Source organism: Solea senegalensis, linkage group LG9 (assembly GCF_019176455.1).
Source record: "Solea senegalensis isolate Sse05_10M linkage group LG9, IFAPA_SoseM_1, whole genome shotgun sequence".
NCBI lineage: Eukaryota > Metazoa > Chordata > Actinopteri > Pleuronectiformes > Soleidae > Solea > Solea senegalensis.
Genome location: NC_058029.1, coordinates 5,024,853 through 5,168,463, shown reverse-complemented (window position 1 = coordinate 5,168,463; position 143,611 = coordinate 5,024,853). Strand labels below are relative to the sequence as shown.

The following is a 143,611-nucleotide window of genomic DNA, read 5'->3' as shown; positions in this document are numbered from 1 at the left end:
AACGATGACTTTAAATCCAAAAAAGCAAAAATATTGCAATAACTCAATAGACAGAATATATCTGATCGTTACAATTCTATGGAAACAGACGACCTGGGCATTATTCCAGACCTGCTGTACGCCGACCTCTTCAACTTTCTTTTCAAACTTTCCTTCATCCCACACTGGAGAACGCTCACACATAATTTGACAGTATGTAAAATAAACAAGATATTAGCGTGAATCAGTGTTGGATTCTGTCCCTGATATGAAGTTACCACTACACAAGCAGAATTGGTCCCATCTTCTATCCTCGTTTTTGAGTTGTTTTTTATGACAGAGATCCACCTCCGCCGTCTCTCAGGATGTTTGGTGGTCTGGTAAAATGCTTGTTGTTTTTTTTCATCCAGGGACACAACAGCTATCCACTGTCGTCACTGTTTATGAAAACAGCCGGCAAGGACATTAGTTACCTGACATGCAGCAATTGACCAACATGGCTTCCTGATCCAAAGGGATTGCATGATGTCAGCTACTGGAGCTTTATAGGATCCATGTGGCTTTTTGACCAATGCAATTTATTGACCATGTACGTCTATGTATCTCTCTAGAAACTTGTGCTGTTGACCTTTTACGCCACAGAGAGACAAACAGTGAACGCTGAGGTGGATCGTGCTGTGGTTCTGTATGTTTTGGTACCTGTTGTTAATCTTGAGTGGGTCTTCTCTGCAGCGTTGGCTCAGCTGATGCCATGGTGTTGTTTGGTCTTTTCCGGCAACAGTTCAGCACTTGTTGTTATGTTGTCTCCTTCTACTTCTGGGTCAAAGAGCAGAGAGAAAATGTATCCCGTCTCCAGTCCATTTAGTAAGCGTATACATGAGTAATCTGATTTATCTAGTGTTAATCCAACTAAGAATAATTTGATTTCACTTGGACTAACGTGTTTACATAACACTCAGATCACCAAATCATTGTCTAAGTCGGACTAAAATCTGACTTTTAACATGTATGTAATGTTCCCCCGCCCTCAACATGTCCGTCCTTCACTCCACTGCATTTTAAAGCAGAGCATGATTAGTCAACTGGCTACAGCTGTGCCAGTCAACTCACCTGCTACTGACTGCTCCTGCTGACCTGCAGGCTCCACCCACCCACACACACACTTTTAATGACCTAAATAGTAGTAAATGCAGTGACTTGGATGTAAATAATAACCATGAAATAAGTGGATTGATGAATATTTTCAATTGTCTTGTGTACTTGTGTTTGCTACATCTGAAGGACCTTTTCTGGCATAAACGCTGACCTTGTCAGGACCCGTAGGAGACCTCATGGAGACCAAAACCTGGTCCTAATGAGCCGAACCTCATTACAGAAGAGCTGGTTATGTCCAGTGCTAAGATACTAATCGTGGTTAAGGTTAGGGATAAGACTCTGTTTATGCTGTCTAAATAAAAAGAAGTCAATACAGTGTCCGTGTGTGTGTGTGTGTGCATGTGTGTGTGTGTCCTGCCAGCTCCTGGAAGTCCAGCAGACTCCAGTATGGAATGTTGACAACAGCTGTGAACATAACTCAAAGAATTTAAACAGAAACCTAAGCTCATGACGCTCTCTCTCTCTCTCTCTCGCTCTCTCCCTCTCTCTCTCACACACGCACAAACATAAGATCACACACACATTTTGGCACACTGTTAAAAGTCACTGTGTGTTTTACACACACACACAGCATTTTGACAGAACAGTGCCAAAATGTGAAATACCTGTTAATTCCATAACAAGACCATTCATACGAGCGGCAACAGAAATGTCTTTCATGTTCCCTGCAGGTCATTATTAAAGCTACAGTGTGTAATATGGACCTCATTTCATTATCAGATTATAGTTAATGACCTGCAATAAAAACAATCTATTTTCAGAACTCTGCTGCACCAAAGGTCCATAGAGAAAAGGAGAGATTTTACACCACTGACATACAGGACTGCTGTCTCCATCTGTCAACGTGTTACTGTGTGACTTCAGGCTTTGAAATCCTTCGTTTAAATTGACCTCGGTGATGCAAATGTTGATTTTCTCTCTGCTCATTTTTTTGCAGTAGCATCATATCCATCAATCTTCATCCTCCAAATTGAACACCATCATCATCACCACCACCTGTGACTGAGCTCCAGATAGGATGTAATCATTTTTCATTTACTTTTTCTAATACCTAATTGGAATCTCCAAATCCGATCACATATTTGCAGAATCTGAACACACTCGGTCTGAACACACATTTGCAGATTATCGTGTGCAGTGTGTGTAAATTATGTGCACAGACGTAGCTGCAGAGTGAAATCACTCCACCGCGTCGTTCCACTTGTCCTGCTGGAGATGTGTGAGATGGTTTCTGGCAGCTGTGGATCAGGAACCAGTGTGAGAGCGAGCGAGACGGAAGCAGCTGCCTCGTTGGGAGACGATGTGATCTTCAGCCTTCACAAGTAATGAATTAACGTGTGGCAGTAACCTGACACGGCAGACTGTTGTTTGATATCTCACTTTGGCAACAAATGGTTTTGCATATTTTGGATCTTAGCTGGTTTTAATTGTTTAAGTGAGAATTGTATTGTACTATATTATCTAGCTTTAATAGTAAAACGCATAATAAATGACATCATCATTATTTATCAGGCTTTACTTTTTGTGTGTGTCTACGTAGAAATGATCCAAGTGATAAAATTCACAAGACACATTTGACAAGATAGAGAAAGAGAAGGAACATTGTTCTATACTCATACAAGAGCTGAAGCTCATGCTGTGGATGCTAGAGCGGTAAAATGGCCCAAAAGCTAACGTTCATGAAAATTCCTACCAATAGGTCAAAATATTACAACCAATAAACAGCACACAATGCAGATATAGTTAACTTTACTTGAGAAGAGACCGTTCACGTGCCAAAATAACACTAGAGAAGTTTGTAAACCTCTGCCAAGTCTCATCAGTTTCCCCACACTGTCAATTCCCCTATTTTGCAAGGTTTAAAAACAAATCCTGTATCATGATCCATGACTGGATCACCACCAATTTTGTTTTTTCCTTGGGTCATAACCCACATTCCCACAAAATATCTTGAAAATCCCTCCTGAGATTTTGAAGATATGCTGCTCCACAAATAGAGAAACAAACAAAGAGACAGAGCAATGCGGCTGGAATCCTAACTTCCTCAGTGGAAGTAAATCTCAGAATTTCTCCTCAAGATATTACGCCACATGATGAGTTTATGTGCAGCCTCTGTGTGTGAAATGATACAGTACAGTTGCCATGTACTGTAGGGCTGAAAAATAAACATAGCTCTTCTGAGACTGTGTGGGTTCAGACCCTGGACTGAGTGGCTCACTTCCAATGTTGGTAGAGAGAAGCATGTCCAGACCTGCTGCATCATATGACCAAACAGACTTGCTCGCTTTCAGTGTCTCGCTGTCACTGAGCCTCGAGTCTGCAAAAAACAAAATGCCTCCAGCCAACAGAACAATATTTAGAAGAAAGAAAAGAAAAAAAACAAACTTTAAACGCTGCCTGAATTATGCCTGCATGTGTCAAATTGATCATTATTACATACGCAATATTAGGTTTCAAAAATGCTGAGCTCCAGTCGAGTCCAACTTTATTTATGGGGTCAAACTGGGTCAAAAGCCAAAGAGTAAAAATGTGTTTTAAGGTAAGTTTTAATATTCCATGCCACTATTGTCACTTTAACTTTTTGCTTTTCTTATTTTGTGTCTTTCTTGTCATTCGAACCATCGTCCAAACAATGCTCATTAAGACTATCAGCTCTATATGACTCTGTCTGTGTTTAGATGTCGTTACACCTGGCGACAATCCCGCGCTGCACACAGGAAGTGCTTAGTTTTATGTCAAAACAGAGGGAGCAACGTTGCGCTGTATAGTAAACAGGTCGGAGGTTGACTGAAAACACTAAGAAGTGTACACTAAAAGTTTCAGAAGTGAACACTACTGCTCAAAAACCTGCCGGTTCAGCAGTTTGACGGGATAAATTCTCACAAACGCTCCCTTACTCAGGTCTGATAGTATTGCTTGACACAGAGGATGCAGTACAATGTTACTTCATTTCTGTTTACAAAGACCAAACAGAGGCAGAATAATAACAAAAGAAATACATCTGTATGCAGCTAATGTTTTTTTATTATTAATTCTATTTCCTGTGTGTGGACAAATATTGGTTCCATTATGCATTAAGGTACAGAGTGTAAACTTTATTAGTGCAGTTACATGTTGCAGCTGAATATCCTTTCTTTCCAAATCTGTTGGAGAACCTACTGTACTGTATGTAGCCTTTAGTTCATCATCAAAACTCAAAAGATGTTTCGAAACCGTCATTCTGGCCTTGAGGTGATTGTACATTTGATTTAGAGTATTTCAGAGTATTCGACCTACATTTCCACACTGGACCTTCGAAGTTTCATGATCTGCAGCACAAACTCACAGTGTTTCACCTCTCATAGTGTGGCCACTGTGAGTGGACAGGTCAGCGGAGGAGCTGTGACAACATTTCATTTCATGGCCCTGACTTTATGTAACAGACCTGTTTACTCTTCTCATTTACACTATTTGGGCAATTACACACACACACATATACAGAGAGAGAGAGAGAGAGAGAGAGAGAGAGAGAGGGAGATTCCCCCGCCCTCTCCCGGTTTCCTGTCCCAGTGTGTGTGTGCGCGTGTGTGTGCGCGCGTGTGTGCGCTTCAGCAGCAGTGAGTCTCCAGCTGCAGCGCGGTGGAGCGCACAGTCCAACAGTCCAGCAGAGCAGAGACAGCAGAAGACACAGTCCCTCCGCTGGACTCTCGGTGACTTACCACTGAAAGTGAATGACAGTGTTTGGACAGAGGGGACAGACAGAAAGATGGAGGGACAGCGCACTTTGATGTCTTTACGGGGAGCGTTATGTGTCTTCCTCGTCGCTGTGCAGCTGGAGCCCGGGACTGCCGGTGAGTTACGCACTCCTCGTGTCCTCTCTAATGTCCACTTACGTCCATTTAAGACTCATTTGACTACAACAAAACCTGAATGTGTGCGTGTTTGGGAAACTTTCTTTCCGCTTGGTTTACGCATGGCTCAGTGTGGTGCTGCTGAGAGGCGCAACAGGTGACTCAGAGCGCAGCGGACTGACGCACTGTTCAGTTATGCTCCTCACTGCTGCTGCTGCTGCTGCTGCTGGATACTGTCACAACAAACTGTGCACACAGCACATGTTTGATTACACACACACACAAACAAACACACAACATCATCATTTTCTATTCCTAATATCTCATGCTCCACTAAAGGTTTCTTTTATGAAGCACTTCTTACTGTAAAATGTGCAAACATATGAATATAATATGTATTTTTTAATCTATCTATGAATCTAAACGAGAAAAAAAGAAAAAATTCAATGTAGAAAATGAATGTCAAAATTCTCATAAAAATAAAAATGTCCATAACAGTAATAATACATTTTATTTAGAGGCACTTTTCAGAGCTCTCAGGGTCGCAGTATACGTCCAAAAATAACAACAAGCAGTAAAACATGGATAAAACAAGACATATACAAAAGATGAAAGACAGAGACGAAGATAAAAACAGATGTGATGTCATGTGGAGAAGAATCATGAGGGGAAGGTCAGTCAGAACAGGTGGGTTTTGAGTCTGGATTTGAATTTTGGGGAGAAAATGTTAATTTAAGACGTTCGTGCAAATTAAATCGCCTGTAGCATAATGTATATTTTAAGTTATCAGTCAGAGTTATATTGTCTGTATCTTTTGGTGAACGTCTGAACCTTATGTTCTGTCTGTCTGTCTGCATGTCTGTCTGTCAGCAGTATTACCCAAAAAAAAAACCTCCATGTGTCGATCATGAGGTCTTGTTGAATTGTGGAGTCCCAAGTGAAACATTTTGGAGAAAATCGGGCAGAACTTTGTTTTACATGTGGTGGGATTGGGCGTAAGCTTTTTTGGCAGAGGTCTTGATTTTCCCTGATGGTGTCAGGGAGTTTTCTTGAATTGAAATATTTAACAGGAATCCATGTGATTCTCATCAGGCAGGTCGTCCTGTAAGAGATTCCACAGAGTCATAGAGGGTCACATAGAGACTCGCAGAAAGCCAGATTAACGCTAAATGATTGGAATAGAGCTTGAATGGCGAGAAGACTCTCCATGAGTAAAGTTATTAAACTCAGAACTTTATTTGACCACATTATTCCAGTAAAGGAAGCTTTATATTGATGATGAATAATCATTAATACGGGTGTACATTTTTAAGCTGTAATGATCTTAAATCTTGATGAAACACTGTGGCACGTGTACCACCAGTGGTTCGCGAGCTTCCTCTGTTGGTACTTGGAGGAAAGGTTTTGTTTTGTGTTGCAGTTTTCCACGTGTTATTCACCTCATTTTTGATAGGATTTTACTTCTGTTTATGTTTGTTATATACTGTCTCTGCTTCTGTCAGAGATTTCTTCCTGTTAAAATGGAGGTTTTTTTCCTCACCATGTCAAGTGCCTTGAGATAATGTACTGTATGAAATAGAGATAAAAATATAATTGAAGTGAATTTATTTTGCAACATAAATATATTTGCACAGTGAGGTAAATGTCGTCTCATCTTTTACTTTGAAATTCTTTGAAATATCAACCCTAAACAGTCGTTTTTATCCAAACTTTTTTCATTGGATCAGACTAGATGCTCAGACCAGTGGAAATCACAGATTGTGGTTTTGCAAAGACTGTGGATCTTGCAGGGTCACTTACAAACAGCATTTACTGAAAATCTCTGGTTTCCTCTGTGTTTCCACATGTTTTCTCACACCGCCGTCTTGTTTCTCGGCCAAGTTGTTGTCTGTTTTTTTTCTGCTTCCTGTTTGCTGAGAGCTCATCAATTCCTCGTTGACACTGTCACGACACTGTTTGCGTGAGCCAAGACTAAAAGACATCAAACGTGTTTGTGTAACATGGAAACTCGAGAAAGACTGGAAACAGCTTGGATTACCTCCTTACACTAAATCACTGGTTCCCAAAGACTGGGTTGGGGGCCCACAGATGAGTCGCAGGAGATTTCTTTTAGGTCTTCAAAGGAATTTGCAGAATTTTCCCAACCTTTCAGTTAAGAAATATGTTTTAAAAATGTGCAAAAACTGTGAAGTTGACAGACGTGGCTGTAAATGAGTCGCTGCATGATGCAGACATTTGCTTTTGATGCAATTTATATTGTGTTTTGGGTCATAAAATGTGGGAAACGCTTGGGAAACTGTGATGAGTCACAGCTCCAGCGAAACGCTTGTGATTTTTTTTCACCTTGGGTAAATTTGTCTGTGACTGTGGAAATCATTTAATGTGGTGTCAGACCAGCATGAGCTGTGATAATTCATACATGTTGTTTATCTTCTTCATCTCCTTTGCACTTCTCCTCCTCACTGCTGTTTGTTCCTGCCCTCCACCCTCAGAGGAGCCTATTTTGAACCTGGAAATCCCACATACCAGAAAGATTGTGTGGTCGTGCAGCATTGTATGTGTCAGAAAATAGCTACACACACACACACACACACACTTGTTGTTGATTTCCCTGGAGCACTGCTCATCACTCTCCCTGCACCAGAGCAGCCTCACTCTTGTGTTATGCAAACAACAGGGCCGTGTCATTCTTTTGTTTTTACATTGCTTGTTTTTCACTTGACTGGTGTAGACTTGGCGGTGCGCTGTCATAGGAAGGGTCCTTCACCCTTCCTTTTCAGGGAGGATTTGTCATGTCGGGGCAGAGGTCGCCCACCGTGTACTCAGGCGTTCTCTCCAAGACAGTGGCAGAGTAAGAGAGAAAAGTTTAAACGGCTTTATAAAACTGCTGAACAACGACAAGTATAGTTTGAAAAAAATAGCAAGGGTTCCAAATGAAGTTCTGTTTTTAATTAGAGCTATAATAGTTTATTATTATCATGCAAAACTTATAGTGTATAAATGAAATAAGCAACAACAAAAATAATAGAGACGTGGATCATCAAAGACAACCTGAGAGAAGAGAACAACACAACTTCAGCTTGTTAAATGTGAATATTCTGCGTTTCTCGGCGTCTCTGTGACTCTAAACTGATCTGCGTATATTTAATGTGGACAGAACAAAACGTAGAGAAAAACTTCAACAGGTGAATCCATAAGTAAATTAATTGTAAGTAAATGCTGGAAACTATTTATATCCTTATGTTTTCATCCTTGTATGAAAGTATAGGAATTGTTGAGGCCTAGTATACACAAGAGAAGAGAAGAGGGTCGCTCACTTCAATCCCGCTGAAGTGTCTCCCTTTGCTTTATTACCATATTAGTCCTCTTCCCCTTTGTGACTCGCTTTGCTGCATCTCCAGGTCAAAGAGGAAGAAAGAAAGAAGGAGGGATAGATGCTGTGGTGGCAGAGAAAGCATGGTAATCTGAGAGATGAAGATAAAGATGAGAGGAATGAGAGGATTAGGGTTAAAATGGAGAGAGGGGGGGATTAAGGTAGAGTCTTTTGTAAGAGGGATAACTTTGAGTAGCAGAGGCAGAGAGCCCAGCCTCCTGCTGTGTGGCAGTTATGTGGCCCTGTGCTGCCTCTTGCCAGTTGTCTTCTCTCGTTTCAGTGACCAAAAAAGGATTTTTTTTATACCTCTACTTTATATTTTCCATGCCACACTGCTTCAGAAGAGCCTTGTCAACTTGTCAACTTGAATAAGAAAGTAACGTACAAAAGTGTATCATGATACTGAACAATGGAGTAAATAACTTTTGTTGTGGTCGCAGGGATGAGAATCACAGGTTACCTCGCGATACCAATAATATCACGATACAACGATTCTGTGATAATCAATGTATTGAGAGACAATCATGTAGCGATACATCACGATATCTGTCTAACTGAAGGAAACAAAATGTTAACGTGAAAAGCTAAAAATGCAGGATTTCTCATAAAGTCCATGTACTGAACATGGATGGAGCATCTCTTAACGTAGCTTTCTCCGCCATTATCCCGCTGTAAAATCCCTCTTCCTCATCTTCAGCCAGGTAACTTCCACCCAAGTTTCTCCCTCATTCATTTCAGCAGCGCCACCATGAGGTGACATGAAGCAGCGATGCCCGGCGAGTGAAACTGTCAGGAACTGTTTAAAGGTCTCAAACTCAAAAGGCCAGTGAGCATCTAGTCTGATCAAAAGAGGGCCAGTCAAGTGGAAAAGAAAAAAATTGTAGTGTAGAATTGCATTTGTCGGTCATAATAACAGACACTAACAGGACAGTGGCTCTTCAGGGGTCAGTTAGACTTCAGCTGGGGTCAGTGTCCCCATGGCCCCGCCTCTAGATCCGCCAACAGTCCAGTCTCACGTTTGTCGGAACAATCACTTCAAAGACACTTCCAAACACTTTAAGTCTTTGTTTCAACAGTTGAACCTTCTCAGTGACACCATGCTATAGAATGTTTACATGCTGTGAAGGCTTTTCTCTTTTTCCATTAACAGTAGAGTAGAGTTTGGAGCAGCCTTTCCTGTATATGTGATAAATCACAGTCAGGTTTCCTGTCTGTCCTTCTGCCCACTGTGAGCTCACATCCTCTGTGGTTTGGGAAGAGGAAGAAAGGAGGTGGGGCAGGACATGGAGGGGGATACTTCAGCTGGTGGAAAGGGTGGACTGAGATATGAGGTGTTTTTTAAGTTGCAAAGCTGATAATGTGAAGTTTTGTTCTGTGGCAGCTGCAGCTATGGATTGGATATAGATTAGGTTTATCAGCAAGGAAGATGAAATGTCACTACCCAAAATGTTTGTTCTAATACAGTGGCTCTTTTTATACTAAGATCCACCTGAGAAAATATTGAGCTCTTGAACCCTTTAACACCTAACCCTCAAAACATGTATACAGCTTATTACATCTTATTTTGACCATAAAAGGAAAAGAGAAAGTCCTGTAACTAAGTGCTTTTTTCCATTTTTCCAGAATACCTCTTAGTTAGTTAGTTACAATTAATGAACGCTAAAATACTCTTTTACTTAGAAAAACACTGCAATTGCACATGAACAACACTCTGGTCAAAATTCCCCAGCTCCACTCTGATCACAAACACTGGTATCGACAGTAGAACAGTATTTCTGATTTTTTTTAATTATGTGTAAAAACATCTACACTGCACTTTCTCTGATGTAAAAACATTGCACAGTAAATTTTGTCGCGCTGAAGTAACACTAAAACACTCATATTGACCGAATACACTCAAGAATAGTGTTATGTTTAAACACTACAAGACTGTGTTTGGTCTCGGTTGTAATTTATGTCCAACTGAAACTCCCATCGTTCCTATTTTGCTACTTTATCACTGCAAAATTTATCATGCATCCAGTGCAGAAGAGTTTTCACTCCTCCAAATCTCCAGTTTCAAATCCAGCCGCTTCACGAATCATCAGGAGTGCAGTTTAATGACAGCCGGCGCTTTCCTGTGACGCACTAAGCTCATTGGTGTTTTCACTCACTGTGATTCACACACACACACACACGGACTGTCAGGAAGAGGGAAAGTGCCGCAGTAATAAAAGAGAAAGTCAAAGTACTTTAGCATCTGGTGCAGTGACCCACATACCACCACAGACCTCTGTACACAGTTACCCTTTGACTTCCTGAACCGCCGCTAAACGCACGGACTTCAAAGTTAAGACTGTGAAGTTGCGGCCCAGCCCCTTTAAAGGTGTAGTGTGTAACTTTTCAACTCGTCGTTAAGCCATTATTTTTTGATGACAATCGCACACGTGTGCACAAGAAGTGATTCGTTTTACGTCAAGACTGATGAAGGCACGGAAAGCAACTTAGCGTTAGCAAAGTGAGACACCGGTAACAGGTTGGCGTGTGGCCGAAAAACCCAGGACGTGACCACGAAAAGTTTCAGAAGTGGATTCTATGGGTGTGGTATGAGGATTTGGAGAGGCGCCAGCACTGTTTGAGTAATTAACCAGAATTCCTAAAAGGAATATTATGGGTATCGTGGACCATGTATCGCGTACTGTATCGTAAGGTACCCAGTGATTCACACTTCTATGACAGATACATGATTATTGTGATTGATTTCCCACTTTTATTAACTGGAAAAGTTATTTACTCCATATAGAGTGAATGAATATGCAATATTACGTATGCCAATTGTATGAAAGAAAGAAAGAATGAAAGAAAGCTGAAGCAAGGTCAACAGTGAAACTTCACTGATACAAACTTTTTCATCAGTTGTCCTAAAATACCTACAAACATCAAAATACGTATATTGTTATTTTATTGTAATCACATTATTATTTATAATATTATTCCTTAGGGCCCTGCAAGATCTGGAGTTCACTCACTGGTCACCTGTTAAACTGCTGATTAATACAAATCAGCCAAATTGCATGGCAGCAACTCAATGCATTGCCAAGAAGACCTGCTATATTTCAAACCGAGCGTCAGGATGGAGAAGAAAGGAGAATGAAGTGACATTGAATGTGAGATGGCGTCGTCTGAGAATTTCAGGATCTGACGATTCACTGGGATTTTCACACATAACCGTCTGAAACTGAAAAAGGAGAAAACATCCAGTGAGCAGCAGCTCTCTGGGAGGAAAATGATGAGCAAAATGACCGGACTGCTTCAAAATCATATGACCACATTAAACTTGGGAAGCAGCAACAGAGAGGCACACTGCCTGCCACTTTATTAGGTACACAGGACACTTAATAAAGTGGTGCATAATCAGTGTAGCAGCTTCAAAAACATGGTAGGTGACATGGGCTCATTCCACAAAAATGTGCTATTATGTCACAGCATATAAGATGAAGGAGAAAGAATGGAGGGAGTGAGAGAGAGTGAAAGAAGGGCAGGGAGGGAGAGAGGGAGGGAGGGTGAGACAGACACAGAGAGCGGAGATGGAGAAGGTCTGTTTCATTCGTTCCCATGCAGCATTCCTTGGGTGGGTGTTTCTGGCTCCCACACAGAAAAGGTTCTCTCCAAACTTTATCACGTTCCTTCTGTAAATATTTTCTCTCCTCATGTTGCTGCTGCTTTTCTGTTGCACTGTATCGCTGAAAAGGTTCCCCTCTCGCTGTGGAAATCATGATAAAACTGATCTGAAACGACACTGTGAAATCATTAAAAACAATAAGGATTTGTTATTACTATATTGACACTAATAAGTAATTAAATCACGATTCACTCAGGCTACTGAGTGTCTAGTTTGGTCAGCAAAAAAGACCTCAAAATAATAATATATATCATGATATTTCACGTAATTTCAAAATAAAAGTATTTGTTTTGGAATATAAAACAAATATAGGAATATAAACGGATTTATGATGCAAAATAAAAAAAACACATACAGAAATAACTAATTATAACTTAATATTAAGTGGCGGGCCAAAACAAATTGATTGGGGAGCTGCATGTGGCCCACGGCCGTGAGTTTGACACCTCTGACATAGAGACTCTGTGTGCTCTAACTCAGCAGCTTTTATTTGATAATTGAGATGAGCTGATGTGATGGTCAGTATCAATATTGGTCTGATATTGGTCAAAATCACTGCATCAGGTATCATGGAAAAAAAACACTAAAAGTCCAACACTTAACTTTACTGAGCTCCCAGTTTAAAGACATGCGTCACCAACGTCATGTGACCAATACACAGAAAAAAAGCCCCAAAATAACGGGTGTATTTTGACTGTAGTGGACGTAGATCATTGTCAGCAGATTCCGAGGCTGTGAAATCAGGATGAGACAATTTTATGTTCCGAATGTGCGAGGTTTCATTTTCTCTTCTCCTGCCACAAACCAAACCTATTGTGATGGAAGTGTTCTGTGCCTCCTGTGAAATGAATAAACCAGTCCATGCAGACTGTGGTTGAATATGTTTCACACACACACAGACATTAAACCACACACACACACAGTGGATCAGGGAGGCCGTCTTTGTTGACATGTAGGGAGGGTAATGAGGATTCATGTGTGTTAAATGAGGTCCTCCTCCAGTCGGGGTTTTTTTTTTATTATTTACGGTTCAGATCTGCAGACGTGGCTGATTCAACGATAGCACAGACTGCGCCCTCGTGCAGTTGTTTTGTCTATGCCTTGGATTTTTTCAGATGTGAAGCCTGTTCGCAGGAGAGAGGCCTCTGGTGAAGTAGATATCTGTCACTCAATCTGATCTCTTCAGTCTTAAGAGAAAGACTTGATCGACTACCTGCATCTTGGATCCACGTATTTTACGCCAAACAGCAGGAGGTCATCTGCGTAGTGGCACATTTCATACAGTACAGATACTGGACAAAAGTATTTGTCCACACCTGTTAAGTATTCGAGGCAGGTGTCTCAATCAGGCTTTGGACGAGAAGGACACTTTTTTGGACAATGCTCTGCTTCCAACTTTGAGAAAAGGTCCTTTTCTATTCCAACACGACTGTGCCCCAGTGCACAAAGCAACGACCATAAAGTCATGGTTTGACTTTGAGTTTGGTGTGGAAGAACTTGACTGACCCACACAGAGCCCTGACCTTTAACCCCATCGAGCACTTTGAGATGAACTGGAGCAGAGATTGTGAGCCAGGTCTTCTCGTCCAACATCAGTGTCTGACCTCATCAATGCTCTACAGCAGAGGTGGCAAACTCAAATGAACTGGGGGCCAATGAGCCTCTAGTCTGGTCAAGAGGGGGCCGGTCTGGAAAACAACGAGTGTAGCGAGTGCGCAATATGATTTTAAAAGTACAACACAATATTCCATCATGATATTGAAATAAAGATATATGTGATGATATTTTACAAATTTCAAAGTAAAAGTCTTTGTACTGATATGGAATGATGCATACTTCACAATAAAAACATGTATATGACGCAAAATAAACCTATTCATATCAAAAACAAACGAGAATAAATGTGAAATGAAGTAAATAACAAGATGGACAGCTGTAATTAAAACACTAAATAAGCTTATGTATAGAATGTACTGCAGAATGTAATACATATTAAGTTATATATAATGTAGCAATGGTCAAGCGTCCAAATACTTTTGTCCATATAATGTAGTTAAGGCAAAGATCTCAGGGGTCTGACATGATAGCAGATGTTTTTTACTGTGCAGTCATTTTTCACATCACAGTGACACATTTAAACTAAAAAAATAAACTTTTTCAATCTGTCCAAGCACAAAAAACAGAGAATACAGTATAGTGTGAGCAGCAATGAAAGTTATAAATTGCAGTATAGTATAGTTAGTTTTAAATATATATATACTAGTTTTAAATATATCTAATTATATCTAGATTTCTTTAACATGTTACCTTTTCTTTTCTTCGCGCACTGTTACTTCGCTTATGTCTTGCGTTGAGAACATTTTCCCTGTGGGGACAATAAAGTGTATCTGAATTTTCATTAGATTTTAAACTCTTTAAACAGCACACTGACATATTCTTAGTTAAGTGTTTTTTCCAAACAGGTCTGAACAGGTCACAGACAGACGTAGATGCTATAAGGAGAATAACAGGGATAAGATTGGACTGATTGTGCCGTTGGTTCAGGCGGCACGCAATCCACTATATGTCATGCAAAACCTTGCAGCCGGTGAGAGTGATCATATCTACATGGTGACTGTGGCTCACAGTAGTGTGGTTCTGACCGGCTTAAGATGCTCATGAGTGTTTTTCTCATCCAGAGTAAAGACTTGACAACAGTGACATTAAAAGTAATATCATCATGTGTGTAACAAGAGAACTGATGGATACTCTTGTGTGTGTTTTTGCAGATTTGCCTCCGTTTTACCCTTTACGGCAGCTTTGTAAGTTCTGTGATGGGGAGCTGTCCTCGTGCAGCGGCACAGGGACCTGCATGTCCAACTGCTCCATCACATCCATCTGCATGGACACCAGCGATGTCTGTGTGGCTATCTGGTAGGTACCTGAGAACAGCACGTGGCCTTTTACTTCCTCTTGAATGTGATTTTTATCCGTTAGACGACGTCACCTCTCCTCCGTCTGTCCCTCCCTCTCTAAGGAGAAAGAACGAGAGTGGGTTCTCTGTGGAAACTCTGTGCCACAATCCTTCCAGGCGGCTGTACGGCGTCCTGCTGGACGACTACAACAGCACCACCTGTGTGATGAAGGAGAAGAACACGACAAGTGGACTGGCTCACTTCTGCTCCTGCACTAATGAGGAGGAGTGCAACGACAAGCTGATATTCCCCCCGAGTAAGTAGACTACAGCGCTGACATCGTGCAGTGAGCTGTCAGCTGGGCTTATGAATACACCACTTCAGAAAATGTTGCTCATGAAACTACGTAAATAGATTAAATTAAAAGTATTGGTGCACCTACACCAGGGGTCTCAAACCTTGGGGCCAACCATTTTGGAGTGGGGTGGGCAACGTAAGCTTAAAATTCTATCATATTCCATCATGGATAGTTCACACAACTTCAAAATAAAAGTGTATGCACTGATATGTAACGATATATAGTTCACAATAAAATGTATTTATGTACTATCTACTAAAAAAAAACATATAGTAATAGCTCTCTTATGACTTGAGATTAAGTGATTGGCCGCGAGTTTGAGACCTCTGACCTACACAGTACACAGTACACGTACAGTGTTTTTGGGACAAACACTCTAAATCTACAGGCATTAGTCTGTGGTCGTAACTCCTTTGCAGCTGTAACAGCTTCCACTCTTCCAGGAAGGCTTTCTACAAGGGTTTGGAGAGTGTTTGTGGGAATATTTGCCTCTTCATCCATTAGATCATTTGTTATGTCAGACACTGATGTTTCATGCGAGGGCCTGGCTCTCAGTCTCTGTTCTAGTTCATCTCAAAAGTGTTGGGTGTGTTGGAGTTGAGTTTAGGGCTCTGTGTGGGACACTCAACTTCTTCCTCACCATGCTTTTATGGACCTTGACTTGTGTACTGGGGCACAGTCACGCTGGAACAGAAAAGGGCTCTTCCCTAAATCGCTCACACACTCCCCAACTCTCCAAAATCTCTTGATAAGTCGAAGCATTAAGATTTTTCCTTTACTGGAACTAATGGTTCTGAGGGAAAACCCAGAAAGATGAAACACTGCATAGCTGTCACATTATCCCGTCATGCAGTAATCAAAACCGAAAGGAGGCGATTTTGGCAGGAAGTGGCGCTGTTCAAATCTATAGACGCACATATACCAGGCACCTTATATATCAGCCGAAATGTCAGTGTTCCTTCGTCAGCTGTTTTCATGAAAAAGTGGTGATTGTGGACAGTTGTTGTGTTCTGGGAAACCAAGAAGCAGAGAGAGAACATTTTACCGCATGACTCACTCTGACGCTGCCATAAAACATGCTCAACGCGAGCATAGAAGACAAAGTGATGATGGTTTCCACTTGTGTAGCGATCACTTGATATCACGTGCAGAAGCCAATACTCAATAACTTGAATATCATGTTAATTGTGCCGCCCCTTTTTTTAGGCTGCTGCACTGCAGTGTGACATTTTTAATTTTATTTCTTTTATTGCAGTTTCACAGATCTTCTTGAGTAAAACATCAAAGCCTACCTGAAGACTCGCCGCATTCTTGCAAGGGCAGAATATTTATGTAATAAGAATAAGTGACAGACTTAGATCAGGAACTGGATCTACCTGAATAAGGATCTGCTTGACAATGAGAAGACCACACCAGAGTCTCACTCCTGACACCAGTGGCAGTTGCTGGTTTGTGAAACAAGTTCTGGCGAACTTTTCATAATGAAATGTTTATTATTTTATGACATTTTAGAGGAAGCAGAGCTTTCCTTGCTGTCTGCCCGACATTTATCTGCTCTGTGTACCTAATAAAGTGCTTTGTTGCTATACTGTATGTGGAATGACTGAAATGCATCATCACAACAGGAAGTGGAAACTTGGGGTTTGCATCACACTTAAGGGGAATCCTCAAGGTGGTCGCTCGCTCAGCTGCTTCTCTGCTGTGTTTGGCTGCTGCACCTCGCCGTGCTGAGCGTGTGTGTGTGTGCGTGCGTGTGTGTGTGTGTGTGTGTGTGAGCTAGCCGCACTGCAGAGCTCAGACATATGGTTTCCTGTCTGTGTTTAACTTAAGTCAGAAACATCTCCAGCACATGGTGAACAGGCCCCGAACACGCAGCACATGCACCACTATAGTGCATAACACTGAACTAAGTCCTTTCACTTCCTGTTATATAGCATTATTAGCTCAGGTTTGACTCCTTCTCTTTCTGCCCCACTCACTGTTTTATTGACTCTCTAATCTAAACTGTTAATAATGGAGGCTGCCCTGGTTCTGACCAAAAGTCATTGAATCAGTTTTTTTTTTTGATGAAGAAATCAAAATTCAAGAAATCCATATAAGTCCATTTGTTACTAATTCAGAGACATTCGGATGAATGAGAATCTACACAGACATCCTGATGCTGAGGTTTACAGTTCACTGGGCAAACAATCCAGTAATGTAAGATACTGTCAAAGTTGCTGCTGTTGCTCCACATAATCTGTCATCCTGACCCTCAATATTCTGATCCGTGCAGCAGAAAGTGGCCGTTTGTTTCGTTGAATCACTGCCAGAACTCAATCCCTCTGTAGATGATTCAACAATAACTTGTGGCTGCTGTTTATCTGAGTCACTTTGTATTCCCTTCATTTCAGATGAGTGTTTAGCCTCTTTCTGCTTGTTATTGTCTCCGACTTTTATATTTAGAATAAAGAATTAGAATTAGTTAATTTTGCACAAACACCATTTATATTGTGTTTGACAGCTGTATTTAGCCCATCTTTTTTTACACACCAGTAATGTGTGTTCACTACAAACCGGGCGCAGGAGCAGTGGGCAGCACTTATCTGTGCCCTGGGATGTAATGCCTTGCTCAGGGGTACCTCAGCCCTTGACCTGTCCCGGGATTGGGAGCCCGATTCCTTTAATTAGTGGAAATTAAAAAATTAGTGGAATCATTTTTTTACTATATTCTCAAATCTAAATGTGTTGTGCCTTCTGTCTGTACTCTACTGTCATTTAGTTTGTACTTTTACCAGAATTTGTGCACATTTTATCAAAACTTACTGATATGGATGAAATTGATCCACTAATGCTACAAAAGTTATCACAAAACATGTTTCTTATAATACATTTTTGAAGCAAAAAACTTAAAATAAATGACTATGATACCATAATGGAAATTCACCCAAGTCAACTTACTGTGACTGCTTTGTTTTCCAAAATGTAATAATATGACCTCTCCTGACTATTCTGGCTATGTTACTGCCATTTGTGTTCCATCTAATATTATATTGAAGAGGTAAATCAAGAGATATTGCTGCATGTTTGACGGGTTAATCACAACTTACATGTGTTATATCATGAATCTTAAGTGAAAGGCTGGGACGAAAACAGTAAATCGATTGGGAGACCGTGACAAAGTTAGTGACTACCTGCTTGGTGACCACATGTTGCTGTGTTTCCACCGCAGCGACTTTCACCCGTGCCTGTGACACGGCAGATGTTCCTGCTTAACGTCGTGTAAGGATGATTTGCAGCAGATTGACTCGACTCCTCCGACAGTGTCATCGAAACATGTGTTTCAGTGGGAAAGGGAGGCACTGACAGTAAATACTGTCTTGTTGTAGTAACATGCGTTTTTGGGTGAGTGCCATACAGTGGTGCTTGGAGACGCGCCGCGTGAATAATAATCAAAACCACAGCAGGACAAAAGTCGTGATGCCTGTGATGAATCCGAATTATTTCTGCGCATCGTCTCACTTCATGGGACGCGATGAAGAAAATGTCCCTCATAATGGGACGAAAGAGGCATAAAAATACAAAGAAGGGGGAAATTAATTAGAATGACTTTATAACGCGGTGTGCAAAGAGGAAGAGGATGTGATGATGGATGTGGCAGTAAAGGGAAAAAATGGCTCTGTGAATCTTCCAGGATCTGTTTTTTATGGTTATATTTTACAGTTCCTCCTTAACTGTGGAATCTTGGCTTGGCATGAGTGAGTATATCAGTCACTTGGTAACACAGCAGACTGTTTTATAGACAGATGACTCAAGCAGGACCAGTTTAAGATGCAGGGGGGAGAAAATGGAGGGAAAAGAAGAAGGGCAGTGGAAGATAAGAAAAAACAAGAAGTGGACAGAGACTGGGACAGAGGGAGAACAATGGAGAGATGTGAGCTACTTTCATGTGGCAGACGATGTGGTTGTACAGTCATGTTACCATAACAAGCACCTATAGTTAATATTAGTGGACGCACACTCACCGTAATACGAGAGGCGTCTGGAAAAAGGCAGGTTATTTATACATTCAGGAGGATTAATCTGCTATTGTGTAAATGTTTTGAAGTTCATACGCGTCGCTGTGTGGATGAATCTACGGCTTGTTTACGTTGTCGGTGGTCGATTGTTTGTGTCAACACTTTGGTTGAGGGATGGTTTCTCCAGGTTAACATAGGCTTGCTTGCGTCCATAACAAATGAAAAACCGTGCTCCTATAAAATCAAAACCAAGGTAACTCTTGAGATTTTGCTATTGTTTTCCTTTTTCGCCACCAGTTTGTATGGAAATCGCATTTTTATCTCATAAGTATGACGTTTTATCTCAGAATTTTGACTCTTTGTAAATTGACTCTTTGTCTTTAGTACTTTTACATTTCTCAGATGTGATATTTTGTTGTACAGATGCTGACAAAAGCAGGACATGATCAGGTATAGCCGCTAACTGACCTGATGAGACTTGCTAACACACAGAAGTTCAGAGGTCACAGAGGTGCTGGTCATAAATAGCTTAATGAATTTAAAGTTGGACCAAAAAAGGTTTTGGATCCAGGTTGGGATTGATCAAATCTAATATCAGTATCCGTCCTGAGTGATCTGATCACATGTGGACGGTGTCCTGCGTCTCCTGTGCCAACTCATGTCCAGATCTCACTTCCCCAGTGCTGTGTAATACAAAGATGTTGTTAAACAGTCTGACTGTGCACATGTGTCTGTCTCTGGACTATCCACTTGTAATCAGATTACTCAGGTTTTCTTAAGTGTATCTTGTACTGTTGTCTAGTCAGCGATGACTTTGCCACGTGCAGCCGACAACAGTGCGCAGCCTGTGATGTGCTATTTTATGTATTTATTCACTCTTTTATTTGTCAGGTACAATTCAAAAAAACAGTGTAACATATCACAGTAGTATGAAACAGATGTCTTGCATAGAGAGGATTTCTTAGCCAAGGCTCATTTGCGATCCCTTGTAGTCCCTGGCTTAAGCAAAATAAAGGTGTTTTGAATAAAATAGAAAATACAGTACATTAGTTTCAAATGGTCAGCTCATGGTGAAGCTCTGCAAGAAGCCTGATAACAGCCACGATCATTTGAATCAGGTGTGTTGGAGCAGGGCAGTGGTCTCCCAGGACCTAGGATTGAGAAACTCTGCCTTTTACAGCTGGAAACTAAAGTCTGTAAATGGCTCATTTTCTCCCACCAGAGTCAGCATTTGTTGCATGTGAGGACACAATAGCTGCCTCATTTGATGAGTTGCATCACTTGGGTAAATCCAAACTAAGGATTCCAAACAGAGAATGTACAAAATAGAACATTTGGAGTGATGGAAGCAGTGATGGATCAACAACTCCTGTGTGCTGTGGTGTAAAAACGTTTGAGTTTCCACCACGCGACATCCACATCTTACCCCCATTATGAATATTGAGGAGGCAGAAGGACACAAAGTTCCAGCGTGAGTGATGAAGCTTCGCAGACATGTGGCTCACATGTATCCACCCACCACCTGTTTCAAACATGAACTCATGTCTGGCTCTGTCGTTTTCTGAGGATACTGCAGTTGCTTCAATTTCCAAATCACAACGTTTGGTGTTTAATTAATTAGCAGCTGGTTAAAGTATTAAGGATGTGAGTCAGAGATGGCACCATTTATGTCATTAAACACACACACACACACACACGCTGATGACGTGAGTAAATGATCTCCCCCTTATGTACAAATGATGTGTCAAATCTCATTGAACACAGCATGAAAACACTCTGGCATCCTGATGGGAAAAGGCAACACGAGTCTCATTACCAGTTTGTCTTGGCACCGTCTGTCTCAGCTCAACGACACCGTCCAATCATAGCAGAAAAACAGCGAGGAAACAAACCTTAAAACCCCCCCAAAAAAAACCTCCAAGCAATTTAAAAATGCTCAAAGCATACACACACACACACACACATGTACAGACGCATGGAATGTGAGAGGTAGTCTCTGACTGTCTGGAAGTCTTAGGTCTTAACCCACTTTACTACCAGACCTTTGAAATCAGTGTGTTTTTGTGATTCACTGCGTCTGCAGCTCTGCCCAGAGCTATTCCTCAAAGATTTACTTATTGATAATCACAAAATTACAACCACGAAACGATCATATTCTTCACCTCGGCGTGTGAGTGCACCTTTGACTTGCATGATCACACGGCACACTTGAGTTTAAAGCGTATAAATCAGACATACTTTGCTGTTAATGAGGTTGTATAATTATACGACAGCAGCGCAGACACAGGCTGGAACAAGTCACGGCAAAAGTGATGTATTCAATCACAGCTTCGACTCTTCTGACAACCTTTTATTCGCCTTAGCTCCCATTCTGAGACGTGTGTCTTGTGAGTGGAAAGTTTGAACGCATAATAGATGCAGGGTCGAGTTTCTGTGGTGGTCCGTTCTTGGTGTGAAGGACTCCGGCCCACCAAAGGAGCAGCTTCACCAGGTCCAGGGCACACAGGCTCTCCACTGTTCCTCGCTGCTGTCGACACACTGAGGGTTGGCCACTGTTGTGTCCAGCTGGTAGTCATAGCCAAGGAAGGCAGTTACCGCCATGGCACAGTGATTCTCCAACACGGAGCCACTCTACTGTCTCTGTGTTTCTTAGATTTATTTTAAGAACAGCATTTACAGCGCAGGGAGGAACACGTTGCTCTCATGAGTGTCCTGCTTCTGCAGTCCCTTTACTCATTCCACAGCTTCTTTAAACATCAGAGGTTTGAAGGAGCTTCAACTTCCGCAGTCCATGTCCAGAATGAAGGACAACATCATAACATATGGCCTAGTGGGAGGATATCTTTCCCTAGCTCTGTATTTGTATTGGAAAAACATAGACATAGTCTTTCAGTTTCCTCCCGAAGCCAATCAGGAAATACCATTATACTGAATATCCACTAGAGAGAGACTCAGTTTGAATGGAAGTCTATTGGAAAATGATCAGTTTCTTGAAGAGTTAATGGTCTCAATCACAAGTTTAGGGTCTTCAAAATAGCATGGTGTTGTTTTTGTGAATTATGTTCCTGTTTAGAGGAAAATAGATGATAAAACATCGTCTCATACAAGCGCACACGAATGTCACTGACAGTTGGTATTGCAGAACCTCAACATGGCGTCGCCCAAATCACAAATCTTGAGACTTCAGATTCTTTTGGGTGGTTGTGTGTGTGATAGTGTTTTGGTCTCCGAGTGCTTTCTCTAGTTCTCTATATAAATGGTAGCTGTTTCTTCTGATGCTCACATCTTATATATGCAATATTACACAGTTACATAGTATCACAGCTGTTTTATGACGCCATGGTACCACGAAAGGACTTTACATGAAATCACCCACTTGGGGTCACAGGAGCAAATAATCATGATTCTTATCAACTTTCTCCACAATCAGCATATGCTGCATTATGACTGTTGTGTGTTTTTCTATCAAATGCTGTTTAAATACCAACAAGAATCCATAATCTTCATACTTTTAATCCTAATCTTACATTTTCCAGTTGTGGATCCGGCACTGGATGACACATTACTATCTGTGATCCTGGTGAGTCTGCTGCCCCTGCTGGTGATGGTCATCATTGTTGCGGGAATGTTCTACTGGTACCGAAAGTACCGGCAGCGTATGCTCAGCCAAGAGTGGGAGAGCAACGTGAAGAAACGCAAGCCCAGAGCCGGTGGGCTGGACTGTAGCGACGCCTGTGCCATAATGATGGACGACGACAGGTCAGACAGCAGTTCAACTCACGCCAACAACCTGAACCACAACACTGAGCCACTGCCCATAGACCTGGACCTGCTGGTACATGGATCTATTATTTAAAGCCTGTTTAGTGGATCTATTCACTGCACTTTGTCATTTTAACTAACATGACTGAAAACTGTCCATCCCATCGTAGGTGGGCAAAGGTCGCTTTGCTCAGGTGTACAAGGGGAAGCTGAAGCAGACAACCTCAGATCAGTTTGAAACTGTGGCGGTGAAGATTTTCCCCTATGAGGAGTACGCTTCCTGGAAGAACGAGAAGGACGTCTTCTCGAACACTGACCTCCGACACGAGAACATCCTGCACTTCCTGACAGCAGAGGAGAGGAAGGTGGAGAAGCAGTACTGGCTCATCACTGCGTTCCATCCCAGAGGAAACCTACAGGTGAGACTGTGACTCATGTCGTCATCACAGGAAGAACGTGTGGTCATGTTCTTGAATATTGTGAAAATTCTTCTTCTTCTTCTTTTGGCTTCTCCCCAATAAAAATAAACAAATATTTAAGTACATGATATTGATGTCCTTCTGCTTTACATTTGCTGCTGTACATCGACCCAAACAAAGAGTTTGTAGAGCAGATACAACATCTTAATGCCACCCTTAAAATGTTTTCCTCAACTTTACTAAATTGATTGTTGAAATGAATAAACAAAAACATTTATTATAAATGTAAACATCATATAAATCCAACTCCCATGATCATCTCTTGCTGCAGTTGTCTCACCAATTGTCTAATTTCTCTGATAAACAAATACAATTGGTATCCATTTCATTCATGTGTTGGATAACATTCAAATACAGTTATTACCTTTCATGTGAGATAAGACCAGGCTTTCTTTTTGATGTTAGATGAAGGATATTTATGTATATGTGTGTTCGAAAAACTGAGTTTTTTTAAATATCATTTTGTGGATTCCATGTATTATATCAGTGTATATATATATAATATTTAATATTAAGTGTATTTCACTAGTTTATTCAGTGTAATAAATATGATGATCATCAATGCATCAGCCTTAAAAAAACAGGAAAAATCATCATCACAGATACTTTATCACGATATAGTAGATATAATATCGATATGCTGATATGGAGCAGCTATAATAGTTGGTGCAGTCGCTGTAGAAATCAGCTGTTTTATTCTCCGGTCAGTTTCCTCTTTTCATACTAACTGTATCGTCCCTGCTGCTCAGGAATACCTCACCCATCATGTGATCAGCTGGGAGGAGCTGCAGGTCCTGGGCAGCTCTTTGGCTCGGGGTGTTGCCCACCTCCATAGTGACCGCCTGCTGTGTGGACGCCCTAAGGTACGAATATGTGTGTGTGTGTGTGTGTGTGTGTTTCTCTGTGTATTCATAAGTCACCATGCCGAACAAGAAATCTAAGAGGTGTCCAAAACAGAGCTTTGTTCCTGAGGCCCACCGTGACCTGAAGAGCTCCAACATCCTGGTGAAGAATGACCTGACGTGCTGTTTGTGTGACTTTGGTCTGGCTCTCTGTCTGGACAGCAGTCTGTCTGTGGACGACCTCGCCAACAGTGGACAGGTCAGATTTTCTGCTGACAACCATAACAAGCCTTATACGTTTATATCAGGAGCCAGGTCAGCTCTACAGAGGCCACCATTTTGGACCGCCTTGTTTTACAGTAGCCCACAATGGACAAATGAAAGTTATTTTGAGTTCTGATGCTAACTCAAAGCTACGTAGGTTCGTCAACACTGATAAAACGGTTTATTGCAGTGATGGAAACATATGTGTTGACTGTAGTATTTGTAATTCAGGTGGGGACGGCTCGTTACATGGCTCCAGAGGTTCTGGAAGCCCGACTGGACCTGGAGAACACGGAGTCCTTCAAACAGACTGACATTTACTCCATGGCCCTGGTTCTGTGGGAGATAACTTCGAGGTGTGAAGCTATTGGAGGTCAGTGCGTCCACAGAAACGAAACACACGCACACACACACGCACACACACGCAGGAACTGATGAGTAACGTAATCCTTTAAATACATGAAGTGTGAATCAGTGGGATGCAGTGGTTTCCTGTCAGGGCTTCAGGCTACAACACAAACATCTTTAAAAAGATACAGAAGTGGAGGCGACGTCTCTGCTTTCATCCGCTCACAAAACAGCATTCTTTCCCTTTTGACTGGAGTTTGCTCTCAAGAACTCACTCATTTCAGAGTTCACATTTAGGAAACGTTACGTTACAGACATTTTGGCTGGTCCTCGTGTACTGTCACCACACTAAAAGGCTTTTTGAGGGTTAAGACTTGGTTTTCAGGTTAGGTTTTGAATTGGGTTGGGGTAAGGCATTTAGTTGTGATGGTCAAGGTTAGGCGCACTCTTGCCTTTGCAACAGAAAGACCCGGGTTCATGAGTTTGCATGATCTCTCCACATGTGAGTTGGGTTTTCTCTGGATTCTGACAAACTGAAGTGACATTTTCACCATTTTGGTCGCAGTCAACAAACACAGAGCTGGTTTTGCCATAATCAAAACTCAACAACTCCTTCTCCCTCTATCTGTATGAGTGGTACTGCAGCCCCACACACAGCTCCTCCTCTATACTTCATTTCCTAATCTTTAGGTATTTTAGTAAAGTGCTAGAGCTTTTCATCTTTGCAGTAAGAAGACCCGGGTAGGTGTGAGTGTGAGAGTGAATGGTTGTTTTTCAGCCTGTTAGCTGGGATTGACACGAGCAACCCTCGTGTGGAGGATAAAGCGGTAGAAGATGGATGGATGGTTAAGATTAGGATAAGGAACGAGGAACGAGTCCTGAAGAGAATAGCTGTGCAAATCTCTGTGTGGGTGTGATTCAGGATGCTGTTTTTTTTGCTGCGAGTGAAGGTTTGTGGGTCAGCAGCAGTGAAGCTGGTGGTCTAGTCTGTCACACTTCAGCTCGACCTCAGCTCCAGTGGAATCTAAGGAATGAGGGATACGTGAAGGAGTTGATCTGAACTGCTGCTGCAATTTTTTTGAATAGTTAGAACACAAAACACGCAAAGAAAGAATTTGTCTTCCGTCGCAGATCCAAATCATTATGTGGCAACACTCCAAAGTGAATCACAACAACGATAAGTGTCATAACTATTATAAAATGACAAGACCAGTAATATTAAATGGATAGATATTATCACAGCGATGTGAATTCACGACGCCTGAACAGAAGATCAGAAATATTTGTAGCCAACTGAATGTCATCACAGGCATCTCAAATATCAACATATCTGCTCTGTAAATCCTCTGGGTTTTAAATATGTTGGGGGGTTTTGGTTAAAATCTAATTTTGCATCAGGTTGAATTGTTGTGAAACTTGTTGGAATATAATTTAAATAGATGGAGACCATATGTTTGATACAGTAAAATAAAAAACTAGCACAGTTATATGATATTTTTCTACTCAAAGACCTGGTCTCGAGTCCCACCGACCACGTGGATCGGACAGGTGAATGTCTTCACCTTGAAAAATGTCTCCACTCTTTTAAAACAACACTCTTAGATACACAACTGTGCCTGTGAGGATCAATCGTCCTCCTCATGTGAGCTTTTCCAGACAGTCTGGGACATTCAGATCTGGACAGTCACATTCCAGTAAATATGTGTGTGTGTGAATTACCAAGGGTCGATTTACATAATCATGTACAGTCCTGTATTTATACGTCTCAATCTGGGCCTGTGTGTGTGTGTGTGTGTGTGTGTGTGGGTTTCCCCTGTCTCCCTCCAACAACAGAGGACAGAATGGAGGATAGAATTACAGGCCGCTGCTGGTCTTGTTGTTGTTGTGGTCAGTTATAGTTTTATGTACATATCCTGAATTAGCCTGCAGGGTGTGGCAGGGAGGGTTTGGGCAGAGTAACGGAGCGAAGAGAAGGCGTCACACTGAGCCAAGAAACCCTGTGGCTGACGAGGGAGGCAGACCAGCAGCTGGCCCTGCATGTGTGCGAGTGTGTGTGTGTGTGCACTTGTATTTGTGACCTGGTCAGGACCCCAGTAGTCCACATGGGGAATTAAACCTGGTCCCAGTGAGGCAGAACCTCGTTTCTGAGGAACGGGTTAGCTTTAGGGCTAAGATTTGAATAGCTGTTAGGTGTTAACTGGTTATGGTTAACGTTTTGTTTGAGTGGCATGACGGTTAGGGTTAGGGTTAGTGGAGTTATTTTGTATCCTTCACTTTGAACGCAGATTATGAAGTAAATTGAAGTGTACCGTTTAGGAAGTGAGGCTAAAAGTAGCTTTCTGTGGACAAATAAATTATTATTATGATTTCAAAAATGTAGTAGTGCCTGATATGGAGATGCACAGCCTGCGCTTCACCCTATTTATTGCCTACGATTGTATAAGGAGATACCACTCAGGTGTGGGCTACAACAATCGTTCAATTAACTAAATTAATCTCATCAACTATTTTAGTAATAGATTTTTCAATAATTAAAACAAGCATTCTGATATTTCAGCTTTTGAAATATAAATATTTCCTTGTTTCTTTGCTCCATATAACAAAGAAATCATTTGAGAAAACATATTTTCCACTTTCTGACATATTACGGACCAAACTAAAAGTACTCGATTAATCGAGAAGATTGTTTTAAGTTGGAGACCTGTGCACAATTTACTTTTTTTTACTTTCACAACTTCCCTTGCTTTGTTAATGTATAACAAATACAGACATACACGGGTTAGCATCTATAAATAACATACTTTTTGTCAGTCAAAAACGTGTGGATCAGTAAGAAAAGAAAAAGTCAAGGCCACTCAGTTTCTGGATCACCACCAAAATCTAATCATTTCTTCCTCAGGCCAGAAGAAATTATTCCTTCCTTTCTACGTCCATAGAAAATGTCATCAAAATCAGTTGTTGTGTAATAAAACTCTGATCACAGAAAACTGTGCGCGCTCAGTGTCATGTTATACGTCTGTTGTGAGGATAAAAGCTGCATTTCTCTAAAGATAGAAGATCCCAGACAGCGCAGTCAGCCACAGAGGTTTCTGGTGACCTCCAGGCCACAAAGGTTTCAGACAGATAATCTGAAAAGGAAAATGTCGTAAACCACTTTCCGCCCCTTGGACTGGATAAACCAGGGTTTTAACCGAAGGCCCCAGACGGCGAGGGAAAATTGAGACTGGGATTCTGGTTGCAGGCTCCTGTGAAATCTGTTCTCAAACCAAACCATGGATGGAATTCTTCTCATAGCATTCAAATGTCAAGTGAAGAAAAGCAGGCTGCACATGTCTTACAGACTGTACTGATAGTATTTGTCTGCCCACTTTTCTTTCATGTCCAAGATAGAATTCCTAGGAAAAGACTGGAGCAGCCAAGTTCTTAACGCAGAATGAAAGAGATCTTTTTCACCCAATCATGTCTCGATATGTTGAGGGAAAAAAAACAACACCTTTTTTTGATTCCTGTTTTCAGCTTTGCTATTATCAGTCAGTGTGCTCTCTGCTGGCCTGTGTTTCCACAATCGCAATCCAGTCCAGGAAAATGTGTGGTATTTATACCAGCTCTGCTGCAGGAGAAGCAGCACAGAGCTGAGGACAATACCAGCCCTGACATAAATGAGCTCCAGGGGAATGGGACGTCCCCGGCTGGGTCCAAGCTGTTTTAAAACTCTTAAAAAGAAAGGGAAGTTCCACATGTCAAAAACAGGAAGTGTTGGCCTGTAGGAGTCAGATTCACTACACACAGTCTCAATCCAAGCCCTCCAGCTTCCTGTCTGGTGGTTCCAGTCCAACCTTCCCACTTCCCGTGGATGAGGGCACAGTAGCGGATGCTGCATTGGCCTGATTTATATGATGATGTTGCAGCTTTTTCATAGATTCCTTCATGCATTTATAATAAATGAAGGAATGATGGAAACCTGTACATGGCTCCTAATGCCCGATAAGAGAGTCTCGCCACTCAGGCAGCCATTTTGTTGTGTATAAAATATGAACATAGCGGCCTCCTTTACACCTGGCATTGAAATGCGTGTTCTGTGATCAGATTGCAATCTGATGACGCCGGATCACTTGTATGTACAGGTGTAAATACACCTGAGACACATTGAGGACGGATTGTTGTCCAATCTGCCAAACCTCTTCTGAAGGTGGTCAGAGATGCATTGTGACCACATTGAACAGAAGTGTCAATACATGTCTCCGCTCCACCCACAACAACCACATGAGTGGGGTTATGCTAATGAGAAGCTGATGAATCTGGTCTGTGATTGGACGGTTGCTCCGCGGGAAGTCATGAGGTTCAACCGCAATGACAAGTATATGGGCGCAAAGCTCTATTTCTCTGCTTTCTGGCATCCATCCATCCATCCGTCAGTCTTCTACTGCTTTATTCTCCACATGAGGATCGTGCGAGGTGCCAATCTCAGCCGACATGGGGTGAAAAGTGGGGTCACATCCTGGAAAGATCGCCAATCCATAGTTTTTTTTATTTTCTATATAACAAAAAACGGTTTAGGTTACGGTAATTAGAAGTACGCAGGCCAAATCCTGTCAGCGACGTCAGGATTGGTAACAGAAAGGTTAATACCAAACACTATCCAAACTGCACCATAGTTCCCTGAAGGTTTCCATAGTTCCCTGCACTTGGTGAAAGGGAGGGGTGATCTCCAGCGTCTGCAGCGTCACCAGTAGATGTCAGTAACTCTCACACACGGTACCTTTGACGCTTGACAAGTTGTAATAAACGGCGTTTAAAAATAAGAGCGTGCTACGGGAAGAACGTGATGCATTCAGTGTTTGGTAAATGGAAAGACGACTGTCTGTTAGTCAACTAATGTCTCATTTTCCAGTCAGTGTGAGATCCTGAAGGCCTCGTCTTTGAGGCTGGAGACCGGCTGCAGCTGTTGTGAGTTCAGTTTCATGATGTCTGGACTCAGGCCCGGAACGTTGTTTCCCATTTTTTTATGGTTTTGACATTATTCCTCTCTTTTTTTCTCTCTGCTAGTTTTTCAACACACACACAAACACAAAGCCAGATTGTGAATTTAGTGTTCTGAACAGTTGGCTTGTGAGTGATTGCTTTTTAGCTGAATGAGATTTTTGAAATGCAAACACAAGAGAGCACATTTTTATTCCCCTCTGTCATGTGCCAGTTCACTAAGATGGCAGCTTGGTAGAAAACCAGCTCAGTGCTTTAAGGTGAAATGACCTCATACACTAAGTACAAACCACATGAACTCCACCTGTTTCACTCCAAAGACTTATTTCAGTTAGTTTTTTCCTTTAAAAATGACTAAACTTATAAACCCTGCTATTAACTGTGTACTTCTGTTTTCACGTTGGCATCACAGAAGTTGAACGTTTTATTGCATCCGTCTGTGTCAGCTGATACCGCCGACTTGAGACGGTGTTTGTTACTGCCATAGGTTGAGGCTGAGTGGAAGCAACATTTGCCTCTTCCACATATTGTTCCCACATTCACGCCTGGAAGGGAAACGCGAGGTTCTCCGACAAAATGACAGAGAAAATGAAAAGATGCTGTTGTTCTGTGGTGATGATGATTTGCATGTGGCTGTGTTTGTGTTTGCAGAGGTGAAGGACTACGAGCCCGCGTACGGATCTAAAGTGCGAGAGCACCCCTGTGTGGAGAGCATGAAAGACAACGTGCTGAGAGACAGAGGAAGGCCTGAGATCCCCGACACCTGGCTCAAACATCAGGTCTTGTCTTTATACCTTAGTGAAGACACATCACTGACATAATGCATTCCCTTACCTTAACCTTATCCATCACAACCCCGTTTACACTGCAGCCCAAATCCAGATTGTATCTAGTCTGATATTTTGTCAGTCTTAACTGCTAATTTCAGTTTTTCCAAATATGGACACACACCAATATGGACACTCACAGATCAGATGTGATCACTTACAATATATAATGTGAACAGTTGATCAGGAAGATCAGATTCCAAATGGATTGGTTTACAAATCCGATTGATGCTGCAGTCTAAACAAGGTCTAAGTGCCTAGTTTACCCTAAAAGTGCCTAGTACCCTAAAACCAAGTCTAGGACCAGAAAAAATGCCCCCTCAAAGACATGTTTGTCTTTTTGTTTGTTTTTTTTGGTCCTCACAAAGATATAAATACATCCACATACACACATGTTTGTGCATAGTGAGAATACATAATGCGTTCCCTCAAACCATAACCCTCAAAAAGCCCCTTTAAGGGGTGACAGAAAATGAGGACCAGCCAAAATGTCCTTATTTTCCTAAAATTCCTTTTTGTGGTCCTCACAAAGACATCCATACAAGAACACACACCTGTTACCAATCACAGTTACAAAGGTTCTGTGATAAAAGAGTTACACAGAAAGTGTCCCCACATGGTCGAGGTCTGCTACTCTACATGCTGGTGTTTCCCTGTGCAATTTACTCCACACATTGGATGTTTAGCTGATCAAGAACTTCATACTGATACACATATGATACTTATACTTCATACACAGATCTGATCTGAAAATCAGAATTAAGGAATGGATAATTGGATATTATGGATCACTTCAGCCTGGTAATCTGTAGCACGGCTTGTTGTCATAGTGTGTTCCCACAGACACACACACACTCAGACAGGATCATTCACAGCTAAATGGCTTTAATTTCACTGCTGCACAAACAAACAAACATGTGGTGTGTTTGTCCTGACCGCTCGACAGACATCAGCCATCAGAGCTCCAGCCTGAAACTGCATTTAAACAGAGAGAGTAACGAGCAGCAGCTGTGTCAATCAGCTCACCTGAAGCTGCTTTCATTGACCGTCTCGTTGTCATCCTGCAGCTGACTGACAACCACACCCAACTCCACAGTGTAGCAAAGAAAAGAAGCTGCACTTACTGTCGATATGCTGTGTGAATGGATGAATGATAGACAAACTGCAGGCTCAGCACTTAGTCCATATCATGAGAACATGTCATTCGGGTGTGGATCTTCCTCAACTGATTTTACAGATACGTCAGGAACCACCTTTATATAAGCAGAGTGGACACCTATAGGCTGGCCACCAGGTGTGATTAATCACCCCCTTACTGATTTTGTTTTTATTATTATTAAAAGAACAATAATTAAGTACATTTATGAAAACTATGCATAAAAATCTCAAAAGTTTAGAAAATAATTTGAACAAACAAAGATAAAGTTCAATTTGTTTTAAATGTCATTCACTTTGTGCCGGAGATAAAGGTTAAAAGGGCATTATGCTTGAAAAAGAACTCCGGAAAAAATGTTCATAAAAAAACAATGTGGTTTTATTATAAATAAAAATTATTTACCACATCCTCATGATGGGAAGCAACGTTGTCTCCCATTACACAATTCCCTAGTGCTGCCTTTAGTTAACAATAGTCGCCTGCTGATAATGTGGACTTTCAATTCAATGAATCAAGAATGGATTTTATTTATCACGGACAATGCAGTGAGACATAGTGGACATATGTCCGTGGCTGGGCTTTTCACAACACACACACACACACTTAATTCACCAACTTGTTAAAAAAAGACTCTTTTAAGAGACAAAGTGTGTGACACAAGGAGAATAAAATGTCATAAAACATGCTCTTAACAAACTATATTTTGCCTTTTTAAACTGTTACAAATGAATCATCATTTCAGTTGCTGATGGTTATTTACTCTCTGAACTTGACACACTTGACAAACAGAAGTGTTTTATTACAACATAAGTCATTTAAGTGTCAATTCTAGCAACAGATTTATTTCTCTTTTTTGCAGAATAAACGCTCTGAAGTTGTTGTTTTTGATTTTTGAAATCATCTGCCAGGCCAAATACTGTTGCTGGCCTCTGCTTTAGAAAGTATGGGCTGGGGAAAAGGTTTTCAATCTCTGGAGACACATCATGGTCATTTTCTGCGTTTCTTTCACATATCAGCTTTAAATCAAACTGTGCATATGCTGCACTGTCTCATATCGTCGTCCTCTTCTCATTCACAGGGTGTGGCCGTGATCTGTGCCACCATAAAGGAATGCTGGGACCACGACCCCGAGGCTCGACTCACGGCGCACTGCGTCGCCGAGCGCATCTCCGCCATGGAGGACGAGCTGGACAAACTGTCCTGCCGCAGCTCCTCAGAGGAGAAGATTCCCGAGGAGCTGAAGATCCCGATAGAGGTGGAGATCCCCGAGAAGGAGGTGAAAATCACAGAAATCCAGGACGTCATAGCTGTGGACTGCTCGGTGAGCGACGAGAAGTGAGGCGTGGACACCTCGTCTCCTCCGGTGGGACGTCTCTATAGTGATATTCAGGAGCTGAGCTCCTGCAGGACGAGTTTCAGTGTCATATCTCAATGTAACCCAGCTCAGATAAACTCTGGGGTTTGTTTGTTTGTTTGTATGTTTGTTGTTTTTTAACTTTGTCCATTTCTACAACAACTCACCATCATCAGCTGTGAAAGCTGAAGAGCCAAAGAAACTTAGAAACTGGAAGCTTCCAAAGATGTGCTGAGCACGGAGACAGTATTTTTTCACATGGGTGTCTCTCCCTCTCTCTCTCTCTTTCTCTCTCAGAAGTGAAAGTCCTCTTTTTTAAGTGAACAAAGCAAAAAAAAAAAAATGTTTAATGTGCAATTTACGATATGATACTTAGGCAATAAAAGACGTGTTTTGATATATATTCATGTATTCTATGTTGGAGTTTACTTTTTGCCTACAAGTGCCTGGACACTGGATGTTTGCTTCTCAAGAGCAAGAAACAACAACAAAGCCTGAAAGAAGTGAGGCTTAAAGACTTAAAGAAGAGAAGGAGGGGAATGAGAGAGTGTGCATGTGTGTGTGTGTGTGCGCGTGTGTGCGTGTGTTTTACCCAGCTTTACTTAAAAACTTGTTTGCCAGATAAACAAGCACCATGTACATAGTGACAATAACTGTACATAAGAGACAAATCAGCCAAATAAGATTAGAGTAATCCCACTGCTATATTTGAATGCAGAGGGTTAAGTGTATTTTCTAATTCCAAAACATCATGTACAGTATGTTTTCACTCCCTTACCTACACCTGTATGTTACGTGTAAAATATTGTACATCATTAAAGAATTAAAGCTATTTCTGTAAGACTGAAAAAAAAAAACTGCTGTGTGTTTCATTTGTAATGCGCTCACACCATGAAAGTGAGGTCATCATCTCATATTGAAGGATAAATCTGTTGATAACAAACATTTTGATTTCCAGAGACCAGGTGAGAGTCCTAACCCTAACTCTGGTTCCCCAGGGGAAGAGTGATGGTTATTTAAGGACTATTTCTAAAGGAAATGCAAAAAAAACACATACTGTACCAAAGCAAACTGTTGCACTCTGTGGAAACACGGCTTTGAGTGGTTGGAAAAATCCCCAAATACTGTATGAAACTGATATTAATGTCTGTAATTCAGCCACATTATTTGTAGTGTACAGTAAGAATTCAAAGAATAACACATTAATATACCTGCCACATTTATTCTCCTCCGCACAGTTTCCTTTCCCTCCTTTTTTCCTGTTTCAGCCTCTTCAGCATGCACTGTGTATGTGTGTGTTTGTACTTGTATTTGTTAACTCTTTTCGGAACTATCTCTGGTATAAACACTGACCTTGACAGGACGAAGGTCATCCTTAAGGAGAAACAAAACCTGGTCCTAATGAGGCCGAACCTATAATTTCTGAGGACCTGATTAAAATTTGAATTGTGGTTAAGTCAAGCAAGGTTAGGGTTACCTGGCATTAAGTTAAGGATAATGCCTGGTTTTGTCTGTTCAAATGAATGGAAGTCACTAGTGTCCTCAGAAGACTAGCTGCACAAACCTGTGTGTGTGTGTGACCCCTTGTCCCCTGTTCCTGTACCAGAACCACTCTGTGGCCGAGCAGCCCTGTCATTACATTTCTCTGTATAAATGCTGCTCTGAAGACCGTCTGCACCTCTCTCTCACACACGCTTCTCTCCATCTCCTCGCCTCTCATCGTCTCTGGCTCTTTCTTGTTCTTTCCAGCCTGAAAACCTTGGTTCTCGTCCAGACTTTGTTGGTTCATTCCTGGCACCACTGGCACAAACTTCCCGTGTCCAGAATTAACTCCTGGCCACTTTTCCATTCTTTTATAGGACTCCAAATTGAAGCCCGTTGAGGACTCACTCTCGGTCTGTAATCACCAGACTGGATCGGTCACCCTCCCACAATCAGCAAATCACATCCAGGTGTGATGCACCTGCTTTGCTCACGGTGGATTTGGCTTCACTGGTTAATTTCTCTCTCATGTTGAGTAAATGTCAACTTAAAATCTAATATTTAAGTTTCTCTTTAGGGTATAATCACTCGGACTTTCATTATTATAGGATTACTTCACTACAGTTTGCATGAGTCAGTCTTAAATTCCATGTTAAGAGACAGAACATGACTGCCCTCTGGTGGACATGTCGACAAAGCTAAATTACAGTTCATGAGGCAAAGATGTAATGGACAGACAGATGGACATTTTTTATTTCAAAAACATTGACAACAGACTTGCTGACTGGATTGTCTGGAACTGAGAATCATTTTAAAACACAACAACATACAGACTTGTTTAAGGACGAGCCTGGTGGAAGACGACACACTCCCACAAAGTTAAATCCTGTCTGATGGGATTTCTGCACAGCTGTACCATGTTGTGGTGTCTGGGACGTACGGCTCTATCGGTTTGAGATTTGTTGACAACAGAGCTGCAAATACGGATTATTTTCATAATGGATTAATCAGTCGATTTCTTTGGTTTTTTTTTTTAACAACTCTCCATCCATCCATTTTTTTACTGCTTTATCCGCCACATGAGGGAGGATCACGGTCAATTTAGAGTGTCCAATTTACCTAATTACCTAATCCTCATATTGCATGTTTTTGGACTGTTGGAGCTGGAGATACCCATGGAGAAAACCCACGCACACACGAGGAGAACATGCAAACTCCATGCAGGAAAGCCCTTGTTCCAACTGTGGTTTGACCCAGGTCTTCTTGCTGCACAGGCAAAGAGTGCTAACCACCGTGTGGCCCACTCTCACAACTAGATACACTTATTCGTACCACCTACAGTGGAAGTGATGTGACAGTAGCATCAGCTCTTCCATCCACAGGCTGTGTTCAGTCGCTGCAGCCATATTCCCGTCAGTACATTATAATAATGACTAAAGAAAGTCGCTCACGTTCTGCATCCCCACCAAAATCTAATAATTTCTTCATTATGTAACAGGACATTTAATTAAAAAAACATTTTGAATGATGCTGCTCGCGAGCACACACACACAAACAAACATGACACACGAAGCACATATGAATCCAAATCTCAAGGACGTTGAACCGTGAGAAACTACATGAGGCAAATTTCCTATGAGCAGAATGGACCAAAGACGGATTTAAACCTAAAATGAGATGAAGATATGTTACCTGCATGTCGGCCCATTGTCATTTGAGAATATTTATGTGGAGACAGTCAACAGCAATACAAATGCTGCATCTCCACATCAGCAGTAATCTGCGTCCATATAAACACGCCCCCTCGCTTAGTTTCAGAAAGTATTACAAATGAGAAAAAAACAATGGTAAAAAAAAAGTAAGTGCAGGTATTTGTTTTGATTAGACTGTTGAGAAACTGACTGAGCTTTCTGAAGTGCTTTCTAAACTTGTTTCAGGGGCTCTAAAATACTGGGGTAGTGTAGAAAGTATGTGTATGTGGAGCACAATAGAAGAAGAAGTAGTATGGATGTAGTCTGGGACAACTTAAATGACCTCTGACCCCTAGGGATAAATATCATATCCTGGCCGGCACGTCGAGCTCTGACTGTGACTTTGTTCCTTCACTCATGAAGCTTTTCTATCAACGGTCACACTAATCCGTTTTATGTAGCATCACTACCATAGAAATATTCAGCGTTTTCTATCTTAAATGAAAAAAAAGTCTGGCAACATCAGAGGGTGAACATAGCGTCCCAGTATTCATCAAGCGTCAATAGCCTTGTTGCTAGGTTACCCAGAGGGGAGATCCCCCGTGGAGTCACTGTCGTCAGAGCTCCTCCCAACATCCTGCAGGCCAACCAGTGACGTGTCAGGCTGAATGTCCTCTTCATCCGACTGCACCAGAGGTTCATCGCTCTCCTCGCTGGCCACTTCCTCCTCTCGCTGGTTGGATCTTTGCTCGTCTGCGGGAAGCACTTTTTCTGTTTGGCTTCTCGAGGATTCAGAGGAGAAAGACTCCAGGTCTGGACCTGCAAGAGAAGACACCGTCGTGGTTTTAGTCGCAGTGGACTTGTGTCACTCAGACGTCCTCACAGGAAAAGTATCTGCTTTAAATGAATGTAACAAATTAGTCAAAGTAAGCAGGGCGTCACTACTGTGAATGAAAACTCCCTTAAAAAACTCCCGACTCTACATGTTCTGGTTAAATCCAGGGTAACAGACCGTTTTACTCATGTATTCACCATGAACACGATCATAAATGTCTTAGTTGTTGTTTAAATGAATAAATGTTGATATTCAGGGATTAGGTCCTTTGTCTTTTTTCTTACCTGAGGTAAGTGATGATCCGGTGCTGATGTCATCGCTGCAGGAGTTAAGAAAGTCATCCAAAGCTTCCTGGTCTGACGCGTTAGTCAGTGTCATGTGATCCAGAACACTCACATCGGCTCCTGCTGATTCTATGCATACACACACGCACACACAAAGAAATAGATAAATAACTAAATAACTAAATAAATAAAATAAACAACCATCAACTTGTACACCGAGTTGGATGGATGGTGGTTGGATGGTTGACAAAAAAAAGGTCTAAAACATAAGGTCTTTAAAAAGGGATTATTACCTATAATTATCACTAAAAGAAGGAAGGAACAACTATATACCATGGGGAAACACTTTTGTTACTGTGGTGATGAAATGGCGAGTTTGACTCTGTGGTGGGGGTGAGAAGACGGTGTAATTGCAGTGCTGCCTTAACTGTGACACGTTCTACTTAACTCTGACTGGAACATTCAGGACTGCAGATTAATCAATGCCAGTGCAAATATCCCTGGAACTGTCACAACTCACAAAAATGTGCAATAACCACAACAAAAACTCATAAAAACATGTGCAATAAAACCTTGGGCAATATGGGGCAACTGTATGTGTGTATATACATCTATATGCATATATGTGTATGTACTCATGTATGTTTGTGTGTGTATGTATGTATATATATATATATATACACTGTATATGTACGTATACATATATATTATATGCGTAGTTCATATTTATCTTATATGTATATTTTATATTTTTATTTTACTTTCTTTTATTCAATATTTTATGGTGTTTGGTACCTGGGGTATTTTTTCTTTCCTGTCTCCTGTAAAGTGTGATTCTAATTTTAACAGTGCTGTGTGTGGATGTTGGAGCTTTTAATTTCCCTGAGGGAACCTCCCAAAGGGATTAATAAAGTCGCCTGTCTGTCTGTCTGTCTGGGCTAAAATAGCAAAGCTCATGTGGCAAATGAAAAATCTTACATTATATACTTTATTTGAAGGTCCCTGACATTACTCTGTTCAAAGAAACAAAGTATATCCCAACATATGATGAAATTGCCCAGAGTGTCCTTCCCTGGACGACAGTGACGTACCTCTGTGCTGCAGGTGTCCAGTGGACAGGTACTGCTTCATGTCTTGGTTAAAAGCTTCTTCATAAACTTTCTGTCGTTCTCGTAGTTTCTGTTGCACGGCCTGCTCCACCTCTGCCACTTTGTGAGCGTGTTCAGAGTTTAGTTCCACTGTGCAAAGAGAAAGTGTTGCTTTAGGTTTACCCTCTCATCTGTAGAGTGATTCACAGCATTTGTTTTTATTCAACACCCCATAAGGGTAATTAGCAAGAAAGCTAACACGCTGTAATCAGTGTTGTCAGTGTAGTGCGATAATTATAATTCTGTGTAAAGTGACAGCACAGCAGCTCACCTTCCAGAGCCTCCAGCTCCTTCCTGTTACAAGACAAACAGAGAAGAACACAAACATCTTCAGATATATCACATCTAAAAAAATCATGCTACCACTAAATGTCATCTTCTGCAGGTGAAGCTTCTGAACTGGGGATATTTAAAGATCATTTTAGGACATGGTTGATTAAAAATAAAAAAGACAAAATCTAATACAAGCAAGTGAAGAAATATGAAATGCTGTGTATGTGTTTTATCTGCTATACAGATGAAATATCATGTACAGTGAGACAGTGAGTTCAATTCGTATAATCCTGCTCTGTTATTATGCTACACCACACTATATACAGACTGGTGGAATATTCTTTAAAAATGTAATGAGGCAATGGATGTAATCAATTCTATTATTATATGGGTTGTAAACAGATGTAAAGTGATACTGAAACTAGAATAAAAAACGTTCAGTAGTTGTAGAAAACTGGACTTGCTTGAGTTAATCTGGAAAACAAGACACATATAGGTGTATAAATGCATGTCACACCTCTTCTTCTTCTTATAAACTTCCAGCTGGTTGAAGTGATGCTGTTTCTGTGTCTGTTGTTCACACTGACAACACAGGGTCTCCAGGTAGATCAGTCTGCTCTCCATCTCCTCAAAGTCGCCTTCCAGATGAGCTGGAGATACAAACACACACATAAAACTCCGTCAAGTCTCACTACATGACCTTTTGTCTTTTATCTGGAGATGCTCAGCTTTATTCATTTTAATCAGCATTAATACTCTTGTGTGCCATTTCAGCAAGTATTCTCTGACCACAGTTTGTGAACCTTAGGGTTGGGTACTGAACAGTGTACTTTTAATGGTAAGTGAATTGTGCTGGTATTATTGAGTCCTGCTTCAGAACAGACAGAAACTGCAGTGTCTTTCTGATACAGACAACATTCAGATGAGTCCTCATCATTTAAGGAGAAGACAATCCCAGCTGAACCAGATAAGTTCTACTAACATCATGAGAAAACAAGCTTCGTTATCTAGGCAATGATTTTTGCAGGAAGGTTCGTGATCAATCTTGGTACCAGAGTCATCCGATACTGATGTTCTGGTATCATTTGTAACTGTGGAGGGTGCTGACTGGTTTTATATGAAACGTGACTCTTTACCTATGTTGGCAGTGATGGTGTCCAGTTCACTGACAAAGGCTGGCAAGCTTTGCAGTTGTTCCTCTAACTGTGTCAGAGCCGTTCTTCTTCTCTCCCAGTGAGCTGAGAGCATCACTATGTCGCCATCTACTGCCTGACAAACACACAGACACACACACACTGTACAAGAACAAGATCACGCTTCACTCATTTGCTGTTGCCAACTAATGTGATCTTACCTCTGCAGACTGAGCGCAGTCTTTGGTTGTTTTATGGAGCAGAAACCATTTCTCCTCATACCTGCTGAGGATTTCCAGGCCAGCACTGAAACAAGGAGGGCTTTCTTCAAACCTGAACAAGCAAGAGAGGATTCAATTAAACCATTTTCTGCAGAGTAAAACAGAATTAAAACAACCAAGCACATGTCATATTATAATCACAACTAAACAATGATACTGGACATTGATGGGTCAGAGGGTCTGAGAACAAAGAGCTTGCTTGTAATTAGTTTATATCACATTCAACGCCCACAGTTTACGGCTCACCTGGGTCTCCGCTTGACTTTGGTGTCTCTTGATTTGTCTCCAAGGGTCTTTAAACTGAGAGGGAGAGAGAAAGCGAGAGAGAGACTTTATAATATGGGTTTTAATCAATTGTGTGCAAAATATCTAATTGCTATTATTATTCTGACATAGATTTGCAGTATTATTCTTTAAGTCAAGCCACAGTTCAATATTTACTGTGTTACAGGTTTTAAAAAACGATGTAGCATTACCACATGAGATCAAAATATTAACATATACTGAAATGCAAGGATACAAAGTATTTACATGAAGTATATCTCTTGATATGTCCTAATCGTAACTATTGGCTTGTAGTTGCAATTGATTAAATTTGGTGTAATAATAAGCCAATATTTTACTTTTGATTTATTTTTACCCATGGGTATCTAGATCTAGATTTCCTTGGAGGAATAAATAGAGGAACCCAAGAAGTTTAGGGTTACTCTTCTCAATAACATTGTAAAGGTAAGGTAATTCTTAGTTTGATACTGTCACGTTACTCCAGGGCTGAAACAATTACTCGATTTCTAAATCAATCATCAACATTTGATAAACTATAAATCTCTATGAGTGTTTTTGTCAGCCTCTGAATAATTTCAACACAAGACTTTTGGGAAACATCCAGGTTTGGACCAAGCGATTACACGATATAAAATCGTCAGATTAATCATTAGGAGGATAATCGTTAGTTGCAGACCATACATTACTCTTCTACCCAAATATATGCACTTATAGCAACTGATATCGTCTAAAAAAGAGATTGACACTCCCCATTAAAAAACAGAAGCTTATGCATCATTACATTAAATGAAGGTGGTTGGATAAAATTGGGTGCCTCATGAGCAGAAAAGTTAGTTTTTGGTGAAACGCCATTTAACAGAGAAGGCGAGGGGTTAACTGTGGGTCATGGCATCACATGATCGTCAGCTGAAAGTAATGAGTGGGACAGAGTGAGAGTGTGTGCTTCACCTCAACTACACACAACACAACACGACACGACATTATATATTTAATTGTAAATGTACACGGAAGTAACAGAAAGAGGAACATGACCAGATTTACTGAGTAAACCCAGTGAATGAGCGGGCTGCTTCATGCTAGGCTAACATGACGCTGCTGTCAGACTTCCACAGCTCAGCAAAGCTAAGCTAAGCTAGTGATGTCAGCAGGAGACAGTTTGGCTGAAAAAGAGAAGACTGACCCGGTGGTGAAGTCCTGCTGGACCATGTGAAGTCTCTCTCTGAAGGTTTCAAACATGGTTCCTGTCAGAGTGGATGCTCTGCTCTGACATCTGTCATTTCCAACAACAACACTCCCACTACGACTGTCACTGCCGCTAGAGCCCGGCGTCTTCTTCTGCTGTTCAGTTTGTAGCAGAGTTCACGCGGCGAAGGCGAACTGCTGCCCCCCTCAGGTCATTTGTAGACCTCGGTTTTTAGTGTTGACTGGTCAGGAGGGAACAGGTCAGTTAAAAAAAATCGAACTTTCTGGGAATAAAACAACTCTTTCGAAGGGTTGGGTGACATGATCTGAAAATGATATAACGGTATTCCATTTATGTTAATAATTTAATGACATTTCTGATAATATTTCACTGAATTCACAGAAACAAGGTGTTTGTTTTGATGTGGAATGATATGACACTTTGATGCAAATATAATCTACTGTATAAATAGACAGAAATAACACATAATTATAACTTGATATTAAGTGGTGGGCCTCAAGTTTGAGACCTCTGTTGTAAGGGAAGAATATGTTCATATCTTCTCCCCACACTGGAAATTTTGGACATTATGGTCAAAGGTGTGCTCACCTTTGTCCACGCAGTGAAACGCCGGAGGAGAGGGAAACGGGCCGGTGCGCTCGTGCGTCTTCGCCAGCGCGGATTACGCACATCGCTACCGGGAATATTTCTCTCTAATGTGCGTTCACTGGCCAATAAACTGGATGAATTACAACTGCTGTTGGGAAAAAACAGGGACTTCTATTCATCGGCTGTTTTGTGCTTCACGGAGACGTGGCTGTGTGGATTAATACCGGACTCTGCGCTGCAGCTGGCAGGCTTCCAACTCTACAGAGCGGACAGAGACACGGAACTTTCCGGCAAAACCAAAGGTGGAGGAATCTGTTTTTACATCAACAGTGGCTGGTGCAACGACGTGACAGTGATCCAGCAGCACTGTTCTCCTGACCTGGAATCTTTCATCATAAACTGCAAACCTTTTTATTCACCCCGTGAGTTTGCTTCATTCATTCTGGTCGGTGTTTACATCCCACCGCACGCCAGCGTGCAGGACGCACAGCGCATGCTCGCCGATCAGATACTGTGTGTGGAGCGGATCAACCCGGACTCTTTAGTTATTGTCCTAGGCGACTTTAACAAAGGAAACCTCACTCGCGAACTCCCCAAGTACAGACAGTTTATTAAATGCCCGACCAGAGAGGAGAACATTCTGGATCACTGTTACACCACAGTCAGGGATGCTTATCACGCCGTCCCCCGTGCTGCACTGGGACACTCTGACCACGTCATGGTCCACCTGATTCCTGCTTACAGGCAGAAACTAAAGCTCTGCAAACCTGTAGTGAGGACATCAAAGAAGTGGACCAGTGAGGCTGTGGAGGATCTACAGGCGTGTTTGGACTCTACTGACTGGGATGTATTCAGGACTGCTACAAACAGTCTGGATGAGTACACAGAGGCTGTGACGTCATACATCAGCTTCTGTGAGGACTGCTGTGTTCCATCATGCACCAGGGTGAGTTACAACAATGACAAACCCTGGTTCTCAGCCAAGCTCAGAAGGTTAAGGTTGGATAAGGAAGAGGCCTTCAGGAGTGGAGACAAAGACAGATTTAAAGAGGCAAAGTACAAGTTTAGCAAGGCGGTGAAAGAGGCTAAACGACTGTACTCTGAGAAGCTCCAACACCAATTCTCAGCCAACGACTCTGCATCTGTCTGGAAAGGGCTTAGGCAGATCACCAACTACAAGCCTAAAGCCCCCCACTCCTTTAACGACCAACGCCTAGCCAACGACCTGAACGAGTTCTACTGCCGCTTTGAAAGACAGAGGGACAGTCCTGAAACCATCCCCAACAACACCTCCCAACTCCCCCAGCTCCAGTGTTTCACCTACACCTCCCCCACCTCAGCAGGGGCCTGGGCATCTCCACCAATGCCCACCTTAAAGGTCCCCCCCTCCACGGTCCCCCCCTCCACCTCCCCACCCACCTCAGTGTTGACTCTTTCCATCCACGAGAGGGACGTCAACAAACTCTTCAGGAAACAGAATCCCAGGAAAGCAGCTGGTCCGGATTCTGTCTCCCCATCCAGCTTGAAGCACTGCGCTGATCAGCTGTCTCCAGTGTTCACAGACATTTTCAACACCTCATTGGAGACATGTCACGTGCCAGCCTGCTTCAAGACCTCAACAATAATCCCTGTTCCCAAAAAGCCAAGGACCACAGGACTCAATGACTACAGACCCGTCGCCCTGACCTCTGTGGTTATGAAGTCCTTTGAGCGTCTTGTGCTTTCACACCTGAAAGCCATCACCAACCCCCTCCTGGACCCACTGCAGTTTGCCTACAGAGCCAACAGGTCTGTAGACGATGCAATTAATCTGGCCCTCCACCACATCCTCCAGCACCTGGACTCTGCAGGAACCTACGCCAGGATCCTGTTTGTGGATTTCAGCTCTGCCTTCAACACCATCATCCCGGCTCTGCTCCAGGAGAAGCTCTCCCAGCTGAGCGTGCCTGACTCCATCTGCAGGTGGATCACTGACTTCCTATCTGACAGGAAGCAGCATGTGAAGCTGGGAAAACATGTCTCCGACTCTCAGGTCATCAGCACCGGATCCCCCCAGGGCTGCATTCTTTCTCCTCTGCTCTTCTCCCTGTACACAAACAGTTGCACCTCCAGTCACCAGTCTGTCAAGCTCCTGAAGTTCGCGGACGACACCACCCTCATCGGACTCATCTCTGATGGTGACGAGTCCGCCTACAGGTGGGAGGTTGACCAGCTGGTCACTTGGTGCAACCGAAACAACCTAGAGCTCAACGCTCTAAAGACAGTGGAGATGGTCGTGGACTTCAGGAAGAACTCAGCCTCACCTGCACCCATCAACCTCTGTGACTCCACAGTTGACACTGTGGATTCCTTTCGCTTCCTGGGAACTATCATCACCCAGGACCTCAAGTGGGAGCTGAACATCAGCTCTCTCATCAAAAAAGCCCAGCAGAGGATGTACTTCCTGCGGCAGCTGAAGAAATTCAACCTGCCAAAGACAATGATGGTGCACTTCTACTCCTCCATCATTGAGTCCATCCTCACCTCCTCCATCACCATTTGGTACGCTGCTGCCACGGCCAAGGACAAGGGCAGACTGCAGCGTGTCATTCGGTCTGCAGAGAAGGTGATCGGCTGCAATCTTCCATCTCTCCAGGACCTGTTCGCCTCCAGAACTCTGAGGCGTGCAGGAAAGATTATGGCTGATCCCTCCCACCCCGGACAGAAACTCTTTGAGTCACTCCCCTCTGGCAGGAGGCTGCGGTCCATCAGGACCAGAACCTCACGCCACAAGAACAGTTTTTTCCCGTCTGCTACTAGCCTTATCAACAAGGCCCGGAGACCCCCCCCGACACTCTGACTCCTCACACTCCTCCTCTGCCTCTACATGTCACATTATCATTACATCCTTTTTATGCGTTATATTAACGTCATTACTGTGTTCATTACTGTGAACTTTGCACTTTGCACTGTTACTCACTTCTGCCCAGTCATACTGCTCTTTACTGCTCTTTCTGCAGTGCTCTTTTTCATCTTTAAAAACATTTATATACTGTGTATATATACGTTTACTGTTCACTTTAGAAAATTTTGTATGCTTGTTATGCGCCAATGACACCAGAACAAATTCCTTGTATGTGCAAATCGTACTTGGCAATAAAGCTCTTCTGATTCTGATTCTGATTCTGAAAAAACAATTGTCGTGGAAGATACTCTGAGGAAACAGGAAGGAGGAATAAGTGTGATTTTTTTTTTGTTTTTCTTAATTAAGTTTCAGGTGTTTTCAGGAGGCCGTTGCTCAAAATGTGTGGAGGAAAGAAAAAGTGTACCCATGAGAAAAATATGCACAAAGAAACTTTATTACAAATTCTCATTCAAATGCTTCACATTTACACATTGTTCTTAGAATTTCCTTTTCAAATACTTTCCCATGTGTTACGTTATGTTCACCTGGGGTTGACGGAGTGCTCAGCAACACTTTCAGTTTTATAAACTAGCTATGAGAGGCTATCACACGCTTTAATAAGGTCAGGAATAAAAGGCATTCATTCATTCATGTTAGGACCAATTTTTCTCACACAAGGTCAGTGTCCACGAGAAACACGAGTGTGGAGAGCTGAATGTTCACAGTAAACTGCAATAAATCTAATTTCTAATCCACTATTTACCTCAACGAGTAAAGACAGGTCATATCCAGTGCGACTCCTGTATCAGGAAGCCAGATTGTCCAACTGTCCCCTGATCATACTTTCTCTAAGTGTCACTGACGAGTACACAATGGCTACTTTGCATAGCAGGAAGCATTAAATATTTGAAATTGAGACATGTACTGACTATTTCCAAAGAAAGGAAATGACTTAAAATCACACTAAAAAAAGGGAAGGTCTTCATGTTCAAATGGAAAGTTTTGTAATGACACAGCTGCTGTTTGGTGTCAGACAGTCTCATGATGAGTCAGCGTTCAGGCTTCACAGTAAAACATGTACAAAAACGTTCACTTTATAATCCTTTTTTAAAATCTATTAAACTCCTACCTATTTAATTACAAAATACAACAACCTCTTAAAAAGGGAGTCGTATCGAGTGCTTGCTTTGCAAACCACAGTTGATATATTTCCACAGGTCATAATATCAAATGAGTTCATGCCTTTACTGGTAACTTTATTAAAACGTGTGTCAGCCATAAATAAACACGTGGTTCAGACGGATCAAATGCAATATATTATATGAACAGTGTATAAATACCTCATTTACAAATGCATGTGTCACTCATTTAATTATGATTCCAACAACTTTAAATAATTTTTTTCATGGCAAGTATATTTGAAATAAAGCAAAGGCAGCAGTGTACACTGCCGTCAGTCACTTTTTTTTAAATCCTACACACATTTTCTTTCATGTGAGGATAATGTGCAATATTTATTAATCTTCAGAGTAGCTCTTAGTTTAATACTGCCACACTACTCTTCTACCCAAATATAAGCCAATATGCAAAACTTATAGCACCTGATATCATCCAAGAGCCACGCGACACTCCAGCGAATGTCCACATTTACTGGAGGCTCCATGGCCGTTTATCACATCAACAGTGAAGGTCAAACCGCAAGTGTTTATTTGTAAAATATCTGTCGTTAAGCTGCCACATAAAACGTACACGCTCTTTTTTTTTTATCTACAAAAGTATGAATCTGCACAGACTGTGAAATAAGCGTTCCACATTTATTCATATGTGTGGTCACTAGGGTTGCAAAATTGGAAACTTTCCATAGGAATTAACAGGAATAAACTGGATATTTTTAAAGTTGAAGGTTGGCAATTTAATGCAATTCCTCCATCACATGCCATGGATGTATTATAAGAACTGGATAGAGCACCTCCCTCTCTGGCATGTAGCTATGTTTGCACTTATGTTACAGTAACAAAGAAATACAACAATTTTCCTATAGATCACAATAGTAAAAATGAAACGCCTGTAAAACTGTTCACAGGACACCTCGAGACATTGACATAGGCATTTATAGATCTTTTAATTTGCTATTTTTTAGTTTCATTCTGGTAAAAACTTCCTATAGTCCATAAAAAGCCCTGAAAGATCTTGTTTCCCCCTCGAGTGACATCACAGCTGTGAAAACAGAATGACAGTTTCTTTAAAGTATCCAGAATTTCCAGTTAATTCTCATTAATGAATCCCATGGAACGTTTCCTAATATTAAGTATATTTCCCAAATTCCTGAACAAAAGTACCAATGGAAAGTTTCTGCCCCTTTGCAACCCTAATGGTCACCATTTCCTCTGAAGTCAACACATACACTCAATAAGGACGTTAAAGACTTCAGTGGAAGGAGAAGTGTGAATGAATAAAAAGGAGTCAATAAAACTGTCACCATTGTTGTTCTTATAACATTTCACACGTAAACTTACTCGTTTTGTCCCTTAAACAGAGCAGTGGATTAAAAAGGTCCTGCTGATTTTACAGAGGCTGGTGACTGTGAAGCTGCGGACACACAAGTGGCTCAAGAGATCTGTTTATCTGCAGATTGAAGTTGTCACTGCATTTGTGTGTTGCAATATTAGAAATATTGGCTAGTCCACATGAAGGTTTAAAACAGGGTGTCCTGCTTAAATCATTCTCATAGGTTAGGAAAATTAGAATTCAACGAATGCGATGGAAACAACATCCATGCTCTTCAGTCCATACAAAACATAACAAAAACATTCCAGAGTTTAAATGACGATAATTTAAGGCTTTGGCAGTCTGACGTACACTGGACCATCACCGATTTAGGACGTTAAATATTACTGCAACTAAAACCCTAGCTAGTTATATAAACACTGCCCAGTGCACCAAAAAAAAAAGGTCACATACTCTAATATTTGGCTAATTCCCGAACACAGATAAATATCGACATATCATGAAAAACTAATGCCACAGTGGATTGAAATAACAAGATATTCAAGTGTGTGACTTTTTCCTGGCAGGGCAGAGTATATGAGACAAGTTTAATGTCTCCTTTGATTCTCCTGAGGATTTCAGGCGAGAAAGTCTTCAGATTTTTATGTAATTGACGTAGGAAACTTTGAGAACATTCCTGTTTCAGATAAAGGTCAGTAAATAAGTTGATTCTTAAGATTGTAACTCGACTGCAAAGAAATAACCTGGACAAAGGGCTTGTAGCCATATGCATGACAGCTCTCTGTAAAGCAAATCAGTTCAGCAGACTGACGCACGTGTGCTTTCACATTAAGCTTTTCCTCGTGATTATAATATACAAACATATCAAGCTACTATGTCGGACAAAAACAGGGAAGCATCACAAATCAGTCACCATAGAGATTAATCCGGCGAAGTACCGGAAGTAAGCAAGGCCCCATTACTGAATCCAAGCTCCCAAAATAATGTACAATTTCCAGAACTCGTCTATAGTCAACTCTACAACTATCTTTTCCCCAACTCTTCATATTTGTATAAACCTAAAAAGAATTCTACCATCAATGACAGATATAGAGAACAAGCCATAATAACCACCATCGTCACTATCCAATCAGCCAATAACCATCACCCTGCATCACATGATCAACAGCCTTCAATTATGTTTTTAAAACTGTTTTCTAATCGTCTTTAATGGAAATACTAGACTGAGAACATTTCCACACGTCACTCAGGTGTTAGCGTTTCAGAAGGATTCTAGGGCTGGTCCTGGTCTTCATAGCTGAGGTAGTAGACTTGGTCTGCGAAAGGCCCTTTGTAGAGCCCTTGGAAGTGCTGGAAGAGCTACTGACAGTTGCACTGTCCTTAAGCAGGGCCTCTGCGCTACCACTGGAAGAGCTTTTTGCAGCACCTGTAAGCTCATGGATAGAGTAACTGCCGGCTGGTGAAGTGCACTTGGTAGCGTCCGTGTTAGTACCTTTGTTCGGTGCCTTTGCAGCGTGCTTGGCAGAATAAGTGCGTGGTTGGTCAGTGTGTGGGGATGTCACTGAGTTGATAGCAGCTTTACTTACTGTAGTCCTTGGAGTAGCAGCTCTGGCAACAGTCCTAGAATCTGTATTCCTAGTAACGGGCTTGGGGATTGTGGATGGAGTCGGCTGAATTCTCTGAAGCCGCTTTTCTCGCACATGTCTACATATGACCTCACTGACGGGGCGGAGGCTGCAGTGAGAGATGACGCTGGCAAAGTTGACCGTCTCTTTAGCAGGCTCCAGAGCAGCAACTCTCACCAAACTCAGTTGTGTAACATTCACCTTGTCCTGCAGGTCTTCACTGAAACAAGCACCCTTCTCACGTCTCATCTCTCCAACACGGCCACTTCTGTCTTGACGCAGGTCTTCATCGCTGCTACCAGTGGTTTTACCTGTATGGCTCTCATACTCCTTTTTAACACATTTACCACCAATGGCTTCCTTCTGTGGCATCTCACCAATATGGCAATGACTCTCCGGTGAGTTGTCACCGTTCTTGTACTGCAGTGTTCTGCTTTTCTTTGAGGAGTTCTTGTCCATAGCAACCTGATTAAGAGGAGTGGGGCTGGTGGGGTCTGGTGGAAGACCTCTCCTCCTCCTTGACATCCTCAGGACTCCAGGCTTCTCACAGGCCTGTGTGTGGACTGAGCCATTAGCCAGTGGTATCTGAGCTGGAGCACTGCTTGGGCTTTTTCCTGAGTTGTGGAGACTGTTGATGGTCTTAGGGTTGCTATAGTGCTTTGAGACTGTTCGTTGCTGGAGAGGAAGGTGCTGTTTTTGAGGCAGCTGCTGGTTGCTATGTCGGGAGAGGTGTGTTTTGCTGGTTTCCTGTGGTCTGATGTGAGGATTGCCTCTGGGTTTACAGGTATTGCTTGACCTTGTGCAAGGCCTCGCGGATCGTCTGCTGCCAACCCCTGAGCTAGACTTTAAGGGAGGGGCGGACCTCACGGAGGAGGTGTGTCCAGTCACCATGGTGACCTGCAAAAGAGGTAGATTATGATAGTGGAAAACAGTCACAGGGGGAAATTCTGCAAATAGGTGACCTCTTGTTCTTCACAAGTCAAACAGCAGTCAAACAGCAGTTAGAGAATATTTAGCTTCTGTAAAATATGATTAATGTTAAAGTAGCTAAAGAATCAATTATCAAATAGATGACAATTCATTTAGTAATTGATTAATAATCGATTTATTGTTGCAGTACTAGATATTGAAATGTTCTGGGAAGGATGATCAGACCTTTTTAGTCCTCCTGACCTGTAGGGCGAGCTGGCGGGGTCTCAGGAGGTGTCTCTCAGCTCCCCCTCTCCTGTCCTCCTTCGTCTCTCTCCTGCTCCTCCACCTCCTCCTCTGCCGTTCCTCCGCTCTCTCCCTCCTGCTCTCCCTGGCAGCTTGAGGGCAGAAGGAGCTGACAGCTGTCCTCCCTCTCAGAGGTCGAGAGTCACGCTGAACTGCAACAGCAGGACGGACAGTCACACACACACACACACACACGGGTACAGAGACAGACGTGTTAAAAAACACAAAGCTCCAAAATTCAGCTCGTCTTGGGCAGACGTACTCAGAGGACAAGTACCTGTTGTTTTGTTGAAAATGCTTGTTTTCTTTTCATCAACTGCAGTCCTGTGATTGGTGGAAAGACAGGAAGCAAGATGCTGAGTGACCTTCTCTCGTCCACTTGCCAAGAAGGCCATGTTGCTTGGCAACGCTGCTGAACCTGAAGTGTAAGGAGGAAAATGCTGTGATTGGTTTTGATGTGTGTGTGTGTGTGTTTTCACTAGATTCTCTTTGCCATAAGAATGAATGATTCATTGAGAACAAGCATGCAGCTCACCTCTCAAACAGAGAAAAGACAAGAAATCCTCAGTCTTGGGCCGACGTCGGGTCAGACAGTTGACTGCAGTCAGATGCTGGCTGTGGTTGCTCCGTGCTGATGTCATCAATGCTGGTGGTCCTGGTGAGCTGGGAGGGGACTGGGCAAATTTCCTCTGTGCTTGCAACCTAGGTCTACACACACACACAAGACATCTTGGTTATTTTCTTTTGGCAATCACACTAATACAGTTTATCCGTCTTCAAACAAGGAATTTGCAGCGTGGGTGTTGTCTCACAGTCGAGGCTGATTCACACAACACAACACAGTCTGAATGTTTGTTTTGACTATATATAGAGAACATGTAGAGCTGTCATCACACTTACTCTCTACCTTATTTGCCTAAGTGAATTATTTCTCTGTTATACCGAGCAAATAAACTAGGAAATATTCACATTTTTCATTGGTGACTGGAGAATAGAACAGGCATGAGAGATTACTGGACAATAGATTTGTTTGGGTCTGACACGTCTGCTTGACTGGAATGACTCGTGACACCTAAGTATTGTGTTTTCGACCATTAAATAAGTTAAACCTTGTCATCTCCATTAGGGTGAAACCCTCAGCAGCTGCTTCAGCAGCAGCAGCAACAGTGTCTCAGCTGCTGGGAACATACAAATCAGAACCATATGCTGTGTGTGTGTGTGTGTGGACACAGCCAGTTATTGTGCCTCTGTTATTAAATTGCCTATAAAGGCTGTGCAGGCACCGACTGCAGCAGGTGAGTACGAGTACAGCTGAACATGAACTTGTTCCTCTTTTTACCGCTTTATCCTCCACATGATGGTCACAGGGGAGCTGGAGCCACTCTTGGCTGACATAGGGCGAAAACTGTGGTACACGGAGACAACCAACCATTCAATCTCACACTCACACCGACAGTCAACTTAGAGTGTCCATTTAACCCGTATGTTTCTGGACTGTGGGAGGAAACCAGAGTAACGTGCACATGCAAACTCCACCGGGATGCTGATCTTCCAACAGTTTGGTCGTGGATGTGTAACTGACCTCTTGCTGGCAGGGTCATCCTTGTCACAAACAATGCTGGCAGGACGGCGCTGCGGAGGGCGTGTCTGTAATGTCCAGCTCCAACTGGGAGTGGCCGGCAGGAGGGACTGACGCCTGGTGATGCCATTAACCACGGAGCCTTCAGAGAACAGGGACAAGTTTACATGAAGCGGTTTTCTCACTGTGCTGATGCTGAATCATCTACACATACAGAGTCATACGATGTATACAAACACAAAAGGAAGTTCTTTGGTTATTGCATTGCAAAAAAGAACCAGTAAACAGTTTCCTAAGGAGTTAATGGTCTTTCAGGTCTTCTTCAATAGCACATGATGTCAATTTTGATAAATATGGTAAATATGGACAAAAGTATTTGGCCACACACCTGTTACGTATTGAACTCAGGTGTTTTTATCAGGCTTTGGTCTCTGCCCCTTATCTCCAAAGGAGGACAATCTTATCACTTCAGCAGACATTTTGGACAATGCTATGCTTCCAACAGTTTGAGAAAAGGCCCTTTTCTATTCCAACACGGACATGGTTTGACAAGTTTTATGTGGAAGAACAGAACTGGACTGCACAGAGCCCTGACCTCAACACCATCGAGCAAATTTGGGATGAACTGGAACAGAGATTGTGAGCCAGGCCTTCTCGTCCAACATCAGGGCCTGACCTCATAAATGCTCTACAGAAAAGACTTTGAGGAAATTCCTGCAAGACGTGTGGAAGCTGTTCTAGAGGACCAACACTATATTGAAGTACTGTATATGTATTTGAATACATCATTACAACATTAAAGAAAGAGGCTGTTGTAATGGTCAGGCATCCGAATGCTTTGGTCCAAATCATCAATGCTTCAAACTCTTATACTAAGACTACTAAGACATGCATTAAGCATTAGAGTGACCCTCATTCTAGTCTGAATAAAACAGTGACCATGTAAGTGCAAGCAGGATTGTGAAGTGACTAGTATGGCGGGGCCCTGAGAGTCGGCCGGGCCGGAGAACAGGGATTATCTTTGCATTCCAGCAGCGGAGCAGATTTACAGCTATGACTGAGACAAGAAGAGCAGGGATGGTACTGACCACTGAGCCGTGTGGGAGTGCGTGATCTCAGGGTCCTGGCCGGGACACGAGCGCTCAGCAGCGTCCTTGTGTTTTCACATTTGCAGCTGTTCTTCACTGAGTGTTTGTGCTCGGCACAGTGTGTGTGTTTTTCACGGTGTGTGTGTTTGGATTTTGGCATCAACAGGTTATTTTGTGTCGTGTGTGAGCGGAGTTTCCTGGTTGTGTTCTTCTGGAGCGCGTGTGTGTTTTCTCCAGTATTCTGAACACTGCGGGTAATTTTCCCCATGCACATTTTGGACTGTGCGTGCATGTTGTGTGTGAAAGTACATTTATTTTTTGGTGTGTGCGAGTCCTGAGACAAGTGGTTTGTTTTTTGCCCTTTGTTGGTGTGTTCGTGACGATGTATGTGTTTCGAAATGTGCATATTCTGTGAATGCCGTGTGTTTTTCTGTGTGTTGGTTTTCCGTGGCTTGTGTGCGACCTTTTGCTGCGCATGCGTCTTTTTCTGCGTGTGTGTGTTGGGGAGTGTCTGTGCCTTTTGCTGTCCATGAATGAGTGTATTTTTTGAAGCGCGTGTGTGAATGCGTGAGTGTTTGTGTGTGGTGCGGTGTGTGTCTCTGAATTCCCTGAGGGAGAGGAAAAGAACTTTGCGGACCAGGCGTTCTTCACACCACGGCATCCCATCACTGATGTCCTGCAAAAGAGGAAGACATTATAGTCACTGCAAACTGCTGTTGCTTGAATTAACTGATAAATAAACATATTAATTATCATGCTTTTATTTCTCATTGATACTATTTGTACTGGTATCATTTTTCCGATATCATTTGTCGTTATTGTTGTTGTCAAGTTGCACATCTACATATGAATGCAAAATACATCTATTGGACTGTCAGTTACGGCTGAAACAATTACTCAATTTATCTATTACTAAATTATTCATCAACTATTTTGATAATCAGTTTGAGGAGGTTTTATAGAATTAAAGCTGATTTTTCAGCTTCACAAATTTCTTTGCTCCATACAACAAAAAAATCTTTAAAAACTGATCATTATGGTTTATGGATGAAACAAGACATTTGAGAAGCAAACAACTACCCACTTAAATCGAGAAAGTAATCAACAGATTAATCGATTACGAAAATAATTGTTAGTTGCAGCCCAACTGTCAATTGCATAACTGTCCAACAGGTTGTCTGACACGCTTCAAACTGGGCAGGTGACTTGTTTAGGGCACCAGTGTGTGCCGTGCCAACTTTGACTTTGATTGAATAAGAAATGCAAGAAATATTGACGTCAATCTTCTACAAGAGCTGCTTCTAGTCTGATGCTGCTAACTGATTGTGTCTTATAAAAGAGATTTTAATCACAATGTGACCTTAAACAAAATAAAAGTTACGGATAAATTATACATAAATCATCAGCTTTGTTGATTATTCGCCCAAATAACATAAAAATAACATGAGTAACAGCAGAAGCAGTTGCATCTCTTACAGACTTGAAGGCAGTGAATTGTGATCTATTTAATGAATGTGGACAAACGTGTTTCTGTTTCAGGTGTGAACAAGAGAAAACCTGGCATAGATGTACTCCAGACTTACATATTTCTTCTTTATGATATTGCGTTTGGGTCTGTCTGTACTCATCTTGGCGCACGGACACTGAGCAGCACAGGAATCACAGAAGCCTTTGCTCTCTCTGACTGTTCAGGTGTAGAAATTCCACCACTCTGTCCTGGGGGGAAAAAAAGAAGGATTAGCAGATATATCCAGCCTCTAGGTGCTGTGAAGTGTTCTATGCTCAAAAAAAAAAGGCACCTTTTATTTCTAAAATACAAAATGTAATACAAGATGAGGGTCATTTATATGAAGTGTTGTTAAATGTTAACTGCCTCATGAACACTGGCACCAGACGATCGTAAATAACAAATTAAAAAATGCTTCAGACACACTCAGTCGGCGTGAGACTATTTTATTTTATAAAGAATTTAGGATTAAAAAAGGTACAGTAGGCAGGATTTGTTGGCATTATCGATCATTTCCTGTACATCTACTGAGAGCCCACCAAAGTCCCTGGAGAAAATCAGCGATTTTACATCACGACACACAGGAGTTTTTGAACCACTGCCGAATCCTTCAGCATTATTTTGTGACTGTGAGGCAGTGTGAATTAAATATGCTGAATTTCTATATGGTGTGGGACAGGGAACGGTTTCCAGATTAAGCTTCCTGTCAGAAAAAGAGCTCCCTAATGATGAGATAAGCAACTAAACTGTAGACGTAAAACTAGCACAGATTCTCTTTGGTGGCTAAAATCATTTTTTTTGCAGTGTCCCTGCTGACAGCCATGCTTTCCCATGAGAACTGACATACCACTGTGCTAGTTTGGTACCATGTCGACTGTATGTATTAATAGATGTACAGTAAAGCATCAACATTTGCGATTTGACCAGCACTGTGTCAGTTTTTTCAAACAGGAAGTTCACAGATGTCAACTGCAGCCAGCACTTATTGGACGACAGCAGCTGTCCTCTCATATTTGCTTTATGGTCTATTTTCCTCTAAATGGGAACATAATTTACAAAATTGGCTCAAGGATGGATCCAAGTCCAGGGGCCCTGAAGCCAAAGCCTTTGCCCTTCTATCCCAATATCTTTGCTACTATGTTATTCATCTCAATATTTTAAGACACCCAAAGCCAAATAATGTCCAGTTATGTTATGTTATGTGATATATCTTAATGAGCCCTTTTATCTCATGTCTTTATAGGGCCCCTTTATCACCACTGATGTCTTGATGGGCCCTCACTCAACTAACAAAGGTTAAGTTGTGTGGTGTATCTAATATTATACTATTGTCATTATTATCATAAGCACATTTGATTAGTGGGAGGAGGTTGAAAATCCAAATTTTGCACAACCTTTGTATCACTGTCGATTTGAGCGAGAGTGTGGGGGTAATGAGGGGGCCATTTTCCAGTCTGTGCTCAGGGACCCACTGCCTCAGGATCCATAATCCAAGACCTGAAACTAGTGATTGAGCCCCTTGACGCATCTGGAAAAGGTAAAACTCAAGTGAGAAGAAGTCGACTAATTTACCCACGGACTCCTACTCAGGTGTTTTGGCTGCCAACGGAAACGCCCCCTGGTGGCTAGCTGCTACTTCCGTCCTATTTCCTGGGCTTTCCGTAAAACCGGATGAATAAGTCAATTTGTCTTAACAGTACATGGTTTGTGCAGATTGGTTGTTTTGGTAACCTTCACAGCTTCAGCAAATGGTAAAGTCAATTCATTGCGTACTGAACCTTACTGCTTAATGAAAACAGGACATTTCTTAAACTATTTAACATTATAGTCTCTTTAAACTGTGTCTGCAGTAGCTGTCCAGCTTATTAAACATATCTGTTATCTGTTAACATACAGTGAAAACAAGCACACATCACATGTCAAGTACAGGACAAAGCAATGACTGCTGTCGATGCATCTGTTCTGCAGCGAGACGACGGAGCCGTCCAGCCCCGGCCTGCGCGCAGCCCGTCACCGCGTCCTCCTCACACGAACCCCCGACAACAATAACCGACCACCACCCACCTGCAGCAGGATGACCGGCGGCCTACATCATGAGCACACCGAGACCGACCGACCGACAGACTGCCCGGGGGAAGGCACGCGGACTCGCTTCCTCCACCGGCTCCGGTGAGCCGTTCTCCTCCTCACTGAGCCGCTCGGCTCGGCGGTGAACCCATGGGTGTTTCGCTTCCACCGGCACGGCTGTTCACCAAAGCGGTCACGTGAGGCACCGCTTCCGAACGACAGCCTGCTCCGGTGTCTTTCAGTGCGCGGCCATTGTTATCACCTCGGTCCCTCAGCTTCGCTCATTATTGTGAGTAGTCTACCACGTGACCCGGAAATCGGCTGAGCTCGACGCCTCCAGGCTCCGGTAGTCGTGATAAAGGTCCGGTATATGACGTTTAGCAGGGCAAATTAGCAGATAGTGTATTCACTACCCACAAAATATGATTGAATGCATTTAAAACAGCTTTAATTAATCCAATTAATCCTCTTTGAGTTTTAAAATCCTAAAATTAGCCTTTTGAATGAATTTGATGAAAGGGCCTTGCGTTGCAGTGGCTGCCATCTTGCGCTGCAATGTTGAATCTTGAAAATAAACACTAACAACACGTTTAAGTTTCAAGTTTGGGAACAAATAGTTTTGATAACAATGAATAATTTATAATTACAATACACGTTAGTTGTTTTACAGCTGGATATCTTCACAAGAGTGCTTCAAGGAGTGGGCGGATGGAGCCTTGTGAAGCTTTTGGCTTCTTCCTGATTGTACCAAAAACAAATTGAAACTTCAAAGCGTCAAACCAACGACCCCACGAGTGAAATCTAGTGGTCAGCTGTCAACAGCCACAAACTTCCAAATAATTCACACTTTTTGTTGATTCCAGTTCCAACACAAAAGCAATACGTTCTGTCTTAAGCAGCTGTATCTTCGTTCTAAGAATCGTTGGAAGTTTTGAAATGTTAGTTTGCTAATGCAATTTAGAAGGAATTTAATGTTTTTAAATGTGTTGTTCTGTTTCTAATTATAATTACTTGAAACATTTTTCAGATTGTTATGACATGTTTGTGCTGTGAAGTGAGATGACAGGTATTTTGGAAGGTATCAGAAGGTTTGTGAGAAGTTCTTTTGCAATTCAGTGGAAACCACTTACAATATGATGATCGTTTTCATTATGGGACTAATTCAAGATTTTATATACATATAAACACAAAGACGAGTACCTCAAATGTATTTATTCTGTAAAATCTCAGAGCCTGCAGATTACAAATACAAAGTGAATGCTGATACTATTGTGTTATTGCATCAGATCAAGAAGAAACGCTGGTGAGAATAATTATGCATAATGTATATGTGTACGTATTAACTATTTTTATATATTTATATATAAAAATATATATATATTTATATAGCCATTTTCTATTCTCAGATTCAAAAATTCTTGGTTTGACAACTGGATTTAATTATTATATCATGACTTGAAGTGAGCACTGAAGAGTGTTCATGTTTTAAATGGAATTTACTGTGGATGTAGCTGAGATTGGCACAGCACCCCACGACCCTCTGGTGGAGGATAAAGCGGTAGATGATGAGATGATGACTGTACTGTGAATGCCTCCTGGTGACGGTCATCAGCTGTGGACTCACTATAGATGTCTAAGAGTTCTTCTGTGGAACCTTCACAGTCACCTGACAACACACAGACACAAACACTAGGCTCACACTCACGGATAAACAAGACAAGAATAGTTAGTTGGCAATTTATCACCGTGAATAAGCAATAATTCATGTCGACTACACAGTTACACTATGTTTTCTTATCCCTTTCCCATCTGTACTTGTCATTGTTTGGTGGGTTCCCACACGTGATCTAAAGAGTAACTTTTGTGAACATTTGCATTCACATATACAGAAGAAAGAAGAACACTACATGTCATCACAGCAGCAGAAGATACACACCACACAGCAAGTGGTGAAACTGGATGATTGACCTACATATTGTTAATTTAAGCCCTTGGTGCAGTATGTTTGGGTCAGATTGAACTCAGTCCAAGACCTTTGATGTGAACGAAGGAACCAGACACTCGTGTGCTTGAAATAGATAGTCGTGGACTGTTTGCAAGTAAACTCTAGAGTGATTCATCACTGGTTGTGAACTGTACCTGCACCTCCACAGCCTTTGTGTTCTCACCCACATCTCCCAATGAGGAAAAAGAGAAAGATGGGAGGACAACTGTCCACACTCTGTGTCTGGGAGGTCCCAACTTTTCCTCCTCCACAGGTAAACTAGCACATTGACCAAGAAGCAAAGCCACTGACTACAGTTCAGGACTCACTTGCCTGTAGCCGAGGAATGCTATGATGTGGCAGCGCTGAGGTTCACTGAAGAAAGAGTTGGGACCTCACTGACCTGGAGGACGGCCACCATTCATGAGTCTTTAACTGTGTTCCAACTAAAGGCCTGTGCATACTACGCAAGAACAGAAACATTTTCATTTTCATTTCATTCTTTTTCTCGAGGTGTCAAGAACAAAGTTAGTTCTGGCCAGGACAGTTCATACTTCACCAGAAACTCAAGTGAAAAACTCCTGGGAAGTCCTCATAGGGAATGACAACATTTCTGCAGTAACCACGCCCACTTCAAATTTCTGGCCAATCAACTCCCAAATGAGAGAGAGAGAGAACACATTTCTCTGTTCTTGCGGAGTATGCACAGGCCTTTAAGAGTGGTTCTCCTGGTTCTCTCAGCTCTTCACTGGGGGATGTAGATGAGCATCATCATCACCAGAGTGGCTGCTGATGCTCCATTTTGCAGAGGTTTTTTTTTTTTTTTAAACCAGCCTACATATCCAACCAATAACTGAATGGTATTTCTGTGCACATGACTTCATGCACATGACACATGACATGAATTTATAGTGTGAATGTGAACTCAACGAGCTAAAAGTTAATGCACCCTTTGCAGATAACAGCGGTATACATTTAGTTATTACCGTTTTGACTTCTGTATAGTTGTCCAGACCGTACTCTCCGAGCTCTCTGCCGTTGCCTGAGGCCTTGTAGCCTCCAAATGGAGCCTGAGCCCCAAACACGTCATAACAGTTAATCCTGGAGAACACGCACACACACAAACAAAGAGAGAGATTAGTCACAATTTGGAAATATAAAATATTCTGTTTATGGGAGAAAGAACATCTATAACAAAATGTTGTTATTTAATCATTATTTTAATATTATTACAAATAAAATCTCCATTTATTTGATTGTAACTGCTGCTGTGATACTTTATCTTAAACTTTATTTGACAGTCAACACCACTGCCTGGATTCACAAAAACAATAGCTAATGATGCAGTGAGAGGCACCAGAACAGCACAGGATAGAGGGATTTGAATTACCTGTAATTCTTCCCAAACTTAATTTTCTATCTATATCTAATGTTGTCTTTCTGTAAAATGCCTCGGATAGTATTCATTCATTCATTCATTCATTCATTCATTCATTCATTCATTCATTCAGTGATTTCAGCAGTACCACTCTCACCAGACTGTGCCGGCACGGAGACCACTGGAGATGTAGTTGGCCTTATCAATGTCCTTAGTAAACACAGCGGCTGCCAGACCATATTTAGAGTCGTTGGCTCTTGTCAGCACCTCCTCCATTGTTTTAAACTTGAGGATCTGCATCACTGGACCAAAGATCTGCAAGAGAACATGTGACAACACTTTTACTCCAGCACGTTCAGTCACACAGCCACAGTGTAGGGCTGCAACTAAGGATTATTTTCCTTATTGATTAATCAAGTACTTTTTTGGTCCAAGAAATATCAGAAAATGTTGAAAAACGTTGATCCGTGTTTACCAAACCTGGAAATGATGATGTACTCAAATGACTTGTTTTGTCCACAAACCAAAAATATTCGGTTTTAATTATTTTTTGAAACCTGAACATATTCACATTTAAGAAGGTAAAAAAAGGTAATCGCTGCAGCCCTACTACCGTGCATCAATAGTTACAGGCTTGCCGATTCATTGCCTACATACAGAGATGTGGAAACTCAGGACTGTGTGAACAGTCCACAAACAGAGGATTTTATCCAGCCCATGAGGCATTTCATGGGGGTAAAAACATACATTTAAAAAGCAGTCTCTTGAGATGGCTCTCACTTATAAGGAAACCGTGTTTACTGGCAAGCACTGATTTGATGTTTTTATATTTCAGGCCAATCTCAAAATAAAACTTTTTTCCCATGTCCCTTTAGGGCAGATTAAGTATGTGGATAGAGGAATATTTATTTTAGTTTTACATTGTGACATAGGGTGTGTTGTTCAACATGTTATATACAGTAAATACATTCAAATTAAAAATAGAAATAACCCTAACCCAATAATATTAATCTTCAGTACTATCCTACCTCCTCTCTGGCAATGGTCATGTTGTCCTGGACATCTCCAAACACAGTAGGCTGGATGAAGTAGCCTCTGTCGGCAGCCACTCCACCTCCACACATGAGCTTGGCTCCCTCTCTCTTCCCGCTGCTGATGTAGCCCAGAATCTTGCTGAATTGCTCCTGATCTACCTGTAGAGGTGGTGACACAGCAACACCATCAGCTGTGTGGGGAGCCGAGGCACCCAAGAGTTGTAGTGAAGTAAGTTTTTGTATTTAAAAGGGTTCAGTGAGTTAGAACGGTGAGTTTGCAGACCGTGACAAAGAGAGGACTCATCTTTCACACACTGGATCTTTAATAGATTAAACGATAATGAATGATTTCTTTGTGATGAAGTGTGTGAGTGTGTGTTACCTGGGGTCCCTGCTCGGTATTTAAGTCAAAGGGATTTCCCACCACTCGTCTCTTTGCACGCTCAACACTGCGCTCCACAAACTCATCGTAGATGTCTGCCTGGACATAGGTGCGAGAGCCGGCACAGCAACACTGGCCTTGGTTGAAAAACAGAGCAACGTGCGACTGCTCCACTGCGTCTTCCACTGTGAGAGGAAAAGACAAAAAAATGTTTTACCTTTCGTAAGAAAATCCCTCGTTGTCATTTGAATTATCAAGCTAACAAAAATAGAACAGAACCTGTAGAAGTATTCTAAATATTTTTCTACTTTCTCTCCATTATATTACATATACTGTATATTCCCTCACAGTCTTTAGTGGCTTCATCCAGGTTCTTCTACTAATGTCAGTGTGAAAGGAGGTGCCAGTGTAAAACAAACACAGCTGCACATGCAAACACATACGGTTGGCGTCAGACATGATGATATTGGGGCTTTTTCCTCCCAGTTCCAGAGTGACTTTCTTCAGGTTCGTGCTGCCTGACGCCTGCTGGATGAGATGACCCACCTGAAAGAAAAGACATAGCTCATATTATTTTACTGATGGAGACAGACGTTATGACATTATAATAGTTGTGTCTTCGTCATCTGCAGCTACTGCTCTTCCGACTGGAAAAGAAAGTGTGATCGCATAATACCAGTTTTGTCTGTCTGGTTCAGGACTGATTTTAAGATTTCACTGCTTGTTTTTAATGTTTTAAATGGTTTGGTCCTAACCTATACGTTGGATGCATGTCCAGACTCCTGCCACAGTAACAAGATCATCCAACCTACTTATGTCTGTTCCTAGAACAAGGTGCAAAACCTGAGGTGACTGAGCCTTTTCAGTGGCTGCCCCCCGTCTATGGAATGGTTTATCTTCTCATGTAAGAGCAGCCCAGACTCCGTAAACCTTTAAGTCCATGCTGAAAACACACCTCCTCTCCTTCTGCCATGTTTTTGTTGTGCCTGTGCAGCACTTGGGTCAACTAAGGTTGTTTTAAATATGCTATATAATAAGTGTGTATGAAGCCACAGTGAACATTTATCTTTGAAAGCACACACACACGTTATTGATATTTCTCAACAAAATAAAATGATACGACCGGAATAAAAACTAGTATTTTCTAACTATAATAATAAACAATCTGGTTGTCCATCACTGATCTCCACAAAGCCGTAACATTCCTGTGGCTGAAATTCAACCAGTTGCGGATGCTGCCCGCTGACCAAAGGGCAAATGTACAACATGTGAAGTCCCGCCTGTTAACTGCACAGCAGCCGGTAACGGAGGACCCAGATGACGGGAGCCAGGAGACGGGCGCTGCGTCAACAGCAGCCGCTCCCGCTGCAAAGAAAACACCGCGCTTTCGATCAATGGGAAAATGTATTTAAACATACTTTCAAGGCGGCCGCCATTTACTATCTCCAGCAGATCTTCTTCTTGCAACCGTGACATGTGACCGAGTCAAGCATCTTGACAAGCGTCAAGAGTGAGTCATAGACATATGTGGCGGAGAGAATCTGGTAATTTTCCAAAATAAAACATTGTTTAGAATCAGATAATAAATAAAACGGAAATAATGTAAGTTATGTATTCTTTCCCAGGGGTTGGGGACCACTGTGTTAGGTTAATTTAAATAAAGGAAAACAAATTTGAACTAACTTGTGAAGGCAGGAGTGGATCAACCACTCTCAAGTGCTATGATGTAAAATTGTGTATTTTCTCTATGGACTTAGCCAAATGCCAGTTAAATCCATCAACTCCACATCGCTCTCTCTGTGTTTCTCAGTATAGCAGTGTTTAGATCTTGAGATTCTCACGCTGCACACAGGAAGTGATTTTTTTTATGACAAAGACAGATGGTAATTTGACTGAAAACACAAAGACGTGTCCACAAAAGGTTTCAGAGGTGAATTCTACAGCTCAAAATCCCTGTCTCTCAGCGGTTTAATGGAACTAACGTGTCTTGTCCCTGCCTGCCACTGTGCGGCAGCTGTATACACACAAACATTCCCTCAGTCAGGTCTGACTGAGGCTGCGTATGTTGTTTGTATAGTATTGTTTCTGTTCACAAAGAAAAAACACAGGGAGAATTATTAAATCATCAAGTTAAACACTGCAGCTGTTAAATCAGTTTCCCCCCACTGGCAGCTTAATGTGCCATGGTAATAGCCAGTTTGCTATGTAAATATTCAACTGTATTTACCAGTTTCAAAATAAACCTGCAAATCTTGTGTACTTCACCCAGAGTGTTTTAAAAGGGTTGCTGAACTGTACTTGTACTTGGACAAGAATAAACAGGAAAACACCAGTATATTTTGGACGAGATAAAGGTCTCAAGGTGACGCTCTGGAATGATGTGGATTTGAAGGGATCGCGGAAAACTGTTGGCTAGAAACAGACATGGCCAAATGTGGGGTTGTTTTGGCACCAGCCTAACAGTATAAATATATGGTTGCTTATCCGTAGAAAGTTCATTTAACTATTTCAACAGCTCAGTTGTTGTGTTGAGTGAAGCCCTGTTGTCTGTGTAACACAGAGCAGTCTCCATCGACCTGACCTAACCCTTTCATACCAGGCCTGATCATGTGATGCTTTGTGCTTAAAGTCACAGTTGTAAAGCTCTGATGAGTCACTGATGTAATGTTCTCTGCTCCACGAGACAATCCAGATCTTCTGGCGTCACTTTTGGGAGTGCTCAGCCATTAGTTGACATTTTGTTTACTTGCTTGCAGGCTTCTGCAAACCCAATGTTAAATATCTTGATGCATTATCACTAAACTCTGAGTCTGCCTTTGCATGTGAGGGCTGTTCAGACCCATACAAAAAGCTGTATTCATGCTGTATTGATACAAGCACCATGGACTAATATATGTCCCATCTTTGAAAGTTATGAATCAGTTTGATGAAGCTGATATGTTGTTATGAACACCTATCTCTCAGTCCTCTTGATCAGAATTTATTTTTTTATGTTTACATGGCATATTTTTATTCTGATTACTTGTGTCCATGTACACTTAGGCAGTGTCTTCAAACAAGGTGATAGCAGCTACCACAAGTGTTAAGCTTGCCTGCTTTAGCTCCCAGACAATGGATAGGAAGCACAGTGGAGGTTCCGTTCTCTATGGCTGAAGATGTAGCTACTTAGGGTTGAAGTGATGAACACACAGACACATCATTTACTCAAAAAAGAAAGAAAAAAGCAAGAAATTGTTCCTACCTCTGTGGATCCAGTGAAAGCCACTTTGTCAACGTCCATGTGTCTCGCAATAGCAGCACCTGCTGAAGGTCCCATGCCAGACAGGATATTCACAACACCTTCAGGGAAACCCACCTGAAAGGAGAACGACGTCAGCCAGAGGTGAGGAAATGGTGGTTATACATCCCTCTGCAGTTAACTTACTACTCATGAGAAACAACAATGGCGAAAAGTAAGAATATGAGATGTATGACAGGGGTGAACAAAACTAAAAACTGCCCTGAGAACATTTCAGAGTAAATAAAAAAACACTGTTCCTTTGAGTAGCATTTGTGATTATTTGAATTTTTGTGGAGTGTAAATGGGTAAAGAAACAAAGTACCTCTTTAATCAAGCTGGCTACATAGAGCGCTGTGAGTGGTGTCTGCTCTGCAACCTTCATCACCACAGTGTTACCAGTTGCAAGTGCAGGGCCAAGTTTCCAGGCCTGCATCAGAAGAGGGAAGTTCCACTGCAGAGAGAGAGGGAGAGAGAGAGGGAGAGAGAGAGAGAATGTTTGAATTTTTGTTCCTCAACTGTTTTTCTGCACAGACACAGTTTGCACTATGTTTCACTGACACTTCCTCAAGCTCAGGATGCGTCAGTGCCGATCAAACCACACCGTGAGCTCACATTTCTATTCTCCTTTATGAATGTTTGATAATAGATATGGACTGGAGGGTTCAGCCAATACATTTGACCATCAATCTTATCGTGACATTTGTGCTGACAAACAGCAGGAGCAGAACAAATATTTGACTCAGTCTTGAGGGTGGTGCAGTTAAAAATGGAAAAACATAGCACATGCACATAGAGTAAAAGAAATTTAAAAGCGTTATAGATCGATTCAAAAAAAGACCCTGTAGTGCTAGGCTGTGAATCTTTGTGGCCCTCACCGGAATGATCTGTCCACAGACTCCGATGGGTTCATGTCTGGTGTAGCAGAAATAATTTCCGTCAATGGGAATGGTCTTTCCCTCCCATTTGTCAGCCCAGCCTGCATAGTACCTACATAAAAAACACACACACTTGGTTTAAAGCTCAAAGTAAAGCTACTTGGTCTCATCTAGGAGATTCAGAACATTCAGATCCAAAGAAACTGCAGACGTTTAAGTGCAAATAACACACTAAATAAGGCAAATTACCTGAGACATTTGACAACAGTGGGCACATCCACGCTGTAGGCATCAGAGTAAGGCTTCCCGTTATCAAGTGTCTCCAGCTCCTGTGGTAACAACACAACATCGGTTCAGCATACATTGTAATTTTATATATATATATATATATATATATATATTTATTTACATATACTGTACATACCATTTGTTTTCAAAGCCAAACCACCTCCATGCGAGTGAGGAGGATCCACGTGTTAACAGTGTATCATGTGATGGCGCAAGATTGACTTACAGCAAGATAGGCAGAGTCCCTCTCGATGGCATCGGCCAGTCGGTTGAGCAGAAGGCCACGTTGAGAAGCGTCCATCCGTCGCCACGGTGACCCCAACTTGAAGGCATTTTGTGCTGCCTTCACTGCCTTGTTTACGTCTGCCTGGAAATATATACAACATGATTCATTGAGGCAATTTTAAAAGGAACATCTCTGCAAGGACGGTGCAGGTTTAAGCACATAAGTTCAATAAAGATTGATTTAAAGAGAAAAATGTGCACATCAAAAGTGCTCACAGATTTCACTGTGCTTGTATTCAGGGTGTTTTTATTTTTTAAATCATCTGCTAATTTTCTAATGATGTTATTTTTCCATTAATTTCACAACCCCATGATAATATAACAGCCCCATGGGTGTGAACATCAAGAAAAGCCCTGACATTAACATTGATTCGGCGAGATCCATTGTCATATACAGTCTGTAGGAACAGATAAAAGGTTCAGGTAGAATTCAGCAAGAAATATGTGATTGCAGAGTGAAAAAAACAAACAGTTAGTATCTCAAGTAAAAAGTAACGTACATCAGATTCACACAGTATTAGCGTATGTTGTTCATTCACTGCACCGTCACAGGTGCAGGTGAGGCAGCTGTTCAGAGGACACTCACCTCATCAGCCTCTGCCACTTGACAGATGACTTCACCTGTAGCTGGGTTGATGGTGGGGAACATCTTCCCACTCGCTGCATCGTGCCACTCATTGTTAATAAACAGCTGAAACATTATGAACAAACAAATGGAGCGTTACATTTGGTTTCCACTTATTTTTTTAGCAGAAAAAGACAACTATGTGCTGTGGACCAGACTTAGGGCAAGAATGACGGTGTTAAACAAAGTCTCATTATAAAAAAAGAGCCAAAATCAGCAAAAGAAAAACATCAAACATGAAACATGATAAGGCATTTATTGCTTTACTTCTCCGTTGTTAGAATGCATTCTGTGCAGAGAAAACCAGTAACAAAGGTTAAATCAGCAAAAAGCATTTTAGCTGAGTCATGTTTGAGCTGTTCATTTCTTTTGAAAGAGAGAACAATATTTGTGACACAGTTGAAGAATTAGATCTTTGAAATGACTCATAGTGATTTTCAACATATTCATAGTTCATAAATGGTCTGAAAATCCGACTAATATCGATATCATTAGTTTGTGGTGTCACAAAAAGTGGTATTGTCCCATCCCTAGTTGTTTACTCATTTCCAGAGATATTCCCACAACAGAGGAAGCTGGGATTCAAAAAAATAATAAAATTGACAACAAAGTTGAAGTCAAAGTCATAAAAGCCCTACACTGCTCTGTACCGTGTTTGGCCACTAGAACATGTGGGAACTGGTCAAAATATTCAGCCAGTCTTTGGTAATGACGGTAGTAGATGGAGGAGCACGGTGTAAGCTTAATGAGTAACCTGACAGGGCCTTACTAACTGACAATTACATAAATCCTGTTTGAACTGACAAGGATTGCGCAGCACCTTTTAGTCTGGCTTCATTTTCCAGAGTCTGGGTGCAGAAACTTAGTGACGTCAACGTTCACATCAAGTTCACAAGGGACACAATTAAAAAAAAACAACTGTTAATGAACGCGCCGAGCAACCGTGATAAGGCGCTCGGTTCGATTTCTATCGCCGTTAATGCTTCAAAAATACCGCGAGCCAGTGATTATTGACATATTGCCCTGCATTTATGAGCAACAACGATATCACAGTTTCCTGAAAACGTCACGTTTGCTTTTTTGCTTTTCCCAGTGTCCCACGCTCGAGCAAAGTAGTACCTTGTTGTAATGGACCTCCGGTTTGCCGCTCGGTGCTGGAATGGCGGCGGCGGAGAAGGGACGTAACGACAAGCGACTCAGTCCGGGGACTGTCCGAGCAAAGACACGCTGCATGGTTCTTCTGATTCTCCGTCTGCAAGTGCGAGCTCTAACGCCTCGGAGCTCCACAACGTTATCTCAGCTCACACACTGTTCCACTTTTGCTGTGTTCCGTTGCCGCGCAAGACCGATAGAGGGCGCTGTTGTATCGTGCATACAGTGAGTGTAGAGCAGGTGTATCTGGCAGTCTTGTATAAAGGACCTAAAAGGGATCCTTGAGTAAAAGTACCTTACCAGAAAATGACTTTGGTAGAAGTTGAAGTCACTTGGACAACATTCTCCTCTCTGAGACCACCGTCAGAGAGTACAACTCCACCCCCACAACGTTACTGGCTTTGCGTTGTCTGTTTGCACCAGCGACCCTAAACCTGGGTTGGTCCGTGTACGTTTTGACCGTTGGTTTTTTCCTTTAAACCATTTAACAACAAAACGGAAATACCATCGTTTTGTTGTCAAAATCAAAAAACGAGAAATGAGAAAACCAAATTAAAATAAACGTGCCGATTTAGTTTTTTTGACTATTTATTTTGCCATTGTTTCTGTCTGAGGAACGAAGTGAAGGACAGGAAGTCAGGTAACCCAAAAGTAAAAGCAAATACTTCAAAATAAAAGCCAAGCGGATAGCAAATAATAGCCAGCCAGCCAGACAGACAGACAGATAGATAGATAGATAGTGATGTTTACCCTCGCTACCACTAGGTGGCAGTATGATAGTATTTAATTGTATGCCTGGTTTGCTCATAGGCCTATAATTGTCCAGGTGTAGTGGTGTGTGCATGTCGTGTAGTGGTCTGAGGGTCTGCAGTTAGACAGTTAGACCCTTCTCCCATAAACAGGGTAATGATGGAAGTACGCTACTGACGCGCGCAAGCGGATTTTATGACTCTGAAATGATAAAAACATACAGATAAAACACATGCTGTATACAGGCCTAAAAATGTTGCAAATAAACCAACAAATACCAGATGAAACGAATATCATTCAATACATCTCTACCGAAATCAAAAATTGGTTAATTGGTTAATAGGATACATATAGCAAGTCTAGTATTCACCCTATGTTGCGGCGTGTGAATGGGTGTAAACCTCTTGAGCTACACTCCTTACCGGTTGGTGGCGCTAGTGCACCAATACGTCGTTTGTTACTAGCCGTCAATAAACAAAGAAGAAGACAGAAGAAACGCGTTATCGGTTATCCTGTTTAACCACTGCTCGTGGTTTTTACTTTTAATTGCGTTTTATTTTTTTACAACAAGTTAAGCATTAGTTCTTCGGGTAAGTGAGTTATAGTGTAGAAAACCGGTTAGTGTGGTAAGGTTAGCGGTTGGGTGGTTGCGACAGAGGAGTTACTTCGATTGCTAGCATAGCTAGCTCTCCTGTGTGCTAGCTGACAACATCGCAGAGAACGGGGGAAAAGTCCGACCGTCCGTTATTTACTGATTGAAGTCTGTGTTTTTCTCATTAAAAGCGTCTACATCGTAGATGAAGGTCAGTATTAAAACCATGATGTGACCACCGTTACTGTTCACTTATCTCAAACTACTGCTAATGTTGCTAGCCGCTGTTCACTTCAGCTGTAGCCTTCAATCAAATGTGAGCCCGAATCAAAACAGTGGAGCCATTTTGAAATGAAGCTGCAGATCTAATTCAGTTAGTTTGTAATGCACCTTCAGGTCTCTGATGCATGTTTGTTTCTCTCGCAGCATGGCGCTCAAATCAGGAGAGGAGCGTCTGAAAGAGATGGAGGCAGAGATGGCTCTGTGAGTTCACAACATTATTACACATCATGACAAAAGACAGTTAAAATAAGTTGACCATTGCTATTGTGTGCATGTTTGGGATACGTGTGAATGAGAAAAGTTGTACATTTCACGTGTGCTTGTCTATCTCATATCGGCAACACACAGTGATGGTTCATTTCGTAGTGCCACAGTGAGAAGTCTGTATCTTTCCCTTCATTCCAGGACCATGTGATTTAAAATGACCTTATGGCCCCCACTTATACCTGGCATTAACATCCATGAGAGTCCAAGAGTCCATGCATGCTCAGGAATGTGGTTTTTGTGATCAGATCATAGGATGAACTCTTAGAGCTGTCCATGTGTAACCAGATCACCCAGGATGGACCATAATACCAGTTCTAAAAGCGGTCCAAGATTCTTGCCTTCACATTTCACACATGTATTCGCTTTACTGGCTTATTATGTAACATTAATACATTTTGTTGGAGAGTCAATGTTATTTCTGTAACATAAGTAGTATTATTGGTGCGTGACCTGTCAGTCAAGTTGACATTTGTTTCATATTGAATCAAATGTTTGTGTGAGTGTGTACAACTATCATAAATGACATAATCCCAATCCCTTACTTCCATTCCCTGCTCAGTCTCTCATGGATTTAACTGTTATGTTGTCTGCAAAATGTATACACACCTCTCTAAAAACCAGGTCCATCCAGATTAAAGTCAAGAATTTGGGTTTAAAATTCAGTTAAATACAAATGTTAACTGTCCCCCTTATGTTGTTGTGTATCTACATTTTATTTGGCTATAGTTTTGAGCAGGAGGTTCTTGGTGGACCAGTACCAGTGTCAGGAAGTCCACCTGCATTGGAGGCCGTCCCTCTGGCTCTGGCTGTTCCAGCACTTCCACTCATACGACCTATCATAGGCACCAACACCTACAGACAGGTTTGCACTGCTCTGATAGTAACTGAGTAATACTTACCCTCCAGAAGATGGTGCTGAGGTCATTCGGTTTTTCTCAACGTCCCTCTCTGTGTCTTTTCTCATAGGTCCAACAGACATTAGAAGCCAGAGCTGCTAGTTTTGTTGGTCCCCCACCCCCGGTCTTTGTGGGACCAGGTAAAGTGGAACTTGCACATGTGCTCATGACAAAATGAAAACATGTTTTTTTTTTTTTGTTATTGTTTACATATTCTTTTTGTAATATCACAATGAAATGTCTAATTATTCAGTCTTTAAATGAGTTACCATGCTAGCTAAACTTGACTACATATCCCACAGTAATGTCCATATTTATGTACTTACCTGTCAAATGACAGCTGGACACTCAGCATCTGTGTTTCTGTGCTGTGGTTACACACTGTTGTCCACTCACTGTGTGTCTTGTGTCTGTCCCAGTCCCTCCAGTACGTCCTCCTCCTCCTCCCATGATGAGACCAGCCTTTGTCCCACACATCCTGCAGAGGCCTGGTAAGGTCACCACTTGTCTGCTTGAAACCATATTTCTCCTTTAAACAGAAGGAGGTTCTTGTCATGGTAAAATCATTTAATATTGTTATTGATTGATTTTTATTAGAGAACAATCAATATGCAGAGTGTCAGACTAAGGCGTCGTTGAGTGGAAACTTGCACAACTGTTGTTATGCTTTTCTCTGCCCTCATGTGCAGTATATTACTATAAATTAAACACTGTTGTCAGGTGGTCAGAGGCTGCCGATGATGCGTGGTCCTCCGGTAGCCCCTCCTATGCCCCGGCCTCCTCCCCCTCCTCCCATGATGCTTCCCCCCTCCCTGCCACGCCCGACACCTCAGGGACCTCCTCAGTCCATCCAGCACATGACGGCTCCACCTCAGGTCAGAGCAACAACTGTCTCTCTTAGGGCCAGGAAGTTAAACTGGGGCCAGTTTCTTAGTGTCAACACCATTTTTATTTTTTTTATCAGGTCTTCCAAAAGAAAACTTTTTACTTTGACATTATTTTAAAGCTGCAGTGTGTAACGTTTTGTGATTTTTATTATTCTGCCTCTGGTCTCTGTAAACATGACACATTTGTATGGTGCATATTTAATCTAAAAATGGGCTCTGTCAAGCAAACTATCAGATCTAGCTGAGGGAGTGTATGTGTGTACACAGCATAAATCAAGTCTGAATGATTGATTGATAATTTTGTGACCTACTTTGTATGACTCCTTGTGTCTGTCTCACTCAGATCGGTGATATGGTCTCTATGGCGCCTCCCCCGACCTCGAGACCGCCGCCTCCGGTCAAAGCCACGCAGTCGGTTATCCAGGCAGCACCGACCGTCTACTCTGCTCCTCCTGCCCCAGTCGCATATAAAAGAATAGATGTTCGGGCTCAGAGACAAGCCAGAATGGTATCTGTATTCTCACTATTGTCACTGTTTCTGTGTGATTTAACGTCCATCATATTTGAGGACTAAAGAGACTGTATCAGCAGTCACAGGCATGCATTTATGGGGCCTTCAGCTGAGTGTGTGTGGATGTGGATTTCTCAGGAGGAACTGGCCGCTCGGGTCGCAGAGCAGCAGGCAGCAGTGAGGGCAGCAGGTCTGCTGGACAAGAAGGAGAGTGACGACAGTGGCAGTGTGATTGGACCCAGTATGCCTGAGCCTGAGCCTGCCCACCCTGAGGTACATGCAATCAACAATGTTCTGGTTAACAGAAAATGGCAAAAAGATTTAAAAACATTTGCATTATATATACACACATATACACACTGTTTTGTGTTTCAGCCCGTGGAAAGTGTTACAGAAGACAAGAAGAAAGGAAAGTCGGAGAAGGTGAAGAAGTGTATCCGTACTGCAGCAGGAATATCGTGGGAGGACCCCAGTCTGCTGGAGTGGGAGTCAGGTACAGAACACTGCAGCTGTCACACATACAGTACAAAATCACGTGCTGTTACCGTGGTGTCAGGGATCTGACTATTCACAAACTTTTCCAACTCCCTCAACTGTAAAATGTTTCGTATTTTCTTTTGTCCTTTCAAGGTTTTTAATGCACACAAATACAGGCTTACACTCACTGCCTTCTTGTCTGTTTCTGTTGAGTTATTCAACAGAGACTGTTCATACACAGATTCCTACAAAGGACAACAGTGACTGAAAATTAGACAAAAAGAGTAGAATAATCACTTACTACTTCTGTCTTTTTGTTTCAGATGACTTCCGCATCTTCTGTGGTGATCTGGGTAATGAGGTGAATGATGACATTCTGGCCAGAGCCTTCAGCAGATACCCATCTTTCCTCAAGGCTAAGGTTGGTCTCTGCTGTGCTGTTGCCCTGTAAACACCTCTCAAAAGTTGGATCCTCCAACCAGAGACAACAAATAATAGGCGTGCAATATGACTAATGTAGGTAATGGATTTTGCTGTTTGTGTGTCATCAGGTGGTGAGAGACAAACGTACAGGAAAAACCAAAGGCTATGGCTTTGTGAGCTTCAAAGATCCCAACGATTACGTCAGAGCCATGAGAGAAATGAACGGTCAGTCTAACCAGACCTTCCTTACCTCTGTCCGTCTCAAGACTCAGGGCCAAGTCAATCTTATCACATTCTGTGTCCACAGAGCTCTGGTTTCTCAATCCTGGCCCTAGGGATCCACTGCCCTGCATGTTTTAGATGTTTCCCTGCTCTAACACACCTGATTCAAATGGTCAGCTCATCAGCAAGCAGCACAGAAACCTGGTCATGACCCATTATTTGAATCAGGTGTGTTGGAGCAGGGAAACATCTAAAACACACAGGGCAGTGGGTCCTACAGGACCAGGATTGAGAAATTGACAAATCCTGCCCTTGTGGACACGGAAAGCACGACTCTGCCCTTTAAAAGTTTAGCAGTTCCATTAATATTACATTATTAATTAGTGTTATGTGCAATTTTTTACTTGGTCCAGGGAAGTACGTTGGCAGTCGGCCCATCAAACTGAGGAAAAGCATGTGGAGGGACCGAAACATGGAAGTGGTTCGCAAGAAACAGAAGGAGAAGAAGAAACTGGGCCTGAGATAGTGGCTGATGAAGTCAGAGTGTGTGTGTCTGGAGCCGTTTCCTGATGTGAACTCTGGATGATGACGTCCAGAGAATTAGGTCTGGACATTCTCTGGAGTTTACCATTCACATGTGACGAGCACAGCAGCCAATTTTTCCATTTTTAAAATCATTTACAACAGCAGCAGAATCACCGGAGGATTCAGGACACTCACCAGGTTACTCGCTGTGGATTATACGTTCGCTTCAGAGAATGTCCAGACGTCAGTGGCTTGTCTGAAAGCAGCTTCTGTTTTTGTTGTGCTACACAATAGATGAACACAACTATTATTTTGATTTGTCCCTCAGATGTCTGTACATTTATACAAAGTAGTAACTTTTGTTTTTTGCTTACCTTAAATAATAAAAAAAAACTTATTATGGTTTAATTTCCTTCATGTTTAAAATTAGCTCTCATAGAAACCTCAGTTCTATTACCTTCAGTTCTGGCTTCAAAGTGAACATGAGCAAAGGCCTAACTTTGTGTCTGTTCAACACAGGCCCCGGTCAGAGTGTGTGTGTTTGAGATGTTTCATGTAGTGTCACTTACACCCTCTCGTCACCTTAAGTGTAAAAATCTGTATAAATAGCAATTAAGTAAGTTATTTTTCACCTTAAATGAATATTCTTTGAAACCAACATCATTCTTGGTCAAAATAGAACACTGCCACCTTCTGGATTACCAAGAAAATGACACCACTCCTGTGCCATACGGAGGAAAATGGGTCCAAATGAGGCCAGGACTTAAAATTAAAAGCATAACAATGTGGAACACAATATTTAATGTTATAGTGGAGATGGAAAAAAAAGGTTTCAATGGCAGCACTTTATATGCATACGAAGAATGTAACTTTGATTTACACTGCATTTTGGATATGCCAAAGGAACAGAAGTCAAACACTTTTAAATAGCACAAACTATAGAACCATTTGGCAAATTTCATGCCACAATTGCAGACACTGCTGCAGTAACAGCATTTTAGTTTACTACCGGTGATTTGCTACTGGCGTCTTTCAGTATCTTCATTTAGTAAGAAGCTTATCTGTGTAATGTGACATGCTGAGTCACCACATACAGGAAATGTTTTTTTTTTCTTTCTTCCATGCATGTGTGAAAGTGCAGTCTCCCTACTTACTGTTTCTGCTGTTTTACAACAGTGGCAGTTGTCAACTACCATAAAAGGAAAGTACAAACCTAATGTGCATTAATTTTTATCAGAATAACTACTAAAACAAAACAGAACACCTTTTTTTAATATCCCCCAAAACTGCCATAAATTGTTTTGACAGGAAGTAGCTGCAGTTCACACAAGTATAGAATAAAGTGGCTTTCCAGTTCCTGCGAGAAAGAGTGGTGTTAGGGTTAGAAAGATGATGGCTGCTGGTGTTCTTGTCATTTGTAAAACAATTCACTTTTTAAGTGAGAGATATTTAAGGTAACACATACCTTTATTGATTTCAGAAGTTATTGGTGGGAAATTACAGAGGATGGAATTTTCCTCCATTTTGAAAACCAGAATTGGAAAAAACTCCCAAAATGACTCTTAATGCTGTAGTATATATATGCCAGGTCTGTAGGTGACACCTTGGCGTATGTGCATAAAGCTAGCGTGGTTAAGGGTTAGGTTGGAGAGGTGGGGGATATGACATTATTTTCCCATTGGTTATATACACGAAAATGGTGGTGTTTTGAGAATTTTTCCCTCTGGTACGTGTATTCCAAAGAATAGTGTTTAAAGGCTCCAAAAATCCTCGATAAAAAGCCGATATGATACAAAACTTTTGCGGATTTGGCTGAACTCGTTCTTGTGTGTCCACACATCTCTGAAATAAATAAAAAAATAAGTGAGGCATGAGTCAATTCAGCCTGATCATCTTAACATAGATAAACATCCACATTGTGGATGTGACATCAAGCTCCCAGCAACTCCTGCACAGCGGTCCGTCCACTGAAGATGACATCATTCACTGACACGCCGTCATAACAGGCACCGACCAGAGACAGCGGGAGCTCGTTCTTCTTTATGAAGCTACGCATGGACTCTGTGAACACACACACACACACACACACACACGTTAAACTGTTTCACTGCACCTTGTTAATAAATCATCTTTGGATGCAACATGAACATCAGTACTCACCAACTCTTCTGTGATGTCCTTCATAGTACTGAGGTATACAGTCCTGACAAGAGACAACAGCAAAGAGTTTGACACGGTATCAACCACAATCAAGTCGAGATGCAGTAAACGGCTTGATTTTCACCCTCTGTTTCGTTCTGATGTGTAATAAAGACGGACACTTTATTAGGTACACTTGCTTAAATGCTTATTAATCAGATAATCACCTGCAGAAATGGTCAAGACCAGACAGAGCATCAGAACAAGGAATTTAACGGACTTTTAATTGGCAGGGGTGATAATCTACTGGGATTAGAGTTTACAGAGGGTGGTCAGAAAAAGCAAAATACCCAGTGAGCAGCCGTTCTGTGATGTCTGAGGGGAACTGCCAGATTAGATCTAAATAAAGGTAATGGTCACTCAAATAACCAGTTGTTACAAGGTTCACAGAAGACCATATCTTACAGGGTTACAGCAGTAGAGGACCACACTGTCTGATCCTCCTGATACTCTACTATACTATGTGCCCCCTGTACCTAATAAAGTGGTGGGTGAGTGTACTTTGGTTTGAAGTTTGAATGTCCCATTTGGTTTTACCCTATGCACTGACACCAGACTCCAGCAGGGTGAGCTGTTGACTCCCAGGTGGAAGCTCACTGCGTCCGTGGCTCTCTCCAAGAGTCGCTCCTCTGTTACCATTTCTGGAGGACCAAACTCTTCCTGGAACCAGGCTCCACCCATCATCACCTGGAGGACAGGTCATACGAGATAAGGTCAGAGGTCATTCAATCTTACAAAGCACATCACATTTATAGCAGTAAATGTGGAGGGAATACAGCATTTTTAATTTCTAATTTTCTTGGTAATAATAACTATGGAAAGGAGATAATATTGTAACCCATTAATTACATACATTTACCCCTTACAAGGAAATATGAGTGAACTAAAAGTCAAGGGCTGGGTAATAGTTTTCTGATTGCCGCGGTTGTCCGCAAATACCTTGTACGGACGAATGTGAGCATGCCTCCAATTTGCCCCGCACAATATGTGCTGACTGCACATGCTCCCTGTAGCACAGCACGTTTCAGTCCAGGAGGGGACACATTTTGATTCAAACGTATCTTTGTATGAACATTTTCAGCATGTGAGGACATCTGAAAGACACCACGTCTTACTCCTCATATTAAAGTTAAATACTGTCTAAGAACATGGGTGTGTGTGTGTGTGTGTACCGTCAGTCTTGTGGTCTGTCCGTCACTTCTGTTGTGTTCAGGGAAGGGAACAGAGTCATAGACGACACCGAGCAAAGCCGGATCCTCCGACGATGGAAGCAGGTGCCCGAAACCCTGACCACACAGTCACAGAGAAGGTTGGATCAGTGTTTCATCTTCATGACGCTCAGTATGAGGAATAGCAGAGAATGGAACTGGGAGGATTTGTTAAAGATCCGTGTTGATTAGCAAAGATTTTTGTCATGAAGAAGACAAAGCACATGTGTGTGTCGTTCTTACCGTCACAGGCAGGATGGAACCGTCGTACTCCAGATTTACCACAGCGACCGTTACCGTGGCGATGTCCTGCAGCTCTTGAATGAGAGGTTGACAGGAGGACGGCAGTGCAGAGGAGAGGGCTGGAGGTGGGACACAGAGGAAACATGATTACTTTATATGAGGCAAAGGTGTAAAAACAAGAATGATGTTCTTATTGTATTATTGCAGATTTATTTGAAAAAAAAATTGGCACAATTTTATTTGACACTTAAAGTACTGAGAAGAATTTTACAATCTCAATCAGAAATTCAGAGGTTTGAGGCCCCACTCCTGAATTTAAACTTCAGCAAGCACTAAACATTGAAATATAATGATTTAGGCCTAATTATAAATCAAAATCAAATCATTTGATCACAACATCATTCAAAACTGACAGTGTCTACCATTTTTGTCATAACTGAGATCCCTTACATATTGTTTGCAAATAAACTACATAAAAAGGGATAAATAATAATAAACATATATCACTTAAATGTGAATAACTAAGCACATCAGACATAATTTTTAAACTTAGGTTTTTTTTCCCCCATCAGAGCAAAGAATACAGTGCGTTTCAAGTTATTTTTTGTTAGCCCTGTCACCCACTTGAAATACCACCAAAGCCCACCAGAGGGCCATGGTCAAAACTTTGGGAAGTGTGAGAGTGCAGCTACTTTGGGGCTTATGGTTGGATAAGCAGGTTTCAGGTGCAGATCAGGTAGTGACAAGAAGCCCTGGTGTATGTGTACTTTGTAAAACAGGAGGCAGGAAGGATGAAGCATAGGAAACTCAATCCACTCATCTCCCTCCTGACCTGAGAGCCACCACCACTTACCTTTGGCAGGAAGTGCAGAGAAGATGTGATCAGCAGTTACAACGCCATTCTCCAAATGGATCTACACCAACATACACACACACAATATACCAGATGAACTTTAGAAATCATTTGACCACAACATCACTCCACTTGAGCTTCTACATTTCACTGCACTGGAACAATTCATGGAAATGGCAGGAGAGCAGGAAACTACAAAATTCTGAGTAAAAGAAGCAAATATTACTACAATAAACAGACAACACGCTTTCTGATAAAGTACTTTTTTGATCTGGCTTGGCGCTCTTTATTTCCGTCTTAAAGTTGCACCTTCAATCCGTCTTCTGAGATCTGTCTGTACTTAATATAAAAAGTGGACATAGTTGGTAGTAGATGTTAGCCAACAGTGGGCGACACCACCAGTTGCAAATATAATTGAATGAAAATGAGCTTTAATGTGGGTAAAACTTTTCCTAAAGCATTAATGGTCTTAATCCCTAATTTCAGCTTTTCTTCAAAAGCGGAAAATTAAAAAATGTAAATTCCATTTAGAAGACAACAGACAATAAAGCACAGCACATGGGAGTGGACACCAGTGTGACATCAGTGAACAGCTGCAAAAATGATCCTGGTGTTGGTCAAATCACATCTTTAAGCTTCACAATGTGCTTTTGGACTTTGGACTGTGTTTATGGTGGTGACCTGCTTTATGCCACCAAAGGTCGTTTTACAGTAGCTGATGGAAACACACATATTCATTTTCCTTTACTGATTTTTATTATTATTATTATTATTATTATTATTATTATTAAATAATGTACTATACCTATCCTTGGAAACCAGGTTACTGACCTTCCAACCAGCGGGTGAGGGACAGATGCGCTGAACAGCTGCGTCTCTGTGAAGCTCCACTTTGCCACTCTGTTGAAGGTAGTCACTGATGGATTCTGGGAGAGACTCCACTCCCCTCTTCAGGGACCACTGAGCCCACGACTCTTTAAGAGACCGCTGAGCCAGAGGACCAGAGACCACGACAGGAGAGGGACCTGCAGGTTTTTACATGGACAGCTTCAGTGAGACATCGGCACACAGATTACAATTAATATGACTAAGACGGTCACGTCATCGCTTTCCGGTTGTAGTCAGAAGTTAAAAATCTGACCAAGTGGGCTTCAAGTTGAATGTCACAGGCAACGAAATCCAGTGATAAACACGATCAATCATAGTGTGCAGACTGACATAAATAAACAAAAATAATAAATAATATGTTTTAGAAACATATTATTGACTATAGCTTTAATTGTATGGTCTTTCTAATTCAGGAGGAGTGTAATAAATATTTGTGATGATGTTTCCTTTAGTTCATAAACACCTGAAGTTCAGTGCCTGTGTTTTTTTTAATAATTTCCTCGTTCTCAGAGTCGGCCATGTTTCCACAGGAGTCCAGAGTGGACAAACCAAACACTGGATTCTCAGGAGGACGTATTTACGTATCTTTAAATGAGAGAGTGAAATGTGTACCTGAGCCCAACAACATGCCCAGTGTCAGGGAACCTCTGTGCTGCTCTGCGTTGTACAGTGGTGGAAAACAAGAGCGCACACTCAACTTCCTGCAATCGCCTGCAAAGACACCACGGCACAGACTGTCCACAGCAATGTCTGCCAACTGGACACACACACAAAGACAGAGAAAGACAATAATTAAAATAACCCTGGCTTTAAAATGTGTACTGGATGAATATCCTGAGACCACATTTGATCAGATCTGTTGACCATGCCCTTTATTCAAATACACAGAGACAGTTTGACAATTTGCAAGAACAAAATTATGATTTTTAACGAGTCGGATTGCACAGATGTGTCTGCTGTCACTCATGTGAATTGTTTATGGATACATCACCTCCTGTCCAAGTCTCCGGGAAACAAATGAATGTATGGACTCATCGTCCTTTTTGCTTTTCTTCACCAGTATCTCCTTGGCAACACTCAACAGGAGTGGACGAGAGAAAGGCGGGACAGTCCGCAGAAGTCCGCTGAAACAAAGATAGAGAGGATTTCAACGAGCGCAGCACTGGCTCAAAAACAAAACAATCACATGAAAACTAGTTCTAAAAGAAAGTCAACAGCTTATTTAAGTTTATTTATCGATCAAAACACAAAATGGAGCAGAGTCTGACCTGATTCCTGACGGCATCCTGTGAAGCTTTCCCTTCACATACAGATACCTGTTCTTGGCGGCAACATGACTGTAGGTGATGGGAAGAAGCTCCGCCGCAAGACCCAGGTCTTCCACCTACACAGGCATGTATGTGTTTATATGAATCTTCAGTGTAAAATTATCATTAATGAGTCATTTAAATATGAACACACTCCTCACACACACTTTGTTTCCATTGTAAAACTCACCATATTGAGTGTGTTGCGTCCCACTGCCCCAGCAGGTCGGATTCCTCTGGGTCCATGTTCAAACACGGCACCGTCTGACCTCCTGGTGGACCAGAGCCAACCTCCGAGACGGCTGCTGGACTCCAAAACAATGACCTGGAGGTAGAAAGACGACAAACTTGTTGAGCTCTCAGAATTATTAAAAAGTGTAAATAAAAGATTTATTTTGTAATACTAGATAAAAATGAGAGGAAAACACAAGATATCCTACATTTACCTCAAGTGAGACTAAACCTCATTTTTATAGGAGACAAACAGTTTTAAATGAGGAGTAAAGTATATTTTCTACAAGGTCAACTCTTAACTGCCTTAAAACTTACAAATAGAGATGTTCCGATACCATTTTTTCCCTCCCGATACCGAGTACCGATACCGATACCAGTGTGTTAAAAAAAAAATCATACTATGCCTGCGTGTGATACTGTAATATGATTATCATTGTGGTAAGGCCTTGCTCAGGTTAAACCCTTTGTAAAACATGAATGAATAAAGCAAATAGAAGCCATTTATTTTTATATTTAATTTTAAATAGAATAGTATAAAAAACAGTAGTGTAACAGCAACTTAAATAAATATAGGAATAATTATAAAAAAACAAATTAAAGTGCAGCCATTATGTACTAAAATAAAAAGGCATTTAAATCTTTAAATAGTGCAGTATCGTGATATCGGATCGGTGCATGGACTCCAGTACTCGCTGATACCGATACCAGCATTTTTGGCAGTATTGGAGGCGTTTTCAATACTGGTATCAGAATCGGAACAACTCTATTGCAGTATAAATCGCCAACAGCAACAAAACTTGTAACTGAAGAATTAACTGAAACTCTTAATTAGACAAAACTAAACACTGTTCACTGCAATCAAGTATGCACAGGTGGAGCCACAGAGCTCAGTAAGCCTTGTTATGTTTCTTCTTTGAGGTTTTTTATTGCACAAAATAATTTTTCTTTCCACAATTATATATATATACATATATATATATATATATATATATATATATATATATATATATATATATATATATATATATATATATATATATATATATATATATATATATATATGTATATATATACACATATAATGTGTGTATATATACACACACACACACACATTATATGTGTATATATATATAAAAAAATATTGGCTGGGAACAGGGAAAAAGTAGGTTCAGGATTTGTGTGTGTTTTACCTTCGTAATCTGGGGGCTTTTGCACAGATAGTAAGATGTGGCCAAACCCCCAATCCCCCCTCCAAGGACTGCAACAGTTCTCATTGGCTGAGTGGGGAAAAAACATAACATTTAAGCAATCACTTAATCAAACATATTTGACAAATCACATATTTACAAATCACAGTTTGCCTCATTTGAGTATAACTGAAGATAAAAGAATTCTCCTTCTTTACAGTACACTTCTTGCTTTAGGGGCGCCACAGTGCAGAGGTCCATCTTGATCTATCACTTGTATATAAAATAACATAATAGTAGTATAATGTGTAAAATAATATGATTATTTATTATTTATAAGTGTACAATGATTGGATGAATTACCATTATGTACAGGAACTCAGGAGTGAGCTCTACAAAGGCGGCCATTTTAGACCACCATGTTTTTACAATAGCCAACAATGGACAAACTAAGAGTGTTTGATGTTAACTGAAGGCTGCATAGTTTCTAAATATGCTAATGCTAAATACGCACAATATAAAGAATACACATAATGGCTGCACGGCAGAACTGATAGTCTGAAGTCTTTTCCTGGTTTCCTCTATATTAATAAAACAACTTAAGTCACTTCACTATATTATTAATACACAGCTTTTGTCTGCTGCTTTGAAATGTATCAATAATAATTTTATAATTTAGTCTTAACCCCAAAAGGTATTTGATGATTCCCACCCTGAGGGTAAAGTAGCTGTGGACAGACAGGGTGTGTCTGTGTTCAAGAGCCTGTTGATGTTGATATGAGAGACAGTTAGATTATCAGCTGTCAGTCCATATGACCAATCAACACAATTAATGTTATTAAAAAGTCCATATTTTTTCTTGTAAAAGTGTCACTCTTGCCATGACCATGAATATGAAGCTAAATTGCCAGCTCACTAAAACACACGATAGTTAATTTAGACAATTAGCCTTTTCTGTAAGAGGCAGGCAACCATGGAATTCAATATGAAATTAAATCCAATTAATTAAACAAATGTTAATAATAAAATATACAATATATAATACATTACCATGTTAAATGTTAGCTTGAATCAAATCAGAGCTGTACCCATTTTTTAGCTAAAACTATTTAAATCTACATAATTGTAAACGGGTGGAGTGTCTGTAATATATGTATTATATTGTGCTGCAGTGTCATGCATTTGCAGTTTTTAATAATGTATTTTTTACCAATTAAGATTCCAACTATGGACTAGAGATGCAAATTAGGAATAGATGTAAAAAAAAAAAAAAAAGAGCTTTGAAATTTCATTTTCCCTTCATTAATTAATAGGTAATCTCAGCGTCTCCCTAGTTTTGGCTGCTAAGTAAGACACGACAGAGGCACAATCCTACATATGCCTTTGTTAAAAACATCTCAGGTAATTTCCACGACCATTTGCATATGCAAGAACACAAATGACTTTTTCATAACTTTTTCTGCCAGCTCCCTGAATACATTAATACATTTTGAGAATATTTCTGACACAGACAGTCTCCCCTTGTTGGTTTTTGGTGTATTCCATTTATATCAGAGTTTGGAATTGGGAATGGGGAGTGGCGTTTCCTGCAAGTTAAACACTTTCCAGTTGAAATGTCCGATAAAAAAAACAAACAACAAACAAACATGGAGGAAAAAGTAGTTCTGGCTAGCATTTGTTAGCAATACCACTCTATGAGAACGCTCTACAAGGTATTTTGCACCAAAACAGTGTCGAAACCTTTTTAATCAGGAATGGCAGCATTTGCCTCTATTGCAGTGTGAGGTGGCTCTGACCTTTCAAATTAAAAATCCTAGGAACGCCCCCTCAACTCGGAAATTTCGAATACACCTGAGACACACCATTGAGCCCCCCTGGACCGTTTTGCCTGAGACCCACAAACTCCCTTGAACCGCATCTGATGTCAGTGAACGTGGAGCACGTGAGGACAAGCTCTTCCCCGGCCACGAACACTTTGCTCGGCAGGTTGTCGCTGCCCCCCTTCATTATATTATTTCACCACTGTCACTGTGAACTTAGCGTCGCTCAGCGTGAATGGAGTTAAACACACAGGACATGGACACATTCGCGCCTGTCAGTCAACGTAGCTCTTACCGTGATGTGTGACGTAAAAACCCACGAACAGAAGCTCCGTGCGCCACGTGTCCGCTGTGTGTCCCCGCCGGCTTTAGGTTTAAAAAATAAAACTTCCCTACTGACGGTCCACTTCACAATTAACGTCCGCAAACGTTCGTCTTCTGCGAGTTCTGTGTGGCGTTTGGCAAACAATATGAAGACCCTTTACTGCCCCCAGCTGGTGTGGAGGATATTTACACCCGGCCATAGTTATTCACTGTTAAAAATTTTAATCACAGATGAATGTTGACAAAATATTTACATTATAACTTCAGTAAAATCTGCAAATAAGTATAGATAAAGTGTATTAATGTCAAGGTAGAATTAGATTATTATTATTATTATTATTATTATTATAACATTATTATTATCAGTGCTATGGAAGAATGTATAGAATGTAATTAGAGGTGCTTTCAATGGGTTTTCCATGCATTCGAATTAGGCTGGCCTCTGAACGATTTTTTTTTAAATAGCTCTTATTTACCAGTTATATCCACATAATGAAACTGACTCAATGTATGTATAATAGTCAGTATTATAAGAACATGAGAGAACAATGTATGTTTTATTTGATGTATATGCTCTTTGTATTTCTGTTACTTTTTACTGTTAGATATTTTTCTTTTTTTGTTATTTTTATATTTTGTGACTATCAATTTTGTAGGGACCTAATAAATATATTGTTAGAAAATGACCCAGTGGACCATACATGTTGAGACTGTATATTAAAAGACATTCTTCTGGTTTAAACAGATTACATAGTGATATATATTAATATATTTAATAGCCACCAGGAGGCGACTCCTGAAATGGGGTTCATGGGAAAATGGGCATAATTTTAACTCTATAAAAACCTCAGCAAACATTTGGCTGATGGTCTTCGATGATGGTGATGTTTGCAAAAACCTCAACATGACGTTCATACGCTAATGGATAACATCACCAGCTGTTGCATTGTCAGACCACTGAACACAGTATAGTATTCTTCATCAGCAGCCCATGGACAAGAGGAAAGGAATGATGCTCGTAACTGGAAGGTTGCTGGTTCAAATCCTGGAAAAAGTCAAGGGCTGGGGTGCCACTGGGCAAGGCACCCAATCCCCCATTGCCTCCCTACTAGTGTGTAAAAGGGATGGGTTAAATGCAGAGGTCATTTGTGTGTTAATCTAATTCTAAATTGATTATACCAGGAAAAGGTGGGGGTTGTGTTTCAAGATTTTGGTTCCTGAGACACTAAACCTTGAGCTTAATGCATGAAAGTGTGGGTGAATGAGTGAATAAATGACAAATGTGTAAAGCACATTGAATGGTCATCAATACAGACAATTCACCATTTGCAGATTCAGGGTTCCCACACCTTGGCTGATATCAAATTCAAGGACTTTCCAGGACCAATTGCCTCAAATTCAAGGACCGAATGTGCAGACACAGCTTAAGATAGGAGGGCAACTTTTATTGATTTGCAGCAAGCTCCGCATCTGGCCTAGAGGTTGTCCTTGGGATCTTGGTTCAAGTCAGTCTTTGTCCTTTTTCTGTAGTGAAGCCAGAGATCTTGGAATTTGCATTTCTCGGCATCACATCATTTGCTCTCTCTTGCTTCTCTTTTGGAATCTCACGTCAACAGCTGAGACAGTGTACATTGGCCACCTAACTTAACCACTTTCTTACACAAATTTCAAGCACTTTCAATGACCCACATCAATTTTCACAAAGGATTTCAAGGACCCTTGGGAACCCTGATGAGTATATATAGCAGGCCTACGGGGTAAAACTCCATCGTTCCATGTTCACTGTGTGTTTTAACTAAATCCAACTACTTCCAAAGGAACAAAATGAGTAAGTATTAACACCACATGGGTGGAAGAGAGGCTTAGCGTCACAGCTTCACCTGGACCACACACACGAGGTCATGAGCTGGATCACAGTAGCAGGAAGAAAAGTGGAGATCTGATGTTTGTTTGACTTTGGTGTGCAAAAGTATACTCTTTATTCTTATTATATATCCAACTTTATTTTGCCCCAACCCCTCCCCTCCACCCAGCCCCCACAACCGGTGGCATTCCCATGTCACCAGTTACTGTCACTGTTACAATAGCCAATCAGAGCTCACCTGCAGAAAGAAGGCAACCAAACAAAGAAGAGCAGAAAAAAGGGTTACTTTCAGTTTGTTTTTTCTTGTTAAATAGTAATAAATACATTGAGATGCAGTGGTTCTTACTTTATCCTTTTCTCTTAAGCAGAAGGGTTAAAAAGTTTTTTTTTTTATTTCTGTTTCTATTTCTTTTTATTTCTTTAATTGATCTGTGTTGGATCTTTAGCAGCAATCCGGACCAGTTGTCATGGTGATTAGCAGCACAGAGAGGAGGAGCTGTCTGGAGGAGAAACACAACAGGAGGAGGAGGAGATGTAGAATAGAGCGGGGAAAAGAGGAGGATGAGGAGGAGAAGGAGATCCCTATGAGCACCAGCACAGCATCAGTGTCCTGTCACCTTCTCCTCCCTCCACCTCCCTCCCTCCCCCTCTCTCTCCGTATTCTGCAACAACGAGCAGGCAGGCGGGGAGCAACAGAGGGAGGACACGAAGTCAAAGAAAAAGTGAGCTGAACACAGACAGGAAAGAGAATCCATGAGTCCTGAATCAAACATACAATTTGTTGGTGTTTTCTCCCTTTGAAACCAGCTTCCGTCTTCTTGATGCAGCGGTAATACATACATATATATGTATACATATAATATATATATGTATGTATGTGTGTGTTTGTGTGTGTTAAGACTGCTCACCTCTAAAGGCTGCAAAATTATGAAAAATGCTAAAAAACAAAAAAAACAAAAAAAACAACTAACCAGTGTGAACATGTGCTCTCTGTCCACTGACAGTGGAAAAGCATGGCTCCTCTCTTTCCTCTTCGTCCTCCTCCTCCTCCCCAGGCTTAAACAACAACCAAGTAGAACACACAACTCCTCAAACCCGAGAAAGAAAAAAATCAAATATTAAACAACAATAATAATAATAATATTAATAAAAACAAACTTGTCACAATCATTCCTTTTCCAATTACAGTTGCAAAAAAAGACAACAAACTAAAACCGGATAAAAGGAGAGTTTTCCCAGCATCCTCCTCCTTCCTCCTCCTCCTCTCATGCAGTAGAAACTGTCTCTTTCAGCACAAAGTTCAACTCTTTGTCTCTGAACTCTGGCTGTTTGTGTGTAGTTGTAGTAGTTGTAGTTAAAATTGTATGGCTTTAGGGCATGGTTCAGGTTTTATCAAGAGTTGGCTGGCCCCTCGTCTGAGTCCGGCCTCCCTCTGCCCCCCGCAGCGGGGTTATTGTTGTTGGAGGCAGGGTAGTAGTCCTCAGGGGTCGGGGCTTGTGGCCCTGGGGCGGTGGGGGCCGTCCGAGTCCGGAAGGCAGACAGTCCAATTGGCAGAGCAAGGGGCAAGGAGGCTGAGCCAAACTGAGAGGCCTCCATGGAAGACACCGCCCCCAGGTGGTGCAGCCCTAGGGACACGCCCACATCCATGCTGTCACTCATCTGGGGCGAGGATCCCTGTTGGCCCCCCCCTCCACCGATGCCCGTTTGTCCGCTCTGCCGCAGGCCACGCCCACCATTCCCGTGGTGGGAGTAAGTCGGGTGGGGGTGGTGGGCGGCGTCCAGGAAGTGGCGCTGGTGTTGCTGGGTGGCAGCCGGCTTGTGGAGCAGCAACTGGGTGTATGCTGGGTCCTGACCCCCACCTCCACCATCACTGCCTGGCCACATCCTCATCTGCTGCTGGGAGGGAGCCTGGGGGAGGAGAGTCGAGACAGAAAACAAGAGGTGAAACACCATCTAACCGCGCACCATGTGACTGTAGGGCTGGGTATTTCCTACAACCATGGTTCTCAAACTGTGGTACATGAGCTTCCTCTGGTGGGAAAATCAGAAATACTGTTTTACTGTATCAGGGTATGTGATCAGAGTGGGGCTGAGGAATTTTGACCAGAGTGCGTAGAAAATAAAACAAGTAACAAAAACATGATAATTTATTATACTGAATAATAATCAGAGTCACCTTATCTCTTGCTCAATCTTAATCTAATTTCACTATATGAGTGTGTGAAGTATATGTGAGAAAGAGGAGGATGATGATAGAGCAAATGATCTTATTGGGAACAAAGTCTGTAGCTGACATTGCTCAGCCTGTGCGATCAAGTTAAAAAACAAAAAACATGTCTGGTGTACAAAGGACCTAGTAGTGTGTGTCTGTGTACCTGAGGGCTGGTCATCTCATAGTCTGAATGTGTAACAGCAGAGTTGTAGTAGCGGTTACTGTAGCGGTAGTTGCGGTTGTCATTGGAAGAACCACTGGAGCCACCTGGAAGCAAAAGAGACCAACATTCAGTCAGCTGCCCAGACTCATTTTCATCACGGTGACCTTTTTAACAGTTTATTTGAAAATGTGTGTTTTGCAGTTGATACTCAGGTGGTATAAGAAGTTTGAGAACCCCTGGTCTACACCAAGGGGAGAAAATCACAACACTAGAAACACACATTTCCCTCTGTCCTCTCTTTTCACTGCACATTCAACACACATGCGTCTTGACCCTAAAGGAGGTAAATTATGTCATGGACAAATTAATCTTTTTTTTTACTGAGCAGAGCAGAGCATTTTCACAGAGTGTATTTTACCAGAGCTGGAAACAGAGCTAGTAGTGGAGGTTGAATGGGAGTGGTCCATGGCAGGAGAGGTGGATGTCGATGAACTGGTGTTAGTTCCTTCATCTGTCGTCTTCTTGAAGAAATTGTGCTGCAGGGCGTAGAATGGCGTGATGCGGCTTTTAGGGTCATAGTCCAACATGCGCAGGATCAAGTCTGGAAGAGACACAAAGAGGATTGTAAGGATGATGATGATGAGGACAAAATTAGGAAATATCTTGGTGAAAATCGGTCAGGTTAAGACTGATTTTTGCTCCTCTGGTGAAAGTTGTAGGACATTGGTCTAAATAGTCATGTACTGTATATGGAATGTATAACCAGTTTTCCCACGTTAATCATACAATAACGTCACCAATCCTTTGTCCCCGGTGCGAGTCCACACAGCTGTTAGTTTACCTTTAAATTTCAGGTAGTCGCAGGGGGCGTGTCCTGGCTCTCCTGCCCTTCTGCCCCCTGGGCCCCCGGTCTCCACACCTAGAATCTCATGGAGACGCCGCGTGGCAGGGGGCTTATACTCCTGCAGAACCACATGTTCCATTACAAATTCAGGATCCTTCAAAGAGTGTTACTGCACAGCCATGTGTAAATGTTTTCACTGCTTGCATTGATTCCTTAGCTAAGTCACATTTTATCACATTAAAAAATATGAATTATAATCCATAACAATCCATGTGCTGTACATAAGAAGATTTTGGTTCTGGACAGTTGTGCTTTTCCTACAAGAAAAATCTGTTCCCAAACAACAAACAAAATAGATACCTACAATTTGCAGAGGTTGTAACATTCACAAAACTCTGAATAGCTTCAGTTCTCCTCATTTAGCCTGCTTATGGTTTTTATTTTTATTTTTAGTTTTGCCTGATAAAAGACACAAGAGTAATTCCATTCTAATGAAAATGAAAATGGGACTGAAATCAAATACCTTCTTGATGTCCTTGTTCTTCTTCACTGTCCACAGGCCGTCTGAAAGCTTGTCAAAATACTTCCTGGCTTTAGGAGCTGCATCTAACATGTGGCTGGGAGGGACTCCCAGGACCTCCACAATCTTATTCATCTGGTCGACCTGCAGCAAGTACACACAAACAATGAGTCTAATATTTCGACACAACCTTCTACACAATATACAACATGTAGTCACAGTAAACTGTAGCTAATGTGTGAGTTGATCCTCACTACAGCCTTAAAACACCTTAAATCAAACGTCAACATTACTGAGTCTGCACCAACGTGTTTCTATACTGGTGTCACTTTTACCTCATTGGAGCCACTGAAGAGAGGCTCTCCTGTGTGCATCTCCACCAGGATGCATCCCAGAGACCACATGTCGATGGCCAAGTCATACGGCATTCCCAACAGAACCTCGGGAGAGCGGTAGAACCTGCTCTGGATGTACTGATAGATCTGAGAACAGAGCAAAGAGGAGTTCAAACACTATGCACCAACTTTGGAAGAAGTAATCATCAGTTGATCTGTCGATTACATTTTGTCCATGAAATGTAAGAAAATGTTTAAAAATGTCTTGATTCAGTGAATTTTTTCAGTGATTTTAGAAACTGAAAAATCAGAAAAGAAACGGATTAATCGACTATAAAATGAGTTGACAATTAATTGTGTGACCGATTAATAATTGATCAACTATTGGAGCTATTCTTTATCCAACATATTCATAAACCCTAAACCCAAATGTCTGGTATTAGGTTTGGCTCATGCTGTACAAATGAATGGAAGAACAATGCAGAGTCCTGGGAAGAATAGCTGTGTGTGTGTGTTTGTCTGTGTGTGAGTGAGTGAGTTGCTCACCCTCTGTCCAAGCTGGCAGGAGGAACCAAAGTCGACTATCTTGATGGCAGATCTCTTGGGGTTACACAGCAGGATGTTCTCTGGTTTCAGGTCGCAGTGAATGATTGACAGCTCCGGAGTGGCCAGGAATAATAACGCTGTGTACAAACAAGACATCATTCAAATGTTTTCCCCCCATAAGAACACCTTGTGCTCAGCAGACTGCTGGAGACAATGGTCAGGGCTGGAGTTATTACCTGGTGAGTGAACTGTCAGTCAATTTATTACCATTAAGAAACAAATACAAATTTAACAACATTTAAAAGAGAATTAAATGTATGATATGTTTCATTTCGTGGATATGTAATTCCTACAGACCTTACAAGCAGTGTAACTATAACTTACACCAGCAGAGGGCACACAACAACCCAAGTATAGATGGAATTAGCAGGAGAAGAAGTCAAAGTACAGGGAGACAAATGTGAGATGAGATGAAGTCTGAGCTTCACCTGCACTGGGACACAGCAGCAGAGACTTTCAGGACGGAAGCATCTTCACACACCCTTTTTATTGTATGACTTTTATGAATTTTTTGTTTGTTTTTCTTTTTTAATGTTGTCCATTAAATGTTTTAGGGCTGCAACAATTACAAAGAAATCATTAAAACTGAATCATTTTGGTTTGTGTACATTCAAGATCATCTTCATTTCTAGGTTTGGTAAACACTGATCAACACTTTCTGAATTTTTACAGTCCAACAGATTAATCCATTATAAAATAAAAAAAATAAAGTTGCAGCCCTGGAATATTTATTGCTTTATTTACTTGTTTCACGTTGTTGTTGAATGTCTTTGAGCATTTCTGCCTCAGCAACAACTCCTCTCCTCTATATGTTCATTTATTGTTTTATTAGGCTCATACTTTTGTTACTGATTTGTTGTGTGACTGTCACATAGCTCACATGCTTTTATATCAGTAAAATGTCTTTATTATTCATCCACTTTTGTATTTGTAAATGTAAGAGAAATGGCCTGAACTGCAGTACAAAGAAAGGGACCTGACTGATGGTCTTGAAAGATATTAAATTTTGTTTTGAATTTGAATTGAAGCAGGAATATACCTGCATTTATTGGCAGGGAGTGCGGTGCAGTGCTCTCACACACTTAATGGGAAACTGTCAAAGAATCTCTATCCTCATCATACTGACAAGCAGTGACATCAGTTTCTCATTAAAGTGAATGAGAACATGAACTCAGACATTCCGACGCCACTTCATATTTAATTAGTAAATGATGTCCTTTGTCCGACTGAATGGCATCTGACCTACAACATTTTTTTTCTGTCCTGTTTTGATGATGGCTTAAACCTGCAGTTTCTCCTTTTCGCCACACAGGGGCAGACGTTCACAACAAGACAGGGAACTACAGGAGCGACATGTTGCTGTTTTCAGTGCTCGCACCTGTACAGAGCTGCTGTGCAAATTTCCTGGTGAGGTTGAGGGAGACTCCTCTGAAGTTGGTGTTCCTCAGCAGATCGTAGAGGTTGTAGCTCAGCAACTCAAACACCAAACAGAGATGGTTCCTAAACATAAAGTGACGCTTCAGGTGGACTACACACACACACACACACACACACACACACACACACACACAGAGGGAGAAGAAGGTAAAAAAGCTGCATTAACATCATTTCCACTTAAACTTTCTTTGAAATTCAAGTTTTTCAGACGCAAAAGCTAAATAACAGTTGAAATAACATTTGTTTTCTTTCATTGTTTGCCGTTATTCATCCAAACTTGCTGCTGCTACAGCCTAGTGAATCCATGTTAGTCCAGCAGCTAACTTACAGTCTGAATGAGTGAGACTCCAATTCAGGAAAATCTCAGACTCAATACTTGAGATCCTTTTGAAATTGGAATTTTCAGCCAGTGCAAGGTATAAACAGAGCCACACGTGACTCCTAAAGTGCATCTTTACCTATGTAATATTTCATCTCGGTGTCATGCTTGTTCATGAGCTCCAGCAGGCGTAGTTCAATCTGTGCCTGGTTTAGAAATGCCTTTTTGTTCTTGATGATCTTTATGGCAACCCACTCCTGCTCATGGTGGTCGTAGGCCTTCACCACCTGTCGACAGACAACAGCAGACTTGTGTCAACACAAACCGAGTTGTTAATTTCCTTCAGTATTCCATGACACTGACAGACAAAACAGAAACAAAATACCGGAGGCCTCCCAGTAACCTTTGTTGACCTCACCTGTCCGAAGGAGCCCTTCCCAATCAGTGAGTCTATCTCATAGCGGTCCAGCCACTTCTCTCCATTTTTCACAATATAGTCGTAGTTGTCGTCGTCATAACCATCATTGTAGACTTTCCTCTCCTTCTTGGTGCTGCTGTCCTCTGGAGGGACCTGCTGGGCCCGCCGCTTCTTTTTAGTATAGTACACCTGTGGATGGACACAGCAACAGAACACACTTCAATTACCATGTACCACTAGAGCGGTCACTTTTCAAACAAACAATGAAAAGAAATGTTACCCTATCCCGTACAGGATATTTGGATATTCCCTTATCAGCTAACTAGTGAGTCATACTTCTACATGCTGCTTTTATGATACTTCTGTGACGCGATTGTCAGCTGAAGAGCTCAGTTCAGCCTGCTTGTGTCTCGCATTTTATCAGCGAAACAACCGAATATCATCCTCTTATTTTCCTGAAGTCCTCTGCTTGGACAACCTGGTAATTACTTTGGATCGTCTAATGCACTTCCAGGCTGTGTCTTGAAAAGGATTCTAAGGTTGAACTCCCCGGTTGCATCTCTGCAACTCTGAGCACATCTTTAAGTTTCTTGGATGCAGTCTAGACAAGTAAAGCTACAGTAAAAGACAAATAAACTACTGTACATGTAGAAAATATACTGAGACCCAACTCCACTTCTGTAACTTTCTCTCTATGTTTGTGTGAAAAACTAGGTCAAATCCCAACCGCAGTGTTATGGGTCACAGTGGTTCCACACCAACAACAACACCTACTATATATGTGTGTTATTTTCCCTCTGACCTTAGTATTTCTGCAGTATATACACAGCAATGTATTTGTTCCATACAAGGAATTGTGTGTGTGTTACCTCATTGATGTGCTTGTAAGTTTTGATGAGGTCAACAGAGAGTTTCCTCAGTGGGGCGCTGGCAGGGTCTCTGAAACTGGGGGGGATCCTCCGCTGGAGTATGGTCATATCAGACAGCACCTACAGAGAACAGCAACATTTGAAAATGTTTAGAACCAAAAACAGTGTGCGTGTGTGTATATATATATATATATATATATATATATATATATAGATATATATATATACATGTATATATATATATATATATATATATATATAAATATATATATATATATATATATATATATAAAAACATATAGTCTGTGGTTCGATTTGTAAGTGGTAAAAAAAATCATAATCAATGACATCCCACCTCCTTTCATGACAATGCATATGAACATCATATGCAAGTAAGAGGATGAAAAAACTGTGAACAAATGACTGTATTCCGAGGAAACAAAAAGCTTATGTTTGTTTAACAGGTGGGTTTTCAACAGGATGTTTTCATGTGCACTCTTGGTTTGTGCATAAAAACACCTAAACCATGTGTTTAAGTCATTACACTTGACGGAGGTTGTGCAAAAGTTGGTGTACACATATGAACAAATGCAATGGAAACAGATTCAGTGAATACAAGAGGACATTCAGAAATCATGTGACTGAAACATCTCTCCTGATAGAAGAAGTAATGGCTACATCAGGTGTTTCAACGTCTACTGGCGCTCTTTATTTATGTCACTGCCATCTTATCCTTCTGAGGTGACAGGGACTTGTGCCACCTACTGCTTATCTCTGTGAATCTAACTCCCAATATTTGCTTGACAACAGTGGGTGGAAAACACACATAAATGTGTATTTTTCCTTACATTTTAATGTAAACATATCTCCTCTCATTGTCATCTACTGTCTGACATTAATGTGCTGCATGTGATGCAGGTTTACACCACAGAATGTGAAGGCTGATTGAAATGTCCAGTCTGTCCAGGGCTGCCATGAAGGCAGCCGATGGCCAACTTCACTGAGGAGACACAAACGCTGATCTTCCCTTACACTTAGCAGTGTTTGTCACATACGCCTCAGTCTGCTGCACTGGTGTGACAGGGCAGCAGCAGCCGCCCTCACTCTTTTCACTGGAGTGAGGTTGTGCTGCATCGGAGGCAGCAGATGTAGGACAAACACAAACAGCATACGGGCTGTTTGTATTACACGGGCAATGCAGTGTACCACAAACATAAGCGGTAACAGGGTGCAACGTTGTTGGAGTCAACAGCTCTTCTTGACTCAAAAGAACCTGAACACAGCTCTTTAGTCTCCCACAGCAACCTGAGGAAACATGGTCATGGACCTTTTCCACATCCACAGATAGATGTGAGGTTTTGGAGAGACAAATAGATGCTCTTTATGTTCTCTGTCGTTGCTTCTTTCCTTCTTTCTTGGATGCAGGACATTCAGCTTTTGATGCCCATTGCAACTCACATCAGTATCCCAGCTGTAACGGAAATGCACTGCATATTCCCTACTTGGCAATCAATGCACTGCTCTATTCTACAAGACATACAGTCAGAGTTGTGTAATGGGTTACCCAGGATTGGACATCGCTGGGAGCCAACGCAGCAGTGGCGCCCTTTGCTGCTGCCCATTCAACCTTCTGGTGAGTCAGTGGCGACAGCGCACTTCTCAGAAAAGCACCACAAACGCCGCCATGTAGACACACTGATGGCAGCGATTACCATGGCAATCAACAACATTCCTGACGCCTGACTTCAAAGCATTTTCTGATTCATATGTTCAGTCCGAGGCCTGCACACAAAGCTCCTGTGGAGAGTAGAACTATGACATTATGGCATTATGGATGCCAACTGCCATAAAACGCCAGAGTGGTAGACTTCATTCAGGATTGTATTCAAGTCTTGATCAGATCTTTGGGACGTACTTGCTTTGTTTTTAGATACTTATCTATGCAAAGGGCCATGATAAGGACAATCCTTTTTGTACTATTTATCTATCTTTCAGAGGAGCAAACAAGGACAGAAAATTCATCTCATCGATTCACAGTACCTGCATCTTTACTGCTATCAAGAGTTGGACGCATCCGAGTTTATACTTCTGACTTTGTTTGTGCACACAGGTGCTATTAAACTCTTAAAACTTTTTAAAAAATTAAAACTTTTCTCGGTTTGGGCATCAACAGGTGAAACACTATTTTAGTGTCAAAGCCACTAGTAGACCAGCGTTATGTGTGCGTCTTACCTGCTGCTGCTCGGCCATGGAGTGGATGGAGCTGAAGTTGGGGTGTGTATGTGTGTGCTGGCTGGTCATGGCTGGCTCAGCGAGGGAGAAGCCCTGGGCAGTGGAGGAGGAGGAGGAGGAGGAGGAGGAGGAGGTGGGCGGACATCCTGAGCTGCTTACACCTGAGAACATAGAGAGAGAGCGAGAGAGAGCGAGAGAGAGATGTTCAGATAGGAAATCTCCAACATTTTAATCCATTATCTGCCTACATCTTTAGAGCAGCACGGCTTGTTGTTCTGCTTTTGTATCACACCTGATCAGAAATCTCACGTCAGACCAGTTATTGATTATTGCTTTCCATATATTCTACGCCATCTGTACTACAAATAATACAAGGACACGATCAGAAGGTTGAAGGATGACGTGCAAGACAAATGAGCCCCAGTTGCTCCTGATGGCTGTTGCTGGCAGCCTGTGAACGGTATGATAGATGTGTGACCAAAGAGTGCCGCACATAGATGTGAGAGTGAATGGTAAACCTGTGTTGTGTAAAGCAGCTTAGTGTGGTCATCAAGTCTACAAAAGCACTACATAAATACAGACATTTACCAAGATAAAGTGGCCATGCTATCACAAATCCAACCAAATGACTGCTGAATATATGTCGCCCGCCACTGGATAGTTTGCCCGGGTGCTTGACTACAGTACCTCCATCTGCTGGTAAGGAGGTCTTTAAATTTGCAATTTTTGTACAATATTAAAGAGTTTTGATTAGAAAAAAAAACTTGCTGACCCCTACTATACTTACACTGATATCAGTTAATTCCCAAAATGGTCCTCATTTGTGTTGACTTCCAGATTATAGATATAGCTGGGAATCATCATTAAGTGAAGTGGAGGATTTACTGACCACAGTCGAGCACAGTCCAGGTTTGTACGGGATAATACAACTATCAATTCTCACACCATCACTTGCAGAGGGAAACTGTACAAAGTCTTGCAGCTCAGAGCACTTCTCTTTTAGGCCACTTCCTCACTGAGTGAAGAGCAGCTCTCACAAGAAAAGCACCATTAGCACTGTATTATGATGTGGTAAAAAGAGAATACTATTCTTCTCCACTAAAGACTAACACCAGATTCCGCCCAAAAATATCATCGACGGCTATTTGAAACCAAAAAATAATTAATTAAAGTCAATGTTGCTGATTGCAGATTAGTTCATTAGTTTGCACTGGATTATAAGGTGAAGTCTTTAGAAGTTAACAGTGTGGCCCTCTCCAATTTAACAATATTAAAAAACCTACTTCTTACCAGGGCCGACAATCGAAATTGTTAAAGCCAAAATGTGTGTCAAAATATTATTTTACATTAAATTATTGTCTTAATCCATGTACATCTTATTCTACAGACGGCAGAGAACCTCTTTGTTTCTCACAGATCTGCACAAATATCACACAGTCATCATTTTAAATGTCTTTCGAATGAAAATTACAATTCCCGGATATAATCATATTGCAATTCCTGTCAAAATAATTGCAATTAGATATTTATTGAAAATCGTTCTGTCCTACTTCTTACTGCAGAGTTCAGTCCTGTCTGCAGTGTAGCTTCTGTGGAATACCACCATGAACAAGACAAATGAGTGACAACAGAAGAGTTTTGATGCCACAATGAATCGGACTAAGCAGTTTTGTACCACAATACACAGTTCATTAATATATATATTTGATAGTTAAATTGCAACCGGCAATCAAACAGTTCTGCTTTGCTTTGGTCTTCCTGAACTGAAGCGAAAAATAATATTTTGAACTCAATGGATTATTGACAACAGCCAATCAGAGAGCTCTCTATCACTGCCGCTTCTTATGCCAGTTCAGCAAGCTCCATCAGCTGCTACCATGGGCCAACAACGGGCTGAGCAAACCATGCTTGGACACACTCCAAAAAGCCACAGCATGACTACAGAGTTTATAAATCTGCCCAATCTCATCCAGTACATCCAAAACCATAGAGAGCACACACAGACCGCATCTTTCTGTAGGCACCGGGGATCAATCCACATCAGTTTACAATTATTCAGCCAGCCAGCACTTTGAGTATAGAATAACCAGTTGTTCTTTCAGCACTGTGGAAGAGTGAGGATATCACTCACAGTCACCATTCATGTCTAAATGGTTCACAGACTTCCGCATTGGACATTTTATGAATTGGAATGACGCACAATATACAGTCTAATGTGGCAAAAGAAAGAAAAGAATGTACATACTGTTTACTGAATGAATCATTAGCTATTTTGATCAATGAGTTTGAGTGTTTTTTATTTGGTTTCTTACTCCATATAACAAATAAATCAGATAAAAAAGACTTAGAGAACAGGAGACTATTGTTATTTCGAGGTTTGGAAAACTCCAATCAACATTTTTCACTACTTTCTGACATTCTATGGACCACACAACTAATTGATGAATAAAGAAAATTATTGATAAATGAATCGATTACAAAAAATAGTCTTAGTTGCAGTCCTAATGCCATATATGTGCATTTGTATGCGTGATCAGATCTCATCTGTCCTCGTCTTGAATCCATCATTCATGCACTCCCATTGAGGGCTAGACACAGTGTGTGAGGCCCCACCACTAATGACACTGATCAAAGCAAAGTGCAGTGAGTAAAACTGGATTACAGGTGTGACTTAGAGCAAGTGTTTTTTTTTTATCTATTGAACCAAACCTCACAAAGACAGATGTTAGGCTGAAGAACTGCTGGTTTGAGTTATGGAGTCCAGCTAACCATAAAGACAAAGATCAGGCAAAAATGATCAATCATTTTGAAGAACATGACTTAGATGGTAAATAATAAAATACTTTACAAACTACCTTTTTATAAAATCCACAATTTGTCAAATGTGATAATCAACAGTACTGGAATCTTTCAACAAGTCAACAAGAAGATCAACACATTCCTGCTCGTTGTGTAATGCTGTAGTAATGTCGTCCCAGCGTTTCCATGCTGCCTCTCTTTGTGTGTCTCAAACTTGACTGATACAACTTTATATGAGTGTCTTGACATCCCACAAGATAATTCTCCATGAACTTTTGTTTCAACTTGAGGGTTTGGAGATTAATGTTTTTATTATTAGAATAAGAGTGATTTCTATTAAAGCAGTCCTACTGCTGCTAATAATAAAAGCCTTGGTTCTAATGTTTTTAAGATATGTATATATATATACATACATATAAAAAATTGCATTAAATACTTAACAAATTTGAAATCAATTACATAAAATGAGTGCCAAATTTGTTTGCCAAACAAATTGTTCCAAACGTTTATTCTTGGATACAAATTAACAATTTTTGGCAAAAAACAGCCATGATTAATCCCTTAAAGGTCTGAGGGTAGAATTGTTTGGGAGGAAAACACAGCCTTATGTATGGTGTAAGTAGTATGACACTGAGAGCATTATGATATTGGGCTTTGCTGGAGAACTCAGTATCATGCAGGGGGAAATTAAGATGAAGATTTCATGGAGGTTGGTGATGCACCACGACAATGAGCCTCTATGTCAACATAAACAAACTAAAGGGTGATAATTAAACTAAGAACATCCACCTGTTGTCACAGAACAGAATTTTAGCCACCAGAGAAGTTGTGGAATGAGCTCAGAGAGATGTCCACACCAGATGTGCTTAAAAATATGCCAAGTTAAAGACGCTCTGTAGGAAGGGAGTGAACGTCCATGGAAGAGGTGACTAAATCCAGATCAAGGTGTTTATTGTATGATTAAGACACACAAGATTAAAACAATCTGTGATATTGGCTACAGCATTTGTCACTTGTCATTTGAAGACCAGATCACATGTTATGAGCAGTTAATGTAAAAAACCTCCAAGGGGTTCCGCTTTCCCATACTTTCTTTGCCACTGTGGCACTTTTTCATAATAACATTCACTTGGGATAACTCATTTGTATTTGATGCAACACTTCCAAACAAGCTCAGTTTTTCCCAGCTAATGCTGAGCTCCTTGTGCCTGGTATGATTTGTAAAGGAGCTGCAGGTTTTTTCTTCTCCTCCTCCTCCTCCTCCTCCTCATCATCATCCTCATCATCATCAGACCAGAGTCCAGATCACAACATTAATCACTCTGCTGCTCTTTCATTTATACAGAAATCCATGTGGCCGAGAAACTCAAATGCAAATGATTTAATTGTTGACATCTGTATCACTCTCACTTAATTACATTGCTCCAGTTTGAGTCAAGATGAGTTTTCCTCCACATGGGAGGCATGGTAATTAAGTTAAGCTATGTCAGGCAAAATTCAGACAATGGTAAAGTTAGGTCAATGCATGTTGTAAAAAACAGTTTAACCAACTAATGTAACATGAGTACCACATGTCACCAGCCAGTCATTTCATTATGAAGAAGCAGCAAGAAATACAGTTTACAGTATAACTTAAGAGTCTGATCCCCACAGATGTAGATACAAGCTGCTGAAGCACTGACAGATACTGACCAACACCAGTTTGCTCACTGCTCATTTACATGACCACAAACATTGAGAGAGTTAGGGAGTCGGTTTAAGGCCATACTTTTCGTGTTTTTTGCCCATGAAGGGCCGCTTCACATTTCCACATGTGCGTACATGGCCATCGTTCACAGACAAACTAAAATAAGGGCCCACATTTCAATGTGTATGTACAAATGAGTTTCCCCTCATTTGTACATATTTGTACTACTTGAGTGCTGAGTTGTACATGAGTGGGTATTTTGTATAACCTCAATGATTATGTCTTCTCCATTGTCTCTTTCGACCAAAACAAGAGCACACCACCAACTGGACTGGACAGTAGGTGAACTCCAACATTGGTTCTGTGTGGACCGTTGCAGAAATTGACCAATGACGAGATCTCTGTCCCGGACTAATCTGGTGTAGATTGGCTCTGATACCAAGTAGGCCAACAACATTCAGGCTGGAGGAGCAACAAAAGGCTTTAGTGGGCCATGAGGTGGACAAGCATAGATTCACATATGGAAGGAAAACACCTTGTAATGCAGAGCCCCTTCCGTTGTGAATGCTACTGCTGTTGTCTGTAGCCATCAAAGTAAAAGAGGTTTCACAGGTGCAAACCTGGGTCTATTTTTATGCCACTAAAACTTAATTCAGGGCAGACACCGAGTGAAGATGTAGGAATAACTCTTTGTAATTACAGGTTCCTCACCACTATTATCTTCTGTGCATCATGTAGACACTTACTTTTTTTTAATAATTACATTATTAATAGTGCTCCGTAGCTAAATAAGGCTCTGTTTGAGAAGAGCTGCGAACTACATGTTTGCACTTTGTTTTGTTGTGCGATGAGGTAGAGAAAGTAATCCAATCAATGTCACTGTAACTGTTATGGTGCTCCGGGCCCTGGCCTGCTTACAGACATGACGCTGCTGGAGAGGGAGAATATCTGCCTAGTACTGGGAAATCTGCACCGTCTCTTTAAGAGACTGAGAGGCACTCACAGCACTTCCTCAATCTGGCATCCCCCTCCTTGTGCTGCCATTGGTTGGGGCCCCCTCTTTCACTGTCAGCTGATTCGCTGTTGGTATCTAAGGGCTGGCTGGCCAGCACTCTATAAATAAACCCAGTGCTGTCTCAGCAACCACCCTACAATACTCATTAGCTACTTCTCTCTCTCCTCTTCCGCCTTGCTCCTGCTAAGCAAGTAGCTTCCAATAACAGGCCTGGCTCTCAGCAGCAATCTGACATACTCTCCCCTAGCAACCCAACCCACCCTACCAGCCATGTTCTCCTCCCCCTTTTTCTTCATCATCCTTCCTGCTTTCTCAAAACCCTCTCTACGTCTGAATCTGCTTCTTTTTATTCATCCATCAATCATACCTCCCTTCATTCGTCACTCTCATCCTCCCTCCTTCCTGACTTACTTCTGATAACTGCTCAATAAGTCTCAGTAAGAGACATCTTCTCTTCCGTGCTGACTGTTTCATCTCTCTATTAGTGCTCTGTTGACGCACAGTGATGCAACAATATTTAGAGCAGAGGAGAGTCATTCCAGGAAGCACAGGAACACACAGTAAGGTCACAAACTAACACTTCCTACTCACAACTTTCTTTGTAAGTGATGCAAAAACAACAGTGAGAAAACCTAGACACCAAAAGTTGTGCAACACAGCCAAGAATGCAAGACCACTTCCACTTTGACAAAGACGGACGCCGAAGGAACAAAAACAATGCTAACCTAATTAAAGACACAGTATGCTTAGGTTAAACATAAACAAGACAAAAAATAGCTCAGAGAAAAGTAAACCTGAATGTCACTGAATGACATAATATGCATTTAACCCATCCATAGTACAGTAGTGAACAGCATTTATTTAAACCCAAGGGAGCAATGGGGGGTTGAGTGCCTTGCTCAGGGGCACCCCAGCCCTAGCTAGGCCCATCCCGGGATTGAACCAGTGACCTTCATGTTACGAGCTCAATCCCTTTCCTCCTGGCCATGGGCTGCCCGGTGACATGTCATCTAAATCAGAAGTTCAAATTAAAGACAACAGCTGTATTTACATGTGCCAAGATCAGTCAGCTGACCAACCCAGAGCAATACTGTTGACTCTCTGCTACAGGAGGAGGCTAAGGTTAGTTCAAAAAGTCCCCACATTTGTCACCAGTTGCGAGTCCGATGCAAAAAAAAGGAAACCCACCAATGAGGTAATTTCATCCCTTGGTGACTCGGGAGCATTTACAGGTTTTGCTGCTTAGATGAAGCAAAAAAAAATCAACAACACATACATGTTTAACACATGGAAACTTACTGTTTAACAGTTAAAAAAAACTATCAAGACCCACTCTGGAAATCTACTAATATAGACCACGCACACTTTTTTGAACACATACCAAATAGTCTTTCAAAGAACAAGTTGAGCTGATTCTATCAGGTGAGTGAGTGTGTGTGTTTGAAAAAAGCTGCTGAGAGGAAGCTTGAACTGAGAATGTTATTTCCAACCACCTGACACAGACACTTCATCAGAAACATCACACCTCCTGAAACATAAGTCCGTCTAATGCGACCACAATGTGCTTGAAATAATGACATGCCTACAACATGTGACACAGAGTGAGAGGCTCAGGGGGTGAATACAGTTTTGAATCAGCAATGCAGGCCAAACAAGTTTTCAAAGAATGCAGTCAAAGTTGTCTTCTTCTTTTTTTTAGACTATATCTGCTCCCACAGCCATACTGTCTCAGGTTGAATGCTAATCATGACATCTCATCTTTGTAAAGACATCATATCTTCTGATATTTAACACACACACAATTATCCCGTTATAGTAATTTTTGGAGTATCCCAGTTATGTACCAACTCTTCAGTATTAAAATACCTTAAATACACTGACATGGTCATGTTCAGCCTTTTGAAACGCATATGTACTGACTAATGAAGAGTATATGATACATAGGGTTGCAAAGGAGCAGGCATTCCTGATAAAATTTCCAGAAACTTTCCATGAAAACTTTATCTCAGGAATTAAAAAAAAAAAATGCAGAGCAATAAGAAGAAGGGGAAACCATGTCATGGTGGGGGTGTCAAACAAAGCTACTGCACCACGTTTGGATATGATACCATGATAATATTATGATAACTTTGCAGGAACAAGCCCAATGATGACTACAATAGTAGGCCAAATAGGACTGCCACCGCCTTGACTTCAACGTCTATGGCTATAACTATTGTTTCTTACAATTGTTTATTTTGCTCAACATAGAAAATGTATATCTACATCTGCTGTGACATGAGAGGGCAAAATATGACATTATTTCCACTACAGAAAAGACTACACGACCATATCGGATATCTGCAAAAATACATCCCTTGTGAAGATACACGCAAAATATTCTGTGAAACACAATTCATTTGAAGGCATTCCCCCAAATAACAGCTTGATTTGTCAAAAGAGGGGTTATGATCAATGACAAGAATATATGGATATATGGGTATATGGGGGTGGGGGGTGGCGGTGGACAGCTGGCAGGATGAAGTAAGACCAGGTCTCCTGCCTACAATTGATTATAGTTCAAATAAAATCTGAAATGATTAGAATTAGTTTTCAGCATCCGTACACATGTCGTAAAACGTACACCATGTGACCGTTCAGGTGCACAGGGCATGCATGTGCTTCTTTGTTTGGTTTCACAAAGTACTACAAATGAAAGTGGAAATGAAAGTAAGCGAACGTAAAACTGAACTTTTCATTCACAGCCGATATTCAAGTTGTGGCCGATGAAAAACAATAACAAAGAGAATTTCAGTAATTGCATTATTGTTTCCAAAGATCTTTGTATGTGCCCATCTATATTTCAATGCAGCCCTTACATTTTTTAACTAATCTTTGGGGCTCAAAAACACCAGGGTAGTGTGGACATCAGGAATGTCCAGAGCCAAGTTGATGCATTCTGAAACAAAAATGGAGTATGGATGTAGCCTAACAGTGTGTGTAGAAAACAGTGATCCGTCAGTGTATATTGGCAGATGGACAGCAGTAGCCAGCAATAACATACAACAATGGGTGTGACTACAGTGGCGAGAACACATTTCCATGAAGAGTTCACACAAAAGCAGAAGACACCTGGTTGAGTAGTGCAATAATGCAGCTGGAACGGTAATAAAAAGCAAATGAAAACATGAACAAATCTTAATCAAACTTACAAAACAGTCTTAAATTCCCTGTTTAGTATTAGGTCAAGGACAAAAACAGATGAAGACCTCTGCAGATGATCTTGTGGAGTTCTGATGTTTAGCAAAACACCAGAGCAGGAAGCCTTACAGCTAATCAATAAGATGTTAAAATCCAGCCTGTGACACTACACCTGTTAGCTCTGGTTCAAGACCTCTGTATGATCTCTAGCAACCTTATTTTTTTATTGCTAAGTAATTCACAGTGCCGAGAAAAAACAATAGATGGGTATCAAACTGTCCCTAGTTTTGGATTTGTTTGAGGTGATAAAAACGATATTACACAAATCCTATGGGTTGATGCAAACAACCTAAATTACTATAAAAGTAAGCAAGCAAACGTGACACAGCATGTTGCTTCAGCTGACCAGTAAGGAGGTTATGTTCTACAATGCACTGCAACCAAATGACAAGGACCTCAGTGTTGGAATGAAGGTTAAAAATATCCAACCAAGCAGTGATGTAGAGAACTCTGCAGATGTGACCCAGAAAAAGTATTTAATAAGGCAAGTTGTTAATCGAGGACAGGACAAGGACCTTTATGTGACGGTGTCTGAGACAGTCAGAGAACATGGTGAAACAAAACTGAAACCTTCCCACTGTTTGTGATAGAATGCAGAGCAAAGTTCATCATTATAGACATAAACCACAAAGATGCACAAACACAAAACAAACCAAACCAAGGACCAGTGATGGCTAGATGACAACAGGAACGAAGATACAGCGACAAGTTGGAACCAAAATAAAGCAAGAAGTTTAAGAAAGCATCAACAGATAAACCACCATTGAACCGAGTGTGTATTCACTTGTGCTCTTCAGTTAAAAGTAGGACTTGCTGAAAGATGCATAATGGATCATATGACAGTGAGGCGTTCAAAGATATTAAATAGCCAAGTTCAAATTTACACGTGCCTTTAAAAAAAGAAAAGAAAAAAAAAGGTGAAGACATTCATGTACCTCCATCACATCTGACACTACCCTGACACAGGATATGCAGCATGTAGGAGGAAAATTACGACACACACTACCTGTAAGTAAGTGAGGAAATCCCACAACAAAACCACCACCCCACTTCAACCTGGATGGGAGATGGAGGAGTACATCAGCATCAACTAAGGACGTGCCAATCGTGTTTTCTGCACAGATAACAATACAATGTTATTTTTGTTCATGTTGTTTTAGCAGCATACTGTATGTATGTATATATGTATATATATACACATACATACAAATATATATATACATATATACAGTATACACACACACATATACATATAATGAGAGTACAAATTGAACTTTACAGAGTTTGTGTTTACCTGTCATGTGCAGAAACATCATGGGACTAAGAATTAAGAAATGGCAGGATGTTTGCATCTTGACCCAGTTTGGACGTTGACTGATTTGAACACTTTGGAGAGCAACGCTAAAAGACGCCATTATATGATGAACATAACTGACATTGAAAATAATTTACATTGTTCTGATTCAATTCAAGTAATTAGTTGGGAATGTTAAATCAGCAAATCCCACTGTTAGGTTTCCTTATTTCTTTTCACAGGATCTTTATTTTGAAATGGCTTTTATGTGAAATGGCTTTTATATCTGACGTGACAGGAGGTAGTGAGTGTTGTTCTCTCACACTGGTTTAAGAACGGCCAGTAATGGATTGTAATGTAACCCTCCGATACGTCTGTTCTTTTTTTTGTACTATACACCAGTAAAGTCTGTCTTTTGAATTTGAATAATGTTTATATCAGTGGCTGGGCGATATGACCAAAAACATTATAATAATAAAACAGTTTTGCAACAAATATCACATATTAAATTTGCACCCCAAGTTGAGGTTGAAATAACTGTTCACTTGTGGTTTTAAAGTAGTTTATAACACTTAAACCCAGTAACAATTCTTAAACATGTGTTAAAGCATTCATAGCAAAAGCTTTACTTTAAAAACGTTTGTGTCCTGTGTTGAGATGATGTGTCTTACAGTGCCTTGTCCAATTAGTTGTGTGGCTTCCCCCCCTGAGTAATATTATACTGGCATAGTTTGCAGATATCTTACATTATGTCTGTGTCACACATTTTAAAAATGGTCCACACCACTGACATGTTTTTTGTTTCATTGTTTTTACAGTGTTAAACAGCAAAAAACTATATACTTAACTATACTGATCTGGTATTATTACTTTATTTTTAATGCAAATGAAGTCTATTTAATAATAGCATTGTTTCTAGCGGACAAAAATAAAAACACAATTATAACTGATAAGTGATAAACAAGGATGAACAGTAAGAATAGAACCAGCTATTGTGCAGGCAAAAAAAAAAAGCTGAACAAGCAAGCTGCAAAATGTCAGGGCTCAAATTTAATTCCCGGCTGGATGTTAAAACAGAGCCTGGACGTGAGGGATCCCTCTCTGGGACTACGAGGTATCCACGGGCTGATCTGTTCAGGAGTCATCATAATGTAAAGCAGCTCCAACAAATATCCCTGTACTCATTATTTTATGTTTTAAAACAGGCATGTAAATCTCTGGAGTCCTGCATTCCAACATATCTCGTTTGAAAGCTATCAGCCTTGACTGGATGATTAAGTCACAACAACATCAACACAAATTCACTCAGCCCGCAGTCACAGTTCATGTGTGTCTCAGGCCCCATTTACACTTGGCATTAAAATGTGTTTTCTGTGATCAGAAGACGCAATGAGGACGGATTTTTATCCAATCTGCCAAACCATTTCGAGAGGTGGTTGGAGGCGCTTTGTGACCACTTTAAACAGAAGTGTAAATACAATGAGTCTCCAGCGCATCTACGCTCCACCAACAACAAATACGCAAGTGGAAAATACGCTGGTTCCTCCGAGCACAGCTAAGGTGAAAGTGACAACAAAACTTCCCAGTCTCCTTTGCTTTTGTCAGTTTTGGCCGCTTATCCAAGGCAACTTCTTACCCAAGGTCGTTTACATAAACTGCTGTTGGTAATTTAAGTAATTTTTGGACATTTATGTATGATTATATTGGAAAAATCGATTTAAACAAAAGTGGATGTGTAAAATTAAAAAATACACTCACTTGTAAGTTTTTTAGGAACACCTAGTTAAAACTTAAGCTGTCTGTATCCTCACAATCCCACAGTAAACTTTCTTTCGTGGAGGTTTTAAAGTCTAGTTTGTGTTAAGACTGTTTCAAAAGAGTAAAGAAATAGTGTTAAATCAAAGAAATATAGTTCCAAACAATACAACTGATGATCCAGCCCACATCAGTCTACTCCACACAGGCTAAATATTCAGTATTACTTGCATCCTTCTACAACTGTAACAGAAATAAGACATTTGTAACAGCAATTACAAGTAATTCAGGCTTACTCTAGCTTCTCCAGAACAATTCAATACAAATACATAAAAAAGAACCTGATGACCAGCTGAAAACTACAAAGAAAAGCCATTTAAGATAGGTACCAAGTCAGAAGAGGAACTCTTCATAAACTACACAAGGTTTTTGTTAAAGCAGCTTTGAGTACACAGTTCATAAAACCAAGCTGAACATTCTGTGTCAGACAACGAAACAACCCCAGAACGTGGTCAAGATCTGGGCAACTACGACACTTCAAAATTACGTTGTAATTTTTGACCTTGTGAGTTCAATATATTATGCTTAGCGATACAACGCCAGCAACCAACAAAACACATCCATCTACGGCAAAGTACAACCCAAAACAAACAATCATAATTCCATACTGACTATCAGAGATTATTAACAGATTACAGTGACATCAGATTTACAAACAACTGTGGCTATGATAAGGAAGAAAGGAATATAACCTATGTTTGTTTGTGTGTGTGTGTGTGTACTGACTCTTGTTCTTGCGAAGCAGGGCAGAGGTTATCCACGGTTCGGACTGGACCATCCTGCAAGAGGGCACGGTCTTGTCCTCCACAGATGATGACGTGATCACCATGGAAATGCTTGGCAATTGTTCAATCCAGCAAGGAAATACTGTCAGTCAAAACACTCTGACAGGTGGGCGGGGCTTGTAAGGGGTCGGGTAACTGTCATCAGGCGTGTTTTCAATCCCAGAGTTCACTTCAACAGTTTACATCCAACTAAATCAACGAATCTTGAAATGGTGGGAAACCAACCGACCAATCAAAAGGCACCGTCTTCTCTGGCTTATTTCTCTTGTAAGATTTTTTTGTGACTGTGGTTTCTAAGGCAACCAACTGGTGTACAGGCAGCTTGTCTCTCTGAAGTAAAAATATAAAGGATGCGATCTCTGTATTCTGTGAAGTTACACTAAAGATATAATCTCTCATTCTACATATATATTTTGTTTCTCTATGGGTATGGGGAGTGGGAGGAAATAGGATATTTGGTTAGTCAGGATAGCTTTTATTTATGTCTGTTTCGGCAGTTTCATGCATTCTTTCTGTGTGCTGGAGGATTGTGCCTCTCCAGACCGCTGGTGACCAATGTTGTAGGTAGTCGAAGGTAGGTTTCTCCTATAATATACTATGTTAACAAGTGGCTACTCCGATTTAAGAGTTTGAGCTAAACATCTAAGGGGTAAAGGCGTAGTTAGTAGAAGTACACAGTTAGTAGTCCTTTAGACATCTTCTAAGTAGTGTTCCAAAATGTATGTCCAACGCAGGCGTATCCAGTAGAACACAATACAACTGATACCCCCACGTTAACAAAACTCCAGGGTAAGTTTGGACACAATTATTCAGCAGGAAATCCAACTTTTGTTATTCTTCCAGCCTAGTAATGGAGCACATTACCTAGCTGTAAGTGAAGTCTGTGTTGCTAACCAGGCTTACCCAGCATACTGCCAGGTGGGCTGAGCAAGGTAGTGTGACAGAAGGGACAGAAGAGAAGGAGGAGGAGGAGGGGAGTTGGGTTTCCAGCTGCCTGCTTTTACCCCATCCCTTACACTAAAAATAGCTCCAATTACTGGCGCTTTCTGGAGGGGGGGTACTGGTCACTGGTCAGAGTGGAGCAGTGTGGAGTGATGTTATCACTCAGATTAATCCAGTGACACACACACAGCCATGCACTGACGATGTTACACAGTCTGTACAGCCACAGCTCCACAGAGCCAGAGAGCTGCCAGGGTCACTCTGCCCCCCTTGACCTGCCTACAGTCTGCATACAAGGTGGTCCTTTTGAAACCATAAAATAATGCAATCCTGAAACACTGTGACAACACAGATACGTGTAAACAAAGCCGTCCACTGCAGCGTATCGATTTCACAAAGACGTGTAGTTCCACACAAAGTTCTTCTGACAGGACCGTCCAAGCTGCAACTCCCTGTACGGGCCCCGTCCTTTGGGGGTCACCAGTGGTGAAGAAACAGGGTTTAAAAAAGTTTGAATCCAAGCCGTTGGGTCAGAAGCCAAACGTTTCCGCGTGTTAAAAAGAGCAACATGACAAGCCGCTGACGGCCTGCTTTTACAGACACTGCTTCCACACTCGACCTCTGTTTACCACGGCAACTCGATCCAGGAAGGAGTCGCACCTCCGAGGTAAATGGCACCGAAATAAGACCTCAAACAAAGTCTAAACCGCGACGAAACAAAACAAAAAAAGGAACCTTGAAACTCGTCTCAAAGTGGAGTTACACAGACCAACATTCAGCGGAGTTCCCGAGCTCGCTGTCAGACGCCTGCAGTCGCTTCTGGACGCGCCACTTCGTTCGTGCGCTTCCGCTCTCCTTCCACTCACACTTCGCGTCCTCCGCCGCTTCTTTTAATCACAAATGTCGGAGGTTTATATTCCTTCATGATGGAAACCTTCACCGGGGCGACTTCGACTCATGTTTCTCGCCCGTTTTCTCTTTCCGTGCTTCTCCGTTAGACGGAATCTCTGCTCCTCTACCATACGGCTCCCCCACCCTGCGATACGGACCGTACCAAGTGGCCGTGATGGGGGTGCGCGCTGCTCTGTGTGGCGCAGCCTCACACAGTACTGTGTGTGTAAATGACATTAGTGACATATCATAAGTTTCCTTCCCCGACGAGGAGCAACTCAGAGGGCGAGAGTGTTTATCAACTATTGACAACGACGAGTGTGAATTAGCCGGCCAGTAACCTTCCCTCTGGGCGCAGTAGGCTGCTCCAAGCAGACCTCTCCTGTCCTGTCCATTTATAGTAACAGCGGGATATATATACTGGGACTTTATATACACGCATACATAAAACGATCTTTAGTTGATTTACTTCACTTTCTAAACTTTCACTAATGAGAATGGTGTGAAACATAAACATAAGCACTTAACCAGACACGTTGACAGTACTTTTCTCAACTTATTACCCTGGATTTAGAACAAGAAATATCTAAAAATCTAATATATACGTTGCTGTTGTTATTATCCAAATGTTTGCAACAATATACGTTAGATTTGTGTCTGCTCAAAAAAGGAATTATAATAACTAGGTTAAAGGAGGAGATAGATGTCTTTTTTATTGATGGACATCATTAAAATGTGTACATGAACACGCTGGGCCCCAAACTAAAGGCAGAAAAGTCGCAGTTTGTGGAGTTAAACACATCAAACGTGGAGGTGGAGGATGGTGGTTTAATATTACAACATTTTTTGAGACTGGTGGTGAACCATGAAGCTCACACTGGCTCATTTTATTCCTCCAGTCTTTGAAAACATTTCAACTTCTCTGTGCGCGGGTACGCGCACCCTTTCTACAGCCTCTGTTGCTACCCGACGCCGTGGCAGCTGCGCAGCGATTGGCTGCACGCAAGTCCCGTCCCCGCATGTGATTGGCTGGCGGCGGGGTCCATGGGAGGGGCGATCGGCTTAGTTTCCCACTGTCTCTTCAAACGGCGCGAGGCAGGAATGACGCGGAAATAGTTTGAAGATGTCAGGTAGAAATGGAAAGAGGGAGGGGGGGAGAGGGGTTGAAGGTGCAGCCAGGGAGCGGAGGTGGGGGGAGGGCAAAAGTCTTCTATAAGCAAGCACACGGTCTGAGTGGGACTGAGTGACTCTCCACAGCTGAGATGTGTGTGACTTCTTCTCACAAAGCAGCCAAAGCTAAAAGTTGTTACTGTTGCTATCCGAGCATTCCGGCTAAATCAGGCACAATGCTGCCTGGGAACAGCTCAGCACACAGACACACTGTCATAGAGCAGCTGACACCCCCTTAAAGGAAACTCACCCTCAAACACAAGTCAGCACTGCGCTGAGGAAAAATGTGTGTCACTTGAGCTTTTCTTTCTTTGTTGTCCTCATCATTGTCTTTCCTTGAAGAACCATCTTTGAACCCTGTCTGTCCTATTCATTTTCCGGTCTTTCTTTCATACTTACTTTCAAGTGATAATACATAATAAAGGAAGTCCTGGTGCATGTGTGTGCAAAATGAAGGGCACCCATGCTGATCCTAGTCATGCACATCAGAAGAAAAAAAAGGGACAAAAGGCTACATACATGCTATACTATATTTTTATTTGAAAGCACAATTTGCACACACTTGAGCATGTCAGCTCAGTCTCAGACACACCAACACACCTATAAATTAATAATTTCATGTGACCATTCAGGTGCACTGGACATGGGTGTGTCCTGGTGGTAAACAGGAAGTAGATTTCTCTCCTGCTGTTTGTTTAGTTTCAGGAGAGAACTTGTTATGAGAGATAACGATAGAGAAAAGAAAGAACAAGGATTTCTGTCATGAGATGAGAGACTACAAGGTCAAACTTAAACTGAAAGTCGGTGTTGAACGAGTTATGGTATTTTCTGGTTTCTTGGCTCCATATAAAAAAAGAAATCAAAGCAAGACATTCAAGAACATCATCGTTTCCAGGTTTGGTAAACAATGATTAACATTTTTGACATTTATGGACCAAACAAGTGCTGGATTAATTGATTATAAATAATATAAATAAGAAAATAATCATTAGTTGCAGCCCTAGAATGTATTTATGAGCTTACTTTGTTTGCCAAACCCACTACCAATACCAAAACGCTATTCTGGCTTAGTAAAAACTTTTTTGACTCCGGGTCCTGCAGGCTCAAGAAGCCACGGACCAAATCAGTGCACTCGCACACACTGAAACAGCTGACCAGTCACAGCTAAAATAGAAAGGCATGGCCTAATAACAGGGTCTAATTATACAGTGTGCATCAAAGTGAAATGTTTCTGAGATATGTAATAAATAAAAAAGCAGGAAGTGGCGTTGTAGAGCAGCACAGCAGAGCGGCTGTATGTGCCAACATGGTAATCACATTCAGATGAATCACTACAGGTGGTCTGCTTCAACCAGGCCTAATGCCCAGCTCAGGGTGACTGATTCTGTCTAGTCAGAGGGGGAGCCAGGACAATGTAAAGCATTAGTGTAACAGAGAGGCACATGTCACAAACACAGATCCACATGGAACCAACAGTTAATCAGTTTATCACATTTAGGAGACTTTTGGAGCACCACTAGGATTCAAGGGGGACATGAGCTGTGAATTCAGTGATTTTTGAGTCGACAGACGTCATCTCTAAGAAGAATTTGACAACTTTAAAACAGTCAACCGTTTGTACGATTGTACAATTATTCTTTGCAAAACTGTTTTGTTGCTTCAGATCCAAACCCACTGTAACATACAGCAGTTTCTAACTGTGTTAAACTTCATACTAATTCCTCCCATGAAATAAAAATGAAAATAAAAAGTACAAATGAGAGTTATAAAATGTAACACTAGTAGATAATTAGTGCTGCAACTAAAGATTTATTTCATAATTGATTAATCTGCTGATTATTTTCTGAATTGAGTACTTGTTTGGTCCATAAAATGTCAGAAAATGTTGATCTCTATTTACCAAACCCAGAAATGAAGACGTTCTCAAATGTCTTGTTTTATTCACAAAACAAAATGATTCAGTTTTAATGTTTTCTTTGTTATATGAAGCTGAAAAACCAGAACACTGAATAGTAATTGTATTAACTGAATAATCGTTGCAGCCCTAATTAGTAGCACTTATGACCCTTTTATAAGCTCCTTACACTTAAAATACAATTTTAAATACAATTTTAACAGAACAAACCTGGGCGGTGCGTGGTCAAGAAACCACACAAAACCCCATATAAAGCAGCTAACCTCACCAGCTGCAGAAAAACAGGTAGTGAGGAGAGACAAAGATCTTTAGCCCATTGTTTTTAGGCCAAAAACAAGCAATTTCACCTGCATATCTTGATTATATGTCAGGTCTATTTCTGGGCAGACGTGTTATCAGATACATGACCAATAGGATGAAGAAATACAGAGAGGCGCAGGCACAGAGCTGCTGTTTTACTAACCTGAGTGCACGCGTCTGTTTGCACTGAGGAGAAACGCCAAGAGTGCCGCATTTCTTCTCATCATGCAACGCAATACCCATAATTATCTCTGAAGACAAATGAGCAACAGGTGAGAGGTCTGTGTACAAACATACACTGGCTGACCTACACTTTTCTTCCACAGTTTGCAGTAAAGGGATTAAATTGACTCTTTTAACCACACAGTAGACCTTCGTACACAAATTCTAAAAAAGAAAAAGAAGATATGTCTTTAAGAAACATAACAAAAGACTAGGACTGAAAGTAAAATTCCCCTGGTGGAGTAACAGTTGTCATTTATAGTCGAAAGTCACCCATGTTCTGTTTAAATATATTTTTTCCTTTAAAAAAACAGAAAAAATATTTAAAACACTTTTTGAAATGTTTTTTAAATTATTAAAAAATCGATTACTATTTTGATAATTGATTAATTGGTTTGAGTGCATTTTTAAAAACAATTAAAACAAGTTTTCAAATTTTTCTGCTTCTTATATGTGAATATCTTTTTGGTTTTCTTTTGCTTCATGTAACAAAGAAATCCTTCAAACTGAATAATTATGGTTTGTGGACGAAACAAAAGACATTTGAGAACATCATTATTTCCAGGTTTGGTAAACAATGATCAACATTTTTTTTTTTACATTTTATGGACCAACCCATTACTCTATAATCAGATTATGAAAAGTAATCATTACTTGCATTTCTAGTTTCAATTACATCACGGAATCCCGGAATTATGGAAACGTTATCTGTGAGGTTTGTTCTTAAGTACAATAAATGAGAATTTAAAAGAACGTAATTAAATAAATAAAAGATAAAGATACATTTAATAAATCTGATTATTATTTTTTCCTTTGTCTTTTTTCTTTGTGGCCTTTCGTTTGAACACTGACTTCACAGTTCACGTTCAGTGGCTTCTTGCGTTGGGCAGCAACACACACACACACACACACAAACGGAGCTTCAACAGCCACGGAAACGCGCCGAGCACTGAGACGTTGCGTTAATGTTGTCCTATTATTAGTGGGAAAAATATGAACAAACGTCAGTATTTCCCCTTCACAGAGTTACTGACTGGCTTCCACAGTCACGTTCGGCGCTACTAACGGCCAGACAGCGGAGATTACAACGGCAGCGCGGGGAGGCAAGCAGACTCCGAGACTCACGTGCCTTGCAGCAAAAAATTCCACCCGGCAACTATACACTGTACCATGGCAACAGCCCTGCCATTGGTCCCCGGTGCGTTTTCAAATGACCAATGGGATGGCCAGCCGCGGGTGATGCTTGTTGCTAGGTAAACATGATGCAGGGGGAAGATAGAGGAGCAGAATTACCATGCTGCTACTGCAGGGTGCTTTCAGCAAAAGGAGTGGAGGAGAGGAGAGCAGCACTCCACATGCCCTTCTCTTCCCCGGCACTTGGCGGTGCCAGAGACAAAAACAAAAGCCGAGCAAGGAATGACACAGTGTAGCATTTGACTGGTGTACAGCTGCTGCACAAATACCCACCAATGTGCTCCGAGCTAGCCTGTTGCTAATAGCACCAGATAAGATAAGTCCTTTATTAGGCCCACAGTGCTTTAATGTTCGCTTCACAAGGAGAAAAAACAAAAACCTTTTGCCTTCGCACCACTTTCTTCAAATAACCCCAGTCACAAACATATAATGGCAAAATAAAATAGGGTTAATCCATTATAACAATAATAACAAAAAGACGATTTGTCTACTATTTTGATCATTGATTCATTAGTTTGAGTGTTTTGGTTGTTTTTTTCAGCTTCTTAAATGTTGGTTATATTTTTGCTCCATACAACAAAGAAATCATCCAAACAGAATCATTTTGGTTTGTGGACAAAACAAGATCACAATTTTCAGGTTTGACATACATTAATCAACACTGTCTGAGATTTCATAGACCAAACGATTAACAACAATACTCGATTAATCAAGAAAATAATGGACAGATTAATTTGCTTTTCACAGCCTGAAACCCGATAACTAACTCAGTTACAAACATAACATGGCAAAATAAAAACAAGCTGGAAACAAATAAGTGAGTCCTCAACTATTTTAATCATCGATTGATTGGTTGGTTTGAGTGTTTGGGTTTTTTTTTTTATAAAATAATTAAAACCAGTTTCTCTGCTTTTTCAGTTTCTTAAATGTGAATATTTTCAAAGAAACAAAGAAATCAATAAAACTGAATCATTTCGGTTCTCACTATGGTTCAAATTATTTTCTTTTTCTCTCACAGTTCTTAATGCAACACTCCGTAGCCTTAGCAGGACATGCTGTCGTCGCAGCAAACCTGCCACAATCCGATTAATAAATAAATTGTCAACTATTTCTTATAATCGATTTGAGTGGTTTGAGGTTTTTTTCAGTAATTAAAACCAGTTTCTTGGATTTTTCAGCTTCTTAAATGTGAATACTTTCTGGTTTCTTTGCTCCATACAACAAAGAAATCATAAAAACTGAATCATTTTGGTTTGTGGACAAAACAAGAATCACAATTTCCAGGCTTGACATTTCATTGACCAAACAATTACTTGATTAATCAAGAAAACGATATAAACGTTAATCGATGATGAAAATAATCGTTATTTGCAGCCCATAAATAAATAAATGTTACTTCTTTTACCACTTTGATGATTCAGGATTTAAGATCAAAATCCTAATCCCAAACAATTCTTCTGCTGCTATTACTAATTGTCATGACCCTTGCAATCAATATTTGCATTTCAGGTCACAGTGTTGAGAAAGTGCTGCAGGACAATCCCTGAATGTACAGCACAAACAAGAGTGAAAAGAAAAAGACTTTTAGAGGTCAGGACCTTTCTTCAGAATCCGACTTCAACACTAGACTTTTTACAGAGTTGCTGCCATGCACAGCCACTGATGGAATATTATTTTAACCCAGAAAGAGTTGTATCTGAGTTAGGCCTGCAACTAACAATTACTTTCATAATCGGTTAATCGAGTTATCATTCATAAAATGTCGATTTATTTGTTATATGGAGCAAAGAAACATTTAAGAAGCTGAAGAATCAGAAGAATCTCTTTTGGTTCTTCTTTAGTTCGTCCTCAAACCAATTAATTTAATAATCGATTAATAGAGTGTTTCAGCCATAATCTGACTTCTGAACATGAACCCAGAAAATGCTGGCATATCAAAATGAAGGCTTCTTCTACCATCCTCATTCCTTTGGTCTGTAATCTGCCAGGACTGTTGCATCTTACACACACACACAGTGTGTATTATACAAGAACATCTGTTGTTTAAAAAGACATAACAAAATACTCAACAGTGCATTCAAGTGGTAAGAAAAGAACAATACCGAATTTTTAAACACATCATTTACTGGTAGAATGCGCGTATCCAAGTAGTTTGAGTCTTATCCACACGGAAACTATATAACTATGCAATTTGTTTCTTCTTCATTCTTAAAATGTTTGCCGTAAAAACACAGCATTGTTTAGAAAAACATTACAACATACAACCAAACGACTCGAAATGCCAGGCGAGGTGGGGTTAAATGTTAGAGAGGCGGGGCTTTGACATCATCTTTTTTTGTAAGTTGCATATTTGCTTGTATACACAAAAAATGCAAGAGGCGGGGTTTGAGATTTTTCCTCTTTTTTTTTTAACTCAGGGACCTATTTTCCAAAAATTTTCATTTTAGGGCTCCCAAAATGATGTTTTGGAATATCCTAAACTTTCCTAAAGTTGTGTACGGGGCCCAAAATTTTAAGGCACTTTTGGGAATGTCAGTTTTTTCAAAAAAACTTACATTTTGAAAGGACCCTAACCCTGAAGTCACCAATGATGTTGAACAGTGGTGCTCAATCAAACTATCTGGTGCCAGAATTGAGGGTCTGGTTTCAATATTTCCCCAAATATGTCCCTGAACCCTGGTATACTCGCACTTACAGGGTCCTGTAGTATCCCACTTCACCACCAAAATATTGGCGAGAGAAAGTGGAGGCACTTCAGCAACACGGTGAGTAATGATCGAAAACTCCTTGCCCCTGCTTTCCCCCGATGACCTATAAACTTGCACAGTGAATGGTGATTGGTCGGTTGTCATGCTTGTAGTGTCGCCAGTCTCGACATGGCAAGAATCTGTGCCACTGTGATTGATAATCTGACATGGTAAACCATCGTGAAAGACAAAAATACCGCGGTAGTCTGATCCCGGCACAGAGTAAGTCTTGTGCTCTTGAACTGAGAAAAACACATGAAAAGTCGATGCTGAGGAGACGTAAATCAAGAAATGAAGCATCATGGAGACGCCATTTCTAAGGCTTGTAGAAGGTCATAAAGAGCTGGGCCCCACAAGAATTCCCCTGCAATGGAAATCCTGTCACTGGACAAGTCCAACTTCTTTAAGACACATTTAAGACAGAGCAAAGTACAGGTGACAACTTGAAAACAGACACCCACCCTATCACTGATAACACACACAGCATGATGAAAGAAACGTCAGAGTGTATATATATATATATATATATATATATATATATATATATATATATATATACACACATATATATACACACATATATATATACACACACACTATATCTGTAATACATACAGGCACTGTTGCCAGGCGAGACACAGTCAGTTTCAGTGTGAGACCCCAGAAATAGAGTCCAAGTAAGGACAGGTGCAGGGGCAACATGCAACAACCCTCTCACCCAAATTACCAGCACTCTCAGAGAGAGTGAGAGTGAGAGAGAGTGAGAGAGAGAGAGAGAGAGAGAGAGAGAGAGAGAGAGAGAGACCTGAAGAAAGACAAAAAGCTGAGAGGTTTGACCAGAGGGTGGTTGTCAAGTCTATCACGATGGTATGTTTGTAACAAGACTGACTGCTATGTTAATGTTTGGACTATATGGTTTTCCAGCAGACAAGTTACATGAATTCCTCATAATATAAGACAATATGTGTGTGTGTGTGTGTGTGTGTCTAACACTAGATTTCACATTTGACATTTTGTCAAACTGCCAAAAATGGAGTCCTTCAAATGCTGTGATCGTTTACAGCCTTCAGCATGACGACTTTGATCTAAAATAAGATAAATGGTAAGGATTAGGGTTCAAATTAAGGGTAAGCCTCTGTACTAACGGGTTGTAAATAAACAAAAAAACAACTAGAGGTAAACAAAAGTGAAAGCAAGATCAACTAGTTTCTCAGCAACATTCAAACCTTTCCTCATTTTTCCTCAGTTAATAGGTGAACTGCTTTCAATGATCACACCTTAATTACTGTAAAGAATGAATGATGTGTGATACAAAAAACACAGCGCATACACCAACAAAGTTCCTGGAGAGGTGAGGAATGGTGAGGAGAATATGAGACACAATATTGTTTGTCGTCATTAAAATGTGTCACTGTTCAAATAAAGCCCTTCTTAGTTGAGCTATGCGAGACATGTGTTGGTCAGGTATCAAAATTGAACAACGTGTTCTGGGCTGGGCTGAGCCCCCAACGCTCACACCAAAGTTTACGTTACTGACTGCACACAGACATTGTGAGTCCACTGCTGCCCCCACCCAGTCAGTTTTAATGTGTAATTTTGTGACTTCAGTGTTTAAAGTTCTCCTTTCAGCTTTGCCTAACCACAACCTTGCCAAATGCTTTGCATACGTGTGCGCACAGAGGACCACTAAGTCCAGATACCATGAAGAAAACGGTAACCATAGAGACTTGCCAAGGTTCTATACAGCATGAAGTCAGCCAGAGAAAAATCACCACTACTGGAATGGAATACGAGAATGAGGTTGTATGTAACTGACCTAGACCTTTGTTTGATATTGGACTGGACTGTGGTCTTGTATGCCCATTCAGCAATGCGAAATGGGTCTTCACACACATGGAATGGGGCTAAAAACGCTATGACCTTGGTGTGGGATAGTGAGCAGTTTACAAACTTCAGTTTCCAATTACAAACCGGGCTTTCTTACAAGTTGCAAACAAATTCTTAAGACATGGGAGGCTTCAGCAGGTGTAGATTTTATAAGGTGACGCTTTAGTCATGAGGCTGAAATCCATTTTACCTTATGTCCCTGCTGGCAGCTGTGTGTTTCAGTAAGAAAGTAAACCACACATCACAAAACCTTTACACTAACATACCCGATCACTTTGACTCTGTCAAATACCAAACTGTAACTTTTAAACAGGCAAAAAAAAGGCATTTTGACACACGGCACAGGACAAAGTTAACTGATTTCTACATTGTTGTCTTGTGCTGCAGCTGGATGACCTCCGTGTGTTATCGCAGAATAGCCCTGCATATGCCACAATGTCAATTCTTCATGTGCATAATTGTCTCTTACTTTCTCCTTGTTACTATGAATGTTGTCATAGAGATGGCTGATGTGATTGTGGATCCTTTCATTGAGCGTGTTTGTATATTATTCCTCCCACAAAGACTGATCTACTGACACTCAGCACAGGGGGGACTGTCCAGAGCTGGTTGAAAAGAGTTACAAGGTGTTACAAGGTGTTACAAGGTGTTCAACACATTTGAAACAACACAACCAGGCAATTAAAATAGAAAGAATACATGAGTGCACTTAAGTGCCAGGTATGTGGTTCTCTTTTGTCTTTACTTTTATATAAATATTGTAAATATGTGACACTGTAATTTCAAATAATTCAAGCTTTATTAAGGTACCTGCTAAATGATGAGGAAATTCAATTCACACATAACTCCTTTCTGCTGCACTGTAACACAGTTGACAGGTGACATGTCAGCAGTGAATGTTGCCATTAAAACTGTTTTCAGATTATTCCTTTCACGAAGACACAGGTATTGCTTTAGCTCCCTCTTTTCACGCAAGAGCAGGAGCACTCAATCAACAGCCATCATATGTTGACTCTTGAAATTTACCAACAATGCAACATCAATTCATCCACATCAGTGAGGGGGAAACCTGACCTTCACCTGTTGCAGACATTGATCTCTTTACCTTGGCCGAAACCATTTTTATATCAAATAAGGTGTTGCAGCATGAGCAGCACGGTTTTTACAGTCCAAACTGAACTGTTGCTGTTTGGAGTTTCCTGTCTAAAGTTTAAACAATGTCACTCCACCGACAATAAAAAAGAGACTTTCCTCTCTGCTTCTAAAAGAGCAGAGCAGTTGAAACTCCAAAAGTCTTTCTTTTAACCCTTGAAGAAATTAGATTTTGGTCACATCGCACGGCAAAAACTATCACGATAAAGTAGTAACCAATTACTAACTTAATTGTCGGCTATTTTTATAATCGATTAATCAATTTGAGTGTTCTTTTTTTTCAACAAGTAAAACTATATAATGTTTGGGTTTCTTTGCTCCATATAACAAAGAAATCATAAAAACTCAATAATTTTGGTTTGTGGACAAAACAAGACACTCGAGAACGTCATCATTTCCAGGTTTGGTAAACAATTTTCAACATTTTCTAATCAAAAAAGTACTTGAGTAATCGATGAAAATAATTCTTAGTTGCACAGAGCTCTGCCAATGTTTTCCATCAGACAAAATGCACCAAACAGTGGCAGACTCTGGCTACGTTGACGGCCATGACAGACACAAACGTGCGGACCTCCCAACGGCCACCAAGCGTCAGGCCTGCACACCATCACACATTAAAGCGACTGTACGTATGAGTCCACCAGTATTCCCACTAAAATATAATGGAGAGATCTAGATGTGAAAAAAATGGGAGCACTTTTCAATATCTGCTCCAATAATACACAACACTGTTACGACCGCACTAGGAACATTTTGCTTTTCTGGATTCAATGAAACGTAGACACATGTCCAGAGACACGAAATACAAACAATAACAGCTGATGGTCTTTAGAGAGCAGCAAAAGAAAAGATAATATGAATATATTTATTGATGTTTTATTGGCCATGACAGTTAGGAGAGTAAAACCTGATTAATCAATGCAGAGCATCACATTGAGGCAAAAATGCTTGTTGATTAATATTTTCAACACTTCTTACTAAAGCCCGATAAAGTGGTACGATGGTATTATCTACTGTGACAGACTTACATTGTCTCACAACCTGCGTGGCTTTAATGACAACTAGAACACTTCAAGTTGCCACATTTACATTAACTATGTTTGAAATTTGAGGACCCTGCAACAATTTATTTTTAGCTAACAACTCAACAGAATTAAAATTTACTCCGAAAAAGAAACTACACCCAGAATCCATGTGCAACACGCTTCGTCTTTGGATGAGTCCGACGGCAGATTCGAATCCAGCGTGAAACTGTTCTCTTTGTTGACTGGGAAGGCAGAAACAGTGCCATATGTAATGGCAGCCAAACTCAAGCTGCATAAAGCTAATTACCTTCATAGAAAAGGTAATTAAATGCATCAGCTGACCGTTTAGTCACCACTCTGTTGGCTCCTGCTGAACTACAAAACCACACTGTGTCGTATAGTTGTGTTACACAGTGTCTTTTCACATTTTGTCAGTCACTTACTGTCCAGCCCTACATTCTATACAATATTTATCACAGTGTCATTTTTCTTCAGTAGCAAATATAGCCAAAGTTGAATAGAAATAGCATCTTTGGTAACTTTGGTAACCACTCAGCAGTCTTAGTTGAATGTTGGCTCTGCTTGTTGCTAACTAAGAATTATCCAGTAATTCTCTGCTTGTGACAACTGAACAGAGCATAAATATAGTCCAAAAAAAATGCCATTACCAAATCTATTTATCTATTAAGATGAGTTACAGCGACTCTTAAGACCATTTCTTTAGTCTAAAGAGTTGTATTTTAAAAGTCATAGAATCTAATTATACATCAAATTTAAAACATTTTTGGTTATTTTTTTTAATTTTAGGATGTAGTGTGGTGATTTTGTTGGACAGCAGGAGCACTCAGTGGGACATTGTCGATTTTGTCATATCCAATCTTGTTTTGTATTGAACAGCCGGCTGGCGAAACCAATAATCACATAATCAAAACATAAAAGAGGAATATTAAATGTTAGTAAAAAAAAAAATAAAAAAATGTTCCATTCTCAATGAAACTGCATTCGGATCAATGATTTATAGCTGAGTCAATGTGATGCTGACATCTGTCATTTTAAACAGCAAATTTCCAAAACATTTTATACACTAAACCACTTGAATAATTGAGAAGATAATCAACAGATTATTCATCAGTGCCAGAATCATTGTCACGTCGTTGTGATGCATGCTCTACAGAAAGCTCAATCAAAAATGAATTCAGTCCTTCTGCATTTTGTGACACAAACTGTGTTGCAGTTTGACAAACCTTTGGTATAATGTCAATTTAAAAACAAATGGAAAGTGTTACTGAAGACTTGTTGAAGAATCCTGAGATACCTTCTGCCATAAAGGGCTAAAACTAATTAACAATTTGTCAATTACACTCTCAAATAATCATGTTCTGTGTTTGGTCCACAAAATGTCAGAAAATGCCGAAAAAAGTTGATCTGTGTTTCCCAAACCTTGAAATGATGCAGTAAAATGTCTCATTTTCCCCACAAACCAAAATTATTGAATGATTTCTTCATTATATGGAGCAAAGAGGCTGAGACATCAGAGAACTTGTATTCATTATTAAGAACAAACAAACGGATCGAATTGATTATCAATATAGGTGATTCATTCAGCAGTCAATTAATAATCAATTAATCGTTGTAGCCCTAAATGTAATACAGTGGAATACAAGTCAGTTCAAATTGAAGGTAACATCTATTTTTTTTTTTTTAAAGCATTTGCCATATCATCAAAATGGTGTGTGTATCCACTACATTTAGTGATTTGATACCTTAGAAAAAATATATATAAAAATATCCATACTTGTATAATACTTACATTGTGTATTTTACATTGTTGTTGCTCTCAGTAGTAGTGGCAGTATTAGTAGCAGTAAAAAAAGCAACCGTGAAAATGCTTAACTTTACACAGCGTCAGTGGGAGGTTTCAACTTGAATAACTGCACTAACGCAAAGATGAATGCATGAATGTGGGGACAGAGAGCAGAGATGAATGAGACAATGTGAGAAAATAAAGATGATGATGAGAAAATAAAAAGATACTTGACCAACAGGGGGTTGGTAGCCAATGTAGTGGCCCGTACGCTGACCAACGATTACCGCGACTGTAGAGGCTACGGGGCAAAAAGTGTGATTTTACTTATAGTTATAACAGATTTTGGCTAGTACTGACAGTTTGAAGAGCAACCTGTATATATAAATGTATACATATACATGTATATGTATATATATGTATATGTATATGTATATACATACATACATACATACATATATATATATATATATATATATATATATATATATATATACGTATATATACATATACATATACGTATATGTATATATATAAATATAAAAAAACAGCAGTGCACTGTGGTTCACTGTTTGAGGCATCAAGCCAGCATGATCCAGCAGTTTCATTCTCTTGGTCTCAGGGATGATACCTTCTCAGATTTTAAGATTTGTTTCCTGTCCTGGTTTCCACAAAACTATTGGTTCTGCTGTTCCTATTCATAGCAAGCACTGAAAGCAGAGATGGAACTGAGGAGCAGTCACGTATAATTTGCAACACATGAAGTCCAGCGACAAATATTGGGGATGCAATCTAAAATATATGATAGCTACAGATGGTAAATGCAAGTGGGTTTTTTGTACATGCTTGTGGTGGTGACATGATGACAGTGCGGTGAAAGAGGCTAATCCACAGGCTACAATCAGGTGTTTCATATGCTGACTGTAGCTAAGCAGCAGATGCAGTTAGAACATGTTTCAAGATGAGAGCTCACAGCCCTCACGGGCAGTCAGCACAAACTAAATGTATTTGCTGTATCTACTGTAACATGACACAAAAAAAACATTACTCGAGACCTGTAGCACAATGGAACCGCAAACACCTTGAATACAGGCCCACTTCCACAGAAACCTGACATTTCGAGGGAGCCCATCTTCATTGTTCTGAAAGAGATTTCTAAAAAAGCTTTCCTCTCAGGAGATGTGTCCTTTCTCTCATCCAAAATCTTACGCTATGGCCTATATGTGGCCTTTTTCACAGACCGGTTACTAAACAGTGCCGATCAAACCTAACGAACAATCTAAATCACACCACCGTGATAAGTGTGATTTGAGAAGACGAATCTTGAATGAAAAATCACTGAGTAAAGCAGAATTGACTGGGGGGGGGGTCCATTTTGAGGAAAAACAGCAGCCTAACTTCAGCTGGGTGGGTGTGGAGGTGGGGGAACAGCATCTGTGGCAAAGCCTATTATTTAAATCGGTCACAATATCTGACCACAACATCTACTGTTGAGGAACGACAGAAAGAATGCATCAAAAAAGCCACGTACAAAGAGAGAGGGGACGTTATTAACCGGCTGTGCATCGGCTCCGGTCTCTCCACAGTCCTGTTCCCTGCCCAGGAGCATTCATCTCCCGGCAACTGAACTCCTGTCCCTCTACCAGAGGGCAGGGTAGGGGCTGGGGCTGATGCGGTAGCTAAGCTAGTGGCTACCGTTACCTGCCATAGCAGATGAAATGTTGCAGCTCTACAGAGGACAGTCGGGGGGGTTGTGGCTGGCTGGCTTCTGTAACACCTACAGTCATCGCCATCGACAGCAGGATATAAGCGTATACACCAAGGATCAGCAACACGCCTCGATCATGCAGCAACACATCCATTCATGTCATATCTCCCCTCCGTTTTATGCAGCCGGCATCTTTCCCCAGTCTTCTCGGTGTCGTGCTTTAACTCAAGACAGGTAGCGACGCCGCTGCGAATGAAACTTGCCCAGATACACGCACACTGGTGGCATCAATCATTAGCCTATTAATGACCAATCCAACCCACAGTCAACCCACCAGATGGCTGAAAACGCCTCAGTCACCAGCTGAACCAGAAGGACGGGGGGCCGGAGGACATAGTAAAAGCAACTGAATGAGGGGGTAACACTGTAGATACTCCAGCCAAGCATTTAATGTCCGGTACGGCCAGCAGCTCCACTGTGGAAGCATGACTCAAACCTATGAGCCATCTGAGCGGCAGTGGCAAAGGAATGGGGACACGAGGCCGGCTGACAGGGGCGAATAACGCAGGGATGGATGGGGCAACACAATGCTGTTGCTTCATATTGACTGCCAAACCTATTTCACACATCACACGGAAAAGAAGCAACGAGCTGCAAAATCACATTTGATGATTTGGGGAGGGAAGAAAAAAAAAGCAATGCCGGCCGTTTATGCCTTACCTCAGGCGGTGTGTCGAACCAAGTTCCGCGTAGCAGCCATGTTCGGAACCCCTATTTCCCTCTGTCCGCACGAACCGAGCCCCCTCCCCCGGCTCAATCGTTCTTCTTTCACAGCAGAAATCCAAATAGGATGGTGGAGAATTGTTTGCCGGTTAAAACAAAAACAAACAAAAAAATCCCCAAGTGAGATAAGTTTCCAGAAAAATCACGTTAGTCTCCCTGAGCTCAGAGAGCGCCTTGTCTATAGTAAGTAATCGCCGGCGCAGCACAGCTAGCCGTGCCTGAGGGGAGGTGGGCAGCTCGCCGCCTCAACCACGGGCACTTCAGGTTCAGTCTTTTCTTTTTTTAAATCTGGTCAGCACACTCACTTCAGTGGTTCGAGGTTTATTCACAGCTGTGTCAGAGACCACCTTCACTTACGGCGTGGACCCGCCGGCTCTGCAAGCCCGTCCGCTCTTTTTAAATTAATTTAGAGGAAAGAAGCTAACACTAGCCTGCTAGCTCGTAGCTAGCATGCTAGCTGCCTAATAAAACTCTGCCATTGGAATTTTGGATGAAGACAGTCCGCACACTGCAGGCTGCTTGGCGGGTAACGGCCGGCCGAGTGGCCAACGGACAGTGCAAGCAGACGCTACAGAAAAACTACACGTATTTTCGCGCACACATTCACACAGCTACAGCTAGCTCTGTGCCGGTCAGCCCCTCCGTGATGTTAATATCGGTCAAAGGAGAGAGGGGCTGCATTGAGAGCGCACTCCCGACACCAGGCGAGTATGGCCCGGCGCGTTCCAGTGAATTTTCCCACAAAATGGCTGCCAAAACAAATCCATCGCGGGCAGTTCTTACGAGTAACTTCCAAAAGTTACCCCTCAAAAATGAAACGCAACAGCGCGATTATTACACACCCAAACTGATGCAAATTGGGATGTATTTTGGTAAAAGGGCTTCGCAGATTACGCTGCATTTTGTCGCGCGGGGATTAAAACATTTCATCCGCATAATTTTAAATATCCAGAGCAAAGTTTTTCTTATTGGAGGTCAAAGTAATCCAGTAATATTACTGACATTTATTGGCATTTCTTAACACTTTAGAAATCTGTGAAACAGCCATTTCCAATCTGTTAAATAAATCGATGCCAGGGCTGGGCAATAACAGTAAATAATTGCGACGCTCTGGAGACAGTTGCTAAAAAAGATATTGTGAAAGGTGTTAAACTAACTCATTTCAACTTTTAAAATCAGAAATTTTAACAGCTAGGGAGGCTTTTAATCTAATTACCAACAATTCAAGCTTCAGATCTGGATCTTCATCTGCATTTTTAACTCAACTACACACTTTTTGGGTACACCATTCAGCTGCTCCAAATATTATATAAATAGCAAATATTTTAATCAACCCATCACACAGCACCAAAACAAGGTCGTGCTGAGGTTCAACGCCAAAGGAGAGTGACATTGCAGGACACGATTGTTGGTGCCAAGTAGGCGAGGATCTGAGTTGCTGATCTGAGGTTTTCACACACAACCATGTGTAGGATAACATAATGGTCCAATGGGCATTATGTATAAAATAACCAAGCAAGAGTACGAGGTACCATTACTTTTCTCCACAGTAATCCAGAGTCATTTTAGTCAAGTTATTCCTGAAAATGTCACAATTACAAGGTCAAAACTGGCAATCCCAAATTGATTCTGAACCCAGATCTGTATCTCTACCAAATGCTGTGTGTAAACTCTGGTAGATGTAATGTCTGGAGACCGTGAATTCAGTTATTTCAAACCAAAGGTTATAATCAAAAAAAACATTTTATTAAAACAAAGTTGTCGGTTTTGTCAAAAAAAACAAAAAACTTTCAAGCATGTTGTAAAATATCTACAACTTTTCTGTTTCATAGTCAGTCAACACAAAAGTTATACTGGTATCAAATTACAAGTGTGAGTGAAAAAGTCACTTTCTATATTTGTACAGAGACACAGGTCAGTTTACTGAGGTAAATCTGAAGCTCTACATGTGCACCACCTTAAGTATTTTACCATACAGAAGTTCAAACAATTAAAAATACCAGTCATCTGGGGTATGATGTGTGAATTACTTGGGATATACCCAACAATCTAGGGAAAGAGGCACTCTGAGAAAGGATAAGGAAGAGGAAGAGAAGAAAAGCATCGGAACACAGAAGTGAAAAGATAATAAAATAATACACTGACCATACACTTGAAGCATGTGGTACCCTCAGCAAATGTGTAACTACATAGAACAATAAAGCTTTATAAATCAATGTTTATAATATCAGTTTCCCAGGGTAGAAAGCTACTAGTTCTCTTAAACTTGGCTGCATAATTTACTTTTTTTCTAACAAACACTTGCCTCATGCTCCTGGGCTCATCCAAACACCTCTACAGCACTTGACTAGGAGTAAGGGTGGTTGGTCAGTTAACAGTCCAAAAAAAAAGGGAACACAGCCAAATTTTACCCCAAGTGCTAGTTATGCTTCCACACTGCAGAAATCTACCAACAGCCGGGTGTAGATGTGGAGAGGAGGGAAACAGACAGTAATCAAAAAGGGAGGTGGTTTCAAACGGGAAAACGGTTTTCCCCATGTTTTCATCCACACTTCATTTCTTCTGTTTTGGTGGAGCTCTGAGGAGAGAAAGGTGAGAGCATTTTAACACAAATTAAAGTGCAACATTGACCCAAGTTAACCAATATTAGTGCAGTATAAATGTAGTAGCTACTACATACCAGCTGATATTTTCACTAATTTGGTTGCATTGTAGTGACACTTTACACGATCAGCACTAGTTAAATAAAAGAGGCGATGGTAGCTCCTTGTGTGATTTATTGCTGCAACTAATGTTTATTTTTATAGTAGATCAATCTGTTGATTATTTTCTAGATCAATCGAGTAATTGTATGGCCCATAAAATGTCAACTGGCATTTACCAAACCAGTTCACAAACATTTAGTTTTGTCCAAACCAAAATCAATGTTATATGGAGCAAAGAAACCAGAAAATATTCACATTTAATAAGTTGAAAAATCAGCAGCTTGTTGCACTCAAATCGATTAAAATAAATGACGATTTAGTAATTGATTAATCACTGCAGCCTGAGGGGATTATATCAGTTTGACATGAATTTGTAAACTTGTATCTACCGTCTGACCATGAGATAATGCATATTGTGATATGACCATAAATTTAAACTTGAATAGATTCCAAATGTGCAAGTGTGCAGGATTACATTAGCTAGATTATCTACATTACCCGTCACTAAAACTACCCAAAAAAAACACTCAAGTTAAAATAAAGCAAAAATAATTTGGGTAACTGTATTCAGATCTTGAGCAAGTGATTTTTCACCAAACCAATGAAGTTGACTGACTATACACTTATTCAAACTCTACAAGGAGGCGAGAATAAATTAACTGTGCTGCACTATCACTTATTAAAACACAGGAATGACGCCAGACGGGCTGTCCATCCTTTAATGATGATCCTGCCATTTAACCAATCAAAGTGAGCAATTTTAGGTCACATGTGTCATATACATGGTGAGAATATAGCAGTTGTCCACTAGAGGGAGTCCTTTAACCCAGTAAAAGCTGCTCTGCTTCAATTGAAGAAACCAAGGACAGTCACTACATACAGTAATTGCCAGCAATGTTTGCATGAAGAGAGTAAAATACTTCAGACCAAGCTATACATAGATAAAATTCTTGATTCAATGCATGCATTTAATCAATACCTGTCATTGAATGAGACATTTTGTGTTTTGATAGAGCAGGATTTAAGTTGGTATACCTGTAGATGCCCACCACCACCGCATGGTCCCTCTCATAGGGCTCCAGTGTGAGCTGCTCCTGTGGCTTCATGTTCTCAGCACCCATCTTCTTCACCTCTGCGGCAAACACTGCCTCTGGAGCCGCCGTCGAGTCTATACAGTTAGCCTACAGTTAAAAAAAATAAAACACAGCTGAAACAAAAGACAGAACTCAGCAGGAGCAGCTCAGAGGGAATACTGCCATACATTCAGTGATAATGACCTATATTCAGTTGCTCATTCCTGTAATTGGAATTCACAATCGGCAAACTATAAATGTGACTGTGAGCATGTGATTATATAGAAAACATAAATGAAAATTAATAAAACCTCACCAAGCAATGCCTGCGACATTCTTAGAATTAACAATGTCAAGTTAATTATTATCTTTACCACATAATAAGTAGGTCTTGTACTTTGTGTTCAGTTCTGTCCAGGACAACATAAATGCACCTTTATGGAGATAACAAAGTGGCCACCATTCTTCAAGAAGTTGTGAGCATTCAAAGCGACAATCCTCGTCTGGTCAGGCTGGGCAACGTCAGCAAAAATCACATCCACCATGCCTAAAATGAGAGACAGCTCATGAGTGTGCACAGAGACTGCACTCTGATGTTTGTATTCTGCATCTTGGGTCAGTGGTCGCCACCTTCTACACACAGTAACACTACGTAGTTTAGACACAGAAAAAAAACAACCTTTTTACACATTTATGACCTCACACACTCTTCTTTTCCTTTCGGCTGCTCCCTTCAGGGGTCGCCACAGCGAATCAACCTCCTCCATCTAACCCTGTTCTCTGTACACACTATACAAGCCTAACTGCTATATTTGATGTTTATCAGAGGATTCCTACACCTTGTCTTAAAAAGCTGATGTCTCCCAATTTTTCCTGCATCAGTGTTTGAAAAGCAGCAATACAAACACGAGTATACCTACTGTAGCAGCTAGTGCCAATTGCATGGTTATAGCTTAACAAACATGTAATTAACAGTGCAGGCAATCTGCCTAAAAAGATCAGATTTTAGAAAAAATATCATTTGACTCAGTGTGACCAGACAGAACTAGTGGAACCTCAGCAGCTTAGAGATACCTACCAACCAGCATGCGGTATTTATGAGGGTGGCGAGCATCTTCGATGATCGGAATGATGTTGGTGCGTTTCTTTGCTACGTTGAGAAGGTCACGACCCGAGCGATGGGAAAACTCCACAGCATAAACTAGTCCCTCCTGTAAAAGACAACAGGTTACCCTCAGAGAAATGTTCAACTTGCATTACATCCCTCTACTTAGTATTCTACTGGTTGATGTGCACCCTCTGCTGGTATAAAACCCTAATTACAACACATGTAATGACCACAAAAAAGGACATTGATGTTGGTTAAATACATTTTAAACTGCAAATACAACATTCTGATGTTGACATTGAGGCCACAACCTATGAATGTGTTCTCTATTATGCATCAAATTTTAATCCTGAAAATCTACCACAGGTGTACTCCTCACTCACCGGTCCAACAATGTCAGAGACGTGGGATACCGTGGTGCCACTGGCAGCTCCCAGGTACATGACCTTTGCTCCTGGCTTGATATGAATCTGGTCTACTCCTCCCAAGATGGCAGCTGCAAGCTTTGAGCGAAAGGGATTCCAGGCTCTATACTCAATCTTCGTCTCTCCTTCCTTTCAAGAAAATGTCAGAATTTAGGAGTCAGACCACAAAAGAGACAACCAGCAGCTGATTTTAAGGACCAAGACTAGTGAAGTATAGGAGGTTATTATAATTCACGAAAAGCACTTATAGTATACTACGTAGCAGCAGTGAGGCAAATTGTGTACATTGTGTCTGCCTCCACACTAGATGGCAATATACCTCCTTTAAGTCCAATTAACTTTTTAACTCTTTAAGCCAACCGGGCATAAATTTGAGGTTTTCAAATCTACGGTCCATCACTTAGCATCATACACTCTTTAAAAACATCAATATAGGTCATCTCACCCTGCCCCTACTTAACAGTTTCCCACTTTACCAGCCCTAGAGTAGACAGTAAGTGTCCCCCAGGCCATTTTAGTTTTAAACCCCTGGCACAAATTCACCCCAAAAGACAGGGGGTGGGAAATATGGAGCTTGCGATGAGCACCTAGGCCAGCTAAAGTCCAACTGAACATACACATGCAATAGTAATTTGACTGTCAGTCTTTGGGCAATTTGGTGCACGGCAATTTCAGCTGACAGACATGTTTACATGCGTTTTATGTGCGGTTTATATCGAAGTCACACAGAAATTAGTTTGTCCACCATCATTCACCTCCACATTGATCCTCTTCTCTCCATACACAGACTCTCCAACCACCATGTTCTTGGTCACCAGAGCATCTTCCTTCCCTCTGCAGATGAAGACTCCTGAGAACACAAGCACACACACACGTAACATCAAGGTCTGTTTAAGACACCAAGTTGCTTGATGGTGAATCAAGTCAGACAGGGTGAAGTTATATCGTGTTCCTACAGTATCTTCAGACCTACATAAGCTACCCACTTGGTTTAATGATGGAACAATCCAGAGAGAAAGGTAAGGCCAGGGAAAATGGTCCCTGTCTCAAGTTAGAAGCTACTCTGCCTCCCAAACAATAATCACAAATGCCAGAGAGAAAAGCAAATACCTTCATGTCTGTGTGGCTCAACCAAGACCTTCCTTCCTGCACCAAAGCCTCCTCTGCCACCTCCTCTTCCTCTTGGGGTGCCTCTTCCACCCCCTCTGCCCCGGAATCCTCCACGATCTGGAGACCTGAAACCACCTGAAAAAGACATTTTCTTAGAGCTGCCCAAAACAATGCATGTGCCATGGTGAAATAAACTGCATTTACGTCATTAATGGAGTTGTGAGTTTAAACTCAAACACAACAGAGTTCAAACATCTTGTTCAATAAAGACCATCTTACGGAATACGTTTTCACACCATATTATAAGTACAGTTATGTTCATGACATGATCTTAACCCAAGATTCTGATCATCCAGTGTTCAAGTCTCACCTCTTCCTCCTCGGTCACCAAATCCCCCTCTTCCTCCTCGGTCACCAAATCCCCCTCTTCCTCCTCGGTCACCAAATCCCCCTCTTCCACCAAAGCCTCCTCGTCCTCCCCCTCGTCCACCAAATCCTCCTCGTCCTCCTCTGTCCCCACGAGGGCTGAACCCTGAAAAAGAGGCATTTTACAGATGAAGCCAAAGGCTATGGAACATCAATACAGCCTAAAGATGCAGTGCATGACTACTGTCTACATGAAGTATATCTATAAACTATGATTGTTAATACACACAAAGGTGAGAGGAACCTTAATTTTTTGAAAACCAACTGAGAACTTCCTTCTCCACCAAAACACTAATGTTGTCAGTCAATCCATAAGAGTTGGAGTTAAAAACACTCAGGAAATGTATAGGTTTTCATGTGTGAGGGTCTAGTGGCATCAAGTGGTGAAGCTACAGACTGCAACCACCTCACAACACATTCTTAACCTGGCCTTCAGGTAATAAAAACAATACTGAGTGTTTGGTTTGTTCTATGGAAACATGTCCGACTCAGTGGTTATGAATAAAACAAAAAATATTTCACACTTAAGAAGCTAAAGATGTGGTTTTAGATGATTAAATAAGTTACACCTAATTAAGGTGTAAAACTTGATAAGAGCAAATACTTATGAGAACTGACATCAAATCTGAACACAAGCACATTATATACACCACGAAAACCTGTCTGACTTGGCTATGGTAGAGTGAGGATACAGAGATCATGTCCCTTTGTCTAACTTTAAAGTGGGACAAAACACTTCGTAGTCCACAGAACCTATACTGTAAGTACCTCATGGGCCACTAGCTACGATCAAGTCATTGTATCTTATACTTTCAGAGTAATCCATAGACAAAAAGCTGGGTATACTGAACAAGATGCTGATATGTGTCTGTCTTTGATGTAGGATAAATCATAGTCCTGCAGTATGGCATGAAAGTTGGACAAAAAGCCAAAATCTTAGTAGTAGTTGTGCAAGTAGCCCATGAGGTACTTAGTCTAGCAGGAAAGGTTTAATGTGTTCAACTCAACCCATCATAGTTAGAGACATGGGCATAAACGACAGTAAAAATTCCCATTAATGGTCATTAAAATATCTAGCCTCACCCGATTGCTAATCTAGAGTAACTAACACAATATTTTTGATGAGATTCAATGAACGTCACCGATAAACATAAAATGGCGTTTGCTCCACAGTTTTTAAAGTCGAGTTACTAGTTTTCAGCGTTTACACGAGTTTGACCATTTTCGAATCTTCAGAGTTTCTGTTCCAGTTTTTCCTGCGCCATTGGACACTGCACGCGAGAACAGGATACAATGAAAAAAGACCGAGTGGCTCGTGTGATTATGTTTGTCGATCACGATAATGTTATCATGGAATCTTTAGCATGCAAAAACTGTCGAATGCTTTACCGAGTTCGAGTCGAACGAAACGTGGCCAGTGTCTCGCGCTACATCACGTCGAGCTCAACACGTGTGTACAGCGTGTCGCGTATGTGTGCGTGCGCGCGCAGAGCGGTTGCTAGCGTCGTTATTAGCACCAAAATCAACTCCGTAAGCGACTTAAGCTCGGTGACAATGATGTGTTTAGTTCACATGTATCACAGAAACGCGAGAAAGTCATCCACGCACATTATTGGAAGCATGAGGACGGTTCACAACAACATGGCGGTGTAGGCCGCTCCGTCACAGTCGCTATGTTGGGACACACTCACTGCGTAATTGACGACACCGTGTAAACACATAATCACACATCTACTATACCTGGCTTCATGTTGATATATATGAGGTGGTAAAACCGTCGCTGTACTCGGGACTCTTCTGCTTTGTCCGACTTTAGTTTGTCTCTGCTCTCACGGAAACGCACGCAGACACTCACAGTCCGACTGAACACATGTGCGCATACGGCTGCTCCTTTTTTATGTGGTTAAATGGCAGTGGGCAAATAGCTTTGGGCGCATTACCGCCACCTTGTGGAGTGGAGTGTCACAGAGCGTCACTCAATGCTTCTCATCTTACATTTCTTTTGCATTTTAAAGGTCCAGTGTGTAACATTTATTTTTATTTGGCATTCATTTAAAGTAAGATAATTATACTTAATTAATTTATAAGTGTACAACCACCTAAGTTGATTGTTGTTTTTCATTCCCAGTTGTTGTCGGAAGTCGGAAATTTCCAGTTTGGCGGGGTACTCCCTCATCTGGAATGATCCTGTCAAGTCAGATTTCAACGGACACCAAAGATGGAACAGTTGAGGCTCGTTATTTTAGCACTATGCCTAATGGAAACACAAAATAAAATATTAACCATTCCACTAGGTGAAGTTGGAGCAACCTCATTAACCTCATCAAGGGATTTTTGGAGGATTGTTTTTTACAATAGGCCACAATGGACAAAGTCAATGTTTTGATACTAACTAAAGGCCACATCGTTTCGCAAACACACACTTCATGGCATGTACAACCAGGAGGTGGATCCAGGGAAGTCTGGAGAGATTTTATCTCTCTGCTGCAGGCCTGGCAAATGTGTGAGATGAAGCTTCAAGAAGCATTGAAGCTTTCCATCCAGTTGGTTCTCCCATGAGCCGAAGCTTCATGGTGCTTCATTTGCGCTACTGTGCCGTCAAGAGGACAATACATGTAAAACAGGCCTCTGTTTCACGACATGGATTTTAGTTAGGGAAGCTTTGAATTGAATGATGCTTGCCTATTGTGTCTGTCTTTATGATACAATGGCGTGAATGTGGAAACAAATTGGGGAGAGGCATCACTACATCCTGATACAGTATAACATGCATTAAATCATGGCCACCATCAAAGGAAAGCTGAGGGTGACATCATATGCAACCTGAGGCAGTGCTAAGACAAAGAAATGGTTAGAATTTCAGAACGAAGAGGAACCCAGATAGAGGCAGTAATGCCATATTAGGTATCCAACTGGAGGCAAACACCACTACCAAGTAACCAATTGTGATTAATCATCATTACTGACTCAAACACAAGGTCAAGACAAAGATCCCAGAAACAACACAAATCCAGAAGAAGGTAGAAATGCAACAAAACAGATGAAAATTGCTGCAAAACAGCAAAGAGAATTTAAAAATCTTGTAATTTCTCATACATTTTGTTGTGGCATCGGGATTCGATTGTTAGTAAGTGTCAACAATTGATAATGAGCACATTAGCGACGAATAAGAAAGATGATTATATACCACTTTTGGAATCAAGCAGGTATTCAGTAAAGGGGCTCTTGGGGGTTGGAGCTTTTGGATACGTGTACGAGTGCATTAGATCGGACACCAATGAGGTGGTAGCCGCAAAGTTCATACCAAAATATCAAGCTAAATTTGGTCAAAATGAGGTATACAACCTTCAACGACTGCGGAAATTTGACCCAGACACGGTGAATTTGGTCCGTTTTAAACACAATTTTAAGCTTGGTGGACATGTTATTTTGGAATTTGAAATACTAGACATGTCTGTCATGGATTTATTTGAGAGACTTAAAAAGCCCTTTAAATTGTCTGAGATTCAAATGATGACACAACAGATGCTGGTAGCTCTGAACACTCTCAGGGGCATAGGAATGATACACACAGACATCAAGTTAGACAACATCATGTTAGTCAATCATGAGCTACATCCCTTTAAGGTGAAGCTGATTGATTTTGGTTTGGCTTGTGATGTCAGAGGTCTGTGTCTTGGTGACATCTTGTATATCCCAGAGCACAGGGCCCCTGAGATCTACCTGGGCCTTCATCTGAATGAGGCTGTAGACATGTGGGCTCTTGGCTGCGTTATGGTCAGCTTGTACATCAACGCAAACTTATTTTCGGGAAAATGCAGACTGGGGACAATGGGAGAAATGGTACAGTGGATTGGTCAGCCTGATGATCAGCTGCTGAATACTGGACTTTACACTCTCAACTATTTTTACAGAAAAAAAGACACATGGAAGCTGAAATTAGAGTGCACCTGTTCAACAGGGAACAACTCATTAAGCTCTTTTAGCAGCTATGAGACGGTCCCAGCTCATGAGCCATTAAAAAGCATGTCTTTAAGGCAGTTTACTTGTCTCAAAGACATTGTAATGACTCACTCACAAGTTGCACTGTATGAGGACACACAGGCATTTATAAGCTTCCTGGTACAAATCTTGCAAGTAGATCCACAAAAAAGAATCAGTCCCAGTGAAGCTCTGATGCACCCTTTCATCACTATGGAACACTTTCCGAGTGATTTAATTAATGACTCACCCAATCAAATAAAAGCTAGTGCTTGCACACCTACACGCAGAACTGCAACTGGCAGGGAAAACAGACCAGAGAGGCATTTCCTTTTGGCTAGCTTGGAGGATGCTTTGGGCAGGACTTCAATAATATCTGAAAGTTTGGCTTTCTTTGGAGACAACACTGATGAAGACACCACAGGTTCAAAGTTCAAAGCCAAAAAGTGGTTTTTCAGGAAGATTAACAGATTTGTCTCATGGCTGTTCAAGAAAGCGCCATTCACTAATCGCTTCGTTGACTCATCAGTTCAAGAGGAAACTTTTGCTTGTAACAACGGGAAACAATTGTCCACGGCTATCTTAGATAAAGTTGTTACCATTTGTACAAATGAAGAACCTACTGCTGCATTTGACAGAACCACTGAAAAATCCACATCCAAAGCATCCACAGCAATCTTAGATGGACCTGTTACAATTTGCGCAAATGCTGAACCTACCACTGCAGGTTCTGCTGACAACAGACCCACAGCGATCTCAGATGATGCTGTTACAAATGATGGACTAATTGCTGCAGCTGACAAAGCTCCTGTTGCCAGTGATAACACACATAGCGATGAGGAACCATCAACTTCAGCACCCACAACTTTCCTCAATGAACCTGTCACCATTCATATAAACAATGGATCCTCTGTGACAACTGACAAAACTACTGCTATCTTAGATACAAATGATGGACCCACTGATGCAGCTGACAGAACTGCTGCTGGCAGTGTTAGCAGACCAAGGAACAGGAACCCATCACCCTCTGTCATCCACTGTGGACTCACTTCTCTGGTTGACAGAATATCTGATGGGAATAACAAAAGACCCAGCGACGAGAAACCATCACCCACAGCTGTCTTCAATACAAATGATGGACTCACTGCTGCAGCTGAAAGAACTACAGACGCCAATAACAGACCCAGCAATAAGAATGGATCTATGATGGACCCACTGCTGCAACTGTCCAAACTGACCCCAACAGCAATCTGCTGTGTGCCCACTGCTGCAGTAGACAGAAGTACTTTCACCAATAATAACAGACCCAACGATGAGGAACCATCGCAAACAACTGCTGCATCGGACAGAACTTCTGCTGGGAGTGATAAGAGACCCAGCGATGTGAACCCATCACCTGCAGCTATCATAGATGGAGCCAGTATGATTTGTACAAACAACAGACGTACTGCTACAGCTGACAGTGTCACCAGCCCCGGAGATGAGAACCCATCACCCAAAGCACTGACTGATGCAGCTAGCAGAACTTGTGCAGGCAGTGATAACAGACCTAGCAATGAGAGACCATTGCCCACAGTTAACTTAGATGAGGCCTGTGATAACAGTCCACAAGGGAGAGTCAACTCTGTTGAAACATCATTTGCCTCTGTAGGTCATGGATCTAAAGAAGTTGAGGGAAGCACCGCAGGTTCAAAAATCAAACTCAACAAACAGTTTTTAAAGAGGATTCACAGATATTTCATAGGGCTACTGAAGAAAGGACCATTTACTTATTGCTTAAATGTCTCGGATAATAAAGAATCTTCTGCTACCAGCAATGAGAACCGATCCCCTACAGCTATCACACATGAAACCTGTGATAACAGAGCATGTGGGAAAACTAGCTAACTCTCATCAGTAAGTCATGTTTCTAAAGTTAACAAAAGCAAAAAACACTTTTTGGGATTGATTTTCCAAAAAGGATCATCCACTCGTTAGATTATTCAAATCAAACAAAGATTGCAAGCAGCACTGGATAGGCCCTTACAAACCCTGCATGACGAGGCCTGTCACAAATTAGGCACTGGGCACATACAAGAGGACCATGCTCTGAATGTTCTTGAGCTGTGAACATTCCTCAAATTAATAATTTGTTGTTCCCTGTTGCTATTATAGTATAAGGGGTGCGACGTATGTCCGTGCACATGACCTGTAAGACGTGTAAATTGATCCACATATGAAGTTTGGTAAGTTTTCAAGCATGTTCAAGTCATCACGTAATGCAATTATTCTCTTGAAAAGAAAAGAATACTTTGCACTGCAGTTTCAATAGGGTGCTCAAACCAGTCAGTATTTGTGCCCTTATTTTATTAATACAGTGTCAAATCACAACATAAAGAAAACGAGTGGCCCATGAGTGTATGTTAGCATTTATATGTAGATGTAATTAAACACCACTTTATTCTTTACATTCTTGACTGCAACAAACCTTAGCAGTGGAAGGAACTTGAAAGCAGAAAAAGGATTAAAAGTCTTTGATGGTAAGGCTGTTAACCAGTCACACCTAGAAAAAACTTCGCACTGCTCTTATTAGGTATAGGTATTAGCTATAGGGGTGTAAATCACAAGGTACCTCACAATACAATATGTGGTTTACGATACCAATAATATCACAATATGTTTCTGATGACAATATATCACCACTTGATATTTTGACCTGCCCCTACTTAGCCAGCCTGACAGACAGGCCAGAGGTTCCAAGACCAAATGGCGAAATCAGCAGATAGTGAAGAATTTAAAGCAATAGAGTGGATGCTTACTCAGCATTCACACTAATTGAAGCAAAGGCCTGATTAAAGCCCAAATGTTAGTTTGTCACTATTTCCTCCAACATTTTTCAGCTGAATTCAACAATTTACACATCAAAACATTTGTTTTTTCACGACATTATCTGTACAATATCCCTCTCTTGTGATCTGTTTGAATCCTCACCATACTTCATAGTTCTTGCTGTACATTTGATCTACATGTTTTTACATTTTTTGATCATTATTCATGGTTGCTATCTCCTCCGGTAGATATCGACAATTCTGTGTGTGGTTATTATCTGATATTTAAAAATCATACATCATAACATCAGACTTGTTTAGGACAGTCTCACCACTGCTTGTAATTGTTTTCAGATGTTTATACTTTTTGTGTAACATTGAATTTTTCTGCAACTTTTTCAGGGCAGCTCAAAGGTAGCCAAGGTAGAATGTGCACAGATCCTTCCTCTAATCATTTTCTGCCGGCTGTACATTGAGAGGAAAAAAAACATTCTGGTCACTTTGTAGTATTGTATACAGTAGTACAGTAACTGCCATGAAAGCAGTTTTAGAAATGTTAAAACTGCTTTCATGGCAAGGAGATGATTCTTCTAAAACTAGATTAGGAAAGACATGAAAGCCAGTTCAATAAACACCTAATGCTGTTCTCACTAACGTATTGCTTATCACTTAACCATAATGTAACATGTGCTTTCTTTCCCAGTGCCTGCCTTTCACACGTGCTGTGGTGAAGTCACAGCCACTGGCCACCTAGATGAAAACCATCAAAGGAAACTGGCAATGATATCATCATATGAAGCCTAAGGCAGAATAGGGTCAAAACTCCAGAAGGAAGAATCCAGGAATGGGCAGTGATTCAACATTATCAAGTTCAAAGTTAACATTGAAGGACCTTGGATGTAAGAGCATTTAGCTGCACTGAAGAACTGTGTTGAGGAACTTTGGACTTGTTTGGAACATTATTTCCTATGGAGGGAACTGTTGCACATCTCAGTGTACAGCCTGCCAAAGCTCATTAGAAGAAGTTCAAAGTTGAAGTTCAAAGTTCTTTTTTGTCGTCATTGCTTTGTTGTGACATCAGGATCACACCGTTGCTTTAGCCTGATTTGGATTTTTTTGTTTCGTTTTTTTCTGTCGTTGGTCAGAGACATTCAGCAGTTGAACATGGATTCATCCATAAGCAAGAGAGACAGTTATGTACCACTTTTGGAATCAAGTGGATATTCAGTGACAAAGCTCCTAGGGATCGGTGTTTTTGGAGATGTGTATGAGTGCCTGAGATCAGACACTAAAGAGATGGTGGCCGTCAAGGTTATACCAAGATATCAATCTGAGATTGGTCAAAATGAGGTACACAACCTCGAACAACTGCGGGAATTTGACGTTGACAAAATGAACCTGATCCGGTTTCACCAGCATTTTGGCCTCAGTGGACATATTTTTCTGGAATTTGAAAAACTAGACATGTCTGTTCTGGATTTATTTGAGAGATCTAACAAGCCATTTAAGTTGTCTGAGATTCAAATCATCACACAGCAGACACTGGTGGCATTGAACACTCTCAGGGGCATAGGAATGATACACACAGACATCAAATTAGACAACATCATGTTAATCAATCATAAGCTACATCCCTTTAAGGTGAAGCTGATTGATTTTGGTTTGGCCTGTGATGTCAAAGGACTGTGTGTTGGTGACATCTTGTATATCCCACAGTACAGGGCCCCTGAAGTCTACCTTGGCCTTCCCCTGAATGAGGCTGTAGATATGTGGGCTCTTGGCTGTGTTATGGTCAGCATGTACATCACTGCGAACCTGTTTTCAGGAAAATGCGAATTGGGCACAGTGGAAGAAATTGTACAATTGCTTGGTCAGCCTGACGATCACCTGTTGAATACTGGAATTTATACTCATAAGTATTTTTACAGAAACAAAGACACCTGGAAGCTGAAATCAGAGTGCAGCTGTTCAACAGGGAATAGCTCCATGAGCTCTTTTAGCAGCAGTGAGACGACTCCTGTCCATGAGCCGTTGAACAGTATGACATCAAAGCTGCTTACCAGTCTCAAAGACATAGTGAAAAGTCGCCCAGGTGTTGCTGAGTATAAGGACACACAGGCCTTTGAAAGCTTTATTGTACAAATCCTGCAAGTAGATCCGCAAAAAAGAATCAGTCCCAGAGAAGCTCTGAGACACCCTTTTCTCACTTTGGAACACTTTCCTAGTGATTTCTTTAATGGCTCATCCAATCATGAAAAAACTGCTGCTTGCACTGAGAAACCATCACCTACATCTGACATAGCTGCTGCTGCTGCAGAGGCTGCAGGAGACACAACCGCTACTGGCAAAGATAACAGACCACACTGGCTTTCCCTTGCAGCTAGCCTGGATGATATTGTGGATGAGACTTCGCTCATTTCTGTAAGTCTTGTTTCTGATGGATACAACACTGATGAAGGAACAACAGGTTCAAAAGTCAAAAGATGGATTTTCAATAGGATTCACAGAGTTGCCTCAAGGCTTTTCAAGAAAGGACCGTTCGCTAATCGCTTGGATGAAGCGCCTGCTTACAGCAATCCGAAACCATCGCTCACACCGATCTTACATGAAGCTGTATATGATTGTACAAACGATATACCCACTGCTGCTGCTGCTGGCAGTGATTACACACCCAGCTATAAGAAGCCATCACCTATCTTAGATGAAGCCTCTACCATTTGTACAGACAATGGACTCACTGCTGCAGCCGACAGGAAGACTGCTGGCAGATGCAGTGATGAGAAACCCACAGCAATCTTAGATAAAGCCATTACGATATGTACAAATGGTGGAGCCACTGCTGCAGCAATTGATACAAGACCCAGCAAGGAGAAAGTATCACCCACAGCACTGAGAGCTATCTCACATGAAACCGGCGAAAACAGACGAGGCAAAGCTAGCTCAGATGACGACGCTGTAAATGAGACGTCACTCTCCTCTGCAAGTCATATTTCTGTTGGGAACAGCAGTAGCAGACAAAACAAACTGTTCAGATGGATTAATAGATTGATCTCCAGGCTGTTCAAAAAGGGGCCATCCAGTAATAGCTTTGATTTCTCATTAAATCCCGAAGAGACTGCTGTTTCCAAACCAAATCAAACAAGGGCTGCAAGCAGCACGAGAAGGGCCCAAACTGCCCCTCCTTGCATGTCAAGGCAGGCTGCAAATCAGGCATTGGCTGACTTCAAGAGGATGGTGCTCTGAATATTCTAGAGCCATGGTCCTCAAACTGTGGTGGTGGAACATGAACCTCCACGACTTGGTGTTACTTGGAGATTAGAAATTAGCATATTTGAGGGACAGCTCAGTTTTAAGAGATAAAGTAAGAGAAGCAGAGGAGGAATAGTGATTATATTGAACAAAGCATATTGAAGATTGGAGCTGCCGGGCAGGAGGAAAAGAGGAAGACCACAGAGGACATGAGGACA

At 41.2% G+C, this 143,611-nt stretch overlaps 8 protein-coding genes across 11 annotated transcripts; 2 read left to right on the top strand and 6 right to left on the bottom strand.

The window, feature by feature from the left end:
* The first annotated feature begins 4,704 nt into the window (after positions 1 to 4,704).
* On the top strand, positions 4,705 to 33,671 carry LOC122775221 (TGF-beta receptor type-2-like). Its single transcript, XM_044035038.1, has 10 exons — positions 4,705 to 4,964; positions 14,767 to 14,911; positions 15,015 to 15,208; positions 22,785 to 23,083; positions 23,181 to 23,429; positions 24,239 to 24,352; positions 24,447 to 24,590; positions 24,827 to 24,968; positions 30,575 to 30,702; positions 32,985 to 33,671. Exons 1-10 carry the CDS (start codon positions 4,880 to 4,882, stop codon positions 33,243 to 33,245), a joined length of 1,761 nt encoding a protein of 586 aa, XP_043890973.1. The 5' UTR covers positions 4,705 to 4,879; the 3' UTR covers positions 33,246 to 33,671.
* Positions 33,672 to 36,433: 2,762 nt separating this feature from the next.
* On the bottom strand, positions 36,434 to 42,014 carry LOC122774087 (dysbindin-A-like). Its single transcript, XM_044033094.1, has 9 exons — positions 41,853 to 42,014; positions 40,634 to 40,687; positions 40,328 to 40,439; positions 40,110 to 40,242; positions 39,491 to 39,623; positions 38,972 to 38,994; positions 38,644 to 38,790; positions 37,553 to 37,681; positions 36,434 to 37,252 (listed from the first exon to the last, which is right to left on the bottom strand). Exons 1-9 carry the CDS (start codon positions 41,906 to 41,908, stop codon positions 37,014 to 37,016), a joined length of 1,026 nt encoding a protein of 341 aa, XP_043889029.1. The 5' UTR covers positions 41,909 to 42,014; the 3' UTR covers positions 36,434 to 37,013.
* Positions 42,015 to 45,784: 3,770 nt separating this feature from the next.
* Positions 45,785 to 52,458, bottom strand: LOC122774376 (protein Jumonji-like). The gene is made up of 5 exons (XM_044033559.1): positions 52,279 to 52,458; positions 51,232 to 51,404; positions 50,974 to 51,114; positions 50,637 to 50,848; positions 45,785 to 50,378 (listed from the first exon to the last, which is right to left on the bottom strand). The coding sequence occupies exons 2-5, from the start codon at positions 51,335 to 51,337 to the stop codon at positions 49,110 to 49,112; spliced, it is 1,728 nt and encodes a 575-aa protein (XP_043889494.1). The 5' UTR covers positions 51,338 to 51,404; positions 52,279 to 52,458; the 3' UTR covers positions 45,785 to 49,109.
* A 5,676-nt stretch (positions 52,459 to 58,134) lies between these two features.
* LOC122774375 (aldehyde dehydrogenase, mitochondrial-like) lies at positions 58,135 to 68,865 on the bottom strand. The gene is made up of 13 exons (XM_044033558.1): positions 68,188 to 68,865; positions 67,030 to 67,134; positions 66,385 to 66,525; positions 66,120 to 66,199; positions 65,871 to 65,982; positions 65,318 to 65,446; positions 64,957 to 65,070; positions 62,159 to 62,261; positions 61,716 to 61,900; positions 61,328 to 61,492; positions 60,457 to 60,614; positions 59,908 to 60,022; positions 58,135 to 58,603 (listed from the first exon to the last, which is right to left on the bottom strand). Exons 1-13 carry the CDS (start codon positions 68,299 to 68,301, stop codon positions 58,571 to 58,573), a joined length of 1,554 nt encoding a protein of 517 aa, XP_043889493.1. The 5' UTR covers positions 68,302 to 68,865; the 3' UTR covers positions 58,135 to 58,570.
* Positions 68,866 to 69,422: 557 nt separating this feature from the next.
* rbm42 (RNA binding motif protein 42) lies at positions 69,423 to 74,454 on the top strand. Of its 2 annotated transcripts, none has more exons than XM_044034367.1 (12): positions 69,423 to 69,560; positions 69,989 to 70,045; positions 70,838 to 70,973; positions 71,078 to 71,147; positions 71,427 to 71,498; positions 71,728 to 71,882; positions 72,238 to 72,402; positions 72,544 to 72,678; positions 72,781 to 72,898; positions 73,206 to 73,303; positions 73,434 to 73,530; positions 73,941 to 74,454. In XM_044034367.1, the coding sequence occupies exons 2-12, from the start codon at positions 69,990 to 69,992 to the stop codon at positions 74,051 to 74,053; spliced, it is 1,215 nt and encodes a 404-aa protein (XP_043890302.1). In that variant the 5' UTR covers positions 69,423 to 69,560; position 69,989; the 3' UTR covers positions 74,054 to 74,454. The 2 variants fall into 2 exon arrangements, with proteins under 2 accessions (XP_043890302.1, XP_043890301.1); XM_044034366.1 differs by having other exon boundaries at positions 69,423 to 69,773.
* Positions 74,455 to 75,500: 1,046 nt separating this feature from the next.
* Positions 75,501 to 84,437, bottom strand: ppox (protoporphyrinogen oxidase). Its single transcript, XM_044034365.1, has 13 exons — positions 84,287 to 84,437; positions 82,175 to 82,261; positions 80,941 to 81,075; positions 80,712 to 80,827; positions 80,435 to 80,567; positions 80,056 to 80,200; positions 79,387 to 79,580; positions 78,556 to 78,616; positions 77,703 to 77,821; positions 77,424 to 77,537; positions 76,789 to 76,938; positions 76,213 to 76,255; positions 75,501 to 76,113 (listed from the first exon to the last, which is right to left on the bottom strand). Exons 2-13 carry the CDS (start codon positions 82,256 to 82,258, stop codon positions 75,983 to 75,985), a joined length of 1,425 nt encoding a protein of 474 aa, XP_043890300.1. The 5' UTR covers positions 82,259 to 82,261; positions 84,287 to 84,437; the 3' UTR covers positions 75,501 to 75,982.
* A 1,823-nt stretch (positions 84,438 to 86,260) lies between these two features.
* dyrk1b (dual-specificity tyrosine-(Y)-phosphorylation regulated kinase 1B) lies at positions 86,261 to 127,227 on the bottom strand. Of its 2 annotated transcripts, none has more exons than XM_044033677.1 (13): positions 126,447 to 127,227; positions 96,135 to 96,295; positions 93,903 to 94,022; positions 93,034 to 93,222; positions 92,755 to 92,902; positions 92,238 to 92,387; positions 90,800 to 90,936; positions 90,254 to 90,400; positions 89,922 to 90,062; positions 89,396 to 89,516; positions 88,973 to 89,155; positions 88,555 to 88,658; positions 86,261 to 88,087 (listed from the first exon to the last, which is right to left on the bottom strand). In XM_044033677.1, the coding sequence occupies exons 2-13, from the start codon at positions 96,201 to 96,203 to the stop codon at positions 87,572 to 87,574; spliced, it is 2,025 nt and encodes a 674-aa protein (XP_043889612.1). In that variant the 5' UTR covers positions 96,204 to 96,295; positions 126,447 to 127,227; the 3' UTR covers positions 86,261 to 87,571. The 2 variants fall into 2 exon arrangements, with proteins under 2 accessions (XP_043889612.1, XP_043889611.1); XM_044033676.1 differs by lacking the exon at positions 126,447 to 127,227 and adding an exon at positions 108,711 to 110,752.
* Positions 127,228 to 128,288: 1,061 nt separating this feature from the next.
* fbl (fibrillarin) lies at positions 128,289 to 135,247 on the bottom strand. 2 transcript variants are annotated; one of them, XM_044034940.1, is made up of 9 exons: positions 135,097 to 135,247; positions 133,301 to 133,462; positions 132,931 to 133,065; positions 132,576 to 132,670; positions 131,779 to 131,949; positions 131,366 to 131,498; positions 130,722 to 130,834; positions 130,250 to 130,395; positions 128,289 to 129,087 (listed from the first exon to the last, which is right to left on the bottom strand). In XM_044034940.1, exons 1-9 carry the CDS (start codon positions 135,104 to 135,106, stop codon positions 129,063 to 129,065), a joined length of 990 nt encoding a protein of 329 aa, XP_043890875.1. In that variant the 5' UTR covers positions 135,107 to 135,247; the 3' UTR covers positions 128,289 to 129,062. The 2 variants fall into 2 exon arrangements, with proteins under 2 accessions (XP_043890875.1, XP_043890876.1); XM_044034941.1 differs by having other exon boundaries at positions 133,355 to 133,462.
* Between the last annotated feature and the right edge of the window lie 8,364 nt (positions 135,248 to 143,611).

Bases quoted from the DNA above. Each gene is read 5' to 3' on its own strand.
- ppox (XM_044034365.1), bottom strand. From the start codon at position 82,258: ATGAGAACTGTTGCAGTCCTTGGAGGGGGGATTGGGGGTTTGGCCACA. The intron at 80,201-80,434 runs GTGATGTATCCA...GTGTGTGTCCAG, and splicing joins CCCGGAGACTTGGACAGGAG to TTGGCAGACATTGCTGTGGA. The intron at 76,256-76,788 runs GTAAAACCAAAT...GTCTCTTGTCAG, and splicing joins GTCTGGTGTCAGTGCATAGG to GACTGTATACCTCAGTACTA.
- fbl (XM_044034940.1), bottom strand. The intron at 133,066-133,300 runs GTGAGACTTGAA...TGTCTTTTTCAG, and splicing joins TGGTGACCGAGGAGGAAGAG to GTGGTTTCAGGTCTCCAGAT. The intron at 131,950-132,575 runs GTGAATGATGGT...TTTTCTTGAAAG, and splicing joins AGAAGAGGATCAATGTGGAG to GAAGGAGAGACGAAGATTGA.
- LOC122774087 (XM_044033094.1), bottom strand. From the start codon at position 41,908: ATGTTTGAAACCTTCAGAGAGAGACTTCACATGGTCCAGCAGGACTTC. The intron at 40,440-40,633 runs GTGAGCCGTAAA...TTGCTTGTTCAG, and splicing joins AAAGTCAAGCGGAGACCCAG to GTTTGAAGAAAGCCCTCCTT. The intron at 37,253-37,552 runs GTAAGAAAAAAG...CTTCTCTTGCAG, and splicing joins CGGATCATCACTTACCTCAG to GTCCAGACCTGGAGTCTTTC.
- rbm42 (XM_044034367.1), top strand. From the start codon at position 69,990: ATGGCGCTCAAATCAGGAGAGGAGCGTCTGAAAGAGATGGAGGCAGAG. The intron at 71,499-71,727 runs GTAAGGTCACCA...CACTGTTGTCAG, and splicing joins ACACATCCTGCAGAGGCCTG to GTGGTCAGAGGCTGCCGATG. The intron at 73,531-73,940 runs GTCAGTCTAACC...TACTTGGTCCAG, and splicing joins AGCCATGAGAGAAATGAACG to GGAAGTACGTTGGCAGTCGG.
- LOC122775221 (XM_044035038.1), top strand. From the start codon at position 4,880: ATGGAGGGACAGCGCACTTTGATGTCTTTACGGGGAGCGTTATGTGTC. The intron at 15,209-22,784 runs GTAAGTAGACTA...TACATTTTCCAG, and splicing joins CAAGCTGATATTCCCCCCGA to TTGTGGATCCGGCACTGGAT. The intron at 30,703-32,984 runs GTCTTGTCTTTA...TCTCATTCACAG, and splicing joins ACACCTGGCTCAAACATCAG to GGTGTGGCCGTGATCTGTGC.
- dyrk1b (XM_044033676.1), bottom strand. From the start codon at position 108,813: ATGGTGATCACGTCATCATCTGTGGAGGACAAGACCGTGCCCTCTTGC. The intron at 96,296-108,710 runs GTCAGTACACAC...CTATGTTCTCAG, and splicing joins CCTGCTTCGCAAGAACAAGA to GTGTAAGCAGCTCAGGATGT. The intron at 88,659-88,972 runs GTAAAATACACT...TTTTGCTTCCAG, and splicing joins TAGCTCTGTTTCCAGCTCTG to GTGGCTCCAGTGGTTCTTCC.
- LOC122774376 (XM_044033559.1), bottom strand. From the start codon at position 51,337: ATGACATCAGCACGGAGCAACCACAGCCAGCATCTGACTGCAGTCAAC. The intron at 50,849-50,973 runs GTACTTGTCCTC...CTGCTGTTGCAG, and splicing joins CATTTTCAACAAAACAACAG to TTCAGCGTGACTCTCGACCT. The intron at 50,379-50,636 runs GTCTGATCATCC...CCTCTTTTGCAG, and splicing joins AGGTCAGGAGGACTAAAAAG to GTCACCATGGTGACTGGACA.
- LOC122774375 (XM_044033558.1), bottom strand. From the start codon at position 68,301: ATGCAGCGTGTCTTTGCTCGGACAGTCCCCGGACTGAGTCGCTTGTCG. The intron at 66,526-67,029 runs GTGAGTGTCCTC...ATATATTTCCAG, and splicing joins AAGTGGCAGAGGCTGATGAG to GCAGACGTAAACAAGGCAGT. The intron at 61,901-62,158 runs GTATGTGTTTGC...TTCCTCTCACAG, and splicing joins CATCATGTCTGACGCCAACC to TGGAAGACGCAGTGGAGCAG.